At 53.9% G+C, this 119,697-nt stretch overlaps 3 protein-coding genes across 6 annotated transcripts in view; all 3 read right to left on the reverse strand.

The window, feature by feature from the left end:
- The window catches only part of KCNJ3 (potassium inwardly rectifying channel subfamily J member 3), a 50,336-nt gene extending 30,125 nt beyond the window's left edge, over positions 1-20,211 (reverse strand). Inside the window, exons 1-2 of the mRNA XM_071561908.1 lie at positions 19,254-20,211; positions 12,483-12,699 (exon numbers count right to left, since the gene is read on the reverse strand). Of these exons, the coding sequence (XP_071418009.1) occupies positions 12,483-12,699; positions 19,254-19,931 (895 nt within the window). The 5' untranslated portion in view covers positions 19,932-20,211. The remainder of the gene's footprint in view (positions 1-12,482; positions 12,700-19,253) is intronic.
- A 6,756-nt stretch (positions 20,212-26,967) lies between these two features.
- Positions 26,968-102,812, reverse strand: GALNT13 (polypeptide N-acetylgalactosaminyltransferase 13). 4 transcript variants are annotated; one of them, XM_071561905.1, is made up of 15 exons: positions 102,498-102,812; positions 91,196-91,294; positions 90,184-90,420; positions 79,053-79,221; positions 72,719-72,885; positions 68,421-68,628; positions 67,477-67,647; positions 59,822-59,939; positions 53,542-53,722; positions 47,909-48,048; positions 44,437-44,535; positions 41,427-41,561; positions 35,712-35,741; positions 33,073-33,273; positions 28,723-28,796 (listed from the first exon to the last, which is right to left on the reverse strand). In XM_071561905.1, the coding sequence occupies exons 3-14, from the start codon at positions 90,323-90,325 to the stop codon at positions 33,088-33,090; spliced, it is 1,746 nt and encodes a 581-aa protein (XP_071418006.1). In that variant the 5' UTR covers positions 90,326-90,420; positions 91,196-91,294; positions 102,498-102,812; the 3' UTR covers positions 28,723-28,796; positions 33,073-33,087. The 4 variants fall into 4 exon arrangements, with proteins under 4 accessions (XP_071418007.1, XP_071418006.1, XP_071418005.1 ...); XM_071561904.1 differs by lacking the exon at positions 28,723-28,796 and having other exon boundaries at positions 33,024-33,273; XM_071561906.1 differs by lacking the exons at positions 33,073-33,273; positions 35,712-35,741 and having other exon boundaries at positions 26,968-28,796.
- Positions 102,813-114,238: 11,426 nt separating this feature from the next.
- LOC139675240 (TRAF-interacting protein with FHA domain-containing protein A-like) lies at positions 114,239-115,150 on the reverse strand. Its single transcript, XM_071562597.1, has 2 exons — positions 115,091-115,150; positions 114,239-114,517 (listed from the first exon to the last, which is right to left on the reverse strand). The coding sequence occupies exons 1-2, from the start codon at positions 115,148-115,150 to the stop codon at positions 114,239-114,241; spliced, it is 339 nt and encodes a 112-aa protein (XP_071418698.1).
- Between the last annotated feature and the right edge of the window lie 4,547 nt (positions 115,151-119,697).

Consider the following 119,697-nt stretch of genomic DNA (forward strand, 5'->3'; position numbering starts at 1 on the left):
AACCCAGTGCCAGAGCCAGCCCTGAGCACCCTCCAGCATTCCCAGGGAAAATTCCTGGGGTCTGCAGCTGGGATGACCCCAGAGCACTCCCCACACAGCAGGTGTGGGTCACAGAGTCCTGGAGTGGTTTGGGTTGGAAGGGACCTCAAAGCCCACCCAGTGCCACCCCTGCCATGGGCAGGGACACCTCCCACCAGCCCAGGGGGCTCCAGCCTGGCCTGGGACACTCCCAGGGATGGATCCAGGGGCAGCCACAGCTGCTCTGCCCAACCTGTGCCAGGGCCTGCCCTCCCTCCAGGGAAGGATTTCTCCCTGATACCTGATCTGCATCTTCCCTGTTTTACTTTAAACCCCTTGTCCTGTCACAGGGAGAGTCAGGAGATCCCCAGGAGATCCCCAGGAGATCCCCAGACCCCTCAAACATCCTTGGCTGTGACCCCTCCTGTGGCCCCCTAAAAATCTGTCTGCTCAGATGTTTGGCTAAAAGAAAGGGCTGGTGGGAAAGGGGAAGGGAAAGGGGGAAAAAAGGGGGAAAAAGGGGGAAAAAAGGGGAAAAAAAGGGGGAAAAAAGGGGGAAAAAAGGGGGGAAAAAAGGGGGGAAAAAAGGGGGGAAAAAAGGGGGGAAAAAAGGGGGGAAAAAAGGGGGGAAAAAAGGGGGGAAAAAAGGGGGGAAAAAAGGGGAAAGGGAAAAGGGGGGAAAGGGAAAAGGGGGAAAGGGAAAAGGGGGAAAGGGAAAAGGGGGAAAGGGAAAAGGGGGGAAAGGGAAAAGGGGGAAAGGGAAAAGGGGGGAAAGGGAAAAGGGGAAAAGGGGAAAAGGGGAAAAGGGGAAAAGGGGGAAAAGGGGAAAAGGGGAAAAGGGGGAAAAGGGGAAAAGGGGAAAAGGGGAAAAGGGGAAAAGGGGAAAAGGGAAAGGGAAAGGGAAAGGGAAAGGGAAAGGGAAAGGGAAAGGGAAAGGGAAAGGGAAAGGGAAAGGGAAAGGGAAAGGGAAAGGGAAAGGGAAAGGGAAAAGGGAAAGGGAAAAGGGAAAGGGAAAAGGGAAAGGGAAAGGGAAAGGGGAAAGGGGAAAGGGGAAAGGGGAAAGGGGAAAGGGGAAAGGGGAAAGGGGAAAGGGGAAAGGGGAAAAGGGAAAGGGGAAAAGGGAAAGGGGAAAGGGGGAAAAGGGAAAGGGGAAAAGGGAAAGGGGAAAAGGGAAAGGGGAAAAGGGAAAGGGGAAAAGGGAAAGGGGAAAAGGGAAAGGGGAAAAGGGAAAGGGGAAAGGGGAAAAGGGAAAGGGGAAAAGGGAAAGGGGAAAAGGGAAAAAGGGAAATGGAAGGAGAAGGAGAGCCTGACTTTGCCCAGCTCAGCCCTGATGCCCAGGGAGGCCCAGGAGGGGTCAGAAGCCCCAGGTCCCTCCTTCCCTCCCTCTCTCCAGGGATGTGCTGGCTCTGCTCCCCCTTCCCACATCTGATTACCCACACAACCTAAAACCTGTAATTAAGGAAGTAAGGAAAGCATAAAGAAATGTTTATATATCCAGAAATTAAAATTTCAGTGACGAGGCAGTAAATTAACTTAATCAAGTTGGGAGGCATCTATGAGAAATCATTTTTATATGGTTTAATGAGAGAAGCATTGGAAATGGTGATTTTAATCAGCCAAGTGGGATTTATAAGCAAGAAGATCCTGCTTAAACAACTCATTAGACATCTCCAAAAAAATCTTTACTGCCTCTGCAGACAGTCAAAACAAAATTTATTGTGTATATTTACTAATTCTCTAAACCCCTCAGCAGCAGCACAGATCAGAAGTCAAGGGATTAAAGGAGAAAGGGAAGTTGGAGGGAAAATATCTCCATAAGCACCTGCTGGAGCAAAGCAAGAGGCTCCAAGTCAAGATAGAGGTGGCTCAAACCAAGGATATTTGGCTCCTAATCCCTGTTTATTTTCAGTATAATATCCAGAGGGAGAAACACTCAGCACCTTCCAATCCTCCCTGTAATTTGTGAGGAATTTGCACCCTGGTGACAGTGCAGGATTGGAATAACATGGAAAAGGGGAAAGTCAATGGGATCCCTCTCCCTGGCATTCTGTGAGTCCAGGATTTGTCATATCCTCTGCCTGGCTGGCATGCCAGGGGTGGCAGCAGAGGTGCCAAGAGGCACAGCCAGTGCTGGGGCTCCTGGAACTGCTGCTCTGCTCAGCACACACTCCTGCTGGGCAGGCACAGCCAAGTGGAATTCACTGGGTTTCTAAGGAAACAGGGCTGAGGCCAAGTCTAAACACCAAAAACAGTCTCCTGCCAGGAGATCACAGAATGGTTTGGGTCAGAAGGATCCTGAAGGATCATCTCATAGAATGGATTGGGTTGGAAAAGACCTCTGAGATCAGCAAGTCCAGCCCTTGATCCAACCCCACTGTGTGCCCTGGGCTGGTGATCACAGTGGGGTTGGATCAAGACATGGTGGATTCTCACTCAGTGCCACATCCATAGAATCACAGAATCATAGAATGGATTGGGTTGGAAAAGACCTCCAAGATCAGCAAGTCCAACCCTTGATCCAACCCTACTGTGATCACCAGCCCAGGGCACAGAGTGCCCTGGGCTGGTGATCACAGTGGGGTTGGATCAAGACAGTGGGGTTGGATCAAGACAGTGGGGTTGGATCAAGACAGTGGGGTTGGATCAAGACATGGTGGATTCTCACTCAGTGCCACATCCACAGAATCACAGAATCACAGAATGGACTGGATTGGAAAAGCCCTCTAAGATCATCAAGTCCAACCCTTGGGCCAACTCCAGTCCCTTTACCAGATCATGGCACTCAGTGCCACGGCCAAGCTCAGCTGAAAAACCTCCAGGGAGGGGGAATCCACCCCCTCTCTGGGCAGCCCATTCCAATCCCTGAGCACTCTCTCTGCAAAGAATTTCTTTCTCATCTCCAACTTCAATTTCCCCTGGCAGAGCTTGAGCCCATCGTGCCCCCTTGTCCTATTGCTGAGTGCCTGGGAGAAGAGACCAACCCCCACCTGGCCAGAACTTCCCTTCAGGTGTAACTTCCCTTCATCTCATCCCCCTCTTGGGAGTGTCAAAATCCAACACAATTTCATTCATCTTAATGCCACCAAATGGTTTTCTCCTGCAGTAACTGATCTGAGGGGACTGGACAACCCCTACAAAGGCAACTTTCCAGGCTGAGAGGGGGAAAGTTCTCCCCTCTGCACTAACATCTGGTTTACCCCTGGGATGCAAGAGAAGCCCCTGGCAGAGCAGGGCTTGGAGCAGACTCGCCCTCTGGGGCTGCTGAGAAACCTGCCCAGGTCTCACTCCCAGTTACATTCCATCTGCTCCCAGAAGGACCAACAGAACATGGTGACTGTCCCTCAAAACTCCAAATCTCAGGCAGCAGTGGGGAGGGACTCCTGGGGACACTGGGAGGGACTCCTGGGGGACACTGGGAGGGACTCCTGGGGGACACTGGGAGGGACTCCTGGGGACACTGGGAGGGACTCCTGGGGGACACTGGGAGGGACTCCTGGGGGACACTGGTAGCGACTCCTGGGGGACACTGGGAGGGCTGGGACAGCAGCAGTGGGGAGGGACTCCTGGAGACACGGGGAGGGACTCCTGGGGGACACTGGGAGGACTGGGACAGCAGCAGTGGGGAGGGACTCTGGGGACACTGGGTGGGACTCCTGGGGACACTGGGAGGGCTGGGACAGCAGCAGTGGGGAGGGACTCTGGGGGACACTGGGAGGGCTGGGACAGCAGCAGTGGGAAGGGACTCTGGGGACACTGGGTGGGACTCCTGGGGACACTGGGAGGGCTGGGACAGCAGCAGAGGGAAGGGACCCCTGGGGGACACTGGGAGGGCTGGGACAGCAGCAGTGGGGAGGGACTCTGGGGACACTGGGAGGGCTGGGACAGCAGCAGTGGGGAGGGACCCCTGGGGACACTGGGAGGGACTCCTGGGGGATACAGGGAGGGACTCCTGGGGGACACAGGGAGGGACTCCTGGGGACACTGGGAGGGCTGGGACAGCAGCAGTGGGGAGGGACCCCTGGGGACACTGGGAGGGACTCCTGGGGGATACAGGGAGGGACTCCTGGGGGACACAGGGAGGGACTCCTGGGGACACTGGGAGGGCTGGGACAGCAGCAGTGGGGAGGGACTCTGGGGGACACTGGGAGGGCTGGGACAGCAGCAGTGGGGAGGGACTCTGGGGACACTGGGAGGGCTGGGACAGCAGCAGTGGGGAGGGACTCCTGGAGACACTGGGAGGGACTCCTGGGGGACACAGGGAGGGACTCCTGGGGGACACAGGGAGGGACTCCTGGGGGACACCTCCTGAGGATCAGCTGGGCTGATGTTGATCCACACAACCCAGCCCTCCCCTCTGCCCAGCCTGGGCTTTGACCTCAGCCTGTTCCTTCTGGGCTCCACTGGACCAGACACAGAAGGACATCCCAAGCCTCTCCCACCCAGTCTGATCAGTCCCCACGTCAAACACTCCCAGCTGTAACTTCAGTTCTTCTGCAAATCATCCACTTTATTGCATTTTCCTCCAACCTACTCCCCTCAGGCCACACACTCACCCTCCCCAGGGTCCAGGGGCTGGCTGAGCCCCAGAGGGACCCTTGGGTGCCCCCAGCACTCACCACACACCCCAAAACTCAGGAGAAAACCCTTCTCAGATGTGTGACCTACTCACTGACTTTCCAAGATAAAAAAAAAAAACCAACAAGCCTCACTTTTACACCCAACCAAAAATAGTTCCCTGGCTCCCAAACAACTGCAAGTTATTTCTGTTCCTTCCACACCAGCAGAGGTTTGAGGCTCGGGTGGCACCGGTGCCACCACGGACAGGGGACAAGGGGACAGGCAGGACAAGAGCCCAACACTCCACCTCCAAACCTCCCCCAGAGCCAGCTGCAAATTATTGCAGCACATTTCTAATAATCACAGACTAGAATCATCATCATCATCAGGCTGGAAGGGATCTCGAGGATGGCCTGGTCCAACCTTTCCTGGCATGAGCACAGTCCAGATGAGATGGCCCAGCTGAATCCCCTCCAAATTATGGCTCTGGTTATTCCACAAAGACAAGAAATCTGGGGGTTTAACCTTAAAAACCCTGTCAGTGCTGGGGCTGATGTCTCTGCACCTGCAGTGGCCACACTCACAGTGTGAACCTCTCAGAAAGCTCAAATTAACCCCATTTTTCCCTCTGCAGAGATACCCGGGTGATGCCAAAGGGGTTTTTGTTCTGATTTTCACATTTTGTAGATTTTAGGAACACAGTAGTTGTGGATTTTTAGAGGGTTAATATTTCTAACAGTTTAATGCCTTTCTATCACTACCCCTGTCCCAGAACAGGGAGCTCAAATTCCTTTAGTTAATTAATCTTGTTTAGACTCCTTTCCAAGGTAGAGCTGAAGGATATCAGAGGCCCACAGAATGAAACATAAACACAGGTCAGAGTGACCCAAAAGCCAGAACTGGATGAGCTCCAAGAGACCTTTGTGTGCCTGAGGAAGAAGAGCTGATGAAGACAGAGGGTCCTGACGACCCCAAACCCAATTCCAGGGGTTGGTCCAGGGGTGGGACTGGGGCTGGACTGAGAAATGTGTAAAGCAATGATTGGAGGGGTCTGATTATAAAAGCCATGGAAACAAGAACTGGGACACATGGATGTCATCCTGTATTCCTGTGGGCTGCAGGCCCTGTGATATTAAAGGACCTTTACTTTTATCTTACCCTGCACTAACGTGGCTCAGAGTCCTGGTTTGGGGAGAGGGTCATTCACGGCATCACAGGGACACAACCCATGGGAACCGCCGGGAGCGGGACCGGGATCGGGATTGGGATCGGGATTGGGATCGGGGTCGGGATCGGGGTCGGGACTGGGGTCGGGATCAGGATTGGGATTAGGATCAGGAGAGGGACCGGGATTGGGATTGGGATCGGGGTCGGGATTGGGATTAGGATCGGGATCGGGGTCGGGGTCGGGATTGGGATCGGGATTGGGATCGGGAGCGGCACCGGGATCGGGATCGGGATCGGGATCAGGATCGAGATCAGGGTTGGGATTGGGATTGGGATCGGGAGCGGCACCAGGATCAGGATCAGGATCAGGACCGGGATCGGGGTCGGGGTTGGGATCGGGGTCAGGATCAGGGTTGGGATTGGGATCGGGAGCGGCAGCGGGATCGGGGTCGGGGTCGGGATCGGGATCAGGATCAGGATCAGGACCGGGATCGGGGTCGGGGTTGGGATCGGGGTCAGGATCAGGGTTGGGATTGGGATCGGGAGCGGCACCGGGATCGGGATCGGGGTCGGGATCGGGGTCAGGATCGGGGTCGGGGTCGGGATCGGGGTCAGGATCAGGGTCGGGATTGGGATCGGGAGCGGCACCGGGATCGGGATCGGGGTCGGGATCGGGGTCAGGATCGGGGTCGGGGTCGGGATCGGGGTCAGGATCAGGGTCGGGATTGGGATCGGGAGCGGCACCGGGATCGGGGTCGGGATCGGGATCGGGATTGGGATCGGGATCGGGACCGGGACCGGGACCGGGATCGGGATCGGGATCGGGAGCAGCACCGGGATCGGAGTTGGCACCGACAGCGGGATGAGACGAGCAGGGCCCGCCGGGCGATCTCGGGGCTCCCTCACGGCCTTTCCAATATCCCATCTAAACATTTTTCCCTAAAAACAAGGTGTGTCTGAAAACTCTTGCTAAACTCTTCTGTCAAAAAAAAAAAAAAAACAAAAAACCAAACCAGCCCAAACTAATCAAATTGTGTCCTTTTCCCCCACTCCCTCCCAGCAATGGGGTATAAATACCAACCACGTGAAGAAGGACAGCCAGTAATAGGACAAGGGGGCACGATGGGCTCAAGCTCTGCCAGGGGAAATTGAAGTTGGAGAGCAGAAAGAAATTCTTTGCAGAGAGAGTGCTCAGGGATTGGAATGGGCTGCCCAGAGAGGGGGTGGATTCCCCATCCCTGGAGGTTTTTCAGCTGAGCTTGGCCGTGGCACTGAGTGCCATGATCTGGTAAAGGGACTGGAGTTGGCCCAAGGGTTGGACTTGATGATCTCAGAGGGCTTTTCCAACCCAATCCATTCCATCAGTCTGTGATTCTATGGATGTGGCACTGAGTGAGAATCCACCATGTCTTGATCCAACCCCACTGTCTTGATCCAACCCTACTGTGATCACCAGCCCAGGGCACTCTGTGCCCTGGGCTGGTGATCACAGTGGGGTTGGATCAAGGATGGGACTTGCTGATCTCGGAGGGCTTTTCCAACCCAATCCATTCTGTGATTCTATGGATGTGGCACTGAGTGAGAATCCACCACGTCTTGATCCAACCCCACTGTGATCACCAGCCCAGGGCACTCCATGCCCAGCCCTAACCCTGACCCACTCCGTGCCCTGGGCTGGTGATCACAGTGGGGTTGGATCAAGGGTTGGACTTGCTGATCTTGGAGGTCTTTTCCAACCCAATCCATTCCATGAGTCTATAGGTGTTGCCCATTGCTCTTAACACATCATGGACATCCATAAAAATGGATTGCACATGGATTGCAGGATCCCAGAGCAAACCCTCTGTCCCACCAGATGGTTTGGCTTTAAGGTGACTGGCAGGGGAGGTGGAAGGTGAGATGAGGAACGTGCTGGGACAGCACCAGGATGGAGGTGGGTCCTGACCTCCTGCATGTTTTAACCCCATTGCAGTGCCCTCCTCTCTTTAAAAAAAAAAAAATCACCATCCTCAGGGGAGATTGTCCCTTCCCTCATGTCCTTCTTTGCCCTCCCCAACCAGGCTCAGCACAAGCTGCTGCTGGAACCATCCAGGGAGGGCAGTGCCATGGAGAAGGATCTTCCCCTGCCCTCCACCACCTTCCCATGCCCCTCTCCTGGCCCTCCCCCAGCCCTGTCCTCTCCTCCTCTCCCATCTTCTCCCACTGCAGGATGTTTTCCTAACTTTAAAACCCTTTCATCCCTTGGTGTTTTATGAAGATGGAGCACATTTTGCTCTATTTTGCCCAATATTCAGCTCAGCTCTAAAAGTAGGTCACGAAATTCACAGCCTGATACGAATTAGGCTTTAAAGACCCAGAAAATCCCTTTTTTTGTTGTTTTTTTTTTCATTCTTTGTATAATTTCCAGGTCTGAAATATTTACTGAAACAAACCCAAACATACCAGTTCCTTTTCAGATTCTAAGAGGGATCCACAAAATGCCCTTTCTGCTGTTATTTTGTGTGAAATAAATTCTGCAAAGAATAAAAACAAACCACGGGCATGTTCTGGTCTGTCTCCCAGCAGGGAGTTTTCATGGGAATATCAGGGAGGTTTTAGGGAATATCAGGGAGGTTTTAGGGAATATCAGGGAGTTGTGGAAGTATCAGGGAAGTTTTATGGAAATATCAAGGGGGGGTATGGAAATATCAAGGAATTTTCATGGAAATATCAGGGAGTTTTTGTGGAAATATCAAGAAGTTTTAATGGAAATATAAAGGAGTTTTTTATGGAAATACCAGGGAGTTTTTATGGAAATATAAAGGAGTTTTTCTGGAAATAATCAGCAAGTCTTTATGGAATATCAAGGAGTTTTTCTGGAAACATGAGGGAGCTTTTATGGCAATATCAAGGAGTTTTTAAGGAAATATGAGGGAGTTTCTGTGGAAATATCAGTCAGTTTTTATGGAAATATCAGGGAGGTTTCAAGGAAATATCAGGGAGGTTTTGGAAATATCAGGGAGGTTTTATGGAAATATCGAGGGGGGTATGGAAATATCAAGGAATTTTCACGGAAATATCAGGGAGTTTTTGTGGAAATATCTGGGGGGGTTATGGAAATACCAGTCAGTTTTTATGGAAATATCAAGGAGTTTTTAAGGAAATATCAGGGAGTTTTTATGGAAATATCAGGGAGTTTTTATGGAAATATCAGGGAGTTTTTGTGGAAATATCAGGGAGTTTTTGTGGAAATATCAGGGAGTTTTTATGGAAATAATCAGCGAGTCTTTATGGAATAACAAGGAGTTTTTCTGGAAACATGAGGGAGCTTTTATGGCAATATCAAGGAGTTTTTAAGGAAATATGAGGGAGTTTCTGTGGAAATATCAGTCAGTTTTTATGGAAATATCAGGGAGGTTTCGAGGAAATATCAGGGAGTTCTTGTGGAAGTATCAGGGAGGTTTTATGGAAATATCGGGGAGAGTTATGGAAATATCAAGGAATTTTCATGGGATTATCAGGGAGTTTCTGTGGAAATATCAAGAAGTTGTAATGGAAATATAAAGGAGTTTTTATGGAAATATCAGGGAGGTTTTATGGAAATATTAGGGAGGTTTTATGGAAATATCTCAGAGTTTTTATGGAAATATCAGGGAGTTTTTCTGCAGTATCAAGCAGTTTTTCTGGAGGAGCACAGAGGGTTCCCCTCTGCTGTCCCAGCCTCCCTGAGGCTCTTGGATGTGCAAGGAAAGCAGGATGGAGAGAGTGGGACACAGCACAGGGACCAAAAAGGGATGAAAGACATTCTGAATATTGCCCATGGCAGGAAGGAGGCTGGGAAGGGGAGGAATGGACTCTCTGGCTGCAGGAGCATCACACCCCAGCCTGGGCTGAGCTGGGAGCAGCACCCTCCCAACCCCACCATGGGGTCACCAAACAGCCATTGCTGACAGGACACTCTGGGAGCACCAAACCCACCACCCTGGTAGCAGACACAGGAGCATCACACCCCAGCCCAGGCTGAGCTGGGAGCAGCACCTTCCCAACCCCACCATGGGGTCACCACATGGCCAGTGGTGACAGGACACTCTGGGAGCACCAAACCCACCACCCTGGTAGCAGACACAGGAGCATCACACCCCAGCCCAGGCTGAGCTGGGAGCAGCACCTTCCCAACCCCACCATGGGGTCACCAAACAGCCATTGCCGACAGGACACTCTGGGAGCACCAAAACCACCACCCTGGTAACAGACACAGGAGCATCACACCCCAGCCTGGGCTGTGCTGGGATCACCACGTTCCCAACCCCACCATGGGGTCACCAAACAGCCAGTGGTGACAGGACACTCTGGGAGCACCAAATCCATCACTCTGGTAACAGACACAGGAGCATCACACCCCAGCCCGGGCTGTGCTGGGATCCCCACGTTCCCAACCCCACCATGGGGCCACCAAACAGCCAGTGGTGAGAGGACACTCTGGGAGCACCAAATCCATCACCCTGGTAGCAGACACAGGAGCATCACACCCCATCCCAGGCTGTGCTGGGAGCAGCACCTTCCCAACCCCACCATGGGGTCACCACATGGCCAGTGGTGAGAGGACACTCTGGGAGCACCAAATCCATCACTCTGGTAACAGACACAGGAGCATCACACCCCAGCCTGGGCTGTGCTGGGATCACCACCTTCCCAACCCCACCATGGGGTCACCACATGGCCAGTGGGGACAGGACACTCTGGGAGCACCAAATCCATCACTCTGGTAACAGACACAGGAGCATCACACTCCAGCCTGGGCTGAGCTGGGAGCAGCACCTTCCCAACCCCACCATGGGGTCACCACATGGCCAGTGGGGACAGGACACTCTGGGAGCACCAAATCCATCACTCTGGTAACAGACACAGGAGCATCACACTCCAGCCTGGGCTGTGCTGGGATCCCCATGTTCCCAATCCCACCATGGGGTCACCACATGGCCAGTGGGGACAGGACACTCTGGGAGCACCAAATGCATCACTCTGGTAACAGACACTGCAAAAGTCCCTCCAACATCCACACTTTGGAGCAAAACACAACTTGGCCACCTCAAAGGCCTTCAACATTCTGTGCTGCACTGAATGACTCCAAACTTCAGCTCTTTTCACAAAACAGGATTGATGACATTTTGAATCATGTTTTTTTACTAGACTTAGCATGAGCCTGAGACACCAACTAACCCAATGCAGAGCAACTTGGGGCCAGACAGGAATCTGAGAGGATTCCCTACCTGAAGAAAACAGTGGGAAAACTGCCTTCAAAGGTCAGGTGTCCATGAGCTACACAGGACAAAGCCAAGTGGAAGATGTGCAGTCCACCTGTTATTCTATGGATGGACAATCACTGGTTGAACATTTTACTCCATTTCTAACCACACTTTCTCACACTCCAACATTTATGGTACAGCTGAAGACCTGCACATTCCATAAGTGATCTGAACATCAGTGACTTTTGCCTGTCACAGAAATGTGGGATTAGAGTCTTGCAGTAACTGAATCAACTTAGTGCTGAGGTGACAAACCAATGGCACATTCTTTCATAGAATCACAGAATCATGGAATGGATTGGGTTGGAAAAGACCTCCAAGATCAGCAAGTCCAACCCTTGATCCAACCCCACTGTGATCACCAGCCCAGGGCACAGAGTGCCCTGGGCTGGTGATCACAGTGGGGTTGGATCAAGACAGTGGGGTTGGATCAAGACATGGTGGATTCTCACTCAGTGCCACATCCACAGAATCACAGAATCACAGAATGGATTGGGTTGGAAAAGCCCTCTGAGATCATCAAGTCCAACCCTTGGGCCAACTCCAGTCCCTTTACCAGATCATGGCACTCAGTGCCACGGCCAAGCTCAGCTGAAAAACCTCCAGGGATGGGGAATCCACCCCGTCTCTGGGCAGCCCATTCCAATCCCTGAGCTCCCTCTCTGCAAAGAATTTCTTTCTGCTCTCCAACTTCAATTTCCCCTGGCAGAGCTTGAGCCCATCGTGCCCCCTTGTCCTATTGCTGAGTGCCTGGGAGAAGAGACCAACCCCCACGTGGCCAGAACTTCCCTTCAGGCAGTTCCAGACAGTGCTGAGGTCACCTCTGAGCCTCCTCTTCTCCAGGCTGAACACCCCCAGCTCCCTCAGCCTCTCCCCACAGCACTTGTGCTCCAGTCCCTTCTCCAGCCTCGTTGCTCTTCTCAGTTGGGTTGGAAGAGACCTCTGAGATCATCAACCCTTGATCCAACCCTACTGTGGTCACCAGCCCAGGGCACAGAGTGCCCTGGACTGGTGATCACAGTGGGGTTGGATCAAGACATGGTGGATTCTCTGTCCCTGATCACAGTGGGGTTGGATCAAGACATGGTGGATTCTCACTCAGTGCCACATCCATAGAATCACAGACTGATGGAATGGATTGGGTTGGAAAAGCCCTCTGAGATCATCAAGTCTAACCCTTGGGCCAACTCCAGTCCCTTTACCAGATCATGGCACTCAGTGCCACGGCCAAGCTCAGCTGAAAAACCTCCAGGGATGGGGAATCCACCCCCTCTCTGGGCAGCCCATTCCAATCCCTGAGCTCCCTCTCTGCAAAGAATTATCGTTCTCATCTCCAACTTCAGTTTAACTCCCAGTGTTCTGTGCCCTCCTGCTGGCACACAGGGCAGGAACAGCCCATCCCCACGTGCCCAGCACGTTCTGCCCCACGCGCAGCCGTGCCCGCCCCGCACTCACCCGTGGTCTCGACGATGCCCTCGAGGATGACGACGATCTCGAACTGCTCGGTGTGCATGCTGCGCTGGGACAGCTCGTAGAAGGGGCTCTTGGAGTCGATCACGTGGCAGATGGTGAGGGGGGACACCAGGAACAGCTGGTCGGCCCCGGTGCTGAAGCCAACGTCGAGCTCCAGCTGGTCCAGAGGCAGGAACTCACCCTCCGGGGTCTGGCGAGACTGGGACAGGCACAGAGGGGGGTACAGGTCAGGAGCAGGATGGAGACTGGCACAGGGTGCCCAGAGGGCTGTGGGCATGTCTGGGAGTGTCCAGGGCCTGGTTGGATGGGGCATGGAGCAACCTGGGCTGGTGGGAGATGTCCCTGCCCATGGCAGGGGATAGCACTGGATGGTCCCTTCCAACACAAACCAATCTGGGGTTCTGGGATTGCTGCTGGAATGACCATCACCAAGGCACCCATCCACAGCCCACATCCAACAGCCCACAGCCCAAATCCCACAGCCCACAGCCCACAGCCCCCATCCCACACTCCATGTTCCACACCCCACACTCCATATCCCCCACCCCACAGCCCCCATCCCACACTCCATGTTCTACAGGCCACAGCCCAAACCCCATATCCCCCATCCCACAGCCCCCATCCCACACTCCATGTTCTACAGGCCACAGCCCAAACCCCACATCCCCCATCCCACAGCCCCCATCCCACACTCCATGTTCCACACCCCACAGCTCAAACCCCATATCCCCCATCCCACAGCCCCCATCCCACACTCCATGTTCCACACCCCACACCCCATATCCCCCATCCCACACCCCACAGCCCCCATCCCACACTCCATGTTCCACACCCCACAGCTCAAACCCCATATCCCCCATCCCACACCCCACAGCCCCCATCCCACACTCCATGTTCTACAGGCCACAGCCCAAACCCCATATCCCTTATTCCACAGCCCCCATCCCACACTCTATGTTCCACACCTCACAGCTCAAACCCCATATCCCCCATCCCACACCCCACAGCCCCCATCCCACACTCCATGTTCCACACCCCACACCCCATATCCCCCATCCCACACTCCATGTTCCACACCCCATATCCCCCATCCCACACTCCATGTTCCACACCCCACACCCCATGTCCCCCACTCCACAGCCCCCATCCCACTGCTCTGCCCCACCCAGCACACGAGGCAAACCCAAACCCTGGTGCAGCCCCACAGCCAGGACAGAGGTGGGAGCCCAGCCCTGGCCATTCCCAGCAGGGATGAGTTCTCTCCAACACATATTTTATTGCAATCACTGTCCTCAACATGGAGCCACTGGACACAACAAGGATGGTGGCTGTGCCACTGACCCACAACATCACCAGCCAGGAGAGGCTGAAGCTGGAAAGGACCTTAAAGCCCACCCAGTTCCACTCCTGCCATGGGCAGGGGCATATTCCACTGGCCCAGGTTGCTCCAAGCCTGTCCAATCTGGCCTTGGGCACTCCCAGGGATGGGGCAGTGCTTGGTGGACAGTTCTGAGTGTCCCCAGTGTCACCGTGTCACCCACAATGTCCCATCATTAACAGCTACACAACAAAGTCATAAGATCCCACCCTGAGCTGAAGCCTCAAATTCCTCAAGCTCCACTGGCATCCCCAATCCATAAGGAGCCCTGCTCAAACCCCCCCTCCAGCTTTTATCCCTCCTCCCAGAGTTAGGAACAGGCAGAACTGACCATCACAGCCCTTCTTGCTCATTCCCTTTATTGCAGAATTCCCTGTTCTTTCCAATCAGACTTCCCAAAGCAGCTGTAGGGGCTGCTGAGGCTGCTGTGCACAGTCCAGTGCCAGCCACTGCCTGGGATGCACCTCCAGCCTTCCCTGCAGAGAATTCCCACTCTGAGCAGTTCCACTGCCCTCAGTGGGATGTTTTAAACTCCTCTGTCAGTCAGGCAGGGGCAGGGACAGGGACAGGGGGACAGGGACAGGGACAGGGACAGGGGGCAGGGGGGCAGGGGGGCAAGGGGCAGGGACAGGGACAGGGACAGGGACAGGGACAGGGACAGGGGCAGGGACAGGGACAGGGGCAGGGGCAGGGGCAGGGGCAGGGGCAGGGGCAGGGGGACAGGGGCAGGGGGACAGGGGCAGGGGCAGGGGCAGGGACAGGGACAGGGGCAGGGACAGGGACAGGGACAGGGACAGGGACAGGGGCAGGGACAGGGACAGGGACAGGGACAGGGACAGGGGTAGGGGGACAGGGACAGAGGGAAAGGGGCAGGGACAGGGGCAGGGGGGCAGGGACAGGGGCAGGGGGACAGGGACAGGGGCAGGGGGACAGGGACAGGGGCAGGGGGACAGGGACAGGGGCAGGGACAGGGGCAGGGGCAGGGGCAGGGACAGGGGCAGGGGGACAGGGACAGGGGCAGGGGGACAGGGACAGAGGGAAAGGGGCAGGGACAGGGGCAGGGACAGGGACAGGGGCAGGGGGGCAGGGACAGGGACAGGGGCAGGGGCAGGGGCAGGGGCAGGGACAGGGACAGGGACAGGGGCAGGGGGACAGGGGCAGGGACAGGGACAGGGACAGGGGCAGGGGGGCAGGGACAGGGACAGGGGCAGGGGCAGGGGCAGGGGCAGGGACAGGGACAGGGGCAGGGACAGGGACAGGGGCAGGGACAGGGACAGGGACAGGGACAGGGACAGGGACAGGGGCAGGGACAGGGACAGGGGCAGGGGGGCAGGGACAGGGGCAGGGACAGGGACAGGGGCAGGGACAGGGGCAGGGACAGGGACAGGGGCAGGGGCAGGGGGGCAGGGACAGGGGCAGGGGGGCAGGGACAGAGGGAAAGGGGCAGGGACAGGGGCAGGGGGACAGGGGCAGGGACAGGGGCAGGGGGACAGGGACAGGGGCAGGGGGACAGGGACAGAGGGAAAGGGGCAGGGACAGGGGCAGGGACAGGGACAGGGACAGGGACAGGGACAGGGACAGGGACAGGGACAGGGACAGGGGCAGGGGCAGGGACAGGGAGAGCCTCTGCCCCTCTCCCAGCACTGGGGCTCCGTTCCCCTTTCCCGGGATCGTGGCTGGGTCGGGAGCACACGGAATCCCAACAAACTGTGTGTCTCACTCAGCTCTGGGCTCCCATTTCTGGGTGGGAAAATGCAGATTTCTCACACCTGCCTAGTGGGTTTTTTCCTTTTTTTCCTTCTATTTATTTTTCTTTTAATTTTTTCCTTTCCCCCCCCCTTTTTCTTTTATTTTCCCTTCCCTCCTTTTTCCTTTCTCCTTTTATTTTCCCTTCCCTCCTTTTTCCTTTCTCCTTTTATTTTCCCTTCCCTCCTTTTATTTTCCCTTCCCTCCTTTTTCCTTTCTCCTTTTATTTTCCCTTCCCTCCTTTTTCCTTTCTCCTTTTATTTATTTTCCCTTCCCTCCTTTTTCCTTTCTCCTTTTATTTATTTTCCCTTCCCTCCTTTTTCCTTTCTCCTTTTATTTATTTTCCCTTCCCTCCTTTTTCCTTTCTCCTTTTATTATTTTCCCTTCCCTCCTTTTTCCCTTCTCCTTTTATTTATTTTCCCTTCCCTCCTTTTTCCTTTCTCCTTTTATTATTTTCCCTTCCCTCCTTTTTCCCTTCTCCTTTTATTTATTTTCCCTTCCCTCCTTTTTCCTTTCTCCTTTTATTTATTTTCCCTTCCCTCCTTTTTCCTTTCTCCTTTTATTATTTTCCCTTCCCTCCTTTTTCCTTTCTCCTTTTATTTATTTTCCCTTCCCTCCTTTTTCCTTTCTCCTTTTATTTTCCCTTCCCTCCTTTTTCCTTTCTCCTTTTATTTATTTTCCCTTCCCTCCTTTTTCCTTTCTCCTTTTATTTTCCCTTCCCTCCTTTTTCCTTTCTCCTTTTATTTTCCCTTCCCTCCTTTTTCCTTTCTCCTTTTATTTTCCTCTTTTATTTCTTTTTTCCTTTTGTTTTCCTTTTTCCCTTATTTCCCTATTTTTCCTTTTATTTTCCTTTTATCATTTATTTCCTTTTCCCCTTCTCTGTAGTTTCCTTGTTCCCCACCCAGCCAAGCAAAGCACCACGCAGGGATATTGTACAGGGAACACACAGAGCTCTACCTGTATCCATGGAAAACCACATTTACCATTTATTCCCTTCTCCCTCCCTTTTCCCAGCTGCCCACGGACCCTCCCACAACCAGAGCTGATTCCTCTCAACCTGCTCATTCCCGTTTTTCCAAGCCAGGGAATTTTTTTGGAGCCACACTAAGTTGGAAGCTCCAACTTCGAGAATTCCCCCTGAGGAACCTCAGGACACAAAAAGGCCATTTCCAAATGTTGTAACAGCCATGACTCATTTCTGCTCTTTAATATCTTCAAATACATTTTGAAAAGCTTTAAAGCTGTTAAAGAACTATTAAAGTTATATTATATATAATATTATATATTAAATAGGTCTCTATATAAGAGTTAAATTATATTCAGGGAGGGCCCCTCAGCAAAGGGCACTGCTGGATTCCCCTTATTATATTTATATTTTATATAAATAGATGTGTTTACACATTAATTACTAAATACATTGCACAAATTTTGTCACTATTATCAAATATAGATTAAATATATGTTTGTATATATATAACTATGTGATATTATGTTGTCATGTTATTTTTATATATTTCTATATGATAGTTCACAGTTTTAAAGCTCCTAAAGGGCTGTTTTGGGGGTTCTTTAGGAGCTCTTCCCCTCCCTCTGGCACAGGATTTAGGGGTTCAGGGGGTCCTGCAGCCCCCAACAACACACTGACATCCTGAGCACCAAATTCCATCAGAAACACAGACCTGGGGCAAAACAGGACAATTCTGGGAACCTCCAGTGGAGGAAGAGCATCTGCCCAAGGGGGGCTGCCAGGGCAGAGGGGAGAAGGAGGGGGCACCTCCAGGGGTATCCCCCCGGGCAGGGGCACCCTGACCAGCCCTGAACAGCACCAACATCCCAGAGAGAGCACCCACATCCCAGAGAGAGCACCCACATCCCAGAGAGAGCACCTACATTCCCTGCACAGCACCCACATCCCAGAGAGAGCACTCACACTCCCTGCACAGCACCCACATCCCCGGGAGAGCACCCACATTCCCTGCACAGCACCCACATTCCCTGCACAGCACCTACATTCCTGCACAGCACCCACACCCCAGGGAGAGTACCCACATTCCCTGCACAGCACCCACATTCCTGCACAGCACCCACATTCCCTGCACAGCACTCACACTCCCTGCACAGCACCAACACCCCAGGGAGAGCACCCACATTCCCTGCACAGCACCTACATTCCCTGCACAGCACCCACATTCCCTGCACAGCACTCACACTCCCTGCACAGCACTCACACTCCCTGCACAGCACCCACATTCCCTGCACAGCACCCACATCCCAGGGAGAGCACCCACATTCCCTGAAGGACACCCATCCTGATGCACAGCATCCATCCTGAAGGCAGGGCACCCATATCCCTGTCAGAACACCCCCCTGCCCTGCCCAGCACCCACATTCCTTCACAGCACCCACATGCCCTGCCCAGCACGCACCTGAGGGCAGGGCACCCTGCAGGATGCTCTGCCAGCCCCAAACGCCACCCGAGCCGGCCCCCTCTCCCCCTCCATCCCGACCCCCTCTCCCCCTCCATCCCGACCCCCTCTCCCCCTCCATCCCGACCCCCTCTCCCCCTCCATCCCGACTCCCTCTCCCCCTCCATCCCGACCCCCTCTCCCCCTCCATCCCGACTCCCTCTCCCCCTCCATCCCGACTCCCTCTCCCCCTCCATCCCGACTCCCTCTCCCCCTCCATCCCGACTCCCTCTCCCCTTCCATCCCGACCCCTCTCCCCTCCATCCCGACTCCCTCTCCCCCTCCATCCCGACTCCCTCTCCCCTCCATCCCGACTCCCTCTCCCCTCCATCCCCTGGCCCACACGGCTCCACGGCCGCTGGAGCGGGCTCAGATAACAAACCATTTTCCCAGGGCCACTGGCAGCGCTTGCCATGCCTAAGCTGGCACAGCTTCCCGAGGAATAAAGTTCTGCCTGGCTGGGCTCGGGCTCAGGCTCGCCCAAAGCTCAGCATTATGCCCGGAAGGCAGAGAGATTTCTCCTCGAGGGATTCGAGCTACCAAGGATTTACTTGTCAGGGAAATGGAGCATTTTACAGGAATCTATAAATACGCATTTAAATGCTGTGCTGAAGAGCAGAATGAGCCACCCGGAGGCTGAGCCCGCAGCCCGCGGCTCCCGGAGGGGTCGCTGCTCCAGGAAAACAGCACAGAAATGCTGGGACAGCAGCAGAAGGACCCCAAAAATGATCTACTGCCATCCTGATCCAAATCCTGGCCGTGGGCAGGGACAACTTCCACTAGAGCGGGTTGCTCCAAGCGCAGGGAGGACAGGGGGACAGCCCTGGGCAGGAGGGAGGGATGGCAAAGCTCTCCTGCAGGAGGGGACAGCAGCTCCAGGGACATAGAGGGGGTGATGGGATGTCCCCAGGGGACCGGCAGTGGGGTCATGGAGCCACGGCCCACCACTAAGGTTGGAAAAGCCTTCTCAGACCATCAAGACCAACCATTCCCCCATCCCTGCTAAGGCCACAACACGTCCCCAGGTGCCGCATCCACAGGGCTCTGAAATCCCTCCAGGGATGGGGACCTCGGCACTGCCCTGGGCTGGACAACCCTTTCCATGACCAAATTCTCCCAGGATCCCGCCTGCCCCTGCCCTGGCACACGGCGGGGCCACCTCACCTTGAGCAGCTTGCAGCGGATCTGCGCTGAGACCATGTGGCTGTTGCGGAGGTTCCCCACGCGGAACATGAGCGTGAGTTTCCCGTCCCGCATGGAGATGGCAGCGTGCTCGCTGAACATCAGCGTCTCGGCCCTCTTCTTGGGCTGCGACATCTTGATGAACATGCAGCCGATCAGGAAGGCGTCCACGATGGAGCCCAGGATGGACTGGAAGAGGAAGAGGATGATGCCCTCGGGGCACTTGTCGGTGATGTAGCGGTAGCCGTAGCCGATGGTGGCCTCGGTCTCGATGAAGAAGAGGAAGGCGGAGGGGAAGTTGTACACGTTGGCCACGCACGGGGTGTAGCTGTCGTCGTGCGCCTTGTTGAGGTCGCCCCGCATGTAGGCGATGACCCACCACATGGAGGCCATGAAGAGCCAGGCCACCGTGTAGGTGAGGATGAAGATGAAGAGGTTCCAGCGCCACTTGAGGTCCACGAGGGTGGTGAAGAGGTCGGACAGGTAGCGGCTGGTCTCGCCGCCCAGGTTGCCGTGCTGGACGTTGCAGCGCCCGTTCTTGTCCACGAAGCGCTGGCGCTTTCCGCGGGGGGCGGCCCTGGGGGGCGGCAGCCCCGCGCCGCTGGCCGAGGTGCTCACCACCTGGTAGTCATCCCCCAGCTTGCGCCGCAGCGCCGACATGCTCCGCGCAGCGCCGCGGCCCCGCCGAGCCCCCCAGCCCGGCCCGGCCCGCGGAGCCTCCGCTCGGCGCCGCCGCCTCCCTCCCTCCCTCCCGCGCGGAGCCGCCGGCAGCGGCCGCGGGCAGGGCAGGGCAGGGCAGGGCGGGGCGGCACCGCAACGCAACGCACCGCAACGCGCCGCCCTCCGCACCGCCTCCCGGACCGCAACGCAATGCCCCCCGTGCAACAATCCTTGATCCGCCCCCCGCACCGCAACGCGCCGCCCTCCGCACCGCCTGCCGGACCGCCCTGGACCGTAACGCAATGCCCCCCGTGCAACAATCCTCGATCCGTCCCCCCGCACCGCCTGCCGGACCGCCCCCCGCACCGCAACGCAATGCCCCCCGCGCCGCCTCCTACACCGCAACGCGCCGCCCTCCGCACCGCCTCCCGGACCGCCCCGGACCGTAACGCAATGCCCCCCGTACAACAATCCTCGATCCGTCCCCCGCACCGCAACGCGCCGCCCCCCGCACCGCCTGCCGGACCGCCCCGGACCGTAACGCAATGCCCCCCGTGTAACAATCCTCGATCCGTCCCCCCGCACCGTCTCCTGCACCGCAACGCGCCGCCCCCCGCACCGCCTGCCGGACCGCCCCGGACCGCAACGCAATGTCCCCCGTGCAACACCCCCCGCACCGCCCCCCTGCACTGCCCTCTGCACCGCCCCCTGCACCGCAACGCGATGTCCCCCGCTCACCGCCCTCCGCACCTCCCCGGACCCGCAACTCACCGCCCCCCGCACCGCCCCCTGTGCGCTGCCCTCTGCACCGGCCCCTGTATCGCAACGCGATGTCCCCCGCTCACCGCCCTCCGCACCGCCCCGGACCCGCAACTCACCGCCCCCCGCACCGCCCCGGACCGCAACGCAATGTCCCCAGTGCAACACCCCTCGATCCGCCCCCCGCCCCCCGCACACCTCTCCCAGTAACGCCCCCCACGCCCCGCCCCGCCACACACCGCACATCCCCTCCCGCACTGCCCTGCGCTCCGCAACGCGCCGCCCCCGCCCCTCTATCGACCCCCGTGACTCCCCCCGCACCGCCCGTCGTGCCACGCCCCTCCTTCTGCCCCCCGGTGCTCCAGGGCTGGTGCCCATCCATGCCCACGTGCCAAGGGGTGCGCTGGGAAGTTTGGATTGTCAGCGAAGCCCAACACACCTCACTTTGTCCCCACCATCCCTTTCACCTTCCTTGGAACTGCTTTCCAAGGACTTTCCCTGTCACTGCATTTCTGTTTCAGGTTGTTTTGTTGGAAAATTATTTTAGTTTTCCCAAGATGAGTCTCACTTTGCTATTTTCTATTCCCATCCAGTCTCTCACGTTCCTTACCTTACTGTCCTTCCTGCAACACACAATGTCGGTTCTTTTTCCCACCCAATTAAAAGAAATTCTGGGTGGAATTCATCCCAAATTCTTGTTAAGCACTGCCAGAACCCTCCTGGACCAGAGGCCACAGCCTTGCCAGCTTTCCCTCTCCTTTTTCCCTTCCTACTCCCTTAGTTCTCCTATTTCTTTCTCCTCCCTCCATCCCTCCTGGTTTCCCAAAGGCCTCTCTTGCCTCTTTCCCATCTCTAGGCTGGAATTGGGCACAAATTCATGTTATTCATCACAATGTTACAGTTACAGAGCTACAACAGTCCCAGGGGAGCCATTCCCTCCTAATTACTGAAATCAAACTCAACATTGGAATTGCTTTTCAGGGACAAGCAGGTTCCAGTGTCCATGTCCTGCTGGCCCTGGTGAGGGGAGGGAATAACGCAAGTGGAAAGGGGAATGACAGACGGGAGCAAATGTCCTTTGTCATGAGAAGGATCTTGGTGACAAGCACAGCTGCCAGGAGGCCCTGGAGGAGCTCTGACCTCAGCCAGGAGCTCGTGGTGAGGAAGTCCCTGCTCATCCCATTACTCCATAGCCACAGGACAAGGTGGGAACACCCAGGAATTCACTGTGCCTTCCCCTCTGATTCCTTCTGTTCCTTCGTGCTGCTCCTCAGCCAAGCCAGACCTCACAGAGTGAGGGAGAGCCCAGAACACTCTTTGCCTCACCCAACCATGAGCTGACTGATTTCTTCCCAGTAATTAGTTGTGCCATCGATGCCAGGAGTCCTTCCACAGGGGTGGGAGGAGGGAACAGTGCCCTGCAGTGCGAGGAGAGATTGATTTGGATGCAAAGCCACTCAGGAAACCTGGGTGGGGATTTCCAATTCAGATTCACATGGAGATGCTGAATGTTCCTGGGATGCAGAACAGAAAATTCCATCATGAATCATCAGATTAGTTCAGGAGCAAAGGGACACAACTGCAGACACGGGGCTGATGAACCACCTTCTGTATCCTGAGCAGCTCCCTGGGGACACCTCAGGGTGACAATGGACATAGACTGGGTGCAGGCTGGACATCAGGAGGAATTTTTTCATGGAAAGGGTTGTCAGGTATTGGAAGGGGCTGCCCAAGGGCAGTGGTGGAGTCCCCACCCCGAAGGTGTCCAAGGGGGACGTGACAGTGCTCTGGGCTGGTGACAAGGTTGAGATCAGGCACAGGTTGGACTCAGTGGGCTGGGAGGGCTTTTCCAGCCTCAGGGATTCTGGGATTCTGACATTTCCCGTGGTCCTGACAATGGCAGGGAGCAGCAATGGTTGAGTCAGAGGCCAACCCTAATTCCAGAACCATGGAAGGCAGAAGCTCCTGGCTGGCACATGGGGCAATGCAGGGAGCCCGTGGCAGCAGCAGAGCTGGGGCAGCCTTTGCTGCAGCCCCTGGAGAATCATCAAAGTCATGGAATCCTTTGGGTTGGAAAAGCCCTCCAAGACCATCAAGTCCAACAGTTCCACAGCTCTACCAAGGCCACCACTGCCCCATGTCCCCACATGCCAGAGGTGTCCCCCAGCTCTCCCAGCCAGCCCCTGTTTATGTGCCACAGTCCCTCTGACTCACCTGTAATATGAAAAACACCATAAAAACTTGCCCTGACCGATTTGTTACAAATATTACTCCAAATGCAGCCTTGAGCAAACGAGCACCTTTCCCAACAGAGTTTTCCCTCATCCATCCTGCTCTCCTGCACCTTTGGCAGGCACAAATGAGCCAAGGCCCCCCAGGTACCTGCAGGATGGGGGCAGAGCTGTGCCTGGGGGTCCCTGGGGGCCCCAAATTGACTGTGAGTCATTGATCTCCTGCAGCTCCAGCACCTGCATTGGCACCGGGAACAGACGCACTGGCATCGATGCCCAGTCCCTGTTTGTTCTGGGAGGGCACACACCCACCAACCTCCAAAGGGGGAATAAGGGCAACAATGGGTTCAGCAAGAACGAGCACAGACTCCCAGACAGGTTTGGCAAGGGCTGCCCAGAGAAGCTGTGGCTGCCCCTGGATCCCCGGAATGTCCCAGGCCAGGCTGGAGAAACCTGGGACAGTTGGAGGTGTCCCTACTGATGCCATGGGGGGGGTTTGAATTTTTTTTTACATTTTTATAGATTTTAGGAGTACTTGTAACTGTAGTAAAAGGAAAATTCAGTGTGTTAATATTTCTAGCCCATGTCAGGGGGTGGCACTGGATGGGCTTTAAGGTCCCTTCCAACCCAAACCAGTCTGGTTTGGCTCTTGTCCCCAGTCCCTCTCCAGCTCTCCTGGTGCTCCTTCAGGCCCTGCCAGGGGCTCTCAGGTGTCCCTGGAGCCTTCTCTTCTCCAGGTGACCCCCCCCAGCTCTCCCAGCCTGGCTCCAAAGGGGCTCCAGCCCTGGAGCACCTCCATGTCCTCCTTTGGACTCTCTTCAGCAGCTCCACAATCTTCCTGTGCTGATGAGCTCCCAAATCCAAACCTTCGGTATTTGCCTGACTTCCTACCTGAACATTCCAGGTGAGGATTCCCAGCTGACAGGGAGAAGTTTGTGTTTAGTTCCATTTAACTTCCTCTGGGCAATAGTGACCTCTGGAGCTTTCACCTGTTTCCATTTATTACCTGCAATTCCCCAATTTCCAGACCTGGAAGCTTTTCCAGGCTTTATCTGATCCACAGGCCAGTATGTGGCTACTGAAGGGAAGCAGGAGGAGCTGATGAGAAATAAAACAATCAAACTGATTATTTATGACCTGAATTAACAGAGACAGTCCCTAAAGTGGTGCCATCCAATCCCACTGCCTTGAACCTGCCTGGATACGGATTTGGGGGCAGATCCTCCCATTTCCTTTGCAGAAACTGCCCAGTTTGAACAGGGAGTTGGAGTGGGCAGTCGTGGCACCAGTGCCAGGATCTTCCTGACCCCCAGTGATGCCCTGTGGAGTCTCATTCAGGGGTTGCTCCTTAAATCCCTTCAACAGACCTCAAAACTGGAGGGAAATCCAGATTTTATGGGAAATGAGATGTGGGTTGTTTCCCTCACTGTAATTTAGCTCTGCCATCAGTCCTGATGACCAACATTTCTGAGAAATTAAAAAAAAATGGGAAACACCTCAGTGTCACCATCACTCACAAATGGGCCACTTTGTGATTCATGGAAACGATTCACACCCATAATTAACACGAGCTCGACAGTTAATTGCATCTTTGCAAACTAGTTTAATAATTAGCAGGGAAAGTTGCCAGTCGTGTTGTGATCTGGGTGTTTGGGGCCAAGAGCAGCTCAGCACAAACACACACAGAGGCACCTGCTTCTCCCCAGCCAACCTGAAAGTGGGAAAGCTCCAGGAAAAGGAGGGAATTTGGGGCTTTCTCTGTGTTTTTATGAGTGGGGATTCTCCTCTGGATGGAGGGAAATGAGATATTAACTGGGGGGTTGTGACTGAGTTCATCAAAGTGCAGTGTAGCAGGGGAGGAGGATGAATTATAAAATTATATAGAAATATATAAAGTTATAAAATTATATTTATAAAACCCTAAAAATTATTATTAAAAATCTTTATCCTAATTTGCTACTCTAAGACCAGACAGATAAAGGTTCTGTCATTTTCTCTCACAACACTTACCACTTTCTGTTCCCTTTTGTACCAAAAAGGTCTAATTCTTGTCCAGCAACTGAAATGAACAGTAAAATCTGACATAATTCACTATTACATATTAATATTTGTGCTAAAACTACTCAGGAACCGCTTCCACTACAGCGATGACATGAGTTGGTCCCTCCTTCTCAGCCTCAGGAGGATTCACTTTCATTTATGTTTAGAAATCCTTTCTTTTTAAGATGCCTTCCCTCTTTCCTTCCTCCCAGAGACCCTCCAGGATTCCAGGGACAACTTAAGGAAATCCTCCAGCCCCCAAACAAGGCAAAAGCATCCCAGAATCCTGGATGGTTTGGTGGGAAGGGACCTCAAAGCCCATCCAGTGCCACCCCTGCCATGGGCAGGGACACCTCCCACAGCCCAGGGTGCTCCAGCTGCTCCCGCTCATCCAACCACATTTTCCCCATGGAATTATTTCCTTTTCCCCCCAACAAGAGCTGGGCTAATGCAGCATTTGGCCACATCCAGCAGGGCAGGGCAAGCCCGAGGGGTTCAGCTGTGAGATGTGACCCCTCCGTGCCCCCTTGGGCCCCACTGGATGCACAGCCAAGCTCAGATTTCCAGCAGGATGGCCTGGAACATTCCAGGATTTCCAGGGAATATCAGGGAAATTAAACCCTAAACTCCACCTTTGGACAGTTAAGTCCAACCCACCACCTGCCCTGTCCTGTTCCCTCTCACCCCTCCCACCCCAACAGCTCTGCTGCCCATTTCTGACCTTCAATGTGGAAATAAAGCCCTAAAAATGGATTTACTGTGTGGAAATTTGGGGGTTTTAGCAGATAATCCCTTCACCAAATAAAAATAGTCTAGAAAAAGATGAATGCACCAAAAGAAAACTAAACCAGCATATTTTAATTCTACAAAACTGTATAAATATTGAACTGTACAGCAAAGGGGGCAGGGACCAACAATGTCTCTCAGAACATTTCCAGTGTGTCCTCACCACATACTGGTTCAAACTGGAGCACTTTAGAATTAAATTGACCTTTACAGCAATTCTGAGGAGAAAAATACTCTTTTCTCTGTGTCTTTGGGGTCACACCCAAGCCCAGCAGTCACACACCGATGGCACTTTGCCATCACCTCCAGCTACAACGTCCAACAGACCTTGGGATGGGACAGGGAAGCACCGAGGACAAGAGGGATGTCACTCCTCACATCCCGGGACTGTCACCCTCCACATCCCTGGGTGTCACCCTTCACATCCTGGGACTGTCACCCTTCACCTCCTGGCACCGTCACCCTTCACCTCCTGGGACTGTCACCCTTCACATACTGGGACTCTCACCCTTCCCATCCTGGCGCTGTCACCCTTCACATCCTGGGACTGTCACCCCTCACATCCTGGGGTGTCACCCTTTACATCCTGGGACTGTCACCCTTCACATCCTGGGACTGTCACCCTTCACCTCCTGGGACTGTCACCCTTTACATCCTGGGACTGTCACCCTTCACATTCCAGGATGTCACCCTTCACATACTGGGACTGTCACCCTTCCCATCCCTGGCACTGTCACCCTTCACCTCCTGGGACTGTCACCCTTCATATCCCAGGGTGTCACCCCTCACATCCTGGGACTGTCACCCTTCACATCCCTGGGACTGTCACCCTTCCCATCCCAGCACTGTCACCCTTCCCATCCCAGGACTGTCACCCTTCACCTCCTGGGACTGTCACCCTTCCCATCCCAGGACTGTCACCCTTCACATCCCAGCAGTCTCACCCTTCCCATCCCAGCACTGTCACCCTTCCCATCCCAGCACTGTCACCCCTCACATCCAGGCACCGTCACCCTTCCCACCCCGACACTGTCACCCCTCACATCCAGGCACCGTCACCCTTCCCATCCCAGCACTGTCACCCCTCACATCCAGGCACTGTCACCCTTCCCATCCTGGCGCTGTCACCCTTCCCATCCCGGTGGGGGCACCCCAGGGTGTCCCCCCCAGCTGTCCCCTCCTGCCCCCCCAGGTGCTGCAGGACCTCCCCAGGTGCCCCTGCAGTGCCCAAACCCCCCCGTGCCCACACACAGGACCCACCAGGCAGGTCTGTGAGTGTGGCAAAGCCCTCGGGAAGGAGATGAACAATTTATTCACCTTTTCCAGCACGGAAATGACCATTTCAATTTGACCAGGATGTTTACATGCTCTCCCTGTGGGGCACAACAACCACCTCCCCCTTTTTTTGGTGCTTTTAAGCCACACCCTGCACTTCTGTGGTGGTTTGAAGGCGAGGACTGGAAGAGTTTGAGTCTCCTGTGAGCAGGGGGGCTCCAGATGAGCCTCCAGTCTGAGTTATTCCACCCCATTCCAGCTCCAGGCAGGCACAGCAGCCACTTTCCCACTGAACACCCTTCTGCTTTCATTTAATGATGTGTATCCAGAAAATATGAGCTATAAATTTATAGTATGTCCATATATGACAGGATTGATCCAGGATCACCAGAGCATTATACAGAAAATAGTGACCTTTTTAATGACCCAGTGCATTTACAGACCTTTGGAGGACTGGTGAGTGAAATCCTGGGAAACATTTCCCCCCTCACCAGGCTGGGCTCACACTGCCCTGGCATTCCACTCTTTGAACCCTCTGGGCCATAAGAAGCCACAGGGCATTGCCAAAACCCCAGCCTGGAGTGCACCAGGTGGATTTTGGGTGGTCACCAAAGGAAATGTCACAGTCCAGATGGGAAATGTCACCTGTGTGGGCAGGACCTGACCCCACACCCCACCAGGGACCAACCACCAGTAATGACCACATGGACACAGGGACTGAGCCACAAAATCACTGAAAACCAGAATCAGCCTCTGGCATTGCCCTGGAAGGGACAAGCCCTGGAGGCAGAACTGGGAGGGGCTCCAGCCCTGGCAGGGGATGCAGGGATGAAGCTCTGCCTGTGTCCTGGCCAGGATCCACCTCTGTGTGAGCACAGCCAGCCGTGGAGGCTCTCAAGGCTCTGGTGGCCCCCAAGGGGCAGTTCTGGTCCCTCCACCTGCCCCTGCAGCCCCAGGGACTGCCCCAGCCAGTTCCATTCCCATGTGGGGAGGGCAACTCCCTCCGTGCTGCTCTGAGGGGCCACGTGTGCCACTCCTTCCTCTCCACACTCTGTGACTTCTGCTGTTACCTCAGTGGATGGAGGTCCATTTTTGGGTGCAGTCTTTGCCCAGTTTCCAACCATCAGATCCCATTTTTTCCCAGCGCAAACCACGAAGCTTTGGCTCTGTCTGGTGACTCTGCTGCTCAGTTTGGAGCTGTCAGAGCCCTCTGGGCACGAGAGAACAGCAAATATCCTTCAGGCCTTGCCAAGGGACACCGGCACGGTCACCCCAGCTTGGGACACACTGCCAGGATGGTCCCAGTGCCAGCTGCTGTCACAAGGCTTTTGATACCAGGATCCCTCTCTGTGGTGGTGTGTGACACACAGCACACCCCTCTGCCGTGGGTTGTGTCTCTGGAACCATCTCTGAGCAGCTCTGTGTGGATACCAGCACATGCTTCATCATTCCTAGGCTCAGAGGAGCTTCTCTGAGCAGCCCCAGGGGCACTGAAAGACCCGCAGCCCCAACACCACCTCCCAGGGCTCCAGAGGGATGTGGAGAGGGCTGGGCCCAGCAGGAGGAGGGATGGGGAGGAGGAGGAGGAGGAGGAGGAGGAGGAGGAGGAGGAGGAGGAGATGCTGTGCCCAGCTCAGGCCCCCAGGGTCATGTTGCGCAGCAGCCACTGCTGGGAGCGGCTGTGCCCACACTCCCTCATGGTGGGCACCAGCCTGTCCTCCTCCGACGGCTCAGCCAGGCACTGGTTGCTGTTCACGTGCCTCAGGGTGAGCTTCTGCAAGAGAGGAGACACACAATTACTGCTGGGGACCGACAGGGGCATCTGGGGGCTTGTCTCAGTCCTGCTCAGGTCACTGCAGCAGCCAGGAGAGCCCTCGTGGAGCCCCAGGATGGCCCCACCTGCTGCCCCCACTCACCTGCTCAGGTGACACCTCAGCCCTTCTGCTGGACACAGCCAGGAGAAAAGCACAAAATAAGTGCCAGGAAATATTACTGCAAAGCAACAGCAGTTTGGGTGAAGGATTTCAGTCTCCAGTGAGAGGGAAACAAGGAGCACTTCAGAGCAGAGCTCTGCTAGTGCAGAAATGATTGCTGGTGGAAACAGGTGAGATGGAAAGTCCTCTGCTTCCAGCACATTCCTCCTTCTCTGGGACAGCCACCCCCTCCTGCTCCCACCATTTCTGAGGGATGGGAGATTGGGAGACAGAGCTTATTGTGAAGGGATAAATCCTGTTCTAAAGCACTGGGAGAACAAGTTCCTGGAGAGATCCAGGGAAGTGAAACCCAAGTTGTGTATTTAAATAAAAGACAAGTGCAGTTCTAGGTGAGCTGTGGGTGTTCCCTCCATCACTCCTGGGTTTGACTCTGAGGTTTCACACACAGAATCACAGCAATTAACAAGCCACATGAGCCCCTTTGCTAAAAACTGCTGCATTTACCAATTTGCTATTTCATAAAAGGTCTCTCAGTTCCTAAAAAACAATTAAAACTCTATTAAATGTAAATTAGATGCACCTCTACACATGTCAGGTCAGCAGCTGCACCTCTGGAAGCAGCTGGGGAGGCCACACACTGGAACACCCTGGGGAGCACAGCTGGGTCCCAGCTGGGGGTGGGGATGGAGCTGGAAGGGCTGGTTTGGTTGGAAGGGACCTTGAGATGCTCCAATCCACCCCTGCCATGGGCAGGGACACCTCCCACCAGCCCAGGTGGCTCCAGCCTGGCCTTGGACACTCCCAGGGATGGATCCAGGGGCAGCCACAGCTTCTCTGCCCAACCTGTGCCAGGGCCTGCCCACCCTCCCACCCACCAATTCCTTCCCAATATCCCACCTATTTCAGATATCCCATTCCCTGTGTCCTGTCCCTCCATCCCTTGTCCCCAGTCCCTCTCCAGCTCTCCTGGAGCCCCTTTGGGCCCTGCCAGGGGCTCTCAGGTGTCCCTGGAGCCTTCTCTTCTCCAGGGGAACATCCCCAGCTCTCCCAGCCTGGCTCCATTCAGGAGATGTTCCAGTCCCCTCATCAACAGTGCAAAGATATTGGGAGGGACCTCAAAGCCCATCCAGTGCCACCCCTGCCATGGGCAGGGACACCTCCCACCAGTCCAGGGGGCTCCAACCTGGCCTTGGACACTCCCAGGGATGGATCCAGGGGCAGCCACAGCTTCTCTGCCCAACCTGTGCCAGGGCCTGCCCACCCTCCCAGCCACCAATTCCTTCCCAATATCCCCTTTCCCAGCCCTGCCCTCTGGCAGTGGGAAGCCATTCCCTGTGTCCTGTCCCTCCATCCCTTGTCCCCAGTCCCTCTCCAGCTCTCCTGGAGCCCCTTCAGGCCCTGCCAGGGACTCTCAGGTGTCCCTGGAGCCTTCTCTTCTCCAGGGGAACATTCCCAGCTCTCCCAGCCTGGCTCCAGCCCAGAGGGATCCAGCCCTGCAGCATCTCCGGGACCTCCTCTGGATTCTCCAGCAGCTCCACAAGGATTGTCCCAATGCCCCAAGGCCAACAAGCACAGGAAGAGGCAATTCCAGCAGGGAAACCTTTGCAGAGCATTCCCTGGATAATCAAACACAACACAAAGGAACAAACAGGGAAGGAGGATGGGAGGGAAAATCCTGGAGCCTCCTGGAGGGGGAGAAAGGGAGAATTAACCCCAAACAGCCCAGCCCGACCCCAAGTAGCTCTTGATGGTTTGGAATTCCTTGTCGCCAATATCTCCAGGATTGAATTACTGGAAATGAGGAATTTAATGCATAAATCAGGAATTTTCAAACTCAGAGAATCATCTGAAAATTCTACGAAAAATTCCACAAAATTCGATGAAAATTCTATGAAAAATACCATAAAAATCGATGAAAATTCTATGGAAAATTCCATAAAATTCATTGAAAATTCTATGGAAAATTCCATAAAATTCAATGAAAATTCTATGAAAAATACCATAAAAATCGATGAAAATTCTATGGAAAATACCATAAAAATCGATGAAAATTCTATGGAAAATTCCATAAAATTCAATGAAAATTCTATGGAAAATTCCATAAAATTCAATGAAAATTCTATGAAAAATACCATAAAAATCGATGAAAATTCTATGGAAAATTCCATAAAATTCAATGAAAATTCTATGGAAAATTCCATAAAATTCAATGAAAATTCTATGAAAAATTCCATAAAATTCGATGAAAATTCTATGAAAAATTCCACAAAATTCAACGAAAATTCTATGAAAAATTCCACAAAATTCGATGAAAATTCTATGAAAAATTCCACAGAATTTGATGAAAATAAAAATTCCACGAAATTCTATGAGAATTCTATGAAAAATTCCACAAAATTCAATGAAAATTCTATGAAAAATACCATAAAAATCGATGAAAATTCTATGAAAAATTCCACAAAATTCAATGAAAATTCTATGAAAAATTCCATAAAATTCGATGAAAATTCTATGAAAAATTCCACAAAATTTGATGAAAATTCTATTAAAAATTCCACAAAATTCAACGAAAATTCTATGAAAAATCCCACGAAATTCAATGAAAATTCTATGAAAAATTCCACAAAATTCGATGAAAATTCGATGAAAAATTCCACAAAATTAGATGAAAATTCTATGAAAAATTCTATGAAAAACCCAATGAAAACTCTACGAGAACTCTACGAAAATTCTATGAAAACTCCAAAATGTTCCACAAAATTTTATGAGAATTCTATGAAAATTATTTAAATTCTTTTAAAAATTTTACAAAAAAAATTATGGAAAATTCTATTTAAAATCTAAAAAAATTCTACAAAATTTGATGGAAAATTTTATGAAAATTCTATGAAGAAATCCAAAATATTCTATAAAATTTCGTGCAAAATTTTATGACAATTCTATGAAAAGTCTGAGAAAAAGGAAAATTCTATGGAAAAATCTAAAATATTCCACAAAATTTTATAGAAACTTTTATGAAAATTGTATGAAAAGCCTGAGAAAAAGGAAATTTTTGGAAAATTCGATGAAAAATCTAAAAAATTCTGCAAAATTTTATAGAAACTTTTACAAAAATTCTATGGTAAGTCTGAGAAAATGGACAATTTATGGAAATTCTATGAAAAAATCTAAAATGTTCTACAAAATTTTATGGGATATTTTATGAAAATTCTCTGAAAAGCCTGAGAAAAAGGAAAACTCATGGAAAATTCTATGAAAAAAATCTAAAAAATTCTACAAAATTTCATGGGAAATTTTATGAAAATTCCATGAAGAAATCTAAAAACAGATTTACAAAATTTTATGCAAACTTTTATGAAAATTCTATGGAAAGCCCGAGAAAATGGACAATTTAATGAAAATTCTATGAAAAAAAATCTAAAAAATTCTACAAAATTTTACAGAAACTTTTACAAAAATTCTATGAAAAGTCTGAGAAAATGGACAATTTTATGGAAATTATATGAAAAAATCTAAAATGTTCTACAAAATTTTACGGGATATTTTATGAAAATTCAATGAAAAGTCTGAAAAAATGGACAATTTTATGAAAATTCTATGAAAAGCCTGAGCAAAAGGAAAATTTTTTGGAAAATTCCATGAAAACATCTAAACAATTCTACAAAATTTCAGGGGAAATATTATGAAAATTCTATGGTAAGCCTGAGAAAAAGGAAAATTCTATGAAAATTCTATGAAAACCCTATGAAAAATTCTACGAAAATTCTACACAAACCTCTATGGAAATCCAGGAATTACAAAAAAAAAAAAAGAGCATTTTTGAGAACTGTGATGCCAATTGGCACCATTTTTATGCCTTGGAATAGGAGCCAAATCTTTGGCTGTGGCAAATGGTACCAACCCCACCAAGAGATGCAGGAGTTGAATTCATCTAAAATTGGTTCTAACGAGTAACAACTAAAACTACTCCTGGCTAATGGTAACTACTGACAAGGACTAACCAGAACTACCACCAGGTGTCTATTCTACCTATCAGTAACTTCTGTCCTGGATTCTCCACCGGCAGAGCTCGGGGAGTGTGCCCAGTTTGGGGGCCCGTCCGGGACTGGTACCCACCTCCCTCCCTGGGCACTACAGGAAATAGTCGGTGGGGCTGTTGTAGACCCTGCGGAAAACCTCGTGGCGGGAGAGGTTGCGGAGCTGCCAGGTCTGCAGGGCGCTGCCATCACACGCCTCCACCGTGGGGCCGTGCGAGCCGTCCTCCAGCCGGGCCAGCGTCAGGCACGACTGCGTGATCACGTGCAGGAAGGTGCGGCTCTGGGGGCACACACACGGGCAGGGTCACCCCCCGGCTGGCACCGAGCCGGGCACGGGCTGGGCGGCACCGGGGAGAGCCCCTGGTGGGGAACAGCGGCTGGGGATGCTGCGGGGAGAGCCACAGGAGAGCCAAGGGGAGAGCCAAGGGGAGAGACACGGGGAGAGCCACAGGAGAGCCACAGGAGAGCCACGGGGAGAACCACAGAGAGAGCCATAGGAGAGCCATAGGAGAGCCACGGGGAGAGCCACGGGGAGAGCCACGGGGAGAGCCACGGGGAGAGCCACGGGGAGAGCCACGGGGAGAGACACAGGAGAGCCACGGGGAGAGCCGGGGGAGAGCCACGGAGAGAGACACGGGGAGAGCCACGGAGAGAGCCACGGGGAGAGACACAGAGGAGAGACACAGGGGAGAGACACAGGGGAGAGACACAGGGGAGAGACACAGGGGAGAGCCACGGGGAGAGCCACGGGGAGAGCCACGGGGAGAGACACAGGGGAGAGACACAGGGGAGAGACACAGGGGAGAGACACAGGGGAGAGACACAGGGGAGAGACACAGGGGAACCACAGGGGGAGCCACGGGGAGAGCCACAGGAGAGCCACGGGGAGAACCACGGGGAGAGCCACAGGAGAGCCACGGGGAGAGACACAGGGGAGAGCCACGGGGAGAGCCACGGGGAGAGACACAGGGGAGAGACACAGGGGAGAGCCACGGGGAGAGCCACGGGGAGAGCCACGGGGAGAGACACAGGGGGAGCCACGGGGGGAGCCACGGGGGAACCACGGGGAGAGCCACGGGGAGAGCCACGGGGAGAGCCACGGGAGAGCCACGGGAGAGCCACAGGAGAGCCACAGGAGAGCCACGGGGAGAGCCACGGGGAGAGCCACGGGGAGAGCCACGGGGAGAGCCACGGGGAGAGCCACAGGCATGGGCAGGGCTGGTTCTACATAGAGCTCCTGGCACCCTGGCACAATTACCTTTACACCCCATGCATGGGCAAAGCTGGTTCCCTTTACACCCCATGCATGGGCAGGGCTGGTTTCACACAGAGCTCCTGGGCACCCTGGCACTGTTATATCCCATGCATGGGCACAGCTGGTATCACACAGAGCTCCTGGGCACCCTGGCACCGTTCCCTTTACATCCATCCCATCCTTTGGGTCCAGAGGGACCCCCAGCACGTGCCTTTGCTCTCCATCCCCACTGCACAGCAGCTCTCAGGGAGTGAGGATGTTCCTCCTGCACCAATAACCTGCACTGACCACCCTGGAGCCTGTCTGAGAGTTACCAAGTTAAAAACATATTGAATGAAACATTTACTTGGGAGATACAGAGTTTTTTCCTAAACAACAATTCCAGCTTTTCCTTTATGGTGCCAGGTGGGTTGGGATGGAGGAGAGCTCCTACTCCCCTAAATTTGCTCCTACTCCCCCAAATTTGCTCCTACTCCCCCAAATTTGCTCCTACTCCCCCAAATTTGCTCCTACTCCCCCAAATCTTGCCCATCACTGCAGGTTCCCCAGGGCTGGTGCTGCCAGAGCAGCTGGGGATGCTCCTCCTGTCCATTTCTTCCCCATTTTTTTGGCCTGATCAGGGAAAAAGTGATGTGAGTATAAAAAGGCCACTAAAAATATCAAGGACAAGTGTCCTTATAATGCCACTTTGAGTGAACATCAATGTTGGGTTTGTTTCATTATGTGTCATTGCTCTGTGTTCCTTCTGTCTGTGATTGTTTCCAGGGAAAACAGAGGTACATAAAGAACTGCCTTGGGAATCTCAGAATTGCATGTTTGAATTCCTTAAATGCCTCAAGTTGTGGGTTGTTTATGGGTAAAACCAGGATGAGAATCATCTCAGTGATGTGAGCAGACTTTCCTTCCTCTGGGACATGGAAACCTGGAATGGGTTGGGTTGGAGGGACCTTAAAGCCCATCCAGTGCCACCTCTGCCATGGGCAGGGACACCTCCCACCAGCCCAGGGTGCTCCAGCCTGGCCTTGGACACTCCCAGGGATCCAGGGGCAGCCACAGCTTCTCTGCCCAACCTGTGCCAGGGCCTGCCCACCCTCCCAGCCACCAATTCCTTCCCAATATCCCCCCCCAGCCCTGCCCTCTGGCAGTGGGAAGCCATTCTCTGTGTCCTGTCCCTCCATCCCTTGTCCCCAGTCCCTCTCCAGCTCTCCTGGAGCCCCTTCAGGCCCTGCCAGGGGCTCTCAGGTGTCCCTGGAGCCTCCTCTTTTCCAAGGGAACCCTCCCAGCATTCCCAGCCTGGCTCCAGAGCCCCTGATAAAGCAGGTCTGGCACGATGAAGCATCTGTGGAAAGGCACTAAGAGAGGGCACTTCTATGGGCACTTCTACAGGCACTGTGGAGGAGGAGGGAGATGCTACTCCAGGGGTTGGGGATCAGCACAGGGGTCACAGCTGGTACCAGACTTACCTCAAAGCTATATTCCCATTTCCCAAAGTACTGATGGGAGGGGGAACAAAAGGAAAGTGGAGTCAGTGACTTGGGAAACAGTTTCTGGGAAGCCTCTCCAGTCTCTATGAATGGAAATTCCACAGCTTTGCATGGTCACCGTGTTTAGGGACAAATGATGGGAATTAGGCAAGATCAATTCATGGAATCCTGGAATATCTGAGCTGAAAGGGCCCCACAAGGATCATCCAGTCCAACTCCTGGCCCAACAGCCCAACAATCCCACCATGTCCCTGTCCAAACACTCCTTGAGCTCTGGCAGCCTTGGAATAAATCCCAAGGAATCCAAAAGGAACAAATCCTGATGTCATCACTCACATACAAGGAAATAAACAATTTCCCATTGGCTGTGACATCTTTACAGCATCAGTTTTGCCCTGGGCTCATCCCTGTGTGCTGGGTCACAAGATTCCCTCCCATTCCACGTTCTGAGCTGTCCTGGGATTCCCTCCCATTCCACATCCTGAGCTCTCCTGGGATTCCCTCCCATTCCACATCCCGAGCTCTCCTGGGATTCCCTCCCATTCCACATCCTGAGCTCTCCTGGGATTCCCTCCCATTCCACATCCTGAGCTGTCCTGGGATTCCCTCCCATTCCACATCCTGAGCTCTCCTGGGATTCCCTCCCATTCCACATCCTGAGCTCTCCTGGGATTCCCTCCCATTCCACATCCTGAGCTGTCCCACATGTCACAGGGACAGGGACAGGGACAGGTCCAGGGGCACAGACAGGACACGCTCTGGGTGTCCCCCTCAGCCTCAGGGACTGACCTGGAGCCAAAGTCCAGCAGGTCCTGCCCAGACATCCCCACCCAGGGCAGTGCCCCACCCAGGGCACAACAACCAGCTGCTGGGCAAGCCTGGGAACACTCAGAATTCCCACCAGGAGCAAGGTCAGGCACTGAGGGAACAACACTGGCTCCAGCCTGACAGAATTCCCAGATCCCTTCTAATGATCCCTCTCCTCATTTCCCACCCCAGTCCAAAGCAAATTCATTTATACATCATAAATAGGGTACACAACACCCCGCCAGGAAGCCTTTGGAATCTGGGCAATCCTACCTGGCACATCCCACTGGCACAGCTGATGGATGGAGCTGCCCATGTCAGGGATGGGCAGCGTGGAAAAGGGCCAGGAATCTTATAATGGAATTACAGACTGGTGTGGGCTGGGAGGGAGCTCAGAGCCCACCTGGTCCCACCCCCTGCCAGGGGCAGGAACACCTTCCACTGGCCCAGGTTGCTCCAAGCTGGCCTTTAATATACATGGTCCATTTAAATACCACACATGAACTGAACCACAGCACTGCAAAATATCTAATACTGGCAGGAAATCACAGAAAAGTGCCTGAAAATCACTACTGAGAAATCCAGTTTAATGGTTATTTATAGCCCCAGCCCTGCTGTCCATTGTCAAGCCTTAACTCCTAAAATACCTTTGGCAGGAGGAGGAATATGGCCTGAAACCACAGAATAACCACCTAAAATCCCCTCCATTCAAGCCCTGGATAGGCAAATAAAGGTAATAATTACTGTAATTGCACTGGAAAACCAACTTAACAGATACAAGGGACCAGACAACATCCTGCAACTGTTTGGGAAAAAATAAAATACCACAAGCTGCTTGTTTTCTTGGGAAAAATCCTGGATGTTGGGTATGTTTGGAGGCTAAAAACACACCAATAAACTTCCAGAACTGAAATGAAAGGGCAGAGGGGAAGCTGAAGTCGTAACAATCAGAGAAAAACTGGTGAGAAAAACACTTTGTTAATAAATGCAGAGGAACAGAAAGCAAAGGGCTGTTCTCCAGCAGAACAGGCAGAAACTCTGGGAGCTGCTGCTCTGCAACCAGAGGATTCCCTTTGCCTGAGCTCCATCTCCTTTCAAGGATTCCCTTTCCTGAGCTCCATCTCCTGACTGAGCAGGATTCCCTTTCCTGAGCTCCATCTCTTGCCTCAGGAGAATTCCCTTTTCCCCTATGCCTGAGCTCCACCTCCTGGCTGAGCAGGATTCCCTCTCTTGAGCTCCATCTCTTGGCTCAGGAGGATTCCCTTTCCTGAGCTCCATCTCCTGTCCAAGGAGGATTCCCTTTCCTGAGCTCCATCTCCTGTCCCAGGAGAATTCCCTTTGCCTGAGCTCCATCTCCTGGCTAAGGATTCCCTTTCCTGAGCTCCATCTCTTGCCTCAGGAGAATTCCCTTTCCCCCTTTGCCTGAGCTCCATGTCCTGGCTGAGCAGGATTCCCTTTCCTGAGCTCCATCTCCTGTCCAAGGAGGATTCCCTTTGCCTGAGCTCCATCTCCTGTCCAAGGAGGATTCCCTTTCCTGAGCTCCATCTCCTGGATGAGGATTCCCTTTCCTGAGCTCCATCTCCTTCCAAGGAGGATTCCCTTTGCCTGAGCTCCATCTCCTGGCAGAGGATTCCCTTTCCTGAGCTCCATCTCCTGGCTGAGCAGGATTCCCTTTCCTGAGCTCCATCTCCTGTCCAAGGAGGATTCCCTTTCCTGAGCTCCATCTCCTGTCCAAGGAGGATTCCCTTTGCCTGAGCTCCATCTCCTGTCCAAGGAGGATTCCCTTTGCCTGAGCTCCATCTCCTGGATGAGGAGGATTCCCTTTCCTGAGCTCCATCTCCTTCCAAGGAGGATTCCCTTTGCCTGAGCTCCATCTCCTGGATGAGGAGGATTCCCTTTCCTGAGCTCCATCTCCTGTCCAAGGAGGATTCCCTTTGCCTGAGCTCCATCTCCTGTCCAAGGAGGATTCCCTTTCCTGAGCTCCATCTCCTGGCTAAGGATTCCCTTTCCTGAGCTCCATCTCCTGTCCAAGGAGGATTCCCTTTCCTGAGCTCCATCTCTTGGCTCAGGAGGATTCCCTTTCCTGAGCTCCATCTCCTGTCCAAGGAGGATTCCCTTTCCTGAGCTCCATCTCCTGTCCAAGGAGGATTCCCTTTGCCTGAGCTCCATCTCCTTCCAAGGAGGATTCCCTTTCCTGAGCTCCATCTCCTTCCAAGGAGGATTCCCTTTCCTGAGCTCCATCTCCTGTCCAACGAGGATTCCCTTTCCTGAGCTCCATCTCCTGGCTCAGGAAGGATTCCCTTTCCTGAGCTCCATCTCCTGTCCAAGGAGGATTCCCTTTCTTGAGCTCCATCTCCTGGCTAAGGATTCCCTTTCCTGAGCTCCATCTCTTGCCTCAGGAGAATTCCCTTTCCCCCTTTGCCTGAGCTCCATCTCGTGGCTCAGGATTCTCTTTCCTGAGCTCCATCTCCTGGCTCAGGAGAATTCCCTTTCCCCCTTTGCCTGAGCTCCATCTCCTGGCTGAGCAGGATTCCCTTTCCTGAGCTCCATCTCCTGTCCCAGGAGAATTCCCTTTGCCTGAGCTCCATCTCCTGGCTAAGCATTCCCTTTCCTGAGCTCCATCTCCAGGCTAAGGATTCCCTTTCCTGAGCTCCATCTCTTGCCTCAGGAGAATTCCCTTTCCCCCTTTGCCTGAGCTCCATGTCCTGGCTGAGCAGGATTCCCTTTCCTGAGCTCCATCTCCTGTCCAAGGAGGATTCCCTTTCCTGAGCTCCATCTCCTGTCCAAGGAGGATTCCCTTTTTCCCTTTGCCTGAGCTCCACCTCCTGGCTAAACTGGGCTTGGCACCGCTCCTGTAACTCCACCGCGGGGCTGTTAAACTCGGCTTAAAGAGCAAACCCAGCCTGTCTCCTGCCTTAAAAGGGCTGCTCTTGGCTGGCACAATTCCAGCCTTCCAGGTGACACAGCCATTTCTGTGGAATGCTGGAAATGCTTTTTAAAATATTCTGGGTCTTAAATCCATCAGTATTTTTCTACCTTTGCAGCCATGGAAAGATGCCAATAGAAAATATAATTTTAAAACATTTTCCAGTCTATCCCTTGAGGTATCACTGAGTTAAACTTGGAATCTGCCAATTTAGGAGGGTGAAAATCTGGTATTTGGAGGTGTCACACCTTGAACCTGTGCCCCAGGGGTGGCAGAGGGCAGAGGGTGCTGCTGGGACACATCAGGGCGTGGGGGATCCTGTGGGATCCCCTGGAATTCTGCAGAGTCCCCAGAACCCCCTGGATTTCAGCAGAGCTCTGCCTGGATCTGCTGTGGGCATCAAGGGAATGCCAATCCCTGTTGGGTTTGCAGATGGATCTGGAGCCTGAGACCCCAATTCCACCCCCTCAACCCCTGGTCACTCCCTTAATGCCAATTCAAACCAATCAAAACTGATTAAAACCCAATTATTGCAGGAAGGAGGGGAAGGAGGGTGTAAGATCTTCAATCTCTGGCGTTCTCTGCTGGAATGAACGTCCTCAAAACCACCTAAACCTTGTCAAAATATCCAGGAAATTTGGGTAGGGAGAAAAAGAAACTTCTTATTAAAGAGAAAATTGGGTTAAATGAAAATGATGGGACAATTCAGGAGGGAAAAGCCCTTGGAGCCCATCGAGTCCAACCATCCCCTGGGCACTGCCCACGCCACCACTGCCCATGTCCCCAAGTGCCACATCCACAGGGCTCTGAAACCCCTCCAGGGATGGGACTCCTGTGCCAGGCCTAGACTGCCCTTTCCAAAAGGAATTTTCCTTTTCATCTCCTGTCTCACTTAAAAAGGATTATTTGGCCATGAAATCCTGAGATATTTGCACATATTTTGTATTAATTTTGCAGTCTCACCATAACCCACCATGTTTCTTATCTCATTATCTTTAAGAGCCAACAGAAATAAGCTGAAAAAAGACTTTAACTAAAAAACCCCAAAGATCTTGTTCAATAAAATACAGTATATAAATACTATGAATATGAATGTTGGCTCTTATTTCTTTAAAAACCACAAAATACTTCTTTAATTTTGTAAGGAAGCCCAACAGCAGCTACTGGAAATGAGCCTTTTGTAGCAGTAACTGACTTTTTAATCCCTCTAAAAGTAAAGTGTACAGAGTTATTATAAATAAAATGAAAATACAACTTCCAAGCTGGTGGTGGCTCATTGCTCTGCCCTCCCAGGGCTGTGCTGTGCCAGGAGACACCCCAGGCAGGAGCAGGGGCACCCTGGGGACATGGACACGCTCTGGGAGGGCAGGGAATGGGCACAGGCTGGGCCAGGGCAGGGCAGGGGGCACAGAGCAGGAATTTCTGCATGGAAAGGGTGGGCAGGCACTGGCAGGGGCTGCCCAGGGAGGTTTGGAGTGCCCAGCCCTGGAGGTGCCCAAGGCAGGACTGGCCGTGGCACTGACTGCTCTGGGCTGGGGGACAAGGTGGGCATCAGGCACAGGGTGGGCTCCAGGGGCTGGCAGGGCTTTGCCAAGGTGGGCATCGGGCACAGGGTGGGCTCCATGGGCTGGGAGGGCTTTGCCAAGGTGGGCATTGGGCACAGGGTGGGCTCTGTGGGCTGGGGGGGCTTTGCCAAGGTGGGCATCGGGCACAGGGTGGGCTCCATGGGCTGGGAGGGCTTTGCCAAGGTGGGCATTGGGCACAGGGTGGGCTCTGTGGGCTGGGGGGGCTTTGCCAAGGTGGGCATCGGGCACAGGGTGGGCTCCATGGGCTGGGAGGGCTTTGCCAAGGTGGGCATCGGGCACAGGGTGGGCTCCATGGGCTGGGAGGGCTTTGCCAGCCTGAGCAATCCTAGGATTGTGCCAAGGACCCCCCGAGGCTGCCCCCAGCCCCCCGGGTACCTCGGCATCGTACTCCCACAGCTGGTTGCCCCTCAGGTGGTGGCACTTGAGCATGAGGATGGGCCCGTTGAGCCGCGACACGTCCAGGCACAGGTCGTCGGTGCGGATCTCCTTGTCGGCCGTGTAGGAGAACACCTGGGACAGGGGGGGACAGTGGGTGACACACCCCACTTGGGGACACAGGGGGACAGTGGGTGACACCATCCCTGCTGGGGACACGGGGGGACAGTGGGTGACACCACCCCTGCTGGGGACACAGGGGGGACAGTGGGTGACACCATCCCTGCTGGGGACAGGGGGGGACAGTGGGTGACACCATCTCACCTGGGGACAGGGGGACAGTGGGTGACACCACCCCTGCTGGGGACACAGGGGGGACAGTGGGTGACACCACCCCTGCTGGGGACACAGCGGGGACAGTGGGTGACACCATCCCACCTGGGGACAGGGGGACAGTGGGTGACACCACCCCTGCTGGGGACACAGGGGGACAGTGGGTGACACCATCCCTGCTGGGGACACAGGGGGGACAGTGGGTGACACCACCCCTGCTGGGGACACAGGGGGACAGTGGGTGACACCACCCCTGCTGGGGAGGGACAACAGATCACAGCACCCCACCTGGAGACACACGGGGGAGGGGACACAATGGGTCACCCACCCCGCCCTGGGGCTGTCCAGCCCCGCAGTGGCCAAGGGAGGGTGGGCAGGGCTGAGGGGACACAATGGGTCACCCACCCCGCCCTGGGGCTGCCCAGCCCCGCAGTGGCCAAGGGAGGGTGGGCAGAGCTGAGGGGACAATGGGTCACCCACCCTGCCCTAGGGCTGCCCAGCCCCGCAGTGGCCAAAGGAGGGTGGGCAGGGCTGAGGGGACAATGGGTCACCCACCCCGCCCTGGGGCTGCCCAGCCCCGCAGTGGCCAAAGGAGGGTGGGCAGGGCTGAGGGGACAATGGGTCACCCACCCCGCCCTGGGGCTGCCCAGCCCCGCAGTGGCCAAAGGAGGGTGGGCAGGGCTGAGGGGACACAATGGGTCACCCACCCCGCCCTGGGGCTGCCCAGCCCCGCAGTGGCCAAAGGAGGGTGGGCAGCGCTGAGGGGACAATGGGTCACCCACCCCACCCTGGGGCTGCCCAGCCCCGCAGTGGCCAAAGGAGGGTGGGCAGGGCTGAGGGGACAATGGGTCACCCACCCCGCCCTGGGGCTGCCCAGCCCCGCAGTGGCCAAGGGAGGGTGGGCAGGGCTGAGGGGACACAATGGGTCACCCACCCCGCCCTGGGGCTGCCCAGCCCCGCAGTGGCCAAAGGAGGGTGGGCAGCGCTTGGAGCAGCCTGGGCTGGTGGGAGGTGCTGGGGTGGGAACAGGATGAGCTTTGAGGTCCCTTCCAAGCCAACCATTGTGGGTTCCACGGGTAAGAGATGCCTGAATTGAGAACTCAGGAAGCTGGGCTTGGAAAACTCACCATGGTGAGGAAGAATAATGAATGCTAATTAAGGTGATGTCAAATCACCAGGCTGGCATCGGGTCCCAACCATATTAATTACAGAGATAACGATATTAATGGCACCTAAAAACAGAGGGTGAGAACACCTTGTACAGCTAATTACAGAATGTGTTTCACAGCAGCCATTCCACTGGCAGCCAAAATGTCCCTGGAAACCTTGGGATTTTAGTGTCCTCTTCTCCAGGGGGTCTCAGGAGCTGAGGGAAGGGCCCTGGGGCTGCTCATCTGGGAAAGGTCTCAGAGTGGAGGGGAAGAGAAAGGTTCTCCTAAGGAAAAGCAAACTAAAATTGGGAAAATGAGGCTGGAATGCATCCTGGAAGGAGCAAGGGGAAGGAGGAGGCACAGCAAGATCTGACCTCCAAAACTGGACCAGAATTGGTCTCCAGGTGGAGTCAGGGATGGGGAACACGGAGCCTGTTTGGGAACACCCCGGCCCTTCCCACCCTGTGCTGGCCACGAGCAGGGACTGGGGGCTCAGGGCTGCCCCACCCCAGCCACAGTCACACAACTAAAACACTGAAAATTAGCATTAACTGAGGATTAATTAGGAATTAGAATTAATTAGGAATTAGAATTATTTAAGCAGCAGAAGAATTTTAAAAATTCAAATTAATTAAAAACATACTTGACTTAAAATAACTTTAAAAGTCCCTTAATTATTTCCCTTGCACAACCCAGAGAAACCCGAGTGAATCAGCTCTGCTCATTTGAGTCCCAGGTACCAGAATATGCAAATTTTACACTAATTAACACACACAGTAGGTACAGTCAGGGCTGGTATGAGGAGCCCAACAATTCCATTCACCTTCCAACCCCTCCAAGGGAGACACCCCACAGACCCACTATTGGAATTTCCACTCAACTCCCAGGAATTGCCTGTATATTTATTATATATATTATTGTCTATTTATTATATATATTATTGTGTATTTATTTGCATATTTACCATACACACATTTAGGAACAGCCACATTTAGGGAGCTTCTTTCCCATTTCATTTTTGGAAGGATTTTCCCCTCCAACTCCAGAAAATAAATTAAAATTCACGATCAAATTTTTTAGTGTTTTTGTCTGAAACATGACACACATTTCTAATTAACAGCAGGAAAATATTCAGTATATTCACTGGGTTATTTCACTGGGCCTCTGGATATGCACCCAGACGTCCTCAAATTTGGAGCTGATGCTCAAGGAAAGGGCTGAGCACTCCTAAAATTCTGCTGCTCAAAATCTCAACTATTCTGGAATGTTCATTGATTATATCATTGTCATATAAAACAGAACTTGAATAGAGATTTCAAAATGAAAATATTTATATAAAACACAATATTTTATATAAAATGTAATGGTTTAATGTAATTTTTTTTCACTAATATTTTTAATAGTGACCCAAGAACACTGAGGGACCCCAGGACAAGCCCCAGCCCTGCCTGGAGGAGTTTCAGCTCTCACACCACTCACACCAGTCACTGCACACCTGACCCCTTTTCCTTCCCTCTGCCCCTCACCTGGTTCCCTCCCATTCCATGGCAGTTGAAAATTCCCACTTTCTCGTTCTCCTTGCGGCCCATGTTGTCCAAGCACTGGTTGGTCTCAACGTTCCTGATCTGAAGCAAGAAGAGAGGGGAGATATTCCATGAGGAAAGTCTGTAAGTGGGTCCTTTGTGCAGAAAACATCCCGTTCCTAGAGGAGACAGCACCTTTCCCATGCATTCAAATATGAGGGTTTATTTATTTATTTTTGTTTATTTATTTATGCTCAAAATCTGCCAGTGCCTCACACTCCCTAAAGGTGACTAATTACAGAGAGCACAATGAGATTTTAAACTCCTTTTTAAGGGGGAAAAGCCTTTGAGGGAAATCTCGGTCAATTCTCATTCTGTTCAGACTGCTCTGTATGCAGGGTCAGTTCTGAGCATCGTTTCCCTGGCATGGGGCATCATTCCCCTGGCATGGGGCATCGTTTCCCTGGGATGGGGCATCATTCTCCTGGGACTGGGCATAATCCTCCTGGGATGGGGCATCACTCTCCTGGGATGGGGCATCACTCTCCTGGGATGGGGCATTGATTTCCTGGGGCATCATTTCCCCTGGGATGGGGAATCGTTCTCCCGGGATGGGGCATCTTTTCCCTGGGATGGGGCATCGTTCTCCTGGCATGGGGCATCTTTTCCCTGGGATGGGGAATCATTTTCCTGGGATGGGGCATCGTTCTCCTGGGACTGGGCATAATTCTCCTGGAATGGGGCATCGTTCTCCTGGGATGGGGCATCGTTCTCCTGGGATGGGGCATCGTTCTCCTGGGATGGGGCATCGGTCCCCTGGGATGGGGCATCGGTCCCCTGGGATGGGGCATCGGTCCCCTGGGATAGGGTATCACTCTCCTGGGATGGGGCATTGATTTCCTGGGGCATCACTCCCCTGGGATGGGGCATCGTTCTCCTGGGATGGGGCATCGTTCTCCTGGGGCATCATTTCCCCAGGATGGGGAATCACTCTCCTGGGATGGGGCATCGTTTCCCTGGGATGGGGCATCCTTCTCCTGGGATGGGGTATCATTTCCCTGGGATGGGGCATCATTCTCCTGGGATGGGGCATCCTTCCCCTTGGATGGGGCATCGGTCCCCTGGGATAGGGTATCACTCTCCTGGGATGGGGCATCGTTCTCCTGGGATAGGGTATCATTTCCCTGGCATGGGGCATCATTTCCCTGGCATGGGGCATCCTTCTCCTGGGATGGGGCATCGTTCTCCTGGGATGGGGCATCGTTCTCCTGGGATGGGGCATCGTTCTCCTGGGGCATCTTTTCCCTGGGATAGGGCATCTTTTCCCTGGGATAGGGCATCTTTTCCCTGGGATGGGGTATCATTTCCCTGGGATGGGGCATCATTCCCCTGGGACTGGGCATCACTCTCCTGGGATGGGGCATCATTCCCCTGGGACTGAGCATCGTTCTCCTGGGATGAGGCATCATTTCCCTGGGATGGGGCATCATTTCCCTGGCATGGAGCATCATTTCCCTGGCATGGGGCACCCTTCTCCTGCTTTGGGGCTGAAAATCCCCTTTCCTGCTCCAGCAGCAGCAGCTGGAACAGCCAAGCAGGGGCTGGAATTCCCAGCTCCCCAGCTGCTGTTTCCATGGGAACTGAGGCCAGCCTGGCAAAAATAAGGTGTTCTAATAACTGTTTGTGACTTTCTCAGACTTTCATTTTCCAGGCTGACAATGTGGTCCAAACCCACGTTATTTGACACCTGTTAGATGAGTTCTGTCCTCCCTGTAAAACCACATTTCACTTTATTGTGGCATAATTTAACTGGGAACCCAACGGTGCCTTTTCTTTCTCCCTACAATGGCAACTTTCAATAGGAAATTACATCCCTGGATGTTAAAAAAAAAAAGAAGAAGAAAAAGCCATTTTTTCATTTGGTTGTTATTCTATCCTCAAATCAACCCATTCAAGAGCTTTTAAAAGTCAGCGTAGGTACCACTCAATAGAATGTTTTTAACAGTGAATTAGTTGAATTTTAAGGAGATTTCAGCTCCTGGTGGTATAAACCCAAGGCATTATTAGGGATGTCTGTGCTCCTCAGCTCCAGGCAACGTGGCTGGAACACACTCAATGAGCAAAGATATTTCTTTTCTAAAAAAAAAGCCAAAAAAAGCTTTTTCTAGTCACTTTCTAAGCGATAAGGGATGATGGAAAGTTCCCTTCAACTGCTGCATATTCATTATGTCAAAATATTAGTCCCAAACCTCACTTCTCCCATCCACTGCTCCATTTAAAAGATAAATTTGGATGGGGAACATTTGGAATGTACACTCAGTTTATGGATGAATTTTTAATGGTGAGTAGATACATTTAGGGCAGCAATTCCCCCTTAAAAGGGCTTAAAGCAAATAGAAGGGGCCCAGAATAAAGAGAAATAACCCCCAGGACTGCAGGGCAGCCTCAGCCTTTCCCACACCCTCCCAGCTCCCTGCTGGGTCTGTTTGCTCAGAGCACCCACTGGGTTGGGACACTGCACGTACTGGTTCCCTTTCCTCCCTGCCCACTGCACTTACTGGTTCCCTTCACTTACTGGTTTCCTTTCCTCACTGCCCACTGCACTTACTGGTTTGCTGTGATTACTGGTTTTCTGAACAACTGCTCTCCTTTACTTCCCAGTTTCCTGCTCTCCTGTTCCCTGCTCTCCCAGTTTCTTGCACTCCTGTTTCCAGCTCTACCAGTTTCCTGCTCTCCTGTTTCCTGCTCTCCTGTTCCCTTCTCTCCCAGTTTCCCCACTCCTGTTCCCTTCTCTCCCAGTTTCCCACACTCCTGTTCCCTGCTCTCCTGTTCCCAGGTCTCCAAGTTTCCCCACACCTGTTTCCTGCTCTCCCAGTTTCCCACACCCCCCGCCCATCCCGTCCCCCTCCCAGCCCAGTCCAGCCCGTCCCAGCCCATCCCGTCCCTCTCCCAACCCATCCCGTACCTCTCCCATCCCATCCCGTACCTCTCCCAGCCCATCCCCTCCCTCTCCCAGCCCATCCCGCACCTCTCCCAGCCCATCCCGCACCTCTCCCAGCCCATCCCGCACCTCTCCCATCCCATCCCTCTCCCAGCCCATCCCATCCCTCTCCCAGCCCATCCCCGTACCTCTCCCATCCCATCCCGTCCCTCTCCCAGCCCATCCCGCACCTCTCCCAGCCCATCTCCGCACCTCTCCCAGCCCATCCCCTCCCTCTTCCAGCCCATCCCGCACCTCTCCCAGCCCCTCCCTCTCCCAGCCCATCTCCGCTCCTCTCCCAGCCCATCCCCGCACCTCTCCCAGCCCATCCCCGCACCTCTCCCAGCCCATCCCGTCCCTCCCCCATCCCATCCCTCTCCCAGCCCATCCCATCCCTCCCCCATCCCATCCCATCCCTCCCCCATCCCATCCCATCCCTCCCCCATCCCATCCCATCCCTCCCCCATCCCATCCTTCTCCCAGCCCGTCCCGCACCTCTCCCAGCGAGTAGTAGCGCCGCGGGATCTGCGAGTCAGGGTAGACGTTCTCCAGGTACCAGGAGAAGGGTTTGCACTTGAGGCTCTCCCTCAGGGCCTTCCTGACGGACACATCTCCATAATCCACCTTCACCACCCCTGCAACAGAGAGAGAGTCCATCAAATCCCGTTTTGGTGCCATCCCAGAGCTGCCTCCAGCTGCCACCAGTGCCCCTTTATCCATCCGTGTGCTGGGCTGGGCTGGGGGGCAGCGGGATGGGAGGGATGGGCAGTGGGACGGGAGGGATGGGCAGTGGGATGGGAGGGATGGACAGTGGGATGGGCAGTGGTACAGGAGGGATGGGCAGTGGGGACAGGAGGGATGGATGGTGGGATGGGAGGGATGGGCAGTGTGATGGGAGGGATGGGCAGTGGGATGGGATGGGCAGTGGGATGGGATGGGAGGGATGGGGTAGGCACTGAGATGTTGAGATGGGGACATTTTGGTGGGTTTTTGGCACTGGAAACTGCCCCCTTTCTCTTCCAAGTGTCTTCCCTTTCTCTCCTAAATGCATGTGGATAACATTCCCTGATCCCAAACTCCTGTATTTTGTGTATTCCTCAGCCTGCCCCAGCCTGCACACACCCCCTGCTCTGTCTCCAAGAAGCTCCTCATCTCTGTGGATCCCAGCAACCCATTCCCCTCTGCTCCATTGCCAGCCAAGCCATAATAAATCCATCCCTATTTATTGCCACCACTTGCTGGATAATCGATGGGACTCAGAGGAACCACAAACATAAGGAATGACTAAAATCTGCTCACACTGAATAAGGGAACTGCAGGAAAATGTCCTTGGGTGCAACAAAGGAACGAAACCCCACAGGAAGCTGCAAAAAGTATTGAGTGAAAACACCTCAGGTAAGCAGCAGATTGTTGGAGGGAAGCAGCAGATGTGTTGGCAGAACAGCAAATTAAAGGGTCCCTGCCTTGTATTACACCTGCTTTGTTCTTCCCTAATAGGCACGTCCTGAAAATGGGCACCCAAGGGCACAGCTCCAAATTCGGAAGGAGATCTCAATTCCTGGTGGTAAACATGGAAAAATAATCACCTGGAATGAAACCAAAGAACTGACAATAATTTTATTTATGTAAGAATAGCCCTTGAAAAACTTAACCCTTGTTAGAGATTTGCTGCACTTTGGTGACTGGAAAAGCCTGAGATGAAGTGGTGGTTTTATTGAGGTGATTTTCAGTGTATTCAGGTGGAAAACAACATGACCAGAGAAGTCACTCTGTGCACATCTGGCTGTAGCTCAGCTTTGAACATCTGGATCAGCAGCTTCCCTTCCATTTAAAGGGGAAATCTCATCATGGAATCCTGGAATGGTTTGGGTGGGAAGGGACATAAAGCCCATTCAGTGCCACCCCTGCCATGGCCAGGGATACCTCCCACTGTCCCAGGTGGCTCCAGCCTGACCTTGGACACTCCCAGGGATCCAGGGGCAGCCACAGCTTCTCTGCCCACCCTCCCAGCCACCAATCCCTTCCCAATATCCCCTTTCCCAGCCCTGCCCTCTGGCAGTGGGAAGCCATTCCCTGTGTCCTGTCCCTCCATGCCTTGTCCCCAGTCCCTCTCCAGCTCTCCTGGAGCCCCTTCAGGCCCTGGCAGGGGCTCTCAGGTGTCCCTGGAGCCTTCCCTTCTCCAGGAGAACATTCCCAGCTCTCCCAGCCTGGCTCCAGAGGGATCCAGCCCAGCAGCATCTCCATAAACATCAGTGTAAGAGCAAGGAACCACCTGAGTGTGATCCTGTGCTGTTGATGTCCATCAATTACACTGATAATTTACTGACTAACAGTGAGGATAATGGACAGCTGGCTGCTAAATAGGCAGCCAGATTAGCTGCTATTAAGGAAATAAATTAATAGCTTAATAGAGATGCCAATGAAAGACTGACATGGGGGAGGGAGAGAGAAGTGCTGAAAATAAACGAGTGTTGGGCACGTTCTGCCCCCTGGGCTGGGGGGAGTTGGAGCTGCAGGTCTGGGCCAGGCTCCAAGGGAAACCCAAAGCTCCCTCTCCAGTGCAGAGTTCCACTGAACCAAAGAGACAAGTGTTCCTCACTGCAAGGATATTTTGGGAATTTTTCCCTTATTTTAAATCTAGGCTGGATGTGTTAAAGGTGCTGGTTCCTGACTCACCTCAGCACGTGGCAACAAACAGGAACAGCCCCATGGCCACACTCAGGGGGAGCAGAAATAAAGAGGTTTTCCTCATCTACCCCCAGGGATGAGGGAAGGCAGCAATTTAAAACATGTCCAAGACCCCAAACCATTTCAGATGGGCTTTCCTTCAGCAGAATTCCATCTTTGCAAGCAACTCCACTGACCAAATTTCAATTTGGAATAGAATTATTAAGTGTGTACCCTAATTATGCTGAGAGATGATACATTTAATGCTCTTTGCTGGAACAGCCACTGGCTCCTGTGTCTCCTGGGACTCCAGCTGAGGAATCCCACCCATCAGGTCCAGGAGCAGTGGGGAGATGGAGAACCCCTTCAGAGACCTAATTCCTGACACCCAACTTGCTTTGTTCTCCAGCAGAATTATCTAGACCTCTATTTTTCTGATTAATAAACTAAGGAAAAAGGATAAAAAATCAGATTAACAACATCTGGGACAATTTGTGATCTTTAGGAAAGACCTATTAAAAAAACCCCTGCCATTTCCTACACATTGTTATGGAGAATTTTCAGTTAAAATGCTAATTTTATTTTCTAAATCCTTTCTGCTCTGTTTGCTCCCTAATGCTGGGGAACATCATTATCTCATTTTATCCCTCAATTAATACAGCACATTAATAAATAGCTTCAAAAGAGAGCAGAAAACACAAAGACCACCTACACCAAAATTCTTTCCTGTGACTGGAACAGCCAGACAGGAAACTTGGGAGTTCCACAAACCTTGTCCTGCCAACACCACTTTTAGTGACCTTTTTCACCCTTTTCTTTCAACAAAACTGTGCTCAGGGGCTCTCTGGGGGGATTTTGCCTCCACACCTTGGGGCAAACAGGGAAATGTGTGACTGGAAAGAGGAGAGGGCACATTCCTAAGCAGAGACTCGCAGCTGTCTGGGCTCATTTCCCAAGGGAATGGGAGTTTTCCTTCACTTTCCTTCTCCAGGCCCTTGTCCCAAGTCCCACCCTCAGCTCTCCTTAATGTACCTACAAGGTACAGAAACATAAAGACCTTTTTCACACCATTAACAGGGCACTTTAAATGTGAATCATTATTTTTATGGTGCTTTACATTTGTTGTCTCCCCAGGGGTTTTCCAGGATGGATCCAGAATGTTTTGTGCAGCCACAGGACAGGTGGGGAAACAGGAGCAGACTCAGAGTGTTCTGCCTTCACAGCCTGTGGTCAAATCCTGGCACCTGATCCCTGACTGGGACATCCCAAACCCCTGGAAAAATCCAAGCCCCAGAGGAGCTTGTGGGAAAAGCAGGATTGCAGCTGGAATGAGCTGAGGTGGAGCAACAGGAGGGGAAATGCAAAATTCACATGGGGAGGATTTACTTCTTGGGGACTGAAAATTTAAACTGCCTCTGCTGCACCAGAATTCAAATTGGAAGGAAGTGTAAAGATGGGAAAATGTGGAAATTATCCCAGAGCACAGAATAGAACACCACCAATCATTTCCCTGCCCGTGGCTGCTCCAGCACCCGGGGGAAGGAGATCCTGGCACTGAGCACCCAAAGGGCTCCTGCTCTCCATGCCCGACCCAGAACATCTCTGCTGCCTCTACACTGTGTCCTCTCTGCTCCCTCTCCACTGGTGCCCTCTCTGCTGCCTCTCCCACCGTGTCCTCTCTGCTGCCTCTCCACTGTGTCCTCTCTGCTCCCTCTCCACTGGTGTCCTCTCTGCTGCCTCTCCACTGTGTCCTCTCTGCTCCCTCTCCACTGGTGTCCTCTCTGCTCCCTCTCCACTGTGTCCTCTCTGCTCCCTCTCCATTGGTGTCCTCTCTGCTCCCTCTCCCATCGTGTCCTCTCTGCTCCCTCTCCATTGGTGTCCTCTCTGCTCCCTCTCCCATCGTGTCCTCTCTGCTGCCTCTCCCCCTGTGTCCTCTCTGCTGCCTCTCCCCCTGTGTCCTCTCTGCTCCCTCTCCACTGGTGTCCTCTCTGCTGCCTCTCCCACTGTGTCCTCTCTGCTGCTTTTCCCTCTGTGTCCTCTCTGCTGCCTCTCCCCCTGTGTCCCCTCTGCTGCCCCTCCCTCTGTGTCCTCTCTGCTGCCTCTCCACCGTGTCCTCTGCTCCCTCTCCACTGTGTCCTCTCTGCTGCCTCTCCACCGTGTCCTCTCTGCTCCCTCTCCACTGTGTCCTCTCTGCTGCCTCTCCACTGGTGTCCTCTGCAGGACCTTCAGGACTTTAAGCATAACCAAATTCTGCATTTCTTAAAATAAATGGCTCAAAGACCTTCCCTACTTGGCTGCAAAGGAACATTGTGGGAACAATGTTCTGAAAAAACCCTTCTGAAGTTCAGGAGAGGAGGAGCCTTAACTTTGGGAGCAGAACACAGAAGGCTTTGACACGGAGGGGCTGGAGGTGCCCAGGGCAGGGAATGGAGCTGGGAAGGGGCTGGAGAGTGCCCAGGGCAGGGAATGGAGCTGGGAAGAGGCTGGAGGTGCCCAGGGCAGGGAATGGAACTGGGAAGGGGCTGGAGGTGCCCAGGGCAGGGAATGGAGCTGGGAAGGGGCTGGAGGTGCCCAGGGCAGGGAATGGAGCTGGGAAGGGGCTGGAGGTGCCCAGAGCAGGGAATGGAGCTGGGAAGGGGCTGGAGAGTGCCCAGGGCAGGGAATGGAGCTGGGAAGGGGCTGGAGGTGCCCAGGGCAGGGAGTGGAGCTGGGAAGGGGCTGGAGGTGCCCAGGGCAGGGAATGGAGCTGGGAAGGGGCTGGAGGTGCCCAGGGCAGGGAATGGAGCTGGGAAGGGGCTGGAGGTGCCCAGAGCAGGGAATGGAGCTGGGAAGGGGCTGGAGAGTGCCCAGGGCAGGGAATGGAGCTGGGAAGGGGCTGGAGGTGCCCAGGGCAGGGAGTGGAGCTGGGAAGGGGCTGGAGGTGCCCAGGGCAGGGAGCAGAGCTGGGAAGGGGCTGGAGGTGCCCAGGGCAGGGAGCAGAGCTGGGAAGGGGCTGGAGCAGCAGCTGAGGGAGCTGGGGGGGCTCAGCTGGAGCAAAGGAGGCTCAGGGGGCACCTTCTGGCTCTGCAATCCCTGCCAGGAGGGGGGAGCCGGGACAGGGGGTCGGGCTGTGCCCCAGGGCACAGGGACAGGAGCAGAGGGCACGGCCTCAGGCTGGGCCAGGGCAGAATTAGATGGATATTGGGAACAATTCCTGCCTGGAAATTGCCATCCAGCCCTGGCACAGGTTGCTCTCCCTACCCCTGGAGATTCAAAGCCGTGTGGATGTGACACTTGGGGACATGGTCAGTGGTGCCCTGGGCAGTGCTGGGGGATATTGGACTCTTTGGGCTCCAAGGGCTTTTCCAGCCCAAACCATTCCATGATTCCATGCCATGCCCACACTCCCACGTGTGCCACTCACACCCCCACTCCCTTCCCTCCACTCCGCAGCCCCAAAGGAGGAGGAAGCCCCGTCCTACCTGGGGATATGATGTAGAAGAAGTCCTTGAACTCGTCCATCCACACCTCTGCCAGCCTCCTGTTGTTCTTGTTGATGACGTGGCCGGTGCCCCCCGGGAAGGTGTAGGGGGTGGCCTTGCGGAACACGTGCCCCACGTGGGAGCAGGTGACGATCTCCAGGGAGCCCCCGCACTGCCACACCTGCAACGGGAAGGGCACTCGGGCTGAGCCCAGCAGGGCACCCCCAGCAGGGGCATGACCCAGAACACACCCAGGCTGGGGGATGCCAGGGGCACAGGGCACACCAGGGGAGCTGAAATGACCCAGAACACACCCAGGCTGGGGGATGCCAGGGGTACAGGGCACACCAGGGGAGCTGGAATGACCCAGAACACACCCAGGTTGGGGGATGCCAGGGGTACAGGGCACACCAGGGGAGCTGGAATGACCCAGAACACACCCAGGCTGGGGGATGCCAGGGGCACAGGGCACACCAGGGGAGCTGGAATGACCCAGAACGCACCTAAATGGCTGTTCCCAGAGCAACTGTGGGGCACTGGGGGAACTGGGCAGCCCAGCTGGTGGATGCCAGGAGCAAAGGGCACACCAGGGGGGCTGGGACTGACCCAGAACACACCCAGCTGACTGTTCCCAAAGCAACTGGGGGAACTGGGCAGCCCAGTTGGTGGATGTCAGGGGCACAGGGCACGCCAGGAGAGCTGGGAATGACCCAGAACACACCCAGGCTGGGGGATGCCAGGGGCACAGGGCACACCAGGGGAGCTGGGAATGACCCAGAACACACCCAGGCTGGGGGATGCCAGGGGCACAGGGCACACCAGGGGAGCTGGGAATGACCCAGAACACACCCAGCTGACTGTTCCCAAAGCAATTGGGGGAACTGGGGGCACTGGGCAGCCCAGCAGGGCACACAGTGGGGCTCAGTCCCAGCCCAGCAGCCCCCCCAGTTCTCTGCTCTCCTGGCAGGAAATCCCTCCCGTGCCACCATTGGTAAAAACATCTGCTCTGGGCACTCTCAAAGCACATTTTTGGCTCTGCTGGGTGAAATCTGTTCCCTCTGACACCTGCACCCTCTTCTTACAAAAGGGCTTTTTCAACATTATTTTAAAACCCCAAACAAATCAACCTTCCTGGATAATCCCTTGTGAAGGGACTGCTCTCCCAAAGTTCCTATCCTGGCTCAGGACTGTGGGATTTCAGGGATCTGTCACCACACCCTCTGGAATGCAGGATGTACAAGTAATAAATAGGAGGAAAACATCCTCAAATATCTAATACCAAAAATCTCTGCAAAGAAACCAACTGATCTGGTGTATGTTGAATATTCTCCCTCCGGAATCCTCAGAATCCTGACGGAGAAAACGAAGGTCAGGCTGAGGAAAGGGGAACTGCAGCCACACAAACACATTTCCAGCCCCCCGTGCCCCTGCAGAGTTCCTGCCCTCCCACAGCTGAGCAGCCCTGCCCAGCCTCGAGCTCTGCCATCTGCCTGCCAGGGATTAGGGATTTGTATCCCCACATTCCACTCCCCAGCACGCAAAATTAACTCCAGAGTCACAGTGAACTTCCAAAATGTTGTCCCAGGCACTGACCTGTGCCCACACGGCCCTGGCATCCCCACAGCAGGGCAGGGATTGGGATAAAACTCTGTATTCCAGCGTGTTCCAATGCTCTCCTACACCTGGAACTCCTCAGCTGGAAGGGGAGACCTCACTAAGGGGAGGCTGAAACTGCTGTTAATGAACTGCTGTGTCTGGGACACCCTTGATAGAATTCCAGGATGGTTTGGGTGGGAAGGGACCTTAAAGCTCATCCAGTGCCACCCTGTGCCATGGGCAGGGACACCTCCCACCTGCCCAGGGTGCTCCAACCTGGCCTTGGACACTCCCAGGGATGGATCCAGGGGCAGCCACAGCTTCTCTGCCCAACCTGTGCCAGGGCCTGCCCACCCTCCCAGACACCAATTCCTTCCCAATATCCCCTTTCCCAGCCCTGCCCTCTGGCAATGGGAAGCCATTCCCTGTGTCCTGTCCCTCCATCCCTTGTCCCCAGTCCCTCTCCAGCTCTCCTGGAGCCCCTTTGGGCCCTGCCAGGGGCTCTCAGGTGTCCCTGGAGCCTTCCCTTCTCCAGGGGAACATTCCCAGCTCTCCCAGCCTGGCTCCAGAGCGGGGGGAGATCCAGCCCAGCACTATTTCCATCAAGGAAGGGTTTTATTGGATACTGCACTGAGGAACAAGTGAATTATCCCTCCTGCCCCTCATTCATTTCCCATAAGAACTCCCACAACAGCCCAAGGACAACTTGTCACTACATCATGTCCTTGAGGAAATCCTCCCTTCCCTGTCCTGCCAGACATCCCAGATAACCTGTCAGAGCACACACTTCCCTTCCCCAGCTCTGCTTTGGCCTTCTTGGATTATTCTAAAGAAGAATCTTCTTTTTTTCCTGATGCACAGATTATTTTTAATACCCTCCCAAGCCATATGAGCTCCTTTCTAAACATCAAGTTTTCAGGGCATTCTCCCACTGGGAAAAACATTTAGAGAACACAACAGAAAATTAAAAATGTTTAAAGAATTCTATAAATAAAAATAAGGGTTAAGAAGAAATGAGGTTTTCATTATTAAATCAGACTCTTGGAGCTGGGAAAGATTCCTGCTGGGGGTATTATTATTTTTTTCCAATTGCCTTTATTAAAAGACATCCTATAAAAGAGTCATTAAAGACCAATCACTAATGAGCAGCAGCACAGCTAAAAGACAAGATATTGATTTCCCCAGAAATAATCAAATTATCCCCAGTGGATGCTGCTCCAGAGGCCTCCCTGAAATTCCTGGGAGCCCCAAAGGGCTGCAAATCCACCCTTGTAATGATGCTGGTTGGGGAAATGCCAGTGCTGGTGGCACAGAGATGGGCCATGGGAGGGAACCTGGGCACACCCCATGGGGGAGGGAAAGGCACTTTGGAACAGTTTTGAGGGTTCAGGGATTCCCAAAACAGAGATTTGTGTTTCTTTTCTGCACTCTGGGCCAACACCAGAACTCCCCACTCCAACTGGGGACAAAACAGCAGCTCCAGGAACATCCCAGGGGCTCAATCCGAGCACAGTCACTTCCAAACCAGGACTGAGTCTCGTGTTTTCCATGAATCCTGCTGGAAAATGGCAGGTGTGGAGCTGCAGGAACCTCCCCAAACCCTCCCAGTTTCCTGCAGGTGGGTCCCCTCAGGGGGGTTTTAAACCCCTTCAGTGTCACTGGCCCAGTGGGACTCAATGGACCTGAAGAGCTGGTTGGGCTTTACAGACCAATAAATAATTCCAATAAACATAAACCAAACAAAACTAAATTAATAATTCCAATAAGCAGCACCAGGTGGTTCCTGGCCTTCCCATGGCAACATCCCAGTGCTGGAAATTCATCAATTAATTAATTTTATTTCTATTCTTAACACCAACCCCTTAATTAGGCCGTGCAGATATTCCAGGCTGGCAATGGCTCTCCAAATTTTAGTGAAAAATCCTCTGAAGACACAAATTAATGTTTCCTAATATGATGCTCCACCATTCACGTGTCTCCTTTCCCCACTTCCCTCCCCTCAGCCTTAACAAGTGTTTTATATTCTGATTATATTCCTGATTAGATTCTTCTGTTCTGATTCTGTTCTTCCCCCCAGGTTCTCATACAAGGGCAGAGCTGCTGCTCAGCTTCTATCCCTGGGATTTCTGGATTTCCTTGGGCTTTGTCTCTCCCTGTATTTGGGCCTGAGATTTGTAATTTAAAAGCTGAAATGAAGCTCTTATGATGGTATTCTCACTAAATTTATAGAGGTTAAGCCCATCTCTGGCTTACTGAGGGAAATGCTGGATAGAATTCAAGTGCAATTCGAAACAGGGCTCTGGCAATGCTTATTTGGGGAAGGGAAAAAAAGGTTTATTTTATATATATATATAAAGAAATGAAAACCAACGTGACCAAAAGGTCAAGGAAGGTGATTCTGCCCCTCTGCCTCCTCAGGTGGGACCCCTCACCCTGCAGAGTTGCCCCAGCCCTGGGAACAGCAGCACAAGGATGTGGAGCTGCTGGAGAGTCCAGAGGAGGCCCCAGAGATGCTCCAGGGCTGGATCCCTCTGGGCTGGAGCCAGGATGGGAGAGCTGAGGGGGTCACCTGGAGAGGAGAAGGCTCCAGGGACACTTGAGAGCCCCTGCAGGGCCTGAAGGGGCTCCAGGAGAGCTGGAGAGGGACTGGGGACAAGGGATGGAGGAACAGGACACAGGGAATGGGATACTGGGAATAGATGGGATATTGGGAAGGAATTGGTGGCTGGGAGGGTGGGCAGGCCCTGGCACAGGTTGGGCAGAGAAGCTGTGGCTGCCCCTGGATCCATCCCTGGGAGTGTCCAAGGCCAGGCTGGAGCACCCTGGGCTGGTGGGAGGTGTCCCTGCCCATGGCAGGGGGTGGAATGGGATAAATCTTCCATATCCCTTCCCACCCAAACCACTCCATTGTGTATTCCACAAATCACAGCAGTGCCCAGGAAGGAGAACCAGAGAAATGGAGCCAAAAGCCAAGCTGTGAGCCCAGCCTGCACCACCCCTGGGCACAGTGCCCACCCCAGCCCCACCAGGAGCTGGTGGAGCCGTGCCAGGAACCCCAAGGGATTCCCCAGGGAGCTGCCAAGAGCCAGGGAAGACAAACCCCCACCACTGAACTGCTCAGGAAAACTTTTCCAAACCATTTGAACATTATTCAAGCAAGGGTAGGAAACAGAATATCCCACCTGGGGCATTTCTTTCCCATTTGCTGGCAGCTGGATGTGTGGGCACCTGCTCTGTATCACACCACGTGTTTGTACAATCCCAGAAACCCAAAATAGTGTGGATTGGGAGGGACCTCTCCAAGCTCATTCCAAGCCCTGCCACACCCACATTCTCCAGTAACACCCTTAACAAACCCTCCTTGTTTATCTCTTCATGTTCGAGTTGGGGTTTCAGGGATTATTAATTTTTATGATGAAAACTCAGCACTCTTCCAAAAGCAAAATATTTGAGGCTCCACTAATGAGAATGGTCCTTTTCCACAGAGATGACCCAAAATGTGTCCCACAAAAGCCTGTGCAAGGGATGAACTCCAGCAGGACCAAACTCTGAGCTTCCCCCTCTCAGGGCTGGGGAGGCACCAGCAATTCTGGTCTCCAAGTGCCAGTGAACCAGGAGAACCTCCCAGGAATGCCAAGAACAGCAAGAACACAGATTTAGTCTGGGACAGGCACAGTTTGGATGGTTCAAAGCAGTGCCAGTCACTCTGTGCTCCAGGGAGCTGCCCTAAACCAGGAAAAACCAACCTCCTACAGAGGGTCCCCTGTACATCCAAGGAGTATTTTAGGGGTCAACACACGGAAAAAATGTTGAAATTACTCAGTTAGAACATTCAGGCTCAGCAGAAGTGAGTGAACCCTTCGATTTTACTGCAAAGTGAATGATTAAAGTCGAGAGAAATGGCCTGAAAATGCTTTTAAATTCTCAGTTGGCCTTCTCCAGAAATGCCTCCTCCCTACAAACCTTCAGAAATGGAAATTGGGCCTGGTTGAATAGGAAAGGCAGGAAAAAAGGGGCAAAGGGCACCTCAGGATGGGCTGGGGGTCCCACAAAGGGGTTACTGCCCAGAATTCCTTCAAATGTGTGAGTTGTGCCCCAGCAGAGATACTCAAAGCCATTCCCACCATCCCTTCTGGCCATTCCTCACAGGGCCCCCACGTCCCACCTTTCCCTGCTCCCTAAAGGACAAGTGGCTGGATCCATTTCCCCCAGAGGTGCCATCCGGGCCATGGGAAGAGGCATTTTCTGCAGGATGGGGAATTTCCCTCTCACAGCCCCAAACTCCCAGCCAGAACTTGCAAGTTCATCATGTCAACAAGTCCCCAAACTTCTGTTAAAACATTTCTTTTCGTTTTATATATAAATTCCCATCAATATTTGGATCTGCTCACATTGTTTATATAAGAAGGAATTACTAAAAAAAAAAACATTTCAATTGGAAAGCATCAAAACTCCCAAACAGCATTGAAATATTTCATGCAGTATAAAGGATGGAAATATTGCAAAATTCCAAATCCTTGGGAATTTCAATTCCCCCACGATTTGCACTCTGGAAATATTGCAAGGAGGTGTCCCCAAATCCTTGGGAATTTCAATTCCCCCACAAGAGTGCCCTGAGCAGGGGGAGGAACTGGAACAGCACAACTGGGGAGGGGGACAGAAAAGGAAGGAAAACAGCAATTACCCTAAAAGACATTTCAAGATTCTCTCCACCCCAGATATCCATTCCTGCATCGTAACTTCCTATCTCTTCAAAGTAGTTTCTGTCAATAGAAAATAGGCCACCAGCCATAGTTGGGGTCCTAGTTGAGAACAAACAGAAACAAAACAAAAACAAAACAACAAAACAAAACAAAAAGGGAAAAAGAAAAAGAAAAAAGAAAAAATACCTTTTGAAAGACACTGTGGAATTGAGCAGCGACACTACAGCACATTTCACTACCTCACATGTGGACTAAGGGGGTTCTACACAGCCAGGGGGGACAGGAGCTACTGGGAGTGACAGCACAATTCCCACTGGGATCCCAGAGCTACTGGGAGTGACAGCACAATTCCCACTGGGATCCCAGAGCTACTGGGAGTGACAGCACAATTCCCACTGGGATCCCAGAGCTCCTGGGAGTGACAGCACAATTCCCACTGTGATCCCAGAGCTACTGGGAGTGACAGCACAATTCCCACTGTGATCCCAGAGCTACTGGGAATGACAGCACAATTCCCACCGTGATCCCAGAGCTACTGGGAGTGAAAGCACAATTCCCACCGTGATCCCAGAGCTACTGGGAGTGACAGCACAATTCCCACTGGGATCCCAGAGCTACTGGGAGTGACAGCACAATTCCCACTGGGATCCCAGAGCTACTGGGAGTGACAGCACAATTCCCACTGGGATCCCAGAGCTACTGGAATAACAGGACATTTCCCACTGTGCCTCTCAGAGCTCCTGGGAGTGACAGCACAATTCCCACTGTGATCCCTGATCTATTGGAATGACAGCACAATTCCCACCCTGCTTCCCAGAGCTATTGGAATAACAGGAGAATTCCCACCCTGCTTCCCAGATCTACTGGAATGACAGGACAATTCCCACTGTGCCTCCCAGAGCTCCCGGGAGTGACAGCACAATTCCCACCATAATTCCAGAGCTACTGGAATGACAGCACAATTCCCACTGTGATCCCAGAGCTATTGGAATGACAGCACAATTCCCACCCTGCTTCCCAGAGCTCCTGAGAGTGACAGCACAATTCCCACTGGGATCCCAGAGCTATTGGAATGACAGGAGAATTCCCACACCCTTCTTCCCAGGTCTATTGGAATGACAGCACAATTCCCATTGTGCTTCCCAACAGCACAATTCCCACTGTGATCCCAGAGCTCCTGGGAGTGACAGCACAATTCCCACTGGGATCCCAGAGCTCCTGGGAGTGACAGCACAATTCCCACTGTGATCCCAGAGCTCCTGGGAGTGACAGCACAATTCCCACTGTGATCCCAGAGCTCCTGGGAGTGACAGCACAATTCCCACTGTGATCCCAGAGCTCCTGGGAATGACAGCACAATTCCCACTGTGATCCCAGAGCTCCTGGGAATGACAGCACAATTCCCACTGTGATCCCAGAGCTCCTGGGAGTGACAGCACAATTCCCACTGGGATCCCAGAGCTCCTGGGAGTGACAGCACGGTTCTGTTCTGGAGCACCGTGCTGGGGAGGTGGTGGAATTCCAGCCCCCCAAACCACATTCCCAGAGCCTGTTCTGGAGCACCGTGCTGAGGAGGTGGTGGAATTCCAGCCCCAAAAACCACATTCCCAGAGCCTGTTCTGGAGCACCGTGCTGGGGAGGTGGGTGGAATTCCAGCCCTCTCGTGCAGAGCAGAGCCCAATCCAATCGGGAATGCTCAGTGAGGAGTTTAATGCCTCGGCTTTGCCTCAGGGGGAGACTGAAGTGCATCAAATTCCCAGGCCTGATCTGCCCTAACAGGATTAGAGCTCCTTACAAGAGCAAACCCAGCGGAGTGTGGCAGCTCTTTGTGTCAGGGTGTCCCCCCTTCCCTTCCATGGCTGTGCCACGTTTTCCAGCACTCACACCCCCCATGCCAGGAGCAGTGCCCATCCCAGCTGGCAGCAAACAGCTCTGAGGGAGGGAACAACACCCCTTCCCCCAGATCCCAGCCCTCCCAGGAACTATCCACACACACAGACTGGGGGTGCAGACACGGGGGTTGGAGGTTCAGCCCAAAAGGGGTCCCAGCCCCATCTGTTGGGGTCTCAGCATTCCCAGACCTATCTGGAAGCTGGGGATGAGGATCTCCAGCCACACTGAAGTGTCATGGAACCATGGAATGGTTTGGGATGGGTGGGACATTAAGGATCATCTCATCCCACCCCCTGCCATGGGCAGGGACACCTCCCACCAGCCCAGGGTGCTCCAAGCCCCATCCAACCTGGCCTTGGACACTCCCAGGGATCCAGGGGCAGCCACAGCTGCTCTGCCCAACCTGTGCCAGGGCCTGCCCACCCTCCCAGGGAAGGATCAAGCCCTGCTGGTCAAGCATCAGCCACATTTCCATCCTCAGCTCCAAAACCAAGGGCAAGGTGGGTGACACTGGAACTTGGGATGTGAGACGTGACACCCTCTGTGCCCACCCCAGCACAACCCCAGCAGCAATCCCAGAAACACTGAGGGTTCCTACAGCTTTCCCTCAGCTCTGCCTCTCTTAGGTGTTACTCTACCTGCTGGGGTCCCACTGCCCACTCCAGCACTGGGTAAGGTTAACCCTGACCCTGATGTGAACCTCGGTTTATTTTGGACACAACCTCAGCTGTGAAGTCACTGCAGCCAACAGGACTCCCCTCTGGGACCTGCACAACCCCAACCACGACAGCAGCCCCAGCCCTGCTGTGCCCACTGCACCCCAGCCCACCATGGTGGGACAGGAACAGACACACCCAAAGGGTGCCCCAGCCCAGCACACCATGGTGGGACAGGAACAGACACCCAAGGGTGCCCCAGCCCAGCCCAGCCCAGCCCAGCCCACTGTGGTGGGACAGAAACAGACACCCAAGGGTGCCTCAACCCTGCTGCACCCACTGGTGCCCCAGCCCAGCCCAGCCCACCATGGTGGGACAGGAACAGACCCAACCAAGGGTGCCCCAGCCCAGCCCAGCCCACTGTGGTGGGACAGGAACAGACACACCCAAGGGTGCCCCAGTCCCAGCCCAGCACACCCTGGTGGGACAGGAACAGACACCCAAGGGTGCCCCAGCCCAGCACACCATGGTGGGACAGGAACAGACACCCAAGGGTGCCCCAGCCCAGCCCACTGTGGTGGGACAGGAACAGACACCCAAGGGTGCCCCAGCCCAGCCCACTGTGGTGGGACAGGAACAGACACACCCAAGGGTGCCCCAGCCCCAGCCACGCACACCCTGGTGGGACAGGAACAGACACCCAAGGGTGCCCCAGCCCAGCCCAGCCTAGCCCACTGTGGTGGGACAGAAACAGACACCCAAGGGTGCCCCAACCCTGCTGCACCCACTGGTGCCCCAGCCCAGCCCAGCCCACCATGGTGGGACAGGAACAGACCCACCCAAGGGTGCCCCAGCCCAGCACACCATGGTGGGACAGGAACAGACACACCCAAGGGTGCCCCAGCCCCAGCCCAGCACACCCTGGTGGGACAGGAACAGACACCCAAGGGTGCCCCAGCCCAGCCCAGCCTAGCCCACTGTGGTGGGACAGAAACAGACACCCAAGGGTGCCCCAACCCTGCTGCACCCACTGGTGCCCCAGCCCAGCCCAGCCCACCATGGTGGGACAGGAACAGACCCAACCAAGGGTGCCCCAGCCCAGCCCACTGTGGTGGGACAGGAACAGACACACCCAAGGGTGCCCCAGTCCCAGCCCAGCACACCCTGGTGGGACAGGAACAGACACCCAAGGGTGCCCCAGCCCAGCACACCATGGTGGGACAGGAACAGACACACCCAAGGGTGCCCCAGCCCCAGCCCAGCACACCCTGGTGGGACAGGAACAGACACCCAAGGGTGCCCCAGCCCAGCCCACTGTGGTGGGACAGGAACAGACACACCCAAGGGTGCCCCAGCCCCAGCCCAGCACACCCTGGTGGGACAGGAACAGACACCCAAGGGTGCCCCAGCCCAGCCCAGCCTAGCCCACTGTGGTGGGACAGAAACAGACACCCAAGGGTGCCCCAGCCCTGCTGCACCCACTGGTGCCCCAGCCCAGCCCAGCCCACCATGGTGGGACAGGAACAGACCCACCCAAGGGTGCCCCAGCCCAGCACACCATGGTGGGACAGGAACAGACACACCCAAGGGTGCCCCAGCCCCAGCCCAGCACACCCTGGTGGGACAGGAACAGACACCCAAGGGTGCCCCAGCCCAGCCCAGCCTAGCCCACTGTGGTGGGACAGAAACAGACACCCAAGGGTGCCCCAACCCTGCTGCACCCACTGGTGCCCCAGCCCAGCCCAGCCCACCATGGTGGGACAGGAACAGACCCACCCAAGGGTGCCCCAGCCCAGCACACCATGGTGGGACAGGAACAGACACACCCAAGGGTGCCCCAGTCCCAGCCCAGCACACCCTGGTGGGACAGGAACAGACACCCAAGGGTGCCCCAGCCCAGCCCAGCCCACCATGGTGGGACAGGAACAGACCCACCCAAGGGTGCCCCAGCCCAGCCCAGCCCACCATGGTGGGACAGGAACAGACCCACCCAAGGGTGCCCCAGCCCACCCATGGGATGCTCAGAGCAATCCCAGGCTGGAGCTCCCTTATCCCAGGGAGCAGCAGCTCCTCCTGCATCCCCCAAGGAATCCCATCCTCAGCACCCTCTCAAAGGGCTCCAGCAGTCACAGAATCACTAATGAACAAGACCACTAATTAGCTATCTTGGAAGAAGGTTTTTACCCCAGTTTCAATCACTGCTGTGCACACCTAGGCAGGATTAACTGCAATCAACTCTCAGTTTAACAATGAAATCAGTTTAAATTATTAACAATAAGGAGATAAATAGAGTATCAAGAGCTCCAGGAGCATTTGGACAAGGCTCTCAGGCACAGGGTGGGATTTTTGGGGTGTCCTGGGCAGGGCCAGGAGTGGGATTTGATGGCCCTTGTGGGTCCCTTCCAGCTCAGGGTATTCTGTGATTCTAATACACTCCTAATATTTAATCTTGTATTTTTCCTCTCAATATCTATTTTTCACTTGAGAAAAGATTTTCTGGAACAAAGTAGGTATTTTCAGTCTTTCTAACACTTGCCTGGAGTGTTTCAGCTTAAAAAACTGAAGGGCAGGCCTGGAAATATCCATCAAAATGTGCTGAGCAGAGCCTGCAAATGCCCAGGCCAGAAACACTCCGTGGGTTTAATCCTTGTCAGACGAGATGTTTGGGAGCTGAGCTTGCAGCACAGACAAGGTGTCTGGTGCTGAGGGGAAATCACAGGAGAAATGAGTTCCCTCAGAGGCAAAGGATGTTCTGCAAAGGCCAAATATTGCACAAGGAGTTTGTGATGGAAAGGGAAGAAGCAAAGGTTGGCCAAGGCTGGGTTTAGCTGGCACTGCCCACTGAGGTGCGCTGCCCTGTTCCCGTAATTCCCAGACCTTCCCAGGCAGATTCAGCTCTCAGTTCCACCTTTCCACAGGGCAACCATTCAGGTTTTGCTCCCAGAGCAGCAAAAATGGTCTCTGCACTTCAAATACCCCACTTTGACAAGGTCTGACCCTTCCCAGCTGTGCCACCCTGGGGTTGCTCCGGTGCCAGTGGCATTTACATGGGAACACATGGAATCCTCGGGAGCAGCACTGAACAGCCTTTGTTGTCCAAACCAACACCCCCAAACCCTCTGCCACGGGGCCTTGGGGGCTGCTGGACCTTCAGAGGAACACACAAAGCCCTCCCTCAGCCCTGCAGTCCCTGCCTGCCCCAGGGCTCAGGAACATCTGCCCTCAAAGCCACAGCTCCGACTCCATTCCTGCAAACACACCTGGAAAACACAACCCAAGTGATCCTGTCCCACCTCAGAGAAGGAAACGTTTGTCCTGAGCTGCTCAGTCTCCAGGACAATCTCTAAGTCAGGGATTTCTTCCACACTGCCCCTCTCTGCTCTCAGTTCAGTTCAGTCTTTGCAAAGACACCCCAAGGGCTGAAAGGTCCCAATGCCAATTCTGCTTCTGATCCTTGTATGGAATCACAGAACCATGGAATGGTTTGGGTTGAAGGGACCTTAAATCCCATCCCATCCCACTCCCTGCCATGGACAGGGACACCTCCCACCAGCCCAGGTTGGTCCAACCCCCGTCCAGCCTGGCCTGGGACACTCCCAGGGATCCAGGGGCAGCCACAAACATTCCACATGATAAAAAACTGGAAGGGCATTCAAAACCCCCCAAGAAATGCCAATATCTGACCAGCCCCAACTTCCAGCCCCTCATCCCCCAGGATGGGGGCACTGAGAGCTGGGGGGGCCTGACCTGCTGCTGGTGCCCAGAACAAACCCCCATCCCACCTCTATCCATCGCCTTTGCCAACAGGAAAGGCTTTTCCTGCCTTCCCAAAACCTGGAATTCCTTGGGCTAAGGTACCATTGTAGAGTGTTGTGGGAAGGTCCTGCCCTGTGGTGCCAGCTGACCTGGGCAGTGGCTGGGCAAGGGAGAAGCAAATGGGGAGGAACTGGCTGTTAGACCAGAAGAAGAAATAAGGGGCAGAGGTGGCAGGGATGGGTGTGGGAAGAGCAGGAATAGCACCAGGAACAGCTCCTGGAGGAGAATGGAGCTGTCCGAGGTACCCTCGAGCAGCACCTGCAGATCCCCTGGTTGGTCCCTGTGCTAAAAACAGGACAACCAATGCAATTTCCCTAAGGAATGGCAGGAGTTCCCTCCCTGCTGTGCTCAGGACAACGAGCTGTGGGCTCTTCACAGCAGAGTCATGGAATTCATTAACCTTTCCCACCAGCTCCAGAGATTCCATGCCACCCCCTGAGCTGCCTGTCCCTCTCCCTCCCCGCTCCAGGGATGTGCAGGACTGGAATTTTGCCCACTCCACCCCACCTCACTCAGGTCTGACACCATTACATTCACTTAGGAAACCTCCTTTTCTGTATTTCTGAAAACATTCACTTAGGAAACCTCCTTTTCTGTATTTCTGAAAACATTCACTTAGGAAACCTCCTTTTCTGTATTTCTGAAAACATTCACTTAGGAAACCTCCTTTTCTGTATTTCTGAAAACATTCACTTAGGAAACCTCCTTTTCTGTATTTCTGAACTTCCCATGAAGCCCCAGAAGCTGCTGGAGCTGAGCAAATAACCCTCGCCAGTAATTTATTCAATTTGTTCCCTTTCAGCTTCATTTAGAATTTGTGGCAGGGTTTTGTTCCACCCTGTGGTTCCAGCAATTAAATGGAAGAGGCCACGACACGCTCTTAGATCATTTTTGACTCATCATCAATCCCATTTCCCAAGAAAGCAGCAGTTTAAAGTGCAAATCATCCCGGCTGGATGTTGGGGTTCAGTGTTTAAAATGCTCAGAAATACATTCTGGTGTTTGGTTAAATCCTGGGAAACCACAATAAAGAGGCTGTTGGCAGAGAATTAACAGAGGGAGCCGGACAAGCAGAAACACTTGGAATTCCTGGCTGGTGAGGAGGAGCCTGAAGGGCTTTTCTCAGCTCTGCCACTGATGCTGCAGCGCTCAGGACGGGGCAGAATTTGGCCTTGGCTCCCACAGCCCCCCGAGGTGGGAGCTCAGGAATCCCCTGGGAATTCCGTGCTGTTCCCCAGGGAAGCCCAGAGGGCAGGGGGGGCAGCACCCACCTGACGGGCAGGGTCCTGTCCCCCTTCCTCCTGTCCATCTCCCGCTGGGGCACCGGGTACCAGCGGAAGTTCAGCTTCCAGTTGAAGCCGCCGTAGGTCATGTCGGAGCCCGCCATGTACTCGAAGGTGTCGTCGCTGATCACGTCGATGATGGGACACACCACGGTCCTCCTGCAGGGGGGGCACGGGGCGGGCACGGCACGGCAGGGCAGGGAGGGTTGGCAGGGGGCACAGGGCAGGGGTTGGTGTGTGGAGGGGGGCAAGGGGGGAGGGAAAAAAAGAGGGGAGGGGAAATGAAAAGAGGGGAGGGGAAATAAATAAAAAGAGGGGAGGGGAAATAAATAAAAAGAGGGGAGGGGAAATAATAAAAAGAGGGGAGGGGAAATGAAAAGAGGGGAGGGGAAATGAAAAGAGGGGAGGGGAAATGAAAAGAGGGGAGGGGAAATAAAAAGAGGGGAGGGGGAATAAAAAGAGGGGAGGGGGGATAAAAAGAGGGGAGGGGGAATAAAAAGAGGGGAGGGGGAATAAAAAGAGGGGAGGGGGAATAAAAAGAGGGGAGGGGGAATAAAAAGAGGGGAGGGGAAAAAAAGAGGGGAGGGGAAAAAAAGAGGGGAGGGGAAAAAAAGAGGGGAGGGGGAATAAAAAGAGGGGAGGGGAAAAAAAGGGAGGAGGCAAAAAATAAAGGGGGGAGGCAAAAAATAAAGGGGGGAGGCAAAAAATAAAGGGGGGAGGCAAAGAGAGGGGAGGCAAAGAGAGGGGAGGCAAAGAGAGGGGAGGCAAAGAGAGGGGAGATGGAGAAGGAAAAAAGGGAGGCAAAAGTGAGAGGGGAAAAATGGATTTTTTTTTTAACTCGCTTAAAAAAGAAAAGAACAAAAGGCACCTCTGCCCTTGGCAACAAAGCCGAGTCAAACCCAGACGGAGGCGCCGGCCCGGGCTGCCCTCACCTGTCCTCCTGGATCCTGGCCAGCAGCGGCTCCAGCCAGCCCAGGGTGCACTCGCAGTGCGCGTCCAGGAAGGTGATGACCTGCCCGCGGGACGCGGCGGCTCCGCGGAGCCGGGCGCGGATCAGCCCCGAGCGCTGCTCCATGCGCAGGATCCGCACCGGCACCGCCAGGCGCAGCACGAACCGCTCCAGGGCCGCCTTCAGGAACTCTGCCAGAGGGAGAGGGGGAATGGGGTGTGTGGTGAGAGCAGCACCTGGTGAGGACTCCCAAGGACACACAAACCACCACCCCGCCTCCCCCAACCTGCTGGAGCAACTCAGGGGGCTGGAAGGATGAGCTTTAATGTCCCTTCCAACCCAACCCATCCTCTGGTTCTATGATAAAATCACAAAAATTTTAAATAAATCACAATATGTCCCCTCCAATCCAACCCATCCTCTGGTTCTATGATAAAATCACAATAATTTTAAATAAATCACAATATGTCCCCTCCAATCCAACCCATCCTCTGGTTCTATGATAAAATCACAGAAATTTTAAATAGATTACAATGAGCTTTAATGTCCCTTCCAATCCAATCCATGCTCTGGTTCTATGATAAAATCACAGGAATTTTTGTAACTGAGCTGGAATATCACTTTTTTCACAGAATCCCAGAATCCCTGAGGTTGACAAAGCCCTGCCAGCCCCTGGAGCCCACCCTGTGCCCAATGCCCACCTTGGCAAAGCCCTCCCAGCCCATGGAGCCCACCCTGTGCCCAATGCCCACCTTGGCAAAGCCCTCCCAGCCCATGGAGCCCACCCTGTGCCCAATGCCCACCTTGGCAAAGCCCTCCCAGTCCCTGGAGCCCACCCTGTGCCCGATGCCCACCTTGACAAAGCCCTCCCAGCCCATGGAGCCCACCCTGTGCCCAATGCCCACCTTGTCCCCCAGCCCAGAGCTCTGAGTGCCACGGCCAGTCCTGCCTTGGGCACCTCCAGGGCTGGGCACTCCAAACCTCCCTGGGCAGCCCCTGCCAGGGCCTGCCCACCCTTTCCATGCAGCAATTCCTGCTCTGTGCCCCCTGCCCTGCCCTGGCCCAGCCTGAGGCTGGAATGCATCTCTTTGGATGTGGAATCTGGGGTTGTTTCTGCCACCTCAGGTGGTGTGGACATGGTGGAGGTGAATTTTAATGTCCCTTCCAACCCAACCCATCCTCTGGTTGTATGATAAAATCACAGGAATTTTAATAAATCACAATCGAATCCTTGAAATAAAGCAGGAAACAAAGAGTGCAAACAACCATGAGAACCCCACACCTGCTGGAGCATCTCAGAGGGGTTGGAAGGATGAGCTTTAATGCCCCTTCCAACCCAACCCATCCCCTGGTTCTATGATAAAATCACAATAATTTAAATCACAATGAGCTTTAATGCCCCTTCCAACCCAACCCATCCTCTGGTTCTATGATAAAATCACAGGAATTTTAAATACATCACAACAAGCTCCTTGAAATAACAACAAGGAGTGCAAATCAAAGACCCTTTGGCCAATTTGCTGATGGTTCAACACAAAAAGGGCCAATCTTGATGAATTTTCCCAGCTGAGCTCTTTAGATGCTTTTAGGAAAAATTGGAGTTACTTGGCTAAAATCTTCCTCTACCTTCTGCCACGGAGAATCATTAAGCCACTTAATGAACAGGGAAATGCAGGAGAGTAATTAGAGTTAAGTTAATGCTCCATGAGGCAGAACTAAAGGACGAGTCGCTGCCTCCTCTGTCCCTTGAGCAGCTGCAGCTTCAGGTTGGATTTGCCATTAGGCCCAATTGGCTACTCCAGGATAATTTATCATTCCATTAATTCCATTTGGAGACTGTTGTGTGATTCCTTTGGCAGGTTTATCAGCTCCCCATGCAGACAGTTTGCTTTCTAAAGCCTGAGTTTAGAACAAGAACAGGAATAAAAAAGAACAAGAGCCAAAGGAATGAAGCCCAAACAGGAGCATCACAAGCAGAGGGTTGGAATGAGATGGTCTTTAAGGTCCCTTTCAACTCAAAGCATCCTGGGATTCCATGGAATTGGCTCAGTGTGGATACTCAGGAGAATGTGAAGCACAGAATGAAGGGGTTGAGAGACGGGAGGAGAGAGAGGGAGAGATGTGGAAAAGGCCTGACCTTGGGAGGAATATGAAATAATAAACTACAGTGCAAAAAAAGCACTGATGGAATTCTGGATACAACATGAGAGCCCCTGGCAGGGCCTGAAGGGGCTCCAGGAGAGCTGGAGAGGGACTGGGGACAAGGGATGGAGGGACAGGACACAGGGAATGGCTTCCCACTGCCAGAGGGCAGGGCTGGGAAAGGGGATATTGGGAAGGAATTGGTGGCTGGGAGGGTGGGCAGGCCCTGGCACAGGTTGGGCAGAGAAGCTGTGGCTGCCCCTGGATCCCTGGGAGTGTCCAAGGCCAGGCTGGAGCACCCTGGGCTGGTGGGAGGTGTCCCTGCCCATGGCAGGGGTGGATTAGATGACCTTTAAGGGTCTCCTCCAACCCAACCCAGTCTGGGATTTTATGACTTACAACCTCATAATGAACTTTCCCCCTGGCAGTGCCCACCTCTGCCCAAACCCCCTGGGTCCCTCCCTGTGTCTCTGCAATGAACAGAACCATTTGCCAGTGGGTACAGAGGGGCTGTGCTTCACACCCTCCCTTGGCTGGCAGGACCCTCAGCCTGGCAGGACCCTCAGCCTGGCAGTGCAGGCAGCCCTGGCAGTGCAGGCAGCCCTGGCAGTGCCCACCTCTGCCCACACCCCCTGGGTCCCTCCCTGTGTCTCTGCAATGAACAGAACCATTTGCCAGTGGGTACAGAGGGGCTGTGCTTCACACCCTCCCTTGGCTGGCAGGACCCTCAGCCTGGCAGGACCCTCAGCCTGGCAGTGCAGGCAGCCCTGGCAGTGCAGGCAGCCCTGGCAGTGCCCACCTCTGCCCACACCCCCTGGGTCCCTCCCTGTGTCTCTGCAATGAACAGAACCATTTGCCAGTGGGTACAGAGGGGCTGTGCTTCACACCCTCCCTCAACTGGCAGGACCCTCAGCCTGGCAGTGCAGGCAGCCCTGGCAGTGCCCACCTCTCCCACACCCCCTGCAATGAGCAGAGACATTTGGCAGTGGGTACAAAGGGGCTGTGCTTCATGCCCTCCCTCGGCTGGCAGTGCAGGCAGCCCTGGCAGTGCCCACCTCTGCCCACACCCCCTGGGTCCCTTCCTGTGTCTGTGCAGTGAGCAGAGACATTTGGCAGTGGGTACAGAGGGGCAGTGCTTCATGCCCTCCCTCGGCTGGCAGGACCCTCAGCCTGGCAGCGCCGGCAGCCCTGGCAGTGCCCACCTCTCCCACATGCTCTGGGTCCCTCCCGGTGTCTCTGCAATGAGCAGAGACATTTGGCAGTGGGTACAGAGGGGCTGTGCTTCATGCCCTTCCTCAGCCTGGCAGGACCCTCAGCCTGGCAGCGCCGGCAGCCCTGGCAGTGCCCACCTCTGCCCACACCCCCTGGGTCCCTTCCTGTGTCTGTGCAATGAGCAGAAACATTTGGCAGTGGGTACAGAGGGGCTGTGCTTCATGCCCTCCCTTGGCTGGCAGGACCCTCAGCTTGGCAGGACCCTCAGCCTGGCAGTGCAGGCAGCCCTGGCAGTGCAGGCAGCCCTGGCAGTGCAGGCAGCCCTGGCAGTGCCCACCTCTGCCCACACCCCCTGGGTCCCTCCCTGCAATGAGCAGAGACATTTGGCAGTGGGTACAAAGGGTCTGTGCTTCATGCCCTCCCTCGAATGGCAGGACCCTCAGGCTGGCAGGACCCTCAGCCCTGGCAGTGCCCACCTCTGCCCACACCCCCTGGGTCCCTTCCTGTGTCTGTGCAATGAGCAGAACCATTTGCCAGTGGGTACAGAGGGGCTGTGCTTCATGCCCTCCCTCGGCTGGCAGGACCCTCAGCCTGGCAGGACCCTCAGCCTGGCAGTGCAGTCAGCCCTGGCAGGACCCTCAGCCCTGGCAGTGCCCACCTCTGCCCACACCCCCTGGGTCCCTCCCTGTGTCTCTGCAATGAGCACAGACATTCAGAAGTGGGTACAGAGGGGCTGTGCTTCATGCCCTCCCTCAGCTGGCAGTGCAGGCAGCCCTGGCAGTGCAGGCAGCCCTGGCAGTGCCCACCTCTCCCACACCCCCTGGGTCCCTCCCTGCAATGAGCAGAGACATTTGGCAGTGGGTACAGAGGGGCTGTGCTTCATGCCCTCCCTCGGCTGGCAGCGCCGGCAGCCCTGGCAGTGCCCACCTCTCTCGCTGGCATCGTCCACCAGGATGATCTCGCGCAGCAGCCGCGCTGGGGAGCGGTTGATGACGCTGCAGACGGTGCGCAGCAAAGTGCTCCAGGCCTCGTTGTGGAACACGATCACCACGCTGGTGTTGGGCAGCTCCTCCTGGTACACCTTGGTCTTGCACCTGCCCCACACAGAGGGAAACCACAGGGCAAGGGGGTTAATCCTCAGGGGATCCCAAAGGAGCTCTACCAAGGGGCAGCCTGGGAAAGGGGCTTGGCAGCAGCCATGGCATCGCTCCAGGGGAACCTGCCGTGCCCAGGTGGTTGGAGAGGGTGGAGGGGAAGGGAGGAGGCAAACAGGACACAGAGAGCCTGAAATGCCAACTGCTGTGGGGTTCAGGCTGCTCTGCGTGGGAAGGTTGTGCTTCTGCCAACTCTCTGGAGGAAGTGAGACATTGATTAGTTTTCTCTAAATGGCCTCACAACTTTCCCAAGTCTCTGATTCACTTTAAGAGTTAAACACCAAAGACCAGTAGGAGCACAAACACACAGGGGGTGGACAGTCACTATTCCTGCTCTCAAAGCCATTCCCGTTCCAATTCACAGAAGTGCAGTGGAAAACAAGCCCCATCCAGCCACAGGTGACTGACCTGTCCCTGAGCTCCACCTCACTCCTGGCTGGGCATGGACATGCCCTGACCCTGCTGCTCATCACACCTCTTTGGGCTGGACACCCCTTTCCAGGCAGGAATTGTTCCCAATATCCACCTGACCCTGCCCTGGCCCAGCCTGAGGCCGTGCCCTCTCCTCCTGTCCCTGTGCCCTGGGGCACAGCCCGACCCCCTGTCCCGGCTCCCCCCTCCTGGCAGGGATTGCAGAGCCAGAAGGTGCCCCCTGAGCCTCCTTTGCTCCAGCTGAGCCCCTCCCCAGCTCCCTCAGCTGCTGCTCCAGCCCCTTCCCAGCTCCCTGGCACAGCTTCCCATGGCACAGCTCTGCAGCCCCACCATGTCCCAGGGCACCTCCCAAGGACTGTGGGCACAGGACACACAAAGCCCTTTGCTGAACCACACAGGGACTCTGGAGCCACCTCCCAGTGCCCCAGCACAGCCTGTGCTGAGAAGTGACAATCACCTCCTGCCCCTCAGGGCTCTCAGGCCCTCGGGCTCCTCCCCACCCTGCACTCCTGACAACACCCACTGATGGTTCACTGCCCCCAGCACTGGCATCACTGCCCCAAGTCCCTGTTTCATTCCTGCAGCCACCAGCTCCACCTTATGGATACACATCAAGTAAAAGCAGCTGTTTGCATGGGAGAAAAACAGGTTTCCCATGATCAGTAACAGGGAAACAGAGTGAAACTCTCTCTGTTCCCCATCCCTCCTACTGGATGTGGAAAAATTGTGGGAGCATCAAGGTTTGTACCAGGATTTTCATAGAATCAAAGTCACAGACTGGTTTGGGTGGGAAGGGACCTTAAAGTCCATCCAGTGCCACCCCCTGCCATGGGCAGGGACACCTCCCACCAGCCCAGGCTGCTCCAAGTCCTGTCCAGCCTGGCCTTGGGCACTCCCAGGGATCCAGGGGCAGCCACAGCTCCTCTGCCCAACCTGTGCCAGGGCCTGCCCACCCTCCCAGGGAAGAACCTCCCAGCCCATCTCACTGCCCATTAAAACCAGCAGACCAATTTAATCATTAAGGACTCTTGTTTCAGTAACAAAACCATGACCAGTTTTCCTGCTGCTCTCTGTAATTCCACAGCCCCTTCTCACGTCTCAGCTGAATCCAGAGCCTCATTCCCACATTTCCCTCAGGGAGAAGTTCAAAAGCTGAACTTTGTTCCTCACACCTGAAGGAACAAACACAGAACTCCTTTGCTGGGCCAAGAGCAGCAAACACAGAAGTTCCTGCCTTGCCCAACACCAGGGCACCAGTTTGGTGCCAGGAAAGGCAGTGCCAGCCTCTCCAGGGGGTTCTGCTCCAGAGGGGCACTGGGATGAGCTGCTGAGGAAAAGCAGAGCTGATCCCAGACTGAGCTCCCTCAAAGGTGCCAACCCTGCATGTTCTCCTGACAAACAGAGCAGAGTGAACAGCACCAGAGAACAGCATTTACCCTCTCCCTTATCAACTGCAGGAGGAACAAGGAGTGATCTCACCTAAAAAATCCCAGCAAGGCTCCCTGAACACGGATTGGAGGCACAGAGGGGTTTTCACAGACATTTCCCCCAGGAGATTTTCAGGCATTGATTCCCAGTCCTAAACTGCTCCTTGTCAAGCCTTTTCCCCCACCCTGGGACAACCTCTCCAGGGTTTTGCTTTGCAGAACCCAGCACAAAACTGTGGCATCACATTCAAGCCATGATCACTCTTTAAAAAAATCCTCCTGTTTCTGCTCAGAAATGGATGCTCATAAGCACAAATCCTCACACAGGAGCTGATTTCCACCTACATTTCAGTAGGAAAATCCAATTATAATGGTCTAGCAATCTGCAGACAAGCACTTGCAACCTTACTCAGCCAGAAAAGATTGAAGATGGATTTCTTCCCCTGCTGCAGAAAATACTTAGAAATAAAATTAAGCATTTCTCTGTTGAATTAAACTGAGTTTAAAGTTTAATCAATAGCTCCTTTAATTAGAGCTGGTGCTGATTAAAAGCTTCAAGTTGGCTGTTCCCAACTGGACTCAGGCAACTGAGGGACAATCTCTGGGACTCTGGATGGACCAGGAGCAAATTAAACTGTTTGTGTGACATCAGATTCATGAGATGGAATTAAAGTGCCAACCCCAGAGCAGAGACGTGGCAACACTTGGACAAACTGGATACAGCACCAGGGGGTGGGTTCTGGGGGAGGTCCCTTCTTCCCAAAGAGTGAGACAGAACTCTCACTGGCCATGGAGCCAGGCTGGGAGAGCTGGGGGGCTCATCTGGAGAAGAGAAGGCTCCAGGGACACCTGAGAGCCCCTGGCAGGGCCTGAAGGGGCTCCAGGAGAGCTGGAGAAGGACTGGGGACAAGGGATGGAGGGACAGAACACAGGGAATGGCTTCCCACTGCCAGAGGGCAGGGCTGGGAGGGATATTGGGAAGGAATTGGTGGCTGGGAGGGTGGGCAGGCCCTGGCACAGGTTGGGCAGAGAAGCTGTGGCTGCCCCTGGATCCCTGGGAGTGTCCAAGGCCAGGTTGGATGGGACTTGGAGCAACTTGTGCAAGAATCCACCACTTCCCTGGGGAGATTATTCCACAGGCTGAGAATTCCCACAGTGAAACACTTTCCTATCACTTGTCACTTGACCCCACATCTCAGATCACTTCACATGACCCTGAGATTGGCTCAGCTGGTTAAAACTTGGCTGTAACAATGCCAAGGTCTTGGGTTCGATCCCCTGTGTGGGCCATTGACTGAAGAGTTGGACTCGATGGTCCTTGTGGGTCCTTCCAACTCAGAATAGTCTGGGATTCTGTGATAGAGAGATGGAGGGAGGCATGGATGGAGGGAGGGATGGATGGATGGAGGCATGGAGGGAGGCATGGAGGCAGGGAGGCAGGGAGGGAGGGAGGGAGGGAGGGAGGGAGGGAGGGAGGGAGGGAGGGAGGGAGGGAGGGAGGGAGGAGCTCAGTTGGTTCAAACTTGGCTGTAACAATGCCAAGGTCATGGGTTCAATCCCCTGTGTGGGCCATTGTGGGTTCAATCCCCTGTGTGGGCCATTGACTGAAGAGTTGGACTCGATGGTCCTTGTGGGTCCTTCCAACTCAGAACAGTCTGGGATTCTGGGATCATGATATCCCTGTGGCCTCCAGTTTGAGCTGCCCCACAGCCCAGGAGTGACTGAGCCCATTCCCCCTCGATGCCCTCCCTCCTTCCACCCACCCAGCACCACCCACACCTACACAGGGGATCAGGAACTTCCCACAACACATGGCCAGCAAGAGCAGTTTTCTATTTGATTCTCTTCTTCTCACCTTATTTTGCCCCAGCAAACCTCCCAAAGCCTGAAGGAGACCCTGGCACTGCTGAAATGAAAGGCACAGCCAGAGCAAACCTGGTGCCTCTGTGCCCATGTCAATAAAATTCAGTCTGTCTGTCACACACTAAACACATTAACCATAAAATCCTATTCCTGCCTAAGAGCAAACCATTATAAATTGGCTTTTGGAACAATTGAACACTCCCTAAAGACAGAGGGTGTACAGAAAGCTTCTGTCTGAAGAGGAAAATGAATCATTTTTCTCAATGCCATAATAATTTCTGTTCTTTCAGCACAGAAGACAAAACTTCTCCTCATCAGGAAAATCCATTTTGACACATTTCCCTCAGTGCTCAAAAGCTCCTCTGGCCCAGCTGAGCACAGCCCCTCACTGAGGGGATATTCCTGACTTTTCAGGCATTTGGGAATGAAATCCAGGCAAAAAAAGCATCACCTTTATTGCAAATCCCATGGGAAGCTGGAGGAGTTCATTTGATTCAAAGCACAAGAAGCAAGACTGGCCCCAAGTGACAATTCAGACTCCAAAGGCACAGCAAGGGGAGGCTTCAGGCCCTGACCACTTGTGTGTCATTATTTGGCTGAGATTTATCTCCACTTGCATTGGTTACGAGCTGCTGGACCAACAAATCCCAGCATGGCATTGACAGGGCAGGGGAGAAGGAAAACAAGGCAAAAAAACTGAACTGGAACAAAGATCAAATCCAATCAACACAAAGTTTCTATAAAAATTAAGGGAGGGGGGAAAAAATCCCACCACTAAAAATTTACTGCCACAAGTTTTGATATGAAATTCCAGTTGGAGATTCTTTGGAGAATGTCCTGCTATGCCAAAGTTTTCCTCTGCAAATTCCATTAAAAAGAGTTCCATGGAATTGGTGAAACACCTCCCTGAGCTCTCCTGCAGCCTCCACACAAACTTCAGCCTTCACTCAGAAATTGTAAGTTACTAAAATTAAACATCAAAATAAAAAAAAACCCCAAACCTACTTCAGTGTTTACATTATTGCAGACTCTTTGGAAGATGCTCTGAGAAATGTCTATGGATAAAACGAAAGGAAAACCACACCCTGCAGGTAGTTTTTGGCATTGGCAGCATTTTCTCTTTATCACCTTCAAAATGTCAATTTTTCACTGCTGAGAGCAGAGCTGTGAGCAATTATAAAGCAGACACTGATGGGTTTATCATTCTGAAACCTCAGGAATAAAGATTTCCCCAAAGACCAAAATATTTGAACTATTCCAGGTGATAAAAACACAGAGAAGAGAAGGCTCTGGGGACACCTGAGAACCCCTGGCAGGGCCTGAAGGGGCTCCAGGAGAGCTGGAGAGGGACTGGGGACAAGGGATGGAGGGACAGGACACAGGGAATGGCTTCCCACTGCCAGAGGGCAGGGCTGGGAAAGGGGATATTGGGAAGGAATTGGTGGCTGGGAGGGTGGGCAGGCCCTGGCACAGGTTGGGCAGAGAAGCTGTGGCTGCCCCTGGATCCCTGGGAGTGTCCAAGGCCTGGTTGGAGCCACCTGGGCTGGTGGGAGGTGTCCCTGCCCATGGCAGGGGTGGCACTGGAGCATCTTTAAGGAATGTCCCTTCCAACCCAACCCAGTGTGGGATTGTGTGATCCTGTGTAAGGCTCACAGAACAGCAGGGCTGGATGGGATACTGGGGAGAAATTCCTGCTGGGAGGGTGGGCAGGCCCTGGCACAGGTTGGGCAGAGAAGCTGTGGCTGCCCCTGGATCCCTGGGAGTGTCCAAGGCCTGGTTGGAGCCACCTGGGCTGGTGGGAGGTGTCCCTGCCCATGGCAGGGGTGGAATGGGATTATCATTCATGTCCCTTCCCACCCAGACCCCCCCATGATCCCAGACCCACCACCCACCCCTGCCCAGGACTTCAGACCCCCCCTCAGGTCTCCAGATCCTCCCAGGACCCCAGACCCACCACCCACCCCTGCCCGGGACTTCAGACCCCCCCTCAGGTCTCCAGATCCTCCCAGGACCCCAGACGCCCCTCCCAGGACCCCAGACCCACCACCCACCCCTGCCCAAGACTCCAGACACCCCCCCCCCAGGTCCCCAAATCCTCCCAGGACTCCAGGACACACACCCCACACCCTCCCGCCACGACTCCATACCCCCCTCCCCAGGACCCCAGACCCACCACCCACCCTTCCCCCCCCAGGACCCCAGACCCACCACCCACCCCTCCCCAGGACCCCAGACCCACCACCCACCCTTCCCCCCCAGGACTCCAGACACCCCCCACAGGTCCCCAGATCCTCTCAGGACTCCAGGACACACACACCCCACTCCACCCCACCCCACCCCGTCCCAGGACTCCAGACCCCCCTCCCAGGACCCCCCAGCACTCACCCATCCAGCCTCACGTCGGGCAGGCTGCGGTTCAGGGCGATGAGGTCACTGGCCATCAAGTTGAACTGGTTGATCTTAAACAGCTCCTTCATCTTCTCCTGGTCATCCTTGGGAATGAGCACAGCCTTTCCCATCTCTCCTGGCCCTTCCTGGGTCCGAGAAATAACGGCTGCAACACAACCCAGCAAAAGCCTCTTAGTTCAGGGGGTGGGATTTGTCCTTCAGGGGCTTGGCACGTTTGGTGTCCAACAGGGAATGCTAAAATCCCTAAAACAGGTTTTCCCTGCTCCTCTGGGGGGTCTGATCCCCATCCAGAGCTGGATGGACATCCAGCTTGAGTCTGAGATGATTATATCCCCCAGACTTGTTCATCTGCAGCTCTTGGCTGTAATCACAGTGACAATAAATGACTGTTCCCAAGAGATTCCCACCAGGATTACACAGCCCAGCACCAAATCCAGTGACAATTCCCAATTCCATCAGGATTACACAGCCCAGAACCAGATCCAGTGACAACTTCCAAGAGAATTCCATCAGGACTACACAGCCCAGCACCAGATCCAGTGACAACTCCCAAGAGATTCCCACCAGGATTCCAGGGCCCAGCACCAGATCCAGTGACAATTCCCAAGAGAATTCCATCAGGATTACACAGCCCAGCACCAGATTCGCTGACAACTCCTAAGAGAATTCCATCAGGATTACACAGCCCAGCACCAGATCCAGTGACAACTCCCAAGAGAATTCCATCAGGATTACACAGCCCAGCACCAGATCCAGTGACAATTCCTAAGAGAATTCCACCAGGATTACACAGCCCAGCACCAGATTCACTGACAATTCCCAAGAGAATTCCATCAGGATTCCAGAGCCCAACACCAGATCCAGTGACAATTCCCAAGAGATTTGCACCAGGATGCCATACCCAGCACCAGGCAGGGATGGACAAGAGATACATGGGGATGGACAGGCATGGACAGGCATGGACAGGGATGAGCAAGAGATACACAGAGATGGACAGAGATACCCAGGGAGGGACAAGAGATGGGCAGGGAGGGACCAGAAATGGACAAGGATGCGCACGGAGAGACGGGGACATGTGGGGATGGACAGGGTTGGACAGATACACACAGGGATGGGCAGGGATGGTTGGGGAGGGACAGGGAGGAACAAGAGATACACATGGATGGATGGAAATGGACAGGGAGGGACAGGAGACACACATGGATGGACAGGGATGGACAGGGAAGGATGGGGGTGCACATGGAGGGAGGGGGACATGTGGGGATGGACAGGGTTGGACAGATACACACAGGGATGGGCAGGGATGGACAAGAGATGGGCAGGGAGGGACAAGAGATGGGCAGGAATGGTTGGGGAGGGACAGGGAGGGACAGGGAGGGACAAGAGATATACATGGGTGGACAAGGGATGGATGGGGATGGACAAGTGAGGGACAGGGAGGGACAAGAGACACACATGGATGGACAGGGATGGACGGGGAAGGATGGGGGTGCACATGGAGGGAGGGGGACGTGGGGATGGACAGGCTTGGACAGATACACACAGGGATGGGCAGGGATGGACAGGGATGGACGGGGGTGCACATGGAGGGATGGGGACATGTGGGGATGGACAGGCTTGGACAGACACACAGGGATGGGCAGGGATGGTGGACCCCCAGCCCTGCTCCCTGTGCCTCTGCAGAGCAGCCCCTCTGTCTCTGCAGGTGATTTGGGTTATTGATGGCTCAGAGCTGACGTGCAGGTGCTGCAGCTGAAGGATAAGGAGGAAGATGAACACTGGGATGAAAAAACAACAAAAGCAGCCAGGCCCATCAATCCCTGCACCTCCTGCTGTGGCTGTGCCTGTTTGGGCAGCAGTCCCTGGGCTGAATTGTTAAACAAATCCAAGGCTGTGCAACCTACTGAGCTCTGCTTTTTTCCCTCTTTCTTTATCTCCCATTCCGTGCTCTCTATTCCCACTGCCACAAAAATCTCAGCACTTCCAGAGAGCCCTTGGAGGGGCTGATTCCATTTCCAAAGGAGCTCTGTCTGTGCTGACAGATGATGGGAAGTGTCTGCAGGCAGAATGCTGGAAAACCAGCCTGTCCATTCTTGGTGGGCACTGCTGGTGCCAGCTCTGCTATCCCCGTGTGCTCCAGGGTGGGCAGCACAGACAGGAGCTGCTCCCTGCTGTGCCTGCAGGCAAAGCTGCTCTTCAGGGAGGGATTTCTTTTTTAAACCATAAAAAAGGCACTCTGACAAAACCCTTGCAATTCCCTCCAGTAAGTTAAGAAGGAGAAGTGCTGAGTCACTGCTCTCTTGAGCAGCTGCTCCTTGGAATTAACAGAGGTGGAAAAGTGGAGGTGTGTCCAGCTCCTTCTGGAATTGCACAGGGGGGACAAGGTGCAGAGATGACTTTGGTTTCAAGATCATGAAAGATCATCCCAGAAGAGGAGTTTGGCTGCAAAGTAAAACAGACTCATTTGCTTGGTAGAAACTTAAGGATTTCACGGAATTCCAGAACGGTTTGGGTAGAAGGGACCTTAAAGCCCATCCAGTTCCACCTCCTTCCACCAGCCCAGGTGGCTCCAAGCCCCATCCAACCTGGTCTTGGACACTCCCAGGGATCCAGGGGCAGCCACAGCTTCTCTGCCCAACCTGTGCCAGGGCCTGCCCACCCTCCCAGCCAATTTTCTCCCTAATAATTTATCACCATAAACTTCACACAGAATCCAGTAAAGGAAAGGATTGATTTGCCATTTCCATGATGAATCTCTGCTGCTCAGAACCACACACAGACTCCTCTTAACCCACAACATAAAGAGTTCTAGTTGTAATTATACAGCAGCAATAAATCCTGAAAAGTTGTCATAAACATCATTAAATAGATCATTTCCTTCACAGTGTTTCCCAACATGAGAGTGCCAGGATTCCACAAAAAAAAAAAAAAAAAGAAAAAAAAGAAAAAAGAGAGTTGCTTTTCAATTCTAAAGGCATCAGAACTTGTAACTTCTGCCAGAAAGAGGCTTTTTTAGCATTTCTGGTACACGTGTCTGGAGCCAGCCCAGCCCACGCTGCCCCTGCTCCCAGAGCAGCCTCAGGCAGAAGAGAGGAGGTGCAAGGAGGGCTGGAGTGAGAGAACAAACTGAGCTGCAGAGTTCCAAAAAAACCCTCCAGGATGGATGTGGAATCTTTGCAGGGGTAGTGGCTGCTGTTTCTAAGGCAAGATCTGAAAGGAGGCATTTTCTCATCCAAAAATGCAGCAACTCTCAGATTTTTTATCAAAACCAGTGTGGGCACAGCCCAGGGCAGTGCCCGTCCCTGCCCTGGCACTACTGGGGCACCTCCAGTGCTGGGGCAGCTCTGGCCCCTCAGCCAGGAGGGACATGCAGGGGCTGGAGGTGCCCAGGGCAGGGAGTGGAGCTGGGAAGGAGCTGGAGCAGCAGCTGAGGGAGCTGGGCGGGCTCAGCTGGAGCAAAGGAGGCTCAGGGGGCACCTTCTGGCTCTGCAATCCCTGCCAGGAGGGGGGAGCCGGGACAGGGGATCGGGCTGTGCCCCAGGGCACAGGAACAGGAGGGGAGGGCACGGCCTCAGGCTGGGCCAGGGCAGGGCAGGGGGCACAGAGCAGGAATTGCTGCATGGAAAGGGTGGACAGGCACTGGCAGGGGCTGCCCAGGGAGGTTTGGAGTGCCCAGCCCTGGAGGTGCCCAAGGCAGGACTGGCCGTGGCACTCAGAGCTCTGGGCTGGGGGACAAGGTGGGCATCGGGCATGGGGTGGGCTCCAGGGGCTGGGAGGGCTTTGCCAAGGTGGGCATCGGGCACAGGGTGGGCTCCATGGGCTGGGAGGGCTTTGCCAAGGTGGGCATTGGGCATGGGGTGGGCTCCATGGGCTGGGAGGGCTTTGCCAAGGTGGGCATTGGGCACAGGGTGGGCTCCATGGGCTGGGAGGGCTTTGCCAAGGTGGGCATTGGGCACAGGGTGGGCTCCATGGGCTGGGAGGGCTTTGCCAAGGTGGGCATTGGGCACAGGGTGGGCTCTGTGGACTGGGAGGGCTTTGCCAAGGTGGGCATTGGGCACAGGGTGGACTGGATGCTCCTGGATGGCTTTTCCAACCCCGTGATTGTGGATTCTGGGATTCCAAACCCCAGCACCGTCTGTTCCCAGCCCAGCAGGAGCTCTGTGGTCCCACAGACACCCAGATCCATAATCTGTGTATTCCAGGGAGAGGGGCTGGGGTGGGACATCCCCCGGGCTCCGGCAGCTCCACGGAGGAGACAGGGGCAATTTGGGGAGGAATTAGCTAAATTAATGGATGTGTTCTCATCATCATTATGGCCGTTTGTGCCACAGGGGCTGAGGATTAAAGGACTTCAAATGAAACAAATTTGCTCCACAAACTACAGCGGTGAGGAACTCCCACCACCAAGGAGAATAATCCCTCCTGTTCCCTGAGAAGAAACAACCATTTGCAAGACAAGGGCTGAAATACCGACTGGAGCTGTGATATCCAGGGCAATTCCACATGGGAATCACGCACAAACAGGCTGGGCTCTTCCCGCAGCAGGACACAGTCACAGACTTGTTTGGGAGGTCTCAGAACAGCAAGAAAAGTAAAACACAGAGGCTGTAAAGGAAACTAAATTAAAATTAATTTCCTCTTTGTGTCATCAGCAGGGTACCACTCTCCTCCTCACAAGAGCCAATAAGATTCCCAGGCACTGGAGATTCTGCTCCTCCCTTTACCAAACTGAGCCCAACTCTCCCAACTGCCCTGGGAGGGCTCAGCCCACCCAGAGGAACCCCAAAATACAGACTGGGAGGGTGTTAAGGGTAAAGTTGATTAACTTTTAATTCTACAATATTGGGATTTTATTCTCCTTTTTATTAAAGAGCAAATAAAAAATAAAGATAAAGTTGATTAACTTAAATTCTACAATATTGATTTCTTTTCCTTTTTATTAAAGAGCAGATTTAAAAAAGGGCAAAGTTGATTAACTTTTAAAATCTACAATATTCAGATTTTTTTCTCCTTTTTATTAAAGAACAGATAAAAAATAAAGTTGATTAACTTTAAAATTCTACAATATTGGGGTTTTTTCCTCCTTTTTATTAAAGAGCAGATAAAAAAAGGGCAAAGTTGATTAACTTTTAAATTCTACAATACTGGGATTTTTTTTCTCCATTTTATTAAAGAACAGATCAAAAATAAGGGTAATGTTGATTAACTTAAATTCTACAATATTGAGGGGTTTTTTCTCCTTTATATTAAAGAGCAGATCAAAAAATTAGGGTAATGTTGATTAAATTTTAAATTCATTATTAGTGGGAATTTTTTTCTTCTTTTTTTTAAAGAGCAGATTAAAAAAAGGGCAAAGTGGATTAAATTTTAAATTCTACAATATTCAGATTTTTTTTCTCCTTTTTATTAATGGGCAGATAAAATATAAGGTTAAAGTTGATAAACTTTTAAATTCTACAATATTGGAATTTTTTCTCCTTTTTATTAAAGAGCAGATAAAAAATAAAGTTGATTAACTTTTAAATTCTTTAATATTGAGATTTTTTTCTTCTTTTTATTAAAGAGCAGATTAAAAAAAAGGGCAAAGTTGATTAACTTTTAAATTCTACAATATTCAGATTTTTTTTCTCCTTTTTATTAAAGAACAGATAAAAAATAAAGTTGACTAACTTTAAAATTCTACAATATTGGGGGGGTTTTTTCCTCCTTTTTATTAAAGAGCAGATAAAAAATTAGGGTAAAGTTGATTAAATTTAAATTCTACAATACTGGGATTTTTTCCCCTTTTTATTAAAGAGCAGATAAAAAAAAGGGTAAAGTTGATTAACTTTTTAATTCTACAATATTGGGATTTTTTTCTTCTTTTTATTAAAGAGCAGATTAAAAAAAGGGCAAAGTTGATAAACTTTTAAATTCTACAATATTCAGATTTTTTTTCTTCTTTTTATTAAAGGGCAGATAAAATATAAGGTTAAAGTTGATAAACTTTTTAATTCTACAATATTGGAATTTTTTCTCCTTTTTACTAAAGAGCAGATAAAAAATAAAGATAAAGTTGATTAACTTTAATTCTACAATATTGGGAATTTTTTTCCTGCTTTTTATTAAAGAGCAGATAAAAAAAATAAGGGTAAAGTTGATTAACTTTTTAATTCTACAATACTGGGATTTTTTTCCCCTTTATATTAAAGAGCAGATTAAAAAAAGGGTAAAGTTGATCAACTTTTAAATTCTACAATATTGGGATTTTATTCTCCTTTTTATTAAAGAGCAGATAAAAAAATAAGGGTAAAGTTGATTAACTTTTTAATTCTACAATATTGGGGTTTTTTTCTCTTTTTTATTAAAGAGCAGATAAAAAATAAAGTTGATTAACTTTTAAATTCTACAATATTGGGGTTTTTTTCTCCTTTTTATTAAAGAGCAAATAAAAAATAAAGATAAAGTTGATTAACTTTTAAATTCTACAATATTGGGATTTTTTTTCTCCTTTTTATTAACGAGCAGATCAAAAAATTAAGGGTGAAGTTGATTAAAAGTTTTCTCTCATTTATTTCTTTGTGGCTCCTGGAATTCCAGTCACTTCACTCCAAAAGCACCCAAATCCCAAGAAAACTGCTGAGCCCAAAGATCCCGGAAATTCTGGGAATTCTGGAGGTGTAACAGTGGAATATTCAGAGCAAAGAACACTCAGGGTTTATTTTCAGCCTTTGCAGTGCAATTAATGTCATATATTGAATAAAACCTGTTGGCCAAAAGTGGGGCAGGAACAGGCAGAGCACAAAGAGCTCAATAACCTGAGGGGGAAATGCCCTTTGAAGCAGAAAAATAAATTAAAAAAAAAATTCTGGTGTTGCAGAATATTGTGCTGAAAAAAGGGGTGGAAAAAGGTGAATTTCCCCCCCCCCGAAATTGCAGCATTTCCACCCAAACCTCAGAGCTGGGGCAGGGAAAGGTTCATGGGGGTTTAAACCTGAACGGGCTTACGAGTTGTTACTGTTGAACTAAAATCTCCTACACTGATATTTTGTACTTTTCTTTACAAATTATCCAATTAGATGGAAAAATATGCAGCTGATTCAAGAGCCCTGACAAAGTGTAATCAATTGGAGAGAATTCCAGTGATTCATCCAAAGGAGTCTCTGCTCCCTCTGCTGCAGCTGGCAGGGAAAATCCAGCTGCTTCAGGCACAATAAACCACATTCTGGCCTAATATTTGCTATAAAATGCAGTAATTCAATTACACAGGGAAAAAAAAACCCAAACAAAGCAACGTCCTTTTCATCTGGAAAAAGAACTGAGATCCTCCTTTCTTTTTAATCTCTGTCTAACTGGGAGGTTCCAAGTGAAGTCTTGCAAACCCACCCTGAGGATTTCCACGGGACAAACCCAGCACTGAGGGGTATTTTCATTCACATTATGGAAAAATGCTCAAAACTGGAGCAGAAGCCCCAGGAGCTTTTAAGGGCAGGGCAGGGATTTCTCCTGAGGATCAGCAGTTTCCCATCCACTCTGATTCAGGAGCAGCTCCAGACACTCCTTGTCTGCTCTGAACAGCAAATGTGTTACAAAAGCAGCTGCACTTGGCTTAATTAATCTTAGTTTGAATCCCTAATTGGATTGGAGCATCTTCCCTGGGCAGAACACAAACTCCTTGAGGACAGGTGGTTAATTCAGAGGGAAACCACCCCCCTGAATTCCCTAAATTCCTGCTGCCCCTTCCCACCTGGCAGTGCCCCCCTGTGCAGTCTGAGCCCTCTGGGCATCCCCCCCTGGAGCACAAAGGGCTCTGTAGGAGGAGCCTCCAGGTGTTCCAGTCCAGCCTTCCCTTCCACAGAGCAGAGATAGTCCAGAGCAGGTTTCCTCAAGAAAACACACAAAGCTCAGACCAAAGTCCAGCCCAGATTGGTTCTGAATTCCCCATCCCTGGGAGTGCCCAAGGCCAGGCTGGACAAGACTTGGAGCCCCCTGGGCTGGTGGGAGGTGGCCCTGCCCATGGCAGGGGTGGCACTGGGTGGGCTTTGGATTCCTTCCCACCCCAACCAGCCTGGGATTCCCTGATTCCACTGCCTGTGCTGGGATAGGGGTCTGACAGGTGTCAAGCACTTCCACATCTCAAAGGGGAAGAGCCATGAAAATTTTGCCCAGCCTTGTGGAGTGGGAAAAATCATTTTTGCCACCCAGAAATGCACCTCCCCCATGCACTTCAACTGGTACCTGATAAAACATGCAAAATTCTGATTACTGGGCCATGCTGTTAATTAAATGACATTTAAATATGTCATTGAAATGGTCATTTCATGGTGACCTCAGCACTGTCTGGAACTGCCTGAAGGGAAGTTCTGGCCAGGTGGGGGTTGGTCTCTTCTCCCAGGCACTCAGCAATAGGACAAGGGGGCACGATGGGCTCAAGCTCTGCCAGGGGAAATTGAAGTTGGAGAGCAGAAAGAAATTCTTTGCAGAGAGAGTGCTCAGGGATTGGAATGGGCTGCCCAGAGAGGGGGTGGATTCCCCATCCCTGGAGGTTTTTCAGCTGAGCTTGGCCGTGGCACTGAGTGCCATGATCTGGTAAAGGGACTGGAGTTGGCCCAAGGGTTGGACTTGATGATCTCAGAGGTCTTTTCCAAGCCAATCCATTCCATCATTCTGTGATTCTATGGATGTGGCACTGAGTGAGAATCCACCATGTCTTGATCCAACCCTACTGTGATCACCAGCCCAGGGCACAGAGTGCCCTGGGCTGGTGATCACAGTGGGGTTGGATCAAGGGTTGATGATCTCAGAGGTCTCTTCCAACCCAACTGAGAAGAGCAACGAGGCTGGAGAAGGGACTGGAGCACAAGTGCTGTGGGGAGAGGCTGAGGGAGCTGGGGGTGTTCAGCCTGGAGAAGAGGAGGCTCAGAGGTGACCTCAGCACTGTCTGGAACTGCCTGAAGGGAAGTTCTGGCCAGCTGGGGGTTGGTCTCTTCTCCCAGGCACTCAGCAATAGGACAAGGGGGCACGATGGGCTCAAGCTCTGCCAGGGGAAATTGAAGTTGGAGAGCAGAAAGAAATTCTTTGCAGAGAGAGTGCTCAGGGATTGGAATGGGCTGCCCAGAGAGGGGGTGGATTCCCCATCCCTGGAGGTTTTTCAGCTGAGCTTGGCCATGGCACTGAGTGCCATGATCTGGTAAAGGGACTGGAGTTGGCCCAAGGGTTGGACTTGATGATCTTGGAGGGCTTTTCCAACCCAATCCATTCCATGGATGTGGCACTGACTGAGAATCCACCACATCTTGATCCAACCCTACTGTGATCACCAGCCCAGGGCACAGAGTGCCCTGGGCTGGTGATCACAGTGGGATTGGATCAAGGGTTGGACTTGATGATCTCAGAGGGCTTTTCCAACCCAACCCATTCTGTGATTCTGTGATTCTGTGATTAAGGTCCCCTCCCACCCAAACCACTCAATGAAACACAAACACAGGTGAGGCTGAGAAACCACTGAACAAGCACAGAAAGCAGATCAGACCCTGGGATTTTGCCTGATTGGAAAAAAGTCACTTGGAGAAACATATTTAAAGGCAAATAAATGGCAGCCCCATGAGCCAGGCAGCCGTGGCACTCACCCCCCCCAGGGCAGGGTGGGCAGCCGGGGCACTCACACCCCCCAGGGCAGGGTGGGCAGCCGGGGCACTCACACCCCCCAGGGCAGGGTGGGCAGCAGGGGCAGGGGCACTCACCCCTCAGGGCAGGGTGGGCAGCCGGGGCACTCACACCCCCCAGGGCAGGGTGGGCAGCCGGGGCACTCACACCCCCCAGGGCAGGGTGGGCAGCCGGGGCACTCACACCCCCCAGGGCAGGGTGGGCAGCCGGGGCACTCACACTCCCCAGGGCAGGGTGGGCAGCCGGGGCACTCACACCCCCCAGGGCAGGGTGGGCAGCAGGGGCAGGGGCACTCACCCCTCAGGGCAGGGTGGGCAGCCATGGCACTCACCCCTCAGGGCGGGCAGCAGGGACGGGGGCACTCACCCCCCAGGGTGGGCAGCCATGGCACTCACCCCCCAGGGCAGGGCAGACATGGCACTCACCCCTCAGGGCGGGCAGCAGGGACGGGGGCACTCACCCCCCAGGGTGGGCAGCCATGGCACTCACCCCCCAGGGCAGGGCAGGCAGCAGGGACAGGGGCACTCACCCCTCAGGGCAGGGTGGGCAGCAGGGACAGGGGCACTCACACCCCCCATGGCACTCACCCCTCAGGGCAGGCAGCAGGGACGGGGGCACTCACCCCCCAGGGTGGGCAGCCATGGCACTCACCCCCCAGGGCAGGGCAGGCAGCAGGGACAGGGGCACTCACCCCCCAGGGCAGGGCAGGCAGCAGGGACAGGGGCACTCACCCCCCAGGGCAGGGCAGGCAGCAGGGACAGGGGCACTCACACCCCCCAGGGCGGGCAGCCATGGCACTCACCCCCCAGGGCAGGCAGCAGGGACAGGGGCACTCACCCCCCAGGGCACTCACCCCTCAGGGCGGGCAGCAGGGACAGGGGCACTCACACCCCCCAGGGCACTCACCCCTCAGGGTGGGCAGCAGGGACAGGGGCACTCACCCCTCAGGGCGGGCAGCAGGGACAGGGGCACTCACACCCCCCAGGGCACTCACCCCTCAGGGTGGGCAGCAGGGACAGGGGCACTCACCCCCCAGGGTGGGCAGCCATGGCACTCACCCCCCAGGGCAGGGTAGGCAGCAGGGACAGGGGCACTCACCCCCCAGGGCAGGGCAGGCAGCAGGGACAGGGGCACTCACACCCCCCAGGGCGGGCAGCCATGGCACTCACCCCCCAGGGCAGGCAGCAGGGACAGGGGCACTCACCCCCCAGGGCACTCACCCCTCAGGGCGGGCAGCAGGGACAGGGGCACTCACACCCCCCAGGACACTCACCCCTCAGGGTGGGCAGCAGGGACAGGGGCACTCACCCCTCAGGGCGGGCAGCAGGGACAGGGGCACTCACACCCCCCAGGGCACTCACCCCTCAGGGTGGGCAGCAGGGACAGGGGCACTCACCCCTCAGGGCGGGCAGCAGGGACAGGGGCACTCACACCCCCCAGGGCGGGCAGCCATGGCACTCACCCCTCAGGGCGGGCAGCAGCGACCTGTCCTTCTTGTCCTCACACTTGTTGCACTCGCTGAAGTAGAGCAGCAGGAAAACATCCACGAGCACCCAGAGCAGGGACGTGGCCAGGACCACCTTGCAGTAGATGAACCTCCTCATGCTGTGCTGGGGGCTGGCTCCAGAGCCAGGGGAACACGGGGGCACTCACAGTGCCAGGGCTAAGGTGCACCATGGGAGCAGGGCTGGGCATCCCTCTGCCAGGGGAACAACACACAGTCAGCCCTGGGATCACGGCTTGGCTGAACAGCAGACCCAGAGCAGCACAGAGAGCTGCATTTCCCTCAAATAATGTTTGTAGTGCTGGTTTAAATCTGGTCTCTCAGCACTAAAAGTGAGAGAATTTTTACCTTGACTAAAAAGCTTCTTGGCACCACCTCGTGAGCACCAAAGATGCCTCAGGAACTCCCCAGAGATGCTGCAGGTGCTCACACACTGGTTGGACTCCGCCTGAACTGGGAGTTTGGTCAAATCAGCACAAGGCTGAGGCTCCACGTCTGATTCTGCAAGGGCTGAAGCCCCTCTGGAGCCAGGCTGGGATTGCTGGGAATGTTCCCCTGGAGAAGAGAAGGCTCCAGGGACACCTGAGAGCCCCTGGCAGGGCCTGAAGGGGCTCCAGGAGAGCTGGAGAGGGACTGGGGACAAGGGATGGAGGGACAGGACACAGGGAATGGCTTCCCACTGCCAGAGGGCAGGGCTGGGAAAGGGGATATTGGGAAGGGATTGGTGGCTGGGAGGGTGGGCAGGCCCTGGCCAGGTTGGGCAGAGAAGCTGTGGCTGCCCCTGGATCCCTGGGAGTGTCCAAGGCCAGGCTGGAGCCCCCTGGGCTGGTGGGAGGTGTCCCTGCCCATGGCAGGGGGTGGAAAAAAATGACCTTTAAGGTCCTTCCAATCCAAACCAGTCTGGGATTCTGTCACATCTACCCGGGCTGCACTTTGTCCTCAGGTGACTGGAATTAACCCTCCTACTCACCATCACAGCCTGCACTCCAGGCCAGGGCTGGCAGTCCTGCCCTGCCCATGCTCCCTGGGCACCCCTCAGCCCTCAACTGCTGGATAGGATGCCAAGTGCCTGTAAAAGAAAACATTAAATGCAATTTTCACACAATCCCTGAGGCTGGAAAAGCCCTCCCAGCCCATGGAGCCCACCCTGTGCCCGATGCCCACCTTGGAAAAGCCCTCCCAGCCCCTGCAGCCCACCCTGTGCCCGATACCCACCTTGGAAAAGCCCTCCCAGCCCCTGCAGCTCACCCTGTGCCCGATGCCCACCTTGGCAAAGCCCTGCCAGTCCCTGGAACCCACTCTGTGCCCAATGTCCACCTTGGCAAAGCCCTCCCAGCCCATGGAGCCCACCCTGTGCCCAATGCCCACCTTGTCTGTCCCCCAGTCCAGAGCACTGAGTGCCACGGCCAGTCCTGCTTTGGGCACCTCCAGGGCTGGGCACTCCAACCCTCCCTGGGCAGCCCCTGGCAGGGCCTGCCCACCCTTTCCATGCAGAAATATTTCATACACAGCAATATGACTCTGGAGCCCCCTGAGCTCTCCAGTCCAGCAGCACCACAAGTGGCATCTTTCCATTTCACATGACACTTTAATTCCAGCTCATCTGATCCAATGGGATGGAAGAGCTGGAATGATTTAAATACAGTTTTTAAATTACTCCTGAAGCATTTTCTTGCTGTGTGTCCTCATTAATAACATTTTCCATCTGTCTTCAGCATCAACACAACCAGTGGCTCTTCTTGCTAAGGCATTCCCAGCAGTTGATTTAGAATTTCAGAGCACAGGATTTGGTGGTTCAGGTCAGCACAATTTATTTCCACACTGGTCATAAGGAACAGTTTCATTACAGGAAGAGAATTATACAGAAAAAAAAACCCAAACAGGTTTCCCAGAGAAGCTGTGGCTGCCCCTGGATCCCTGGGAGTGTCCAAGGCCAGGCTGGACAGGGCTTGGAGCACCCTGGGACAGTGGGAGGTGTCCCTGCCCATGGCAGGGGGTGGCACTGGGTGGGCTCTGAGGTCCCTTCCAATCCAAACCATTCCAGGATTCTGCAATTCTGCTCCAAACCCCAGAAGAGATGAAGCTTCTCAAAGACCAGGTTTATTGTAACTAAAATTCAGTTACAAGGCTTCCAGGAAGGGAAGGAAGATAAAATGCTGATGTTTTCAGCTATCACTTCTAAGAATAAAGTTAATTTCAACACATTATCTTGCAGCAGACAGCGAGGGGAACTCCAGCCCCAACCCCTGCAGTCTGGCAGAGTTCTAAGCAATAAAAGCAGGTTTTATAACAGAAAACAGGATGCAAATTTAGACTCATCTGCACTGCCAGGCTCTCACAAAACTGCCACAATGAAGTGCTGCAGGAGGAGAACGTTATGGAGGCTGCAAATCCAAGGTCTGAGTAAGTGGCAGAATTAAAAATATAAAACCCTGACTTGCCTTTCTCATTTACCAAAAAAAAAAAACCACTTCTCTGCAGACACAATTTGGTGAAACAAAGCAATTGTTCACTCTTTCTTCCTGTAAGTGCCCTGTTTATTCCCCCCAGCCAGGCCATGCACAGAATGGAAAATATTTAATTTTCTCAGGGGCTCAGAGACACACCATCCATCCCCACTGCATCCAGCAGCCCCAAAGCTCTTAATTCACCCTCACAACACCTCTGGGAGATAAAATAAACATCGATCCAACCAATTCCTGAGCCAGGATTTTCCTACCAGTGCTGAGAGTTTCATTTATTCAGTGAAACTTGGGGAGTTTCTGTTTTCCAGACCCCAAAGCCCTCCCTGCTCCAGGCTGAACAATCCCAGTGCTCCCAGCCTTTCCTCCAGCCAACAGCTCCAAGTCTCTCCATACCCAAATTGCCACTTTCTGTAAATCAGGATCAGCACAACCCTGAACAGCCCCTTAATCTCTTGTCACTCACAGGACTCAGCACGACTTAAGTGTCCTAATCCCTGAGCAAGACAAGAATAAACTGCTCACAAAAATTCCTCCCAGAAAACCCAACTGTCCAATTTGTCACCCAGCACCTTCCCTGGTCCAGCCCAGCAGCCCAGCTGGAGTCTGAGTCCAGCCACAGCCCCCAGCTGGGATTGCATCTTCCCAATTAATACCAGAATTACTGAAGCAGAGCTCCAAAAACCTGTGTGAGTGCCCCCTGTGCTGGCCACCTGTGCCCCCAGAACACCCCCACTGCCTGATGGCATCTGGATGTCTGGATAGGAAGGGCCACAGAGCTCAGACTGGTAGCAGGAAATATTGTTTCAGACATAAATAGTCCATTATTTATGGAATGAAATTTAAACAGAGCTGAGCAGAATTTTCCAAGCCAATATTGCTCTTAATGCCACTTTAAAAGCCTAATGAAGGGCTTCCAGGAGCTGGGCCTGAGAGAAACACAAGTTAATTTAATAGATGTGGTGGGGCAAAGCACAGGCTGTGGGGAGGAATTGCACAGCTCCTTCCTCGCCAGATGTGGCCACATCTGGCTGCATCCACAGCAAGCTGCCAGTGCAGCATCGGGCAGCAGCTGCCTGGCAACAGAGGGGCTGCTCCCCTGGGCACCAGGTTGTGCCCAGACCCCTCCCAGGCTGTGCCCGAACCCCTCCCAGGCTGCTCCCCCTGGGCACCAGGTTGTGCCCAGACCCCTCCCAGGCTGTGCCCAAACCCCTCCCAGGCTGCTCCCCCTGGGCACCAGGCTGTGCCCAGACCCCTCCCAGGCTGTGCCCAGACCCCTCCCAGGCTGCTCACCCTGGGCACCAGGCTGTGCCCAAACCCCTCCCAGGCTGCTCCCCCTGGGCACCAGGTTCTCCCAAATTCCCTCCCAGGCTGGTTCCCTGGGACCAGGCTGTGCCCAAACCCCTCCCAGGCTGGTCCTATGGGACCAGGTTCTCCCAAATTCCCTCCCAGGCTGATCCCATGGGACCAGGCTCTCCCCAAACCCCTGCCAGGCTCCTCATGTGGGAACAGGCTCTCCCCAAACCTCTCCCAGGCTCTCCCCTACACCCCGATTATTTCCCCAGCACCCCTGCACAGCACCAAACCACAAAGAGAACTCCTCCTCCTCCTCCCCGCGTCCTTTACACCCCTCAAAAGTACTGAGGGGACAAAACATGCCAGGGGGTACCAAACTGCCCTGGCTGAGCCCCTGCGGTCCATTGTCACTGTCGCTCAGAGCCCTCACAGCGCGGGCACGTCACACGGAGGGGATGCGGTCACGCCGCTGTCACAACTCCCGAGGCAATTTCCTGCCTTTTCATTATTTAACCGAGGCGAGCTGCGTTTTCCAGGGAACCTCCTATTTGTCATGTAGGCCATTCTTTTCATGTGCGAGGTTTAACAGCTCGTTCCGCGCTGAAATCCATCCCGGCCGACACGTCTGAGCGGCACAAGCACCTCACTGACAGCCTCAAGTGCTCCTTCCCCACAGCCCTCCGAAGAACTTCGGCTGCAGGACAAGGAACGGCAACCTCGGGATGCTGGGACGGACCACGACAGCACCGGAGAGGAGAATTCCAGGTGGTTTTGGGAAGCCAGTTCACTGGGACATTATACCGAGCCCGGCGGTACCGCAGCCCCTCCACAGCGGGGGATGCGACAGCCGCGACCCCCGGGGCAGTGACACATTCGGGTGTAAAATGAGCGTAACTCAGGGGGGAGAGACCCCCAGAGCCCCAGCAAGGAGGGCTGGGGCCTTCCAGAGCCGCCCCAGAGCCCCAGCAAGGAATGCCGGAGCCTTCCAGAACTGCCCCACGGGGCTCATCTGAGGGCAGAGCCTTCCAGACCCGCCAGCAAGGAGTGCCAGAGCCTTCCAGAGCCGATCCCTGGAGCGCACCTGCCTCGGGGAGCTCACCTGCCGTCAGAACCGCCCCAGAGCCCCGGCAAGGAGTGTCGGAGCCTTCCAGAGCCGCCCCACGGCGCTCACCTGTGCCCAGAGCCGCCCTCAGAGCCGCCCCGTGGCGCTCACCTGTCCCCAGAGCTGCCCCCACGGCGCTCACCTGTCCCCAGAGCTGCCCCCACGGCCGCCCCCACGGCGCTCACCTGTCCCCAGAGCTGCCCCCACGGCCGCCCCCACGGCGCTCACCTGCCCCCAGAGCCGCCCCCTCGGGGCTCACCTGCCCCACGGCGCTCACCTGCCCCCAGAGCCGCCCCCTCGGGGCTCACCTGCCCCCAGAGCCGCCCCCTCGGGGCTCACCTGCCCCACGGCGCTCACCTGCCCCCAGAGCCGCCCCCTCGGGGCTCACCTGCCCCACGGCGCTCACCTGCCCCCAGAGCCGCCCCCTCGGGGCTCACCTGCCCCACGGCGCTCACCTGCCCCCAGAGCCGCCCCCTCGGGGCTCACCTGCCCCACGGCGCTCACCTGCCCCCAGAGCCGCCCCCTCGGGGCTCACCTGCCCCACGGCGCTCACCTGTCCCCAGAGCCGCCCCCAGGGAGCTCACCTGCCCCACGGCGCTCACCTGCCCCCAGAGCTGCCCCCACGGCGCTCACCTGCCCCCAGAGCCGCCCCCACGGCGCTCACCTGCCCCCAGAGCCGCCCCCACGGCGCTCACCTGCCCCCAGAGCCGCCCCCACGGCGCTCACCTGCCCCCAGAGCCGCCCCCACGGCGCTCACCTGCCCCCAGAGCCGCCCCCACGGCGCTCACCCGCCCCCAGAGCCGCCCCCACGGCGCTCACCTGCCCCACGGCGCTCACCCGCCCCCAGAGCCGCCCCCTCGGGGCTCACCTGCCCCACGGCGCTCACCTGCCCCCAGAGCCGCCCCCACGGCGCTCACCTGCCCCCAGAGCCGCCCCCACGGCGCTCACCTGCCCCCAGAGCCGCCCCCACGGCGCTCACCTGCCCCCAGAGCCGCCCCCACGGCGCTCACCTGCCCCACGGCGCTCACCTGCCCCCAGAGCCGCCCCCTCGGGGCTCACCTGCCCCACGGTGCTCACCTGTCCCCAGAGCCGCCCCCAGGAAGCTCACCTGCCCCACGGCGCTCACCTGCGCCCAGAGCCGCCCCCACGGCGCTCACCTGCGGGCACCGCCGCCCCCTCGGTCTCGGGCACCGCCGGGGCAGGAGGCGGAGCGGTCCCCGACGCTCTTCGCTGCAAGAAACTCCTATCGGGAACCCAAAGCGATCACACCCGGCCCTTTCCCACCTCAGGAAGGCAGAGCAGAGCTCAGCCCTTCGCTGCCTTCAGCTCCAGGAAATCAAAGGGTGGCTGGGGCTGTTCCTCGGGGCTGTCCTGCAGCTCCCACACAAACACCAACACTGAAGTGTCAGTCACTGAGGTCTGGCCAGGAGGGTTTGCAACTCTCTCTTTCTAAACACCCCTTCCTTTTTAAATAATATATTCAAAGCTGTCTGTTGCCGACAAACCCCTCAGGGCCAGGCAGCTCCAACCCAACCTGACACGCAGCACTCTCCAAAACCCACACAGCAGCATTTAGAGCCAGAAGCAGCTTCTCAATTCATGTACAGCCACCAAAGAACTTTGAGTGCTGCAACTGTCAAACTCCAAGATCAATACAGGAACTCTTTTACATTTAGTAAAGGGAAAAAGGGGGGAAATAGAAATTATGTACTGCTGGTTAGAACCACCCAGTGTTTTGTGTTTTAAGAATTAGTTTCCCTCCCTCTCTCCTTTCCTGAAATAGGCTGCTTGACATTTAATAACAGCCCTATTCCTCACTTCGAAATGCATTTCTGTGACTCAGAAATTACAGTGGAAAAGACTCATTAATTCAGCCAACCCAGTCTGAGTGCTCGGTGGGGAACTGCCCACCCCGGGGCCGGCGGGGAACTGCCCACCCCGGGGCCGGCGGGGAACTGCCCACCCCGGGGCCGGCGGGGAACTGCCCAGGCCATGGCCAGGGTAGGGGCTCCTCCCCGGGCTGAGCCCTCCCAGCTCCACCTCCCCAACAACCCTCAGCGTTCATAGCCACCTCCTGCAGGTCACTGATCCTGCAAATGACGGCAACTTTGGGAAGAACTGACCCGGGTTCACCTCTCCTTTAAAGCCCCCTCCTTTAAATCCCCCTCCTCAGGTACTGACCTTGTGCTAAACCATGTTGTTCTACCAAAGGGTTGGCACAAAGCACCAAAAACCTGAAGTCAACCAAAAAAAAAAACAAACCAAAAAACCAAAAACAAAAACAAAACAAACAAAAAAAAACGACAAAAAACCCCCCAAACAAACAAAAAAAACCAACCAAAGAAAACAAAAAAACCCAAACACAAACAAATCTTAAAAGAATATTGTAGGGTTATGGAATGGTTTGGATTACAAGGATAATAAGGGATACAGAGTTCCACCCCCTGCCATGGGCAGGGACACTTCCATATCCAGGTTTTTCCAAGCCCTATCCAATCTGGCCTTGGACACTTCCAGGGATCCAGGGGCAGCCACAGCTGCTCTGCAACAATCCAGTGGTGGGAATTACACCCAAATAGCAGAAAACAGCCCCAGAGCTACAATGTAAAAGCAGCTCCAAGTCCTCCCATTCCTTTTTCCAGGTTCTCCCCACAAGCACAGCCCACCTGAGAAGGGACACAAACAAACTGCAGCACTTTGGACACCAACCTCCCAGAGCTCTCCTTGCCAGCCAAACCTGGCACGTGCCCCTCCATTCCCACCGCAGATAAGGCAGGTATTTATCCCCCCCCAAGCTGCCGCAGGGCCCCCTCACACTAATTAGCAGCCGAACCTGACTATAATTACGCTGCTTTCAGATGGTGGGTGCCCTCCCACACAGCGGGGAAATTAAACATTCTTGAGTGGTGTTGACAGCCTGACAGATCCCACCCAGGAAGAGCTTTCCAGCTCAGCAAACCAGCAGAAAATGCTGGAGCAAGGCAGGCAGTGACCCAAGGACTGGGAGAAGGGACAGGCTCCCCAGGGAATGGGCACGGCCCGAGGCTGCCAGAGCTCCAGCAGTGCTTGGACAACACTCTGAGGGACAGGGTGGGATTGCTGGGGGGTCTGTGCAGGGCCAGGGATTGGACTCTGATCCCTGGGGGTCCCTCCCAGCTCAGGATATTCCAGGATTCTGTGACAAGTACCTGAGGAAAAGCAGAGCCAAGAAGCTGCAGCCAAAGTGCCAGAGGGTTTCCCTGTGGATGTGACCAAGGTGTGGCTTGGCAGGAATCACCAGCACAGACCCAGGGAGATGTGGCACCACCCCTACCAATACTCCAAACAGCACTGCCCACTCCCACTGCACCAGTGCCACTGACAGGTCATGGAATCCTGGAATCACTGAGGCTGGAAAAGACCCTTAAGGTCATCAAGTCCCACTCTCAGCCCAGCACCACCACCATGCTCAGCATTAAATTGTGTTCCCAAGTGTCACATCCACACATTTTTTGAACACCTCCAGGGTGGGGACTCCACCACTGCCCTGGGCAGCTGTGCCAGGGCCAGACAGCCCTTTCCAGGAAGGATTTTTCCCTAATACCCAACCTAAACCTTCCAGGCTGAGCCTCCCCAGCTCCCTCAGCTGCTCCTCATCAGACTTGTGTTCCATGGACAAAAACCACAATTCCCTCACTCCTTCCAATCCAACAGAACAAATCTTGGGGGGGGGAACCCAACATTTCTGAGCACTAAAAAGGCCGTTTTTACAATCAATAAATTACCACATCATTCTCACTCCAACTTAGAACTGGCCATCACAAAAGAAGTAGAATATGCACAGGCAAACCCTTCTTTATTTTCCACTCATCTCCAAGTTTTTGAGGAGATCCCACTGTCAGTGACCAGTTCTTACTATGTTGGATTTAAAACAAAAACCACCAAAAAGAAACGTATTTTCCTGTGCTCATAAAAGTGATTTGCAGCCACACAGAACTCAATTCTCCCCTATTTTTAGCAAAATATTCTCTTGAATTCACCTGCTGAGGTGCAAAACTCCCTGAAATTGTCTCCTACACAGAAAAATATGACAAGTTTTCCCAGTTTCTTATTTCCAAGCAATTCTGCTTCTCTTTTGGGGCCTCGATTGTTGTCTCACCCAGCAGTGGGTTTGGTTGTTCCTCCCGGATTTTGCCTCACCCAACACAAAGCCACATTCCCATTCTGCACATTCCCACACAGAAACCATCCTGAATTTCCTGTGGCTGCTCAGGGATGTTTTTCCAGTTTCTCCTCCCCAGGACTGGGTGTTTTGGGGTCCAGCCGGTGGGAGCGGCTCTGCCACCTCTCCCTCCCGAGGGAGCGGAGCTGATTCTGGGCCAGGTGGGAGGAAGGTGTTAAAGAGACAAACCCCAGAGCCCGTGGGCTCATTTCCTCCCTCCAGCCCTCACTTGGGCAGGAAAGGCAGTTATTTATTTACACTGGGTTTGCTCAGAGCTCCTCCTCAGGCAAGCAGGACCTCGGGCTTGCTCCTCTCCCTGAGCATCATCAGTGTCTGCCGGTAGAGCACAGACCCCCCGGAATGTGCACAGACCCCCCCGGAATGTGCACAGAGACCCCCCCCCGGAATGTGCACAGACCCCCCGGAATGTTCACAGACCCCCCCGGAATGTGCACAGACCCCCAAGAACGTGCACAGACCCCCCTGGAATGTTCACAGACACCCTGGAATGTGCACAGACCCCCCGGAATGTTCACAGAGACACCCCCGGAATGTTCACAGACCCCCCCGAATATTCACAGACACCCCCCCCCCGGAATGTGCACAGACCCCCCGGAATGTGCACAGACCTCCCCGGAATGTGCACAGAGACCCCCCCCGCGGAATGTTCACAGACCCCCCCGGAATGTGCACAGAGACCCCCCCGGAATGTGCACAGACACCCCCCCCCCGGAATGTGCACAGACCCCCCTGGAATATTCACACACCCCCCCCCCGGAATGTGCACAGAGACACCCCCCCCCCGGAATGTACACAGACACCCCCCCGGAATGTGCACAGATCCCCCCGGAATGTTCACAGACACCCCCGGAATGTTCACAGACCCCCCCCCCCCTCCTGGAATGTGCACAGACCCCCCAGAATGTTCACAGACACCCCCGGAATGTTCACAGACCCCCCCCCCCTCCTGGAATGTGCACAGACCCCCCAGAATGTTCACAGACCCCCCCAGAATGTTCACAGACCCCCCCTCCCCGGAATGTGCACAGACCCCCCCCGGAATGTGCACAGACCCCCCCGGAATGTGCACAGACCCCCCCCCGGAATGTGCACAGACGCCCAAGAACGTGCACAGACCCCCCTGGAATGTTCACAGACCCCCTGGAATGTTCACAGACGCCCCCGAATGTCCACAGATCCCCCGGAATGTGCACAGACCCCCCCCCGGAATGTGCACAGACCCCCCCGGAATGTGCACAGACCCCCCCCCCCGGAATGTTCACAGACCCCCCTGGAATGTTCAGAGACCCCCCGGAATGTGCACAGACCCCCCCCCGGAATGTGCACAGACCCCCCGGAATGTGCACAGACCCCCCCGAATATTCACAGACCCCCCCGAATATTCACAGACCCCCCGGAATGTTCACACACATCACTCGGCTGTGAACACAAAGGTGGAGGATCCAGCACCTGCTTTTTGTTTCTCACAACACCATTCCCGGGAAGAAATCGCTTCTAAAGCTCCAAAACCAACCCCCAGGGGAACCCGAATTTGTGCCGTGCTACACTCGGGTTCATTCTCCCCAAACCCACTTTTTCTATTAAAAATAAATAGAATCCAAAAGCTCCTGTAGTCACAGGCCTGGCTAAAACATCACCAAGGGGTAAAAGCACCTCAAGTTACACCGAATTTTTGGGTTCTCATTATCACCCTTCATGGTTTCACTGATAACACAGAACACCAAGACCACACAACCATGAGAGGAAAATTCAGACAGGAAAACCACAAGCTGTGAGGCCTCATCTCTCTCCTCAAAGTCCAGCAGCCACCAAGCAGTTAAAACAATCTTTGCCTCCTGCTCTCCTCTGCATCACTCCCAGCCTGCCTTAATCTCTCATTAATCTTTCCTCCTGCTATTTCCAGCACCCAAAGAATTATTCAGCCCATTATTTTGCAACAAAGACCAAACAACAGCAGCTCTCACAGGTTTTTTTTTTCCCCTTACTATTTCAGATTGATTAAATTTCTCATCAAAAGCTGTAAAATAAACTTTATTTGCTGTTAGCTCGGAGGGAGCATTTGCTGATTCTTGGAGAAACAGTTGGCATCCCCACTTTAGGATTTTTTAGGAAAAACCCCGGCTTAAAACAGCTGTGCCAAATCCCATTTCCACCAGTTTAGGCTGTTTATATCCATGCAGGAGGAATATCAGCGGGCACTGAAATCCTGCCAGGGTTCCAAGCTGGCAGCGGGTGCTTCCTGCTCTGTGAGCGCTGGGAAAAACGGGAGCCAGCCGGGCTGAGGAGATTCCAGGGAAACCTACGGCTGAAATCGCCAGCCCAGAGCGCTATTCCAGGGAAACCCACGGCTGAAATCGCCAGCCCAAACCGTTATTCCAGGGAAACCTGTGGCATAAATCTCCAGCCCAAACCGTTATTCCAGGGAAACCCACGGCTGAAATCGCCAGCCCCAAGCGTTATTCCAGAGAAACCTACGGCTGAAATCGCCAACCCAAAGCATTCCAGAGAAACCTGTGGCATAAACCTCCAGCCCAAACCGTTATTCCAGGAAAACCCATGGCTGAAAGCGGCAGCCCAGAGCGGTATTCCAGGGAAACCTTTGGCATAAATCTCCAGCTCAAACCGTTATGCCAGGGAAACCCACGGCTGAAATCGCCAGCCCAAAGTGTTATTCCAGGGAAACCCACGGCTGAAAGCGGCAGTCCAGAGCGCTATTCCAGAGAAACCTACGGCTGAAATCGCCAGCCCAAAGCGTTATTCCAGAGAAACCTACGGCTGAAACCGCCAGCCCAAAGCGTTATTCCAGAGAAACCTACGGCTGAAATCGCCAGCCCAAAGCGTTACTCCGTTCCTGCCGCAAACAGCCGCTGTCCATGGTTTTCCAGGGATATTTCGGTCCCTCCCGGCAGCCTCGCACAGCGGAGCGGGATCGGCTCCTCGGGGAGACCCCGAGCGAATCCCGGGCTGGGATTCAATCCCGGCTTGTCACACATCGCGCTCCAGGTCAGGCTTATCTCTGCTTAACAAACCTCGCTGGAAGCGGCAGGGAAGGCAGCGGGATAAAGGCATCGCTCCGCCAGCCGGGACCGGCGGCCCCCCGGCCCGGGCACCGCGGGCATCCCACCAAATCCCGCCGGGAGCGGGGAAAGAGCCGCGGCCCGGCCCGGCCGCATCCCCCGCCCGCTCTTACCTGCGGCGAGCGCCGAGCTCAGCCCGCCCGCCCGCGGCTCAGCATGGCCCGCGTGGCCCGGAGGGTGCGGGGGTAGCGCGGCCGCGGGGCCGGGACCGGGAGCGGGGCCGGGAGCGGGAGCGGCGATGGCTGCGGGTCCCCGCGGGATGCGCCAGGCCCGGCCGAGAGACAGGCGGTGGACTGAGAAGGCGGGAGGATGGAGGGATGGGAGGATGGAGGGATGGGAGGATGGAGGGATGCAGGGATGGAGAAATGCAGGGATGGATGGAGGGATGCAGGGACCGGCAGGTGCCGCGGGCGCCTCCGCGCCTCGCCAAGAGCAGCGGCCGGGAAGGGGCGGAGGAGGCGCGGGCGAGGGAGGCGGGAAGGGGAGGGGAGGGAGAGGGGAGGGCCGAGGAGGGGAAGGCGGAGATGGAGGGGAGGGGAAGATCGGGGCGATGAGGGGAGCGCAGGAGAGCGGGGGGTCGGAGGATGTGGGATGGGGAGCAGGGGAATGCGGGAGATAGTGGGGGGATGAGGGGGTGCGGGATGGGGTGGGGAGGAGACGGGGGATGGAGGGATGCAGGAGAGGGTGATGAAGGGAGAGGGGCGCTGATGCGGCGAGCAGGGCAAGGCAGACGGTGCTGCAGGCACCGGGCTGGGGGCTGCGGGGAGCGGGGGTGGGTGCTGAGGGCATAGAGGAGGAAGGCACGGGGACTGGGGGAGCGCTGAGGGGAGCGGGGGATGCGGGAAGGGGCACCGAGGAGAGCGGGGGATCGAGGGATGCGGGAAGGGGCACCGAGGAGAGCGGGCAGGGATGCGGGAAGGGGCACCGAGGGGAGCGGGCAGGGATGCGGGAAGGGGCACCAATGAGAGCGGGCAGGGATGCGGGAAGGGGCACCGAAGGGAGTGGGCAGGGACGCGGGAAGGGGCACCGAGCAGGGCAGGGGATCGAGGGATGCGGGAAGGGGCACCGAGGGGAGTGGGCAGGGATGCGGGAAGGGGCACCGAGGGGAGTGGGCAGGGATGCTGGGGCAGCGGGCACTGATGGAGGGAGCTGGAGGGGGTGCTGGGGGAGCAGCGGGAGGCGCGGGGGGCTGAGGAGACCACGGGCTGCGGGCAGGGATGCTGAAGGCTGCAGGGCAGGGACAGGCAGCGGGGCCGGGAGGAGCAGAGGGGCTCAGGGCAGCAGGACAGAGCAGGGCAGGGCAGGGCAGGGCAGGGCAGGGGCGCTGAACCAAATCCGTCTCACCGTATTTCAGTTCAATGTCCGGGCGGGTTTCTGCCCCTCGCCCGGGGCTGTGCCCACCCCACAGGGCATTGCCGGGTCCATGGGCACAGCAGTGCCCACCTGCACCACTCCTGCACACGGGCAGTGTTGGAACCTTCTTTCCTGACTTTTTTCTGGGAAACATCTCTCATTAGGAAAGGAAAGCAAAAGGTAAAAGCTGTTCCTCCTGAGTGCACGGAGAGTCACGTTAACATTGTACAGACATTCTCTGAGGGAGCAGTGGATAAATCATGGAATAACAGAATAGTTTGAGTGGGAAGGGATGTTAAAGGCCATCCAGTGCCACCCCTGCCATGGGCAGGGACACCTCCCACCAGCCCAGGGTGCTCCAACCTGGCCTGGGACACTCCCAGGGATGGATCCAGGGGCAGCCACAGCTTCTCTGCCCAACCTGTGCCAGGGCCTGCCCACCCTCCCAGACACCAATTCCTTCCCAATATCCCATCTATTCCCAATATCCCATTCCCTGCGTGCTGTCCCTCCATCCCTTGTCCCCAGTCCCTCTCCAGCTCTCCTGGAGCCCCTTCAGGCCCTGGCAGGGACTCTCAGGTGTCCCTGGAGCCTTCTCTTCTCCAGGGGAACATTCCCAGCTCTCCCAGCCTTTCAGGTCCAGAAGGTTGGTGTTTGGATCCAGCAATCTCTGCTGTCCTGTCTGTGTGTGCCCAGCCTTGGCAGCACCAAAGCACAGCCAAAAAGTCCTGACTTACAACATTTTATTGTCAGTTGAATCTTTTATTATGACACTGAAAACTCAGTGCATAAACTAAAGTGCTTTGATACAAGGATGAGAAACCTCTTGGCACTTTGTACTTCTGTTCCTCTTCCAAAATAAGGAATATCAGCATTTTCCCCTTCCAAAATAAGGAATAAAAGGATTTTTCACTCACTCCCCAAAACGCCCTGGCAACTGCTCAGGGTTTTAACCTCCCTTTGGGGTGCAGAGGCTGCTCAGGGGGGTGGGATGGGCAGCAAAGGGTTAACCGGTTCCTGAGGAAAAGGCAGAGAGCAAAGCGGAGAGCTCGGGCAGGGCTGGGGATCGGCATTCCCGGTGTCCCTGAGGATGGTGAGCCAGCCGATGCCTCCGCATTGCAGCGCTCTCATCTCCAGCCCCCACCGCCGGCAGAGCATTAATTGCTTCCTGTAAAGCGCGTGGAGATGCACAAATGGATGTTCCCTGGACGCAGGACCCTTTCCCTCTTCAATTCTGATACTCACAGGGAGGTGTTTGCTCCAAGTGGGAAATCACAAGAGAAGGGAACAATGATCCACGGGCTTTGGCACCACTAATTATTTCTATTACATTCTACTATATTGAAATAATTTCTGTGTATCACCATGTGATAAGTAGAAAAGAAACACCAAAATTTAGGGACTGCACCTTTAATTCAGTCCCAAGGGCACCTGTTGGAAAGAGCAGCATAAGAATATCTCAGTTTTACTCATGGAAGGATTTGGGGAAATTGTCCCTGCCCATGGCAGGGGGTGGGATGAGATGAGATGAGCTCTAAGGTCCTTCCAGGCCAAAGCACTGCAGGATTCTGGGATGCACCTGACTGTGCTACCACTTCTGTATCTGGAATTCCTGTTTGCTCTGGGAGAGAAAAAGTTCCAGAGGGGAAAAAAATACCCACCAAAAATAGGGAAAGATGAAGATGAGTGGAGATGGGAAGTGGCTTTTTTTGGGTAAGGGAAATTGGAGCCACCTGGATTTTTCCTCTGTCTGTAAAGGGAGAGGAAAGACTGAAGCCCATGAAATTCCAGATGTCATAAAAATTATATTAAAGTTGATTATCCCTCATTTTTTCCTGGAAGAGCAGCCATCAGAACACCCTTCAGCACGTCCCAGCTCCCGTGCTGGAGCTGAGGGGCCTTTACACAAAATGCATAATTCATCCTGGAGCTCTCACAGCTCGAGCTGCTGTTGAAACCCAAAGTCACAGCAGATTAAAGTAGATGTGAAGAGAAGTTCCTGGAAGATCCATCAGGAGGTGTTACCTGCAGAGCTCGGGGTGCAGCCCCACACTGGGAACATCACACAGACCTGGCTGCACACACGGGCTGCAGGGAAAGGATTCTGGGGCATTTTTGCCACTTACCAGACTGTTCTCCAAGATCACTGCCAGCCCTTCAGCCAAGTGTGTCCCTCCTTCCTGGCTCTGCCCTTTCCCATCACACATCTGCTATTGAGGAATTCTTTCTGACCAGCACCTTGAGAGTCAATGCCACAGACAGAAGGAAACCACAGAGGAAACCACCTGGATTACAGAGGAATCTGGCTCTGGACAGCTGGGGTATAAAACCTTTCTGCCACTGAAAATGCCTTTTACACACTCACTCCCAGCCCTGAGGGTGCATTGCCAGGAGCTGCATGAAAAGAAGAACCCAAATAACCCCTGGGGGTCGTTTGCCAGAACAAAGAGAACAGGTGTCTGTTCCATGAACTAAAGGGAAAATGAGTCTGGGAAGGGGATGTTTGTGCTCTGCAACACTGTCTGATCACTGATCATGGGGAGAAAAACTTTGTCCCAGAATGGTTTGGGTTGGAAGGACCTCAAAGCCCATCCAGGGTCACCCCTGCCATGGGCAGGGACACCTCCCACCACCCCAGGTGGCTCCAACCTGGCCTGGGACACTTCCAGGGATCCAGGGGCAGCCACAGCTTCCCTGGGCAATGGTTGGCGACCTGCACAAGTGCCAAAGCTTTGCCAGGCTGGAACTCCACAGCACTTCAATAAACCCAGGGCTTTTTCCTGGCAAGTGTTTCAAATACAGTGTTGCATTATTTAAAAGTGTTTTCAGTCTTGTGCCAGAAAATGTGTTCCTGACTCTACTGAAATATCTACCATGACCTTCCAACCAATCTGTCATGCCAGAAGGGACCTGTTTGGGGCTGGAGAATAAATGTCTGTGTATTTATGTCCCAGAACAGATCCCCTGACTTGGGTCTGAGCTGCAGAAAGGAAAACAAACTGGAGGAAGAAGCTGATTTGTTTTCATCTGAATTTTCCATCAATACTCACACAAAGCACAGAGCCCTTTCCTACCACCTAAGAGAAATAAATGGGCTGACAGTCCTGCAGTGGGTGCTGCTTCCAGAGGAATCCATTCATTATTCCCAGGGAGCAGCAGCCTCTTCCACTCGGTCACTTTTATTGCTTTGGCTGTTACCTCTTCACTGCACAGCCACAGGTAACCCCAAAGCCACAACCCCTCAGCCCCCTGCAATGTCCTCTCTCACCTCAGAGCAAGCCCAGGCAATGCATCCTCAGTCCCAACCTCCAGCAGGGACTTCCCACACTCCAACAAAACCTTTCTGTGGGAAAGGAACTGGGACAACCCCAGGACTGCTCCTGCCCTGTGTGAGGAGGTTGAAATGCCCTCGTATTTCAACACTGGGCTCCCTTTGTGCCTCTGACACAACCCTGGAGGGTTTTTAGGGCAGGGTTTGGCTCTCAGACCTCTCAGCTGATGCAGGAGGAGTGGGAGAGGATGAATCACCCACTCTGGCAGCAGTTCAGGGACCTCAGACTTCAGTCTCCTCTCAGACAAACATCACCTGGGCTTTGTGGTTTAATCTCCCTTCTCCTCAGCCCAGGAAGGGCCCAAGTCTTGCCTCTCTTATTTGCAGAGGGTAAACCCCAGGCTAGTCCTGACTCTCTGGAATCATTTACCTCTCCTCTGTTTTCTTAATTAAAGACCAGAATGCATTTCTGTGGTGGTGGCAGTGAAATCAGGGCACTGATGCTGGGCCAGGTTTGCCCTCTTAATGAGATGCATCACCTGCTTCAAATGGGAAAGATGAGCAAGGTCTGTGGGGCTGGAAAACACCCAGAACTGAGTCTGAGCCTTTACAGGGTCTTTGAGGCTCTGCCCACAGGACAAACCTCAGCTCTCAGTGAGCTCTGACCTCAGGCTGGGGGGCAGCAGGTGGGGCCACCACAAGCTCTGGGGGAGCAGCAGGTGTGGGGCACCCTGAGCAGCAGGTGGGGGGCACCCCAAGCTCTGGGTCAGCAGCAGGTGGGGGGCACCCCGAGCAGCAGGTGGGGGGCACCCCGAGCTCTGGGTCAGCAGCAGATGGGGGGCACCTGAAGCTCTGGGTCAGCAGCAGGTGGGGGCACCCTGAGCTCTGGGGGAGCAGCAGGTGGGGGGCACCCCAAGCTCTGGAGGAGCAGCAAGTGGGGGGCACCCTGAGCTCTGGGTCAGCAGCAGATGGGGGGCACCCCGAGCTCTGGGGGAGCAGCAGGTGGGGGGCACCCTGAGCAGCAGGTGGGGGGCACCCTGAGCTCTGGGTCAGCAGCAGGTGGGGGCACCCCGAGCTCTGGGTCAGCAGCAGGTGGGGGGCACCCCGAGCTCTGGCAGAGCAGCAGGTGGGGGGCCCCCTGAGCAGCAGGTGGGGGGCACCCCGAGCTCTGGGTCTCCTCAGGGACCAGACCTGTGCTGGAGATGCTCCCTCAGGATGCCCATCCTGCTGTTTGCACCCTGGACCTGACACCAAACCCTGTGCCCAGCACCACTCAGAGGTGGCAGAACCAACATCCCAGAACTGGTCTGACTTTGGGGGTGAGGCTGACCCAAAGGACAAGGGGCACCTTTGATGCAAAGCACTTGTGGCACAGGAAGACATGTGGGCAAACCCTTTTTGCTTCCAAACGCTGCTCTCCAGGTATTTGCCATTACCAGAGAATTAATTTTGTCATCAGCCTCTTTCTCCCTGTTTGATACAAATCCCTTTCAGAAATGAAGGATTTATAACCTCCTCTCCCCTCAATGCCCATTATCATTTATATTCCTGACAGCTTCAGTTGTTAAAAGCAGCACTTGAGGTTCTTTCCAATAAAGGCCTCCCATCTTTCTGACATTTATTAGGACTTTATTCCCTCCCTCCCCTTCTTGGAGCCCTTTCCTTCAGTGGGGGAGTGGCTGAAACACAGATTTTCATTCCCTCCAACTTACCATCATTTTAGGCCAGGAGTGGTTTAGTTTTGACTGGTTGTTAAAAACAGGAAGGGCATAAAAACACCTGAAGTGAGTAAAGCTGAGAAAGCCCATCTGTGACACACAGGGCACTTCAAGGCCCTTTTTTTACCCTGGGTGATATTTCCACTTTCTCAGAGTGCACAGAAGGTGGGTTAGTCTGGATTTTAGAATGCAAACCCCCCTAAAAGATTGACAGACCTGGTTATGTGATACAGAAAGTTTTGTAATTCTCTGTATTAACACAACAGAGTCCTTAATGGGGTTCTTAATTGAGAATTAATAAGTCACTTCCAAGCCAAGCCCTTCTATGACTCTGAGTGTCCCATGAGTAGAGATGGGAAATGAAACTCTGAAGGACATCTCAGTCTCTGCACACAAATCTGAACCAGATCCCACATTCCCCAGGGGTCCCAAGGCAGCCCATGCCAGTCCCAAGGCAGCCCATGCCAGTCCCAGTGCCAGGGGATGGCCCAGGCAAGTCCCATGTGCCAATCCAGAGGAAGCCTCAGGGATCCTCCCTCTAAATTCCTGGTGAAGCTGCTCCAAGTGCCCCCCCTGAGCTGTTGGGCCCCCCCAGCTGCCCCCCTGCCCCTTGGCCAGGGAGCTGAGCAGACTGAAGGCACTTTCCCTTCTGCAAAACAGCATTTGGTGCTCTGTCTAAAAATGCACAAAATTTCCCTATTTTCAGTATTTCCTTGTGATTCTCACCATGTGTTGGGTGTCAGATGAAGATCAGCCACTGCCAAACCCCAGCAGAATTTCCATCACCTCGAAGCCTTCCCTCTAACTCGCTCCTAAAGAACTTCCATGAGAAATGAAGACATTGGTTCAGTAAAATTCAATTTTCTTTGTCAACACAATTCATCTTTCCCCTTCAAATGATCTTTTTTAAAACTCAACTTCTCTTACCAGCATCATCCTATCAATTGTTTGGGGTTTTCCCCCTCAATTTGTGCTTCCAATCTCTGTCTCCACCAAGGGCAAATTGCACTTCCAAACCTTCTCTGGAAATGCTTTATGAATATTCCAACTCACAAAGACAGACTTTGTGCTGCTTTAATCAGAATTATTCACCTGGAGCTGGATATTTATGGCATTAATTCAACCTTAATGGCCATCCTGGGGTTCGAGGAGTCTGTGAACAACATTGCTGTGTTTGGCCTCTTCAGGAAACGAGATGGGTTTGAGTTTTAATTCATTTTGTGGTTTTTCAGCCCAGACAACTCCCTTCTCTAAGGAAACATGGAACTTTACTCCAGGAAATCTTAGGAAACCTGAGTTCTCCTTGTGTGGCACTGCTCTGGGTGGATACTCTGGTACAAAGGACAAAATTCTGTGGGTTTTTCCTGTAATTGCTGCAAAAGTATCTTGTCTTTTATAGGTGTCAGTGTCCCCTTCACAGGCATCACTTTAATTTCTGCCAACAGCTACAGGTGTTGCCTACACTGGGGTGTTTCATTCCAAGAACACCTGGATCACCCCCAGGTGTGACCTCTCCCTCTTGGGACACACACAGTCCATGAACAGCCTTTTCTGGGGCTTAGTTTGCTCCTGCCAGTAACTGCAGCCAGGGCAGAGATGAGAGACCAGGTTTTTATATCTCTAATAGCAACCAGCAATGCTTTGGGCTCAAAAATAACCCACAGACCTCCTTAGGTACAAACAAAGGAACAATTCCCACCCATTGTGGTGCAAATGTGGGGTCTCAGTTCACTCCAGCTCAAGGCAGAGGGGTCTGGCCTTGGTGCCAACGGCAAGGACAGGAATATTCCTGGTGAAGGTGATGCCAAAGGGGGTTTTTGTTCTGATTTTCACATTTTGTAGATTTTAGGAACACAGGAGTTGTGGATTTTTAGAGGGTTAATATTTCTAACAGTTTAATGCCTTTCTATCACTACCCCTGTCCCAGAACAGGGAGCTCAAATTCCTTTAGTTAATTAATCTTGTTCAGACTCCTTTCCAAGGTAGAGCTGAAGGATATCAGAGACCCACAGAATGAAACATAAACACAGGTCAGAGTGACCCAAAAGCCAGAGCTGGATGAACTCCAAGAGACCTTTGTGTGCCTGAGGAAGAGGAGCTGATGAAGACAGAGGGTCTTGACGACCCCAGACCCAATTCCAGGGGTTGGTCCAGGGGTGGGACTGGGGCTGGCCTGAGAAATGTGTAAAGCAATGATTGGAGGGGTCTGATTATAAAAGCCATGGAAACAAGAACTGGGACACATGGATGTCATCCTGTATTCCTGTGGGCTGCAGGGCCTGTGTTATTAAAGGACCTTTACTTTTATCTTACCCTGCACTAACGTGGCTCAGAGTCCTGGTTTGGGGGGAAGGGTCATTCATGGCATCAAAGGGATAAAGTGCTCCCCAAAAGCAGGAACTCCATTTCCCTTTGTAAATACTCTTCCCAAATGTTTGCCAGAGGCACTACCCAAATGTCACTTCTGTTGCTTGCAGAGTTCCCCTTGTTAACAAATGCATCCATTTGGTTTCCTTCTGCTCTCTGGGAATCCCTGGGAAAGCAGCAGCTCCCTGAGAATCCCTGGGAAAGCAGCAGCTCCCTGGGAATCCCTGGGAAAGCAGCAGCTCCCTGGGAAAGCAGCAGCTCCCTGGGAATCCCTGGGAAAGCAGCAGCTCCCTGAGAATCCCTGGGAAAGCAGCAGCTCCCTGAGAATCCCTGGGAAAGCAGCAGCTCCCTGGGAATCCCTGGGAAAGCAGCAGCTCCCTGGGAATCCCAGGGAAAGCAGCAGCTCCCTGGGAAAGCAGCAGCTCCCTGGGAAAGCAGCAGCTCCCTGGGAATCCCTGGGAAAGCAGCAGCTCCCTGAGAATCCCTGGGAAAGCAGCAGCTCCCTGAGAATCCCTGGGAAAGCAGCAGCTCCCTGAGAATCCCTGGGAAAGCAGCAGCTCCCTGAGAATCCCTAGGAAAGCAGCAGCTCCCTGGGAATCCCAGGGAAAGCAGCAGCTCCCTGGGAAAGCAGCAGCTCCCTGGGAATCCCTGGGAAAGCAGCAGCTCCCTGAGAATCCCTGGGAAAGCAGCAGCTCCCTGTGAATCCCTGGGAAAGCAGCAGCTCCCTGAAATGCTTCTCCTGGTGGGAAGATGCCACCCCCACCTTGGGAGCAGCTGCTGGCTTGGAGTCTGTCTCCAAGTAACCCCCAAACCTGGAAGTGGCTCCATTGCCTCCTTGGATGCTGCTGTTGGAATTTCAGGCATGGCAGAGTCTGGGAGCAGCAACTGCCCCTCCTGCTCAGCTCAGGTTTGTGGCTCCACCAGGAGAAGCCACAGAGGGATGGGATCCTTCAGGCTGGAGAAGACCTTTAAGCAGCATCCAAGGAGGCAATGGAGCCTCTTCCAGGTTTGGGGGTTACTTGGAGACAGACTCCAAGCCAGCAGCTGCTCTCCCAAGGTGGGGGTGGCATCTTCCCACCAGGAGAAGCCACAGAGGGATGGGATCCTTCAGGCTGGAGAAGACCTTTAACCAGCATCCAAGGAGGCAATGGAGCCTCTTCCAGGTTTGGGGGTTACTTGGAGACAGACTCCAAGCCAGCAGCTGCTCTCCCAAGGTGGGGGTGGCATCTTCCCACCAGGAGAAGCCACAGAGGGATGGGATCCTTCGGGGTGGAGAAGACCTTTAAGACCTGTTGCTACAATGAAATCCCAAGTGGGCAATTCAGATCTCTGTAAGATCCTGCAAGACTGAAGCTGCTGCTGGCTGGCAGGGGGGAGGTTCCTCCCCAGGGATTCACTCAGTGGGTTCTCACAGGACTCTGCAGGTGTGAGAAAACAGCCAGGATAAAACAATATAAACCCTGAACTTGTGAGATATGAATTATAATCAATTAAAGTTTGTAGCCTGGTGGTGGGAGGTTTTGACTGAGCCAATGGTGTGTGGCTTTAGCTCTGTATAAACTGTGTGTGGTGTGTAATAAATTGGGCATTCATTCCATCCTGCTGGTCTGTGTGTGATGTCCAGTTCCTCCTCCTCTGTATATTTATTTATTTCTTTAAAGGCCATCAAGTCCCTCCATGCCCCAGCACTGCCCAGGCCACCACTGGCCCCTGTCCCCAAGTGCCACATTGAGGGAGGGGATTCCACCCTTGCCCTGGGCAGCTCCTGCCAGTGCCTGCCCACCCTTTCCATGCAGCAATTCCTGCTCTGTGCCCCCTGCCCTGCCCTGGGCAGCCCCTGCCAGTGCCTACCCACCCTTTCCATGCAGCAATTCCTGCTGCTGTGCCCCCTGCCCTGCCCTGGGCACTGTGCCAGTGCCTGCCCACCCTTCCCATGCAGCAATTCCTGCTCTGTGCCCCCTGCCCTGCCCTGGGCACTGTGCCAGTGCCTGACAGCCCTTTCCATGCAGAATTCCTGCTCTGTGCCCCCTGCCCTGTCCTGGGCAGTTGTGCCAGGGCCTGCCCACCCTTTCCATGCAGCAATTCCTGCTCTGTGCCCCCTGCCCTGCCCTGGGCAGCCCCTGCCAGTGCCTGACAGCCCTTTCCATGCAGCAATTCCTGCTCTGTGCCCCCTGCCATGGGCACTGTGCCAGGGCCTGCCCACCCTTTCCATGCAGCAATTCCTGCTGTGTGCCCCCTGCCCTGCCCTGGGCACTGTGCCAGTGCCTGCCCACCCTTTCCATGCAGCAATTCCTGCTCTGTGCCCCCTGCCCTGCCCTGGGCACTGTGCCAGTGCCTGCCCACCCTTTCCATGCAGCAATTCCTGCTCTGTGCCCCCTGCCCTGCCCTGGCCCAGCCTGAGGCCGTGCCCTCTCCTCCTGTCCCTGTGCCCTGGGGCACAGCCCGACCCCCTGTCCCGGTTCCCCCCTCCTGGCAGGGATTGCAGAGCCAGAAGGTGCCCCCTGAGCCTCCTTTGCTCCAGCTGAGCCCCCCCAGCTCCCTCAGCTGCCCCAGCACAAACATTCCACCTTCCTTGGGCATCCCTTGCCCTTCCCAGGCTCTGGATCTGACCAGAACCCCTTTGCTTCCCTTGGCAACCAGAAACCTCTAAAATGGGTGGTTTGGAGAAGTTGTAACACAAATAAATTTCTTGCAGTGGCTTAGAAAAATCCATTAGCTAAATATTTCTATTTTCTCAGCCTTAAGCCTCCTCCTTAGGAGAGGAGCCATAAATTAGGAGGGAAGTGCAATTACAGAGCACGGGGCTCGTGGTGCTGATTTGTGAGCAGTAAAAAGGGCCATTCATCCTCCTCCAACTCACCCCAAAGAGCTCAGAGACCCACCAGGCTCCAGCCCTCCTGCATTGCTCTGAGTGAGGGAAGCTCCAGAGGCTCTGCTGCAGCTCCAGAGCCACTTAAAGCCGTGGAATTCTCCCCTAGGAAAGCACAAATCCCTCAAATCCCAGAGTTCTTCACTGGGGTCACAGGAGGTCTCTGAATGTAAAATGATGGAACCATAAAACTTTAAAGACACACCTTGCCATGAACCCACAGCTCTGATGGAATCTGAAATTGTTCCAGTCTGACTCCCACAGAGAGAAAGGATTTCATAAGTCAGTTTTGTTTAAGTACCCCAGTTCTGTTTGGTTCACAGTCAGTTTTGTTCTCTTGCTGAAGTTCTTTAACTCAAAAATGTACTCAGAGCTGTTGAGTTTTCTGTAGAACTGCAGCGAGAACTGGATGGGGGAGACACGAGAATCCATTAAGTTGTAGTGGCAGATGTTGGAATCGCGGCCAAACTTGCCCATTTCATCTGCCCTGACCTGTTCTCGCTTCCCGAAATTCAGACAACGAAACATCATCTTCTCCTCTTGGCAAGGGTGGTAAAAGGTTGATGCCGAAGGGGTTTTTGTTGTGATTTTCACATTTTGTAGATTTTAGGAACACAGTAGTTGTGGATTTTTAGAGGGTTAATATTTCTAACAGTTTAATGCCTTTCTATCACTACCCCTGTCCCAGAACAGGGAGCTCAAATTCCTTTAGTTAATTAATCTTGTTCAGACTCCTTTCCAAGGTAGAGCTGAGGGATATCAGAGGCCCACAGAATGAAACATAAACACAGGTCAGAGTGACCCAAAAGCCAGAACTGGATGAACTCCAAGAGACCTTTGTGTGCCTGAGGAAGAAGAGCTGATGAAGACAGAGGGTCTTGATGACCCCAGACCCAATTCCAGGGGTTGGTCCAGGGGTGGGACTGGGGCTGGACTGAGAAATGTGTAAAGCAACGATTGGAGGGGTCTGATTATAAAAGCCATGGAAACAAGAACTGGGACACATGGATGTCATCCTGTATTCCTGTGGGCTGCAGGCCCTGTGTTATTAAAGGACCTTTACTTTTATCTCACCCTGCACTAACGTGGCTCAGAGTCCTGGTTTGGGGGGAAGGTCATTCATGGCATCAAGGTCATGTGGAGGCACGTTACTGTTTCTTCTGTCTCGGCTTCTTCAAAGGAGGTCATGATGAAAAGAGTCCTCAGAAGAAGAAAGAAGGAAAATCACAGCATGGAATCACTGAGGGGAGCGGGGCTCCGGTTCGGCCAGGGGGGTCCAGTGGTTCTGTCGGGGCGATCCAGCGGCTCCTCACGCCCAGGAACTCCTCCTGGAGCCACCGGAGAGAAGTCCTGAGGCACTGAGGGGAGAACGGGAGAGGCGGGAACGGGAGGCTCAGAGGTGACCTCAGCACTGTCTGGAACTGCCTGAAGGGAAGTTCTGGCCAGGTGGGGAGTGCCATGATCTGGTAAAGGGACTGGAGTTGGCCCAAGGGTTGGACTTGATGATCTCAGAGGGCTTTTCCAACCCAATCCATTCTATGATTCTGTGATTCTATGGATGTGGCACTGAGCGAGGAGCCACCATGTCTTGATACAACCCTACTGTGATCACCAGCCCAGGGCACAGAGTGCCACAGTGATCACAGTGGGGTTGAATCAAGGTTGGATTTGATGATCTCAGAGGTCTCTTCCAACCCAACTGAGAAGAGCAACAAGGCTGGAGAAGGGACTGGAGCACAAGTGCTGTGGGGAGAGGCTGAGGGAGCTGGGGGTGTTCAGCCTGGAGAAGAGGAGGCTCAGAGGTGACCTCAGCACTGTCTGGAACTGCCTGAAGGGAAGTTCTGGCCAGCTGGGGGTTGGTCTCTTCTCCCAGGCACTCAGCAATAGGACAAGGGGGCACGATGGGCTCAAGCTCTGCCAGGGGAAATTGAAGTTGGAGAGCAGAAAGAAATTCTTTGCAGAGAGAGTGCTCAGGGATTGGAATGGGCTGCCCAGAGAGGGGGTGGATTCCCCATCCCTGGAGGTTTTTCAGCTGAGCTTGGCCGTGGCACTGAGGGCCATGATCTGGTAAAGGGACTGGAGTTGGACCAAGGGTTGGACTTGATGATCTCAGAGTTCTCTTCCAACCCAATCCATTCTGTGATTCTGTGATTCTATGAAAGTCAGGTAGCAGTGAGACAGCCCAGCCCAGCAGAGGTTTGGTTGGCACCACCCTCAGCCCTCGTGGGAGCTCTGCAGGTTCTGCCCCTCCGTGGGCACCACCAAAGAGTGGCTTTAAACCAATAATTATATCCAGAAGGCACTGCAAGTACAGTATTTTTATGAACCAGCACAAAGCACGTTCAGGATTGGCACCTTCAGCTTGTTCAGTGTTGCTGTAACCCAAAGCATTTCTGACAGGAATGCAAATTCTGGCAGGAATTACTAAAAGGAAAGAGTTTAAACAGGATTTTTTCATTGAGCCAGAGCAAACCTGGCCAAGATTTCATTTCAGAACTACATGACAGTTTATCTCTAAGTTTCCCTTGGAGAAAGAGGCACAGGAAGAACCTTTCCAGGCACTCTGGACTCCCTGAATAGTTCCACTACAGAGCAGGGAGGACAGGAGGAAATGGCCTGGAGTGACTCTGGGGGAGGTTTAGTTGGATGTTGGGAACAATCCCATCCTGGAAAGGGCTGCCCAGCCCTGGCACAGCTGCCCAGGGCAGGGCAGGAGCCCCATTCCTGGAGGGATTCAAAGCCCTGTGGATGTGGCACTTGGGGACATGGTCAGGGGTGGCCTGGGCAGATGGTTGGACTTGGTGATCTCTGAGGGCTTTTCTAGCCCAGTGACTCTGTGCTCTTCAATAACTAATTTGGGCTCATTATTAGGAGCAAAGGGCTGGATTTATGAGCCAGGAGCTCCTGCATTAGTATCAACTTTCAGAATGCAGAGGCAGAAGTAGCTCCAACAACACCTGAAGTTCCTCATCCTGCCAGTTCAGCTCCCACAATATTTTGCTGCAGCATTTCAGGAGGGGTTGGGGCTCCGAGGTTGTTTCTGCAGCACATCCCACATCCCACAGGAAGGACTTTTCCCTTCCACTGCTCTGCACAAAGCCAAGTGTGTGTCCGGATAATTGGCCCCTGCACAAGAACGGCATTAAGTCAGTGCTGAATTATTCATGAGCCTCCTTTAATGTCATTGTTCTCCCTGGGCTTTACAAAGGAACAACCCCCTAATTCTGGTGTTGTGGGGCTGGTGGGGCCGTCCCTTCACTGCTGGGGCAGCACCGGGGGCCAAAGAGCTGGGGGGTCACTTCTCCTTCTCCTTTGGCTGAAAATTAACGGTTACTATTAAAAATTACCTGGTACTTCCCAGTGAAGTTGTTCTTGGAGCCACAACCAAGCCCCAATTATTGATGCCAGGCATGGAAGTGGCAGGTTGGGCTGGTGGGAGGTGCCCCAGGGCAAGGGGGGGCACTGGAGGAGCTTTCGGGTCCTTTCCAGCCCAAACCCGTCTGGGATTTCCTGATTAAGGCATTTTTCCCAGTTAGGTCCCCTCACCCTCCTGCCTTTTTCTTTGGGAATTTGTCAGGCAGGTGGGAAAAGTGTGTTTATTTTCCTGTATTTTTACAGAAATGCTGCAAGTCCGATGGTGCTTTTGAGGGCAGATCCCTCCCATAATTTCAGAATCCCTCTTAGAGCCCGGGCATTAAAAGACAAGTGTATTTTTATCCAGAGGTCACTGGGCTTTAAAGGCCACCAGGACACACACTCAGCACTCCAGGGCAGATTGGCTGATTTTCAGTCCTGCTCAGAGCCATCTGTGGGCTCTTTCCCCCCAGATCCTGTGTGAGAGCCCAGATTTCTGTGTCCATATTTTACATTTATTTCCCCCAAATCCTGTGTGAGATCCCAGATTTCTGTGTCCATATTTGCATTTATTTGCCCCAAATCCTGTGTGAGATCTCAGATTTTTGTGTCCAAATTTACATTTATTTCCCCCAAATCCTGTGCTGAGATCCCAGATTTTTTTGTCAATATTTCACATGAATTTCCTCCAAATCCTGTGTGAGATCCCAGATTTCTGTGTCCATATTTAACCTTTATTTCCCACAAATCCCATGCTGAGATCCCAGATTTTTGTGTCCATATTTGCATTTATTTCCCCCAAATCCTGTGTGAGATCCCAGATTTTTTTATCAATATTTCACATTAATTTCCTCCAAATCCCGTGTGAGATCCCAGATTTTTGTATCCGTATTTACTATTTATTTCCCCCAAATCCTGTGTGAGATCCCAGATTTTTGTGTCCATATTTTACATTTATTTCCCCCAAATCCTGTGCTGAGATCCCAGATTTTTTTATCAATATTTCACATGAATTTCCTCCAAATCCTGTGTGAGATCCCAGATTTCTGTGTCCATATTTCACATTTATTTCCCCCAAATCCTGTTCCTTGTTCCTCTGGCCACATCCAGGATTCCCACAGTCACCTCCCTCTGCCATTTGAGTTTCTCTTCCCCACAAGATCCCCACAGTCACCTCCCTCTGCCGTTTGAACCTGATTTTCCTTTCCCAGACATTGATTATTTCAGGAGTCAAAGCAAATTTATGGAACCCTTGAGGAGCTTCCAGTGCAAACCCAGAACAGCCCCAGCCCAGCCCCAGCGGCAGCCCAGAGATTCCCAGCGGGATGTTCCATCCCTGGCTCCTGGTGAGAGCTGCAGGAGGGGCCGGGCAGGAGATGACCCGACTGTCCCTCCTGGAGCAAAGCCCACCCAGGACCTCTGGCCATGGCAGGACCACTCTGGGTTCCAAAGCAGCAACACGAAGGACACCCAGCTCTGGGAAAATCGATTATTTCCCCCTTCTGATATCTGGGCACACAAAAATGGGTTTATTGCTCTCTGAGCCGAAGGGAGGATACAGAAAAAGCCTCCTTAAAAAATCTGCTCTTGCAGTCAAGGCTTAATTACAGCTCATTAAGTTGTGTCACAGCACTGGGAGCTGCGGTTCGGCTCGTGGGTGATGGAGCAGTTTGTCCCTCCTTCTCCTGGGGGTGGTTTAATGAGAGGAGGGGAGAGGGGAGGAGAGGGAGGGGGGGAGAGGAGAGGAGGAGAGGAGAGGGAGGAGGAGAGGGAGGAGGAGAGGGAGGAGGAGAGGGAGGAGGAGAGGGAGGGGGAGAGGGAGGGGGAGAGGGAGGGGGAGAGGGAGGGGGAGAGGGAGGGGGAGGGGGAGAGGGGGAGAGGGGAGAGGGGGAGAGGGGGAGGGGGGAGAGGGGGAGAGGGGGAGAGGGGGAGAGGGGGAGAGGGGGAGAGGAGGAGAGGGGGAGAGGAGGAGAGGGGGAGAGGGGGAGAGGGGGAGAGGAGGAGAGGGGAGAGGAGGAGAGGGGAGAGGAGGAGAGGAGGAGAGGAGGAGAGGGAGAGGAGAGGAGAGGAGGAGAGGGGAGAGGGGGAGAGGAGGAGAGGAGGAGAGGGGGAGAGGGGGGAGAGGGGGAGAGGGGGAGAGGGGGAGAGGGGGAGAGGGGGAGAGGGGGAGAGGGGGAGAGGGGGAGAGGGGGGAGAGGGGGGAGAGGGGGGAGAGGGGAGAGGAGGAGAGGGGAGAGGAGGAGAGGGGGAGAGGAGGAGAGGGGAGAGGAGGAGAGGGGAGAGGGGAGGAGAGGGAGAGGGGAGGAGAGGGAGAGGGGAGGAGAGGGAGAGGGGAGGAGAGGGAGAGGGGGAGGAGAGGGAGGGGGGAGGAGAGGGAGGGG

Source organism: Pithys albifrons, chromosome 8, assembly GCF_047495875.1.
Source record: "Pithys albifrons albifrons isolate INPA30051 chromosome 8, PitAlb_v1, whole genome shotgun sequence".
NCBI classification, from domain to species: domain Eukaryota; kingdom Metazoa; phylum Chordata; class Aves; order Passeriformes; family Thamnophilidae; genus Pithys; species Pithys albifrons.

Excerpts from the sequence above, each read along its gene's own strand:
- GALNT13 (XM_071561905.1), bottom strand. The coding sequence starts at position 90,325 with ATGAGGAGGTTCATCTACTGCAAGGTGGTCCTGGCCACGTCCCTGCTC. Across the intron at positions 59,940-67,476 it reads GACAGGACCCTGCCCGTCAG|GACCCCAACTATGGCTGGTG; the intron begins GTGGGTGCTGCC and ends GTTCTCAACTAG. Across the intron at positions 48,049-53,541 it reads CTTCTACATCATATCCCCAG|GGGTGGTGAAGGTGGATTAT; the intron begins GTAGGACGGGGC and ends TCTCTGTTGCAG.
- LOC139675240 (XM_071562597.1), bottom strand. The coding sequence starts at position 115,150 with ATGACCTCCTTTGAAGAAGCCGAGACAGAAGAAACAGTAACGTGCCTC. Across the intron at positions 114,518-115,090 it reads CGTGCCTCCACATGACCTTG|TACCACCCTTGCCAAGAGGA; the intron begins ATGCCATGAATG and ends GCATCAACCTTT.